The sequence below is a fragment of the Stigmatopora nigra genome, chromosome 14, assembly GCF_051989575.1.
Source record: "Stigmatopora nigra isolate UIUO_SnigA chromosome 14, RoL_Snig_1.1, whole genome shotgun sequence".
Lineage (NCBI taxonomy): Eukaryota > Metazoa > Chordata > Actinopteri > Syngnathiformes > Syngnathidae > Stigmatopora > Stigmatopora nigra.
The window spans coordinates 12,855,162-12,979,720 of NC_135521.1; the positions used below are offsets into that span (position 1 = coordinate 12,855,162).

The 124,559-nt window shown below is 40.5% G+C and overlaps 5 protein-coding genes, 1 long non-coding RNA gene and 1 pseudogene across 12 annotated transcripts; 4 read left to right on the plus strand and 3 right to left on the minus strand.

Moving 5' to 3' along the window:
* Window positions 1-38,937: 38,937 nt before the first annotated feature.
* On the minus strand, window positions 38,938-47,415 carry f9a (coagulation factor IXa). Its single transcript, XM_077733633.1, has 8 exons — window positions 47,250-47,415; window positions 47,016-47,185; window positions 46,914-46,938; window positions 46,697-46,810; window positions 43,642-43,776; window positions 43,482-43,573; window positions 42,588-42,705; window positions 38,938-39,684 (listed from the first exon to the last, which is right to left on the minus strand). Exons 1-8 carry the CDS (start codon window positions 47,305-47,307, stop codon window positions 39,101-39,103), a joined length of 1,296 nt encoding a protein of 431 aa, XP_077589759.1. The 5' UTR covers window positions 47,308-47,415; the 3' UTR covers window positions 38,938-39,100.
* Window positions 44,002-44,130, minus strand: LOC144207975 (5.8S ribosomal RNA; annotated as a pseudogene).
* Window positions 47,416-48,447: 1,032 nt separating the features above from the next.
* Window positions 48,448-50,154, plus strand: igbp1 (immunoglobulin (CD79A) binding protein 1). The gene is made up of 3 exons (XM_077732311.1): window positions 48,448-48,971; window positions 49,271-49,597; window positions 49,692-50,154. Exons 1-3 carry the CDS (start codon window positions 48,492-48,494, stop codon window positions 49,959-49,961), a joined length of 1,077 nt encoding a protein of 358 aa, XP_077588437.1. The 5' UTR covers window positions 48,448-48,491; the 3' UTR covers window positions 49,962-50,154.
* Window positions 50,155-50,236: 82 nt separating this feature from the next.
* ccdc142 (coiled-coil domain containing 142) lies at window positions 50,237-72,877 on the minus strand. 6 transcript variants are annotated; one of them, XM_077732308.1, is made up of 16 exons: window positions 72,580-72,877; window positions 72,051-72,292; window positions 71,573-71,800; window positions 70,537-70,686; window positions 69,548-69,732; window positions 68,543-68,826; window positions 67,785-67,871; window positions 67,204-67,386; window positions 66,107-66,273; window positions 65,701-65,847; window positions 64,654-64,768; window positions 63,639-63,816; window positions 63,456-63,566; window positions 62,006-62,106; window positions 61,330-61,498; window positions 50,237-51,098 (listed from the first exon to the last, which is right to left on the minus strand). In XM_077732308.1, the coding sequence occupies exons 2-16, from the start codon at window positions 72,234-72,236 to the stop codon at window positions 50,990-50,992; spliced, it is 2,400 nt and encodes a 799-aa protein (XP_077588434.1). In that variant the 5' UTR covers window positions 72,237-72,292; window positions 72,580-72,877; the 3' UTR covers window positions 50,237-50,989. The 6 variants fall into 6 exon arrangements, 5 of the variants coding, with proteins under 5 accessions (XP_077588434.1, XP_077588435.1, XP_077588432.1 ...); XM_077732309.1 differs by lacking the exon at window positions 70,537-70,686; XM_077732306.1 differs by having other exon boundaries at window positions 69,548-70,686.
* On the plus strand, window positions 52,047-61,074 carry LOC144207083 (uncharacterized). Its single transcript, XR_013328560.1, has 2 exons — window positions 52,047-52,379; window positions 58,493-61,074. It is a non-coding gene; the product is annotated as an uncharacterized LOC144207083 (long non-coding RNA).
* A 960-nt stretch (window positions 72,878-73,837) lies between the features above and the next one.
* On the plus strand, window positions 73,838-90,316 carry slbp (stem-loop histone mRNA binding protein). 2 transcript variants are annotated; one of them, XM_077733640.1, is made up of 8 exons: window positions 73,838-74,068; window positions 80,542-80,667; window positions 81,822-81,935; window positions 83,327-83,392; window positions 85,149-85,271; window positions 86,818-86,967; window positions 87,046-87,154; window positions 89,965-90,316. In XM_077733640.1, exons 1-8 carry the CDS (start codon window positions 74,007-74,009, stop codon window positions 90,031-90,033), a joined length of 819 nt encoding a protein of 272 aa, XP_077589766.1. In that variant the 5' UTR covers window positions 73,838-74,006; the 3' UTR covers window positions 90,034-90,316. The 2 variants fall into 2 exon arrangements, with proteins under 2 accessions (XP_077589766.1, XP_077589765.1); XM_077733639.1 differs by having other exon boundaries at window positions 73,839-74,068; window positions 83,321-83,392; window positions 89,965-90,313.
* A 1,043-nt stretch (window positions 90,317-91,359) lies between these two features.
* immt (inner membrane protein, mitochondrial (mitofilin)) lies at window positions 91,360-119,543 on the plus strand. The gene is made up of 14 exons (XM_077732648.1): window positions 91,360-91,523; window positions 95,354-95,421; window positions 95,486-95,675; window positions 96,361-96,502; window positions 97,660-97,752; window positions 97,887-98,054; window positions 100,293-100,426; window positions 106,422-106,525; window positions 107,063-107,198; window positions 111,891-112,020; window positions 114,641-114,864; window positions 114,951-115,082; window positions 117,446-117,575; window positions 118,598-119,543. The coding sequence occupies exons 1-14, from the start codon at window positions 91,482-91,484 to the stop codon at window positions 119,200-119,202; spliced, it is 2,298 nt and encodes a 765-aa protein (XP_077588774.1). The 5' UTR covers window positions 91,360-91,481; the 3' UTR covers window positions 119,203-119,543.
* Window positions 119,544-124,559: the final 5,016 nt, after the last annotated feature.

Genomic DNA, 124,559 nt, shown 5'->3' on the forward strand with positions numbered 1-124,559 from the left:
CATGATAGCCAGAAACGGCTGTCGTATCATAATAGACGATTGAATTTCTTCACCTTCTCTAAGTGTGTAAATTCAACTTTTATTTGTTAAACACCTATTTTTCAAAAGTGAATATTTAATAGCTTTGCCGAATAAAAGTGTATGCCAGAAATACATCAGGACAGGTCTGACTTTCAGCATTAGCTTTAATGGCGATAGAAAAGAAGGGAGAAAGAAAGGAGGATGGATATTGTGTACATGTAAAAATGATTTTTGGTGAGTAAAATATGGCTATATTCCTAAATAATATTTCAATTGTATGAGGTCAGTATTGATGATTTTTTTATGTGTCGCAGCTGTCGCTGCAGTAGAGGTTTTATAGCCATAAAATAGTTTTTGAGGGTTGGATTCATTCCGAGAGCTGAAGGCGTCCCTAGAAAATTCACAGACCGCCACTGATATTAACCCTGTGTCTTCATTTGCGTGCAATTATTTTCTGTTGCTATTATGTTTCGTTTCATCAGTGTGCTTCACCCCGTCTGCGTGCTTCCAATCAGTTTGTTTCTTTGTTTTTTTTCCCCCCCAGTTTTTAGTCACAATGTTAATTCTGCAGTTGTTTCACCAATAAACCTTGGCACCAGCACATTCCTTAGTCTGCCTGTTTTCCTCCGCTTGGACGATTGAGGCGATCATAATAAGTTACTATTAAGTTGGTGGGTATTGAAATAAATCTGTGCCATCATAGTTCGAATTTTTTCCAACATTCAAATTCAGTCTCAGTCATTTTGATCTTGAAACATTATTTGCAACACCAATGTAAGGATTTTTTGCGAGTAAATGTTTGCAAATGAATTTCATAAGTGTTATTTGCGACACTATTTTGTGAATTTGTTGTGACTATGATTCTGAGAAGCTCCTTATCCAGATTTTAAAGAGTTTGAGAAGCCTCGGTGTAAACAAAAGTGTGTGAGTGGTAACATCTGCGCCGGTGGGCCACATTGTGCTATCTGTACAATACATTTAAGAAAGGGCGCCATGGCTGTATTCGAGCTTCTCTTCGGAAAACCTCATTAGTGCTGAGGTAGCGAGTGCATGGTTGCTATTGTGGCTAACTATCCAGTCCTCTTCACAAGTCCCTTGATTAAATTCCATTTCGCGGCCCCGTCATTCTATCTGGCCAGACGGGCTTCCTCCCAAACAGCCCGTTTTTGTATTCACCCGTCTCTGAAATGACTCCAGAAATGGAAATTAAGTCACAGATCTTCATTGAATACCACCAGGTGTTCATAGAATCGGATCAAGCAAAAAGGAAGGGAACGTAGTCCTCAAGTAATACTCATATTGTAAATGAATCTCTGTTAAATTTGAGCCAATAATAAATCATGTAATAATAACCAATGGACTTAACTGCAATGAATTTAGACATTTGTTTACAGTGTTCCTACGCTACTTCGCGCTTCAGCTATCGCGGACTCAGAGCTTCGCAGATTTTTTTCAGGGAATTTTTTTTTTTAAATGTAAAGATATTAAGTTAAAATTATAAATTACATCATTTTACAAGAGGTGAAAACAAAATATTCAATATGAATTAGTAATTGCATCAAAAAAAAGACCAAAGAAATGGTCAATAACAGTGAGAGTTCAGGAATCGCATTGATGACGTCATGGCTGTTTACAGGCACATATTCACCGCCCAAAAAAACAATGTTCACAACTCCCAATAACAATGTTTCTTATGTGCAAAAAAACTGCAGAAGATCCTCCATCCGGACTACTATAATGTTTTTGCTTGGTGGTGCTTTTGTGCTCGTGTTATATGTTTCTTTGTGCTCGTGTTATATGTTTCTTTAAGCATTTTTGAAGGGACACGCCTACTTTCAGGAAATGGAGCTATTGCGGAGGGTCCCGGTCCCCATTAACCGCGATAAGCGAGGGAACACTGTATTTGCTTCTCCCGGTCAAAATGGAGTGAACTTCTCGTGCCATCAATGGGATCGAATGATGAGAATTCACAGTCAAGCTTCCCAGTTCAAATCAATAGGACATCTATTATTGCAGTATGTTTAAGTAAATGAATGTCTATTGCTTCAAACAGGAGCCAAAAAGATGAATACAAGGATTTTTTTTTCAAATTTAGAGAGTTTGGGAGGTAATAATTAGTCTTAATGTTTTGTACTTCTTTTATGATTGTGTAATTCTTTTTATTCACTAAAATGTGTCGAGAAAAATCTCGAGATTGGCATAATGGCGGGCTGCACCATATCCCCACTGGCGTTTACCATGGCAATGGAGCTTATTATCCGAGCATCCCGATGGGTGGTTGGAGGGGAACGGTTGAAGAGCGGACTGCGTCTTCCTCCAATCAGAGCGTACATGGATGACATGACGACAATAACAACAACAAGCGCATGCACCAAACGCCTGCTGGATAAACTCCAGGGAAACATCAAATGGGCACGAATGGAGATAAAACCCAGCAAATCCCGCAGTATCTCCATTGTCAAAGGCAAGCTCACCAATGAGAGGTTCCATGTCAACAACGAGCCAATACCAACCATTCTGGAGAAGCCTGTCAAAAGTCTTGGCCGCTGGTACAGCGCAGAGCTCAAAGATTCGAAGCAGTTGGAGCAACTCAAGCAAGATACCATCAATGGCCTCAAGCAGATGAACAGCACAGCTCTGCCTGGAAAGCTGAAACTGTGGTGCTTTCAGTTCGGGCTGCTGCCTCGTCTCATGTGGCCAATTTCCATCTATGAGGTCACTATATCCCACGCCAATCGGCTGGAGAGACTGGTGAATTCGCAGGTGAGGAAGTGGCTTGGACTGCCGAGATGCCTGAGCAGCATTGGCTTGTTTGGCAATGGAGTTCTCTCCCTACCAATCTCAGGCCTGACGGAGGAGTACAAATGTGCCAAGTCAAGATTGGAGATGACTCTCAATGAATCCCGGGATCCATTCGTCAGAGGTGCCGCTCCAACCCTAGCAACGGGGAGGAAATGGAGGCCATCTGCAGCAGTTGCGGGGGCAAAGACCGCCCTCCGACACCGGGATATAGTGGGTCATGTCCAACATGGCAGAGGTGGCCTTGGGTTGGAGACAGCAACACCCACCTGGCAAAGGGCTGCCCCAGCTGAACGGCGGCACATGGTGGTGGAGGAAGTGCGCCACCAGGAGGAAGCAGCCAGATGTGCCACAGCGGTCTCCCAGGCTCAGCAAGGCCGCTGGATGAAGTGGGAAGGTGTGGAGAGGAGGAAAATCACGTGGGGCGATCTGTGGAGCATGGAGGCCAATAGACTAAGCTTCATCATTGGAGCCACATATGATGTCCTGCCCTCTCCAACCAATCTACATGTCTGGTATGGAGAGGACCCAGCCTGCCTCCAGTGTGCAGCCCCGGCAACCCTCAAACACATCTTGGTGGGTTGCAAGACCAGCCTAACGCAGGGAAGATACTCCTGGCGCCACAACCAGGTGTTGAAGTGCCTGGCTGCTGAACTCGAGAGCAGGAGGGTAACCACCAATGCCTTGCCTCTCCAGACTACAGTCCCACAGAAAACAACTTTTGTTCGGGAAGGGGAGAAGAGAGGAACCAAGACATCTCCTCCGGATCCAGGCCCACTGAACGCTGCCCGGGACTGGGAAATGCGGGTGGACCTCACCCAGAGACTCACCTTCCCACCAGAAATTGCAACAACCAACCTGCGCCCCGATCTGGTCCTCTGGTCCAAATCCTGCCGGCGTGTCTTCATTGTTGAGCTCACTGTCCCATGGGAAGAGGCCATCGATGAAGCATTTGAGCGGAAGAGGCTGCGATATACCAACTTAGCAGCTGAAGCAGAGGGGCGGGGCTGGAGCGTAAAGGTGTGGCCGGTGGAGGTGGGCTGTCGAGGCTTTGTTGCCAAGTCCACCACAAGGCTCCTGAAGGAAGTAGGGATTAGGGGGCAGGCCCAACGGAAGGCAATTAAAGAACTTGCCACTGCAGCGGAACGGAGCAGTCACTGGCTGTGGCTGAAACGTAAGGATGCAACATGGGCTGCCAATTGATCGCGTGGTTCCACCTTGCGCCACACACCCGGGGCTGATCATCCTGTGGTGGGCCAACCTCTGCAGAGGGTGTCTTGTTATAAGTGGCCGAAACACCCAATGACGTGTGGGGCAAACAACTGATGATGTGGCGTGCAGGTGGCACCACGTGATCCTAGCCAAATCCCACCCCATGTAAGACGATATCTCCAATCACTGTCAATTGATGTGCTGAATATTAGGGATATTTAACACCTAGTCCTATAAAGAAGTCTGATGTCTGGTGTCAAAACCAGTGACCGCTGCGAAAGGGCAGCTGACAACCTGGGAAAGACCTGGTGACGGCCTGAAGAGACTGCTGGCAGGAGGGAATAGACCCCAACGGGGCTGGCATGGGTTAGCTACCCTTGCTGGCAGGAGCCTTTCACTACACAGTGTCTTGGATCCACCCAATTATCGCTTCGAAAAGTTCTAAAGGAAAAACACCCCTGGAGTCTGCGAGAGCGGGGGCGGAAGATGACTCATCAACGGACCACACGGTAACGAACCTTGCAACGGAAACGACAACGAATCAAATGTTCAGCACAACAGTTGACGGAGTAACAGCACTGGCAGGACACAAGCTACAAAGCTGCATCTGTGGCTGGGAAAAGGTTACATCAGAGAAGGGTCTCAAGATCCACCAGGGCAGGAAAAAGTGCCTGAAAGAGCTTAGCGAGGGGCCTCGCATTGACCACTACTTCCTCAGAGGTAGGACAAATAAGTCGAGTGAAGCCCAGTGGCGGGACACTCACCACAGTTCACAGGGTATCAGAACCCCAGACGAAGCTCAACCAAGCACGGATCCACCAACGGACATGAGCCCAGAGCCCATCCAGCCACAGATGGCAATAGAGAGGAAGATGAACGGACGGAAGCCTCAAATCTTGTGGCCTAAATCCTGCCAGAAAAAGGAGTGGGAAACCACCGACACAGACCTTGTCCATCTTCTTGAAGGCCTGAAAGGGAGCGTGGACAAGAAGCTGGACAAAATTGGAGACTTCATCTACAACTATGGATCGGAGAGATTTGGGGTGAAGAGGAAGAATCCTAGGACACAGAAGGAACCAGCAGCTCATCTCAAGTCCAGGAGACAAAAAGAGATTGAAAGACTTGTGAAAGAAAGAAGGTCCCTGAGAAAACAGTGGAAGAGGGCCACAGAAGTGGAAAGGAAAGGACTTGAGGCACTACAGGGCGACATCAAGCAGCGTCTTGCAACACTGCGAAGAGCAGAATGCTTGAGAAAACAACACAAGAAGAAGGAACGAACGAGGACTGCCTTCTACAGAGATCCCCACAAGTTCGTCAAAGACCTCTTTGTCAAGGAGAAAACTGGGACCCTCAAAGCACCCGTAGGGGAACTAGAGGAGCACCTGAGGAAGACCTACTCCGACAATCAGAGGCATGTGCCAGCCAGCATTCCGGATGACATGCCACCAATCCATCCACCAGAGCACCAGATGGAAACAAGGCCCCCAACATGGAGCGAAGTTGAGAGCACAGTAAAGCGGGCAAGAACTGCCTCAGCCCCTGGACCCAACGGCGTTCCATATCGGTTCTATAAGAACACGCCGGGCGTGCTGAAGTACCTCTGGAGGCTGATGAGAGTGGTATGGGAAAAAGGAATTATACCGAAGGCATGGCGACGAGCGGGAGGGATCCTGATTCCCAAAGAGAAGAATTCCTCAACCATCGATCAGTTCCGACAGATCTGTCTTCTGAATGTGGAAGGAAAGATATTCTTCAGTGTTGTGGCCCAGAGGCTCTCAGCATTCCTGCAGAGGAACAACCTTGTCGACACCTCAGTGCAGAAGGCAGGGATAAGTGGATTCTCAGGATGTCTGGAACACACAAGTGTCATCTGGCACCAGGTGCAGACGGCCAAGAAGGAGAAGAAGGACCTGCATGTGGTATTCTTGGACCTTGCCAATGCATTCGGCTCAGTGCCTCATGAGGTTTTGTGGACAGCGTTCAACTTCTTCCAAGTCCCCGAGTGCATCACAGGTCTGGTCAGAGCCTATTTCCAAGACCTCCAGTTCTGCGTTGCAACACAGACTAGTACAACTGCCTGGCAGCATCTCGAGATTGGCATAATGGCGGGCTGCACCATATCCCCACTGGCGTTTACCATGGCAATGGAGCTTATTATCCGAGCATCCCGATGGGTGGTTGGAGGGGAACGGTTGAAGAGCGGACTGCGTCTTCCTCCAATCAGAGCGTACATGGATGACATGACGACAATAACAACAACAAGCGCATGCACCAAACGCCTGCTGGATAAACTCCAGGGAAACATCAAATGGGCACGAATGGAGATAAAACCCAGCAAATCCCGCAGTATCTCCATTGTCAAAGGCAAGCTCACCAATGAGAGGTTCCATGTCAACAACGAGCCAATACCAACCATTCTGGAGAAGCCTGTCAAAAGTCTTGGCCGCTGGTACAGCGCAGAGCTCAAAGATTCGAAGCAGTTGGAGCAACTCAAGCAAGATACCATCAATGGCCTCAAGCAGATCAACAGCACAGCTCTGCCTGGAAAGCTGAAACTGTGGTGCTTTCAGTTCGGGCTGCTGCCTCGTCTCATGTGGCCAATTTCCATCTATGAGGTCACTATATCCCACGCCAATCGGCTGGAGAGACTGGTGAATTCGCAGGTGAGGAAGTGGCTTGGACTGCCGAGATGCCTGAGCAGCATTGGCTTGTTTGGCAATGGAGTTCTCTCCCTACCAATCTCAGGCCTGACGGAGGAGTACAAATGTGCCAAGTCAAGATTGGAGATGACTCTCAATGAATCCCGGGATCCATTCGTCAGAGGTGCCGCTCCAACCCTAGCAACGGGGAGGAAATGGAGGCCATCTGCAGCAGTTGCGGGGGCAAAGACCGCCCTCCGACACCGGGATATAGTGGGTCATGTCCAACATGGCAGAGGTGGCCTTGGGTTGGAGACAGCAACACCCACCTGGCAAAGGGCTGCCCCAGCTGAACGGCGGCACATGGTGGTGGAGGAAGTGCGCCACCAGGAGGAAGCAGCCAGATGTGCCACAGCGGTCTCCCAGGCTCAGCAAGGCCGCTGGATGAAGTGGGAAGGTGTGGAGAGGAGGAAAATCACGTGGGGCGATCTGTGGAGCATGGAGGCCAATAGACTAAGCTTCATCATTGGAGCCACATATGATGTCCTGCCCTCTCCAACCAATCTACATGTCTGGTATGGAGAGGACCCAGCCTGCCTCCAGTGTGCAGCCCCGGCAACCCTCAAACACATCTTGGTGGGTTGCAAGACCAGCCTAACGCAGGGAAGATACTCCTGGCGCCACAACCAGGTGTTGAAGTGCCTGGCTGCTGAACTCGAGAGCAGGAGGGTAACCACCAATGCCTTGCCTCTCCAGACTACAGTCCCACAGAAAACAACTTTTGTTCGGGAAGGGGAGAAGAGAGGAACCAAGACATCTCCTCCGGATCCAGGCCCACTGAACGCTGCCCGGGACTGGGAAATGCGGGTGGACCTCACCCAGAGACTCACCTTCCCACCAGAAATTGCAACAACCAACCTGCGCCCCGATCTGGTCCTCTGGTCCAAATCCTGCCGGCGTGTCTTCATTGTTGAGCTCACTGTCCCATGGGAAGAGGCCATCGATGAAGCATTTGAGCGGAAGAGGCTGCGATATACCAACTTAGCAGCTGAAGCAGAGGGGCGGGGCTGGAGCGTAAAGGTGTGGCCGGTGGAGGTGGGCTGTCGAGGCTTTGTTGCCAAGTCCACCACAAGGCTCCTGAAGGAAGTAGGGATTAGGGGGCAGGCCCAACGGAAGGCAATTAAAGAACTTGCCACTGCAGCGGAACGGAGCAGTCACTGGCTGTGGCTGAAACGTAAGGATGCAACATGGGCTGCCAATTGATCGCGTGGTTCCACCTTGCGCCACACACCCGGGGCTGATCATCCTGTGGTGGGCCAACCTCTGCAGAGGGTGTCTTGTTATAAGTGGCCGAAACACCCAATGACGTGTGGGGCAAACAACTGATGATGTGGCGTGCAGGTGGCACCACGTGATCCTAGCCAAATCCCACCCCATGTAAGACGATATCTCCAATCACTGTCAATTGATGTGCTGAATATTAGGGATATTTAACACCTAGTCCTATAAAGAAGTCTGTGTTAATTCATCTTCCGTACTGCTTGTCCTCACAATGGTCATGGGGGCACTGGTGCCTATCTAGCCAACAAGGGGCTCGAGGCTGGATTGGTAGCAGGGCACAAAGAGACAGACCATTCACACTCAAACTCAAACCTAAGGGCAATTTAGAGTTGTTTTCTCCAGGTACTCCGATTTCTTCCAACATCCTATAAACATGCACCATAGGATTGTTGAATACTCTAAATTGCCCCAAGGTATGAGTGTGTGCATGAATGGTTGTCTGTGTCCTTGTGCCCTGCAATTGGGTGGCCAATGTTGGGTCTGAAGTTACAGATCCCCATACTTACCAACCGTGCACGAAGGAAAAACGAGGCAAGAGACTGTGTTATATTTTAAAGCAACCGCGCGGCTGGGAGAGGTCGCTCGGCTCCATGGAACTCTCTTATCTTCCCAAGTTGAATGTTGCTTTTATTAAGTTTCAGCATGATGTCATGGAAAAGTACAGTAGTTGAGATTATAGACATCATGGAAAAGTACTACAGTGGAACACTGAGACGTGTTGAGAAGAGATTATAGACATCATGGAAAAGTATAATATTAAGACAGAGATTATAGACAGGATGTTCTTTAGAAATGCACATATTATCGAGACTCCTGTTTTAAGCAACTTCACACCACCAATTCTGGATGTCCCTTGCTTGGTGCCCAAAGTCAGCTGGGATAGACTCCAGCAGAACCCGTGACCTTTGTCATACACTACGCTCTAGTAGTGACTTCTAACACGGACAGCGGTCAAGACGGTGGAAGCCGTAGTGGATGCAATGTGGACGGCAGTGACGAGTGTTCCCTGGACGAGGGTGTCGCTCTTCCACAGACGAGCGCCCGACTAAGGGATTTTTGTTGTTGTTGTTGTTTTTTGGACAGTAGGGATTTGTTTTGTGTTGTAAGTTTTGGTTTTGTTTTCTTTGCCTGGTTGTGTTGTTACTTTTTCCCCACTTTTTGTATGTAAGTTTTAGGTTTTTAAACTGACTTTTGTTATTATACTGTCTCTTTCCCCTCATCTGGCTCGCTGCCTGAACATTGGGGTACCACTGTAGAATGTCAATGTCAAAATGGGCTCCACCGTGCGCTTAAAGGGAAGATACAGAAAGTGAACACACTTCCCCTCTGGAGATGCACCCGTGTTTTGGGGATCTGTATGCTGTAAAAGATAAAAATAAATTCTCGTAAGGTCCACCACCGTGGTGAGGAGGTCTTAGATGTAGCGGCTGGTCTCTGGTTACCATGCGGCAAAGTTGGAGCAACTGTTCCACAAAGCGTTGCCACTTTCACTTGGCCACTGGCGCGTACGCGCTGCTGTTCACCGGCTAAAGCTCGCATCTTTCGAGGCGCGGAACTGCACATTCTCGTGGGGACTAAGACACCCCTCCTACTCTAAGGAGTAAAAAAAAATGAACCAGCATCATGATGGATTTGTATTTTCAGGGTGTCTGCCTGTTATGGCAATAATCATAAGATTGTTTTTACTCACGGGACTCTGGAAACTGGCTGGCTAAGCGAACGTGTTTCTTACGGTCTCTGATGCACTGAAACCTGACTTGACTTACCACTTAAATTTCAATTGAAATTGACATTTTTCATGTACATCAGCAACCTTAAAGAAAGAATATAAACTAACAAATGCATGCATGTACATCTATGTGTATGTATGTAAATATGTGCTTATATATATATATGTATATGTATTGGATTGGATAACTTTATTCATCCCGTATTCGGGAAATCTTATTGTGGCAGTAGCAAGAGGGTGATTAGACCGCAAAACAAAGCAAAAGCACAAAGTAAAAAGCAAATCAAAGTGAATGGGATCATTAAGAATCACAGAATCAACTCATTAAGATAGAAAAGCAGCAAAAACACAAAACGAGCATTTATATATATATATATATATATATATATATATATATATATATATATATATATATATATATATATATATATATATATATATATATATATATATATATATATATATATATATATATATATATATATATATATATATATATATATATATATATATATATATATATATATATATATATATATATATATATATATATATATATATATATATATGCCTGCTGGCAGGAGGGAATAGACCCCAACGGGGCTGGCAAGGGTTAGCTACCCTTGCTGGCAGGAGCCTTTCACTACACAGTGTCTTGGATCCACCCAATTATTGCTTTGAAGATTTCTAAAGGAAAAACACCCCTGGAGTCTGCGAGAGCGGGGGCGGAAGATGACTCATCAGCGGACCACACGGTAACGAACCTTGCAAAGGAAACGACAACGAATCAGATGATCAGCACAACAGTTGACGGAGTAACAGCACTGGCAGGACACAAGATACAAAGCTGCATCTGTGGCCGGGAAAAGGTTACATCAGAGAGGGGTCTCAAGATCCACCAGGGCAGGAAAAAGTGCCTGGAAGAGCTTAGCGAGGGGCCTCGCATTGACCACTACTTCCTCAGAGGTAGGACAAATAAGTCGAGTGAAGCCCAGTGGCGGGACACTCACCACAGTTCACAGGGTATCAGAACCCCAGACGAAGCTCAACCAAGCGCGGATCCACCAACGGACATGAGTCCACCGACACAGACCTTGTCCATCTTCTTGAAGGCCTTAAAGGGAGCTATGGTTCGGAGGGATTTGGGGTGTGACCGCGTGGTTCCACCTTGCGCCACACACCTGGGGCTGATCATCCTGTGGTGGGCCAACCTCTGCAGAGGGTGTCTTGTTATAAGTGGCTGAAACACCCAATGACGTGTGGGGCAAACAACTGATGATGTGGCGTGCAGGTGGCACCGCGTGATCCTAGCCAAATCCCACCCCATGTAAGACGTTATCTCCAATCTCTGTCAATTGATGTGCTGAACATTAGGGATATTTAACACCTAGTCCTATAAAGAAATCATATATATATATATATATATATATATATATATATATATATATATATATATATATATATATATATATATATATATATATATATATATATATATATATATATATATATATATATATATATACACACGTGTGTATATATTTATATATTTTTTTAATGAAATTCTCTTTCCATGCCCATACTTTAGCATATCCTTTTAAAGATCTATCCTCACAAAAATCTGAACAAATATTTTAAAACGACCAAGTATTTATACTCGTCGTTACTTGCCGTCCTGCCCGTACCCCTACTCGCCATCCGTACCCTCCCCCACCACCAAGGCCGGCACTTAATTGGCCATGTAATGAGCTGCAGTGAAAGGGATTACTTGTGGGGAGGTACTTAAGGACCTTGCGCACGGGGTGATGTGAAGGGGCAACTCCTGCGGTCCCTCGTCTCTGGGGAATACACTTTCGACAATGTTTTGTATGACGCGCAGTGGGAGGAGGCGGGCCAAAAACTTCATTGCCTGGCCGCATCTGTTGTGGGCGCGTTAGGCCCTCCACATCCTCTCCTTCATCCTTCACCCCCTGCAAGCCTTTGTTGGCCTAATTATTCATCCAATTGGAGTTGGCCTCCACTTTGAAACCTGTGGAGGTGGATGAGCCCTATTGCTGAAGCACAATGCGCCGGATCATAGGGGGAGGGCTCAGACAGGACACCTGATAGCTCTCAGGCCTTCGTTAATCCTGTTATGAGGCGTTTGTTTGAGCGGATATTGACGGCACCAGACGTCCAACCCCTTTTGACTGGGAGGAGTGAAAGAACGTTCGTTCATTCTTCAGACTCCTAATACTTTGCCAAGTGTAATTTTGTGCTGATTTTTGTTGATACCTGCCAAAGTGTTTAGCACATCTGGAATTGTTTTCCGTTACCTTGTGCCCTGTGAATGGCTGCCCATCAATTCAGGGTGTCCCCTGCCTGTAGTTATCTGGGAAAAGCTCTAGCACCCCCCACAACCCTTGTGAGGATAAGCGTTTCAGAAAAATAATTAATGAACATGCCAAAAGGCTCAGCCAGTGAAACCAAACAGTTTCTCGTTAATTCATTCATTAATTTTTCACACTGCTTATCCTCACAAGGGACGTGTGTTGGCGGCAAGGATGCTGAATCCTTTTCCCAGCCAGCTACAGGCTCTAGGCGTGGGATACCCTAAATTGGTGGCCAGCCAATCATGTGACACAAGGAGACGAACAAACATGCACGCTTACACTCAAACCTATGGGCAATTTAGAGTTTTCAACCAGGTGCTCAATACTAAACAGAATAAGCCCTTTCGGCTCATGTAACATAAGAGCCAGCCTGTGACGGAGAACATGCCAGTCCGACACGATAATGGCATGCCCCCTACGAACACTAGAGATGGCCCAAATTGCGATAACGGCAGAATTTGAGCACGACCATCTGACCAAAAGCCCATTTTCTGGGCACTTTTTAATCTTTTTCTAACAGTGAGTTTCTGATTTGTGTGCCTTGTTCCTTGAGTGTTTCTATGTGTCCGTAACACAATTTCAAGTTGTTTGTCCGCGTCTGTACGTAGGTTTACTCAGCTTCCACTTGCAATTGTACAGCATTGAAAAATGTCTTTGCAATTCTTATTCATTCAAATCGCTTGATAAAGAATTTTCTTGTCTTTTTAGTATGCATATAAACCTATGCATACATACTATATAAAAAGTACATTTATAAATGCCTTACAATTGGCTGGCCACCAATTCAGGGTGTCCCCCGCCTGGTGCCCATACTTTGCTGGTATAGGCTCCAGCGACTGAGGTCACACTTGTGAGGATAAGCGGTTCGACTGAGGTCACACTTGTGAGGATAAGCGGTTCGTATAATGACTGAATAGTTATATATACTTTTTAAAGAGTTTGAGGCAGGTGTCCGGAAGCTTTTGACCGAGAGAGCCATAAAGAATTCATATTTTCAAATGTAATTCCTTGAGAGCCATACCCTTTTTAAATACTTTAAACCCCCTTAAAACAGAAACTCTTGCAAGGCATTGATTTTTATTTTCTCTTTGGTAATATATTAATTGGGACCTGGTGAGTGTAAAAACAAATAATTATCTTATTACATGATGTAGTTTCTGAGAAAAGCGATGTCCATATCATATGTGGACGCTAGGCCCTTGTAGTCCAAAATGTATCATTGTAGCAGAGCTGCCAACCTCTGTCAACCCCATTTCCGGAGTGAATGCGATTCACGCATGAATGTGATTCACCCAAAATCGATATAAAGTGTAAAAATAATTAGAGATTTAAATCAAACTGTTATTATCATGTTTTTACATTAATTGAAATTTAGTCTTTTTGTAAACGGTTAAAAAGGTGCAGCATAGTGAAAATGTGTTTATCTTTGTTTTTAGGTCCTTCTATGTGTCTTTTACAGTCGGTAATTCAACCACGTGCTACGCTGTAGTCACACACGGATTTCTGCAATGCGCAAATTACGGTCCTTTTGGAGACGGCGTCAATATGGGATATTTCGTCAAATAAGAAGCGATAAAGTTCCGCGGGTGTCTGGAATTCTTAAAAGTTTTATCCAAATTGCCATCCTTTTTTTTTACTTTTTCTGAGGATGCATATTGATAAGACTTACCAGTGCTGTTTACGCCTATTTCCTTTAGAACAACCCCGGAAATTATAGGATTTGTTTCAAAACAAAAGACTAGTGGCTCAGTCAGCCCTAATAAAACTTACTTCCCTTATGAAAAAAAACGAAAATGAACATATTAAAGCGTGAGATGCTACCTATGCAATCGATTCTGAATCGATTGCCACGCTGAAGTCGCACAAGACGAATAATTCATCAGAAGTTGTAACTCATATGATTCACAATGCACTCGTGTTTCCGAATTCTTCCGGTTTACAGTGCAGTTTAATCAAGATGGCGGAAGCCTTAGAGATGGTGTGAATTTTGAGGCATTCCAATTGGAAATTTGGTACTTATCCGAAATGCTTGCTTAAGTTTAGGTAGGTTTTCCGGAGTCCCAGAGTTTGCGTTGCATTCCCGGAGAAACTTCTGAAATTCCGGAGTAGTTGGCAGGACTGATTGTAGTCTCTGACAACTAAAAATGTGATGTCCACACATGTGGATGCCAAGTCATAAGAGGTTAAAGTGAGTATCTAAAATCTTTTAATAACATTGCTTCGCAAGAAGTACCACTGAAATACTTAAACCATCAAATATTGCATCTAAAGTAGTTTTTAATACTGACACTACATATCCAAAGTGAAAACAACCTTTTTGTAGTTCATGTAACGTAAAAAGAAGGCATGATCTCGTCATTTTACAGCTTTATTCTCCTCATTGCAGTTCAATCTGGCCATATGCCAAAATGAGTGTGAAACCAGAAAGCGTCTTGTTCATGTAATGTAAAAATAAGTTAAATAATGACTGTAATCTTGTAATATTCCACTGTACCTGACAACTAGTTCAGGTGTTGTTGGACAGGTTCCAGCACTCCTACTGCCCTCATGACGATAACGATTCGGAAGATAATAATTGAATATCACAATGTGTGACTTCATCATCGTTATAGTCTAAATTTAAATTTATAATACAACAACTCTAAACAGTCTAAATATTTGACTTTTCTCTCAAACATACAATGTATCACTTTACTCTTGTGATATTGTCTCTTATTGTTTCTCTCTTTGTTTGGACTTTTGTTGACTGGCTGTTAAGGACATAACGGAACGAAAGTAACGTGAATGAGAAATCATTTAATTCTCCATTTTCTCATCATGGCTTAAAACCTGTTCTGAAAAGATGGACTCTCCCCTGCAGTGCCAAAGTTTAATGAGTAAAATCGCAGTGGGAATGTGGTCTATCTGCTCAAAGTGCCACCTGACGCGTGTTACCTGTCACTTTTCCACGAGCAATCACACTGAATTTTCTTGGTCGTTCATCGGACGACCTGAAAAAAAACATGGCGGCTCCAAATATAGCATAACATAGCAGTTGCATGAATACGAGGTCAGGTGTTGTTTAATTGAGTTAGTAGTGACTGAGGTATCACGCATTCTCGTTCTGAGCTCATGAGAGGGGTTAGAAAATCTGGCACTTACAAATCGCAAGCACAGCTGCGAGGCAATTATCGTCAAGGATGTACCCATTTGTGTACAAACAATTCCACAGCTGCTGCCATTCACTCTCTGTGCATCAATCTGAAAGACACCAGTTCATTTTTCTACTTACGCGTATTTTTATTTTGTCCATTGGCAAAAACAAAGAGTAAGTAACTAAAAGTTGACAAGTAGTCATCTTTATTTTCCCTAAAATCAACAAGAAGTGATCCAAAATGAAAAGCAAGTGACTCTAAGTCAAAACATAGGTACAGAAATAGATAAGAAGCAACCTGCAATTGCCGCGAAATAAAGAGGAAGTAACTTTTTTTAATGAAAGAATATTCTTACATTAGTTACAGGCATGATAGGCTGATTTTTTAAATTCATTGTCTGAACCGCTTTATCCTCACAAGGGTCACATGGATTGCTGGTGTCTATACCAGCGGACTTTGGGTTCAAGGCTGGGGCCACCCTGAATGGGTGGCCAGCCAATCACAGGAGGGCACAGACAACCATTCACATTCTCATACCTAGGGCCAATTTAGAGTGTCCACCCAGCCCACTGTGCATGTTTTTGGACTGTAGGAGGAAACTGGAGTACCCAGAGAAAAAACACACAAGAGAACATGCAAACTCCACATAGGTGGACTGATTGGATTTAAGACCAGGACCCCAAAACTGTGAGGCTGACACGCTAAACACTCATCCGACAGGCCGCTATTATAGGCTGGTTAAATATGTTAGGTATGAGTGTGAACCTGAATGGTTGTCTGTCTTCTTGTGTGCTGGTATTGGCTGGTCCCGAATACAGGGTGTCCAGCTCCCTCAGCCACCCTTGTGAAGATAAACAGTTCAGAAAATGAATGAATGACATCATACCTTTTATTTTTCTCAACACTGTAATATATATATATATATATATATATATATATATATATATATATATATATATATATATATATATATATATATATATATATATATATATATATATATATATATATATATATATATATATATATATATATATATATATATATATATATATATATATATATATATATATATATATATATATATATATATATATATATATATATATATATATATATATATATATATATATATATATATATATATATATATATATATATATATATATATATATATATATATATATATATATAACATGTTTTTTAGCACTATGTGCTATAAAAAAAAGAATGTGTGGCTGTCAGCTCCGAGGAGGCTGGGCTGAGAAGCTGGAGGGTGGGGGTCCCGGTCAGGCCTGGGATGCTCGGTCTCCACGGCGAAGCCTCGGAATGCGGCGCCGCACAATGAACTCCCTGGGTGCCGAGGGCACTCGGATTTGATAACCACATTAAAGTCTCTGCAACATCTGCCAGGAGCGAGGGGGCGATGGGGGTATCATTAACCCCTGGTCTCCCCTGTGAGGAAAGCGGGACAGCAGCCCTCTTATTTGACACAGACTCACAGGGGCTAATATTTAACCAAAAACAGCGTTAGAAGAGAAGCGCCCGGCCCTCTATCTCACTTTCCCTTCAAAGCGCGTGTTAAACGCATATGGAAAATCAACAGGTAAACTCCCCATTCAGTGTTTGAGTGTCTACAGGAGGTTATTTTGATCATATTAGATGCTGTAATTTAAGGCAATACATTTTAGCTTGAAATATAAACCGGAGGATGGGGATATTGTGTGCATTATGATGTGTGGAAATATCAGGTATTTATATTAACTTGAATGACCTGGTTTCATCTAAGACTAACTTTGAGAATATCACGTTCTTTTTTGTGTTCTTTTTTGTTTTTAAATATAAAATCCCATAGTCATTATCTAGGTTTCGTTTATTACTTCAGATTTATGACAACATATACGTTTTTTTTATTTTTGTGTTTTTTTTTTCATTTAAAAAAAATAATTTTAAAAGATTTTCTCATCTTAAGTAAAAAAAAACTCGTAACTCATTCATCAACCAGAAAAAAGTGGCAAACACGCGGCCCTCGAGCCCCATGTGGCCCTCTTTGCTTCTTAATATATTTTGTATATACTGTGGCTCTTCATTACTTGTTTATATCAGTTTTATTCTTTCTTAAAACACACTCAAATTCATCAGGGCTTATTGAAATCAAATTATATATCATGATTAAAAAATAATTTGGCAACGAGGTTTCATCAATGACTACAGAAACCGTAGATATTTACGCTCCCTCCCTTTTTTGTTATAAAATGTAAATCCTTAAAAACTATGTTAAATTCCATAAATACAGTCATACCTCTACTTACAAATACCTCTAAGTACGAAATTTTCAGGTTACAAAAGGTTTTATAAGCAAATGAGTAACTCGAGATACGAAAAAGATCCAAGTTACAAAATCCCCCCAAAAGTAACTGCCTGTAATTTTATTTGTAAAACATTGTCGCAGGGTTGATGGGTTCTGGTACCACTCCTCTCGAGGGGGTTGGACACTATTGCCATTTTTTAGCTAAGGGGGGGCGGAGTCGGGCTTGTTCGCGGGACGCATCAACGTCAACTCGGTTCCATGTGAGCCGGACCATTTTAGATATAATATTTAGATTTTTTTTTTATTTGAATGGATTAAAAGAACTGGATTTAAAGCCCCTGAATATTCAATTTTTTAGATCTAAAATAATGTTTATTTTAGCTTTTTTGTGTATTTTAGATTTTACAAAATGGTTTTCGAACTAGCAACACAGGAAAAATTGATTTAAAAGGCGGGGATTTAAGATACATCTATACTCTTCATTTTAATTTGATCCTAAAACAGAAAGGCGGCACTCATGATTTACTTTCTCGGGCCGCACAAAATGATGCGGCGGGCCAGATTTGCCCGCCAGGCCGCCACTTTGACACACGTGTTTTAGATGGTTAAGATTTGACTGGAGTTTCTAAAGGCTCTGGATGTTGTGGGTCTGTCTTGGTTGACACGACACGCCTCTGCAACATCGGGTGAACATTGGGACAGCCGACTTCGGAGACTATATCTCCCGGCTAGCCCCGGAATGCCTTGGGTTCCTGCCGGAAGAGCCGGATGAAATGGATCTGGGGAGAGGGAAGTCTGGGCTTCCATGCTGAATCTTCTGCTCCCACACTTCTTGAAACTTAGCATGTGAACTCATTGATTCACATCGATGATAATGATCGCTACCACAACTCCGAGTCCGAATGGGTTAGACGTCTCGTGCCGTCAACAAAAGCCCATGTGTTAACAAAGGATTGATTTGAGAATGCCCCAAAATGAATAAGAAGTGACGTATGGAAGAAGAAAGCATCCTTACACATTTTCTCCAGAAATTGCCTTTAGTTCATAAAAAAAAAAAAAAACTTTTACACTTTCTGAACTTGAGCTTTTTGCTTTGCTATAGGATTGATTGCTATAATATAAAGTAATGCATCAGAATATTCCGGGAACGATGACAGGCAGCAATCAAGGTGCTCAATTAGGTGTGTAGCGCTTAACACTTCAATTAGCTAGCTGATTGATGAGGCCAAATGATCCAACTCATTTTCTCAAGGCAGCATGAAAAATGATTGGAAATCTTCCTGATGAATTGCTTGAATGGGCCGACTGCCATTTTTGTGGTTAATTTCTCAATGATATTGCGGAAGAATCAGCTAATGGGGGTTGTTCCACTGTCTCCTCATAGGTGACTTAACTCATTTGGATAGATTGGACATGACTAAGCCACAACCCTTTTCTTTGTAAAATAAACCAATAAAAGTGCAAAAACAGTTTTAATCCCATTTCGCTGTTGGCCAGAAAGGCATTCACATACAGGAAGTGATGTTATCAGAGGCAGGCATTTTTATCCATTTAGTTTCATTTTGTTTTAGTTGTTTTTTTGTTTTTGTTTTGGTTTGATTGTTTGTTTTTGGTTTTTCAAAATATGTAATTGTATTACCGGAAAAAATGTTTAAAACGTGTTGGATAAGAAATGTGTCTAACACCAACTTGGCCATTTTGTGCCTTGACTTTTGTCCATTTGACCCATCAGTGAGCTGGGTGGATTAACCACATAGAAGTTAATTGAGAAGCCTTTAAAATTGTTTTTTATTCAAAACTTGGTACTTTGGTTTGCTAAGACTAAGTGACAAATACCATGTTGCCACTGAAAATTTGTTGACAATGACATGGGAACCGAAACAACAATGCTTTAACTGGAACTTTGTCTATAGTGCACCAGTAAAAAAAATTAAAAAAATCTGATGATAAGTTATTTGGAATTACTATGTTTTCTGTAGTATAGTCAAGAGATGTAAATGTAAGCAAGATATCCAGTATTCAGTTGATTGATTGAGCGATCGGTCGATCGATCGACGGACGGACGGATGGATTGATTTGATGAGGGACAGCCCATATTAATGAACATATTTCTATTCATGTTAATGAACATATATCTAAATATGTAAAATTGTAGCCGCCAGCTAATAGCCATCTTTAGTACCGTGTGTATTATGTACAAGATAAACAACACTTTAAACTCAACACACCTCACCACCCAAACTTTAGACAGTGTCGCCATCGAGTTTTTTTTAGCCTAACAGCCAGGCTTTAAAGATGATTGGCGAAGAGGTTCAGACACGGGAGTTCATGTATGTTAATTGGTATGGAGTCCCAGTGGTATGTGCGGTGTGGATAGAAAAGGGGCTTTGGCCTAAAGCACTCTTTTTGAAGGGAACTACAGTCGTCTCTAGAGCCAGCCCTTGTTGATCCGTTGGAGGGTTTTTTTGTACAAAATATTGCAGAGGAATATGTTGTAGACTAATGTGGGATCTGCATATTTAACTGTTTTGTTCAAGTTCAGGCATTTATGTTTATTTAATATCTGACAGTGGTGGTGTGTTTTTGGCTTTCTGTCCAATACTTTCAAAGCCTGCTTATAAATGGTTTCAATTGGTTTTGGTGTTGTTTTGCAGGCCGATGACCAACTTTTTAGGCAGTAAGTCATGTGTGATATGATCATTATGTCAAAATATAATTTTGCTGACTCAGGTGTTAGATTGTTTCTAATAAACCTGAAATTAGACCAATTTAATTAAATTTTATTAAGCATGTTTTTTTATCTGTCGTTTGAAGGCTAGTTAAGAGTCAAGAATGATTCCTGGGTTATTTAATTATTGGACTACATAAACTGTTTTTCCTTAGACAAAAAGGTTGGAGTCGCTGTTATTTGTTGCTCTTTTTGAGAAGCACATACAATGTCTTAGATGTAATCCTTTTAAATGTAGTTGATATTTTTCAAGGCAATTATTGACGCTTCATTGCATCTGTGAGTTACGGTGCAGCATGTTTTTGTCTTTAGCGTCATCATCACCATATATTTGGCAGGTGACAGTTGAAGGACAGCAGGTTGGCAGATCATTTATATAGAGACTGAAGAGCAGTGGGTGTAGCACTGTTCCCTGCGGTTCCCCAAGATTTATTCCGCAAAGTAGATTTTGTGTTTTGTATCCTGACGTACTGTGATCTTACAAATAAATGTGATTCATTCCAAATTTGCGTGCTTGATAAGAAATTAACATTAGATAATTTAGTCAGCAGTATCTGGCGGTTGATCTTAAATTTGGCCGGAGATGCATTCATTGCTCGTTTTCTTGGACGATGTCATGCCGATTTTGAACTTAATTGGTGGAATCTCATATTCTTTGAGACTTAGTTCATTCGCTGACTAACTTTTAATTTTGTATTCCAACTCTTTGCACAAACACCTCAACTGTCAGGCCCCGGACCAGATTGGTGGCTGTTTGTGCTTCCCACCTAATCACAGGCCCAGCCGCTAATCACTCAAATGCTTCCAGGTGTTATTCATCAGCCAGTGGGGAATATTTAAAGCCAACAAGAAAATGACCACGATGTTGGATCGTCTCATTCAGTTCACTGTTAAGTACCCTCTTGCATTGTCTTCTTGCCTGCCTCTATTAATCTACGACCTCTTGTTTTTGCTCCCAAGATCCCAACCACCCTCAGCCCCATGAACACGGACCACGGACAACGATTTCGCTCTCGACCTACGATCACCTCATGGTACGAAATGTTCGTTGTACAACGAAAATTTCGATCAAATAATTCGCCCGAGATGCGATCAAAATTTCGAAATGCAACAAAGCTTTTTTGCATTTCTTTCGTGCATAAAATATATCTACAAGCACTGGTGCAGACTTTGCATGTCCCCACCCGTTTTTCCCCCACGTTGGTCTACATTTACATACAAAGTAAACAACTACTCTGGATCGGCAGAGTTTTGCAAAGAAAAAACGACCGTTGACAATCGACATGAAACTCGAAATAATTGAAAAATATGAGTGGGGTGCGTGGTACCGAGCTTGCTACGACACGAATCCGTCAACCCTATCCACCATCCTTAAGCAGAAGGACGCAATGAAGGAGAAGAGGACTTCCAAAGGAGTAACAATAATTTCCCACCGGCGCAGTCACATTCACGATGAGATGGAGAGCCTTCCTTTATTGTGGATAAAATAAAAACAGTTAGCAGTAGATAGCGAGACCGAGTCAACCATATGTGAAAAAGCCAGCGGAATTTACATGGATTTGATAACAACGGAAGGAGAGCCTTCAACACCTTCAGAACCTTTTAAAGTGAGTCATGGCTGGTTTGAATTTTTTTTTTAATATCTGGAATATACACTCGGTAATCAGACACGGGGAAGCGGGAAGTTCGAATTTGAAAGCCGCAGTGGAATTTATCAAGACATTTGCCTTGATTATCACTCAGGAAAGTTACAACCCCAGCAAGTGTTAAACTGCGACGAAAGTGGTCTTTTTGTAAAAAAAAATGCCCACGCGGACATTCATCTTGGCAGAAGAAAAGGCAAGGAAGGACGGCTTCATTCTAGGTTTGTGTGGCAGTGCCAGCGGTGACTGTAAAATTAAGCCGCTACTAGTGTGCAATGCGGAGAATCCACATGCTTTCAAGAGACACAACATCAAGAAAAAAAGCCTACAAGTTATGTGGCGCGCTAAATCTAAAGCTTGGATTACGCGTATTGTGCTGACATTTGTGTGCGTCATTATCGAAATATTTTGGAGGCAAATACAAACAACACTTGATGCGTTCATTTAGAAGACTCCAGGTGGAGTCAACCCGTAGAACTAAGATAAAAAAGATTAAAACAAAATTACAATTCAGTTTTGTGAGAAGATACATTAAACGTTGATTGTCTGGATATATTTATCGAAGTAAATTTAAATTTGTTTGTTCGTTTACGAGTGCTGTGGATGAAGTCCCCCGAACACCCGCCCCCTTCGCCTGCGTGTATGTATCTACACTCCGCGAAATGTGTTAAATTTTACTTAGAGTTTCGTGCATGTCAAGTCTAATTTGTGCACATATAAGCCGTACCCTTGATTCAGTAATCATTTTTTTTGTGAGAAATACTGTGAGAAAATCTGTTATTGTGATGAAACAACCATTGTTTTTCAAATGTTCCCAACTTCGCCTATTGAGTTTAGCAATGTACAGTTTTAAAAACTAAATGGATTTGCATTGTTCTTGAATTTTAGTTACAATGTAATTCAAATTCACACAACAGCATCATAGACAAAATTACACTTAACAACGGGAGTGCTCAAACATGATTTCTGAGTTTTGAGTCTTTATTATGCCTTAATTTTATTTTCAAGACAAAATGTTATCAGTTGATCCCTCTATTTTTCCCATTAAGGATTTGACAAACAACCTTTTTCTAAGAACCCGTATCATTCCGCTTGACTTTCCCCCTCGGCGGCTGAATTTGGTTATTGATTGCCTGTACACTTTCACTTGGAAAAGGTTGATAAAAGGGGGTTTTCACTTTCTCAATTGGATGTGACAGCTCCCTAACAAGAATAATGGAGGGAACCCATTCACAGGCAAATCAAGCTAATCCAGCGTGCCCCCGCACTCTCAATGGAGAAGTCACAGTCCTTCCTGGCCCATTACACCCCCGCCACCCAGCCCCCAACCCACCTTGCAAGCCTTCAAAGTTCGCCCGAATCCTCACAGAAACAACATTGCTCTTTGTGTGCGGCTCTTGCTGGCCCACAGACGGATCAATAGCAACGTCGACATGGACTGAGTCATGGCGGAAACAAAAACGCCCACAGCATAATCAGTTCGCTTTCGTAATCGGCAGCACTTCCACGGCTGTTTGTTTTCCACCTGTTGGTTTCACACGTCCGTTGATAAACACGTTTGCCAATGCAAAATGATGGGGAAGGACTGCGGGTAAAATGTAAAAAGTCCCCCGAGCACGATTTTACTAATTCATTCTATAATGGAGTATTGTCAGAGAGTATTAAAAAGTAAAAAGACTTACACAGATCCATAACTATTGACATTGTGATAAAAATAATAATCATCATTGCCGTGCGGTGAGGTTCATGTCTGGTGAGGCACAATCATATGTTCTGGCTTCACTATTGCCCCACTATGATGAGACAGGAGAACTGTGCCTCACTCAGCAGTAGATTAATGATGTTCAGCACAAGTATATGTTGCACTCTAATTGTATTCATTCAGTCATTATGTGAATTGCTTTAGCCTCACAAGGATCGCACGGCGGGATGGATCATGCGCCGCTGGATCGCCTTAGCTCTGCTTTTAGGCCATGTCTATGAAATTAAGACACAATGAAGTAACAGGAAGTTCGTTTGGTGTGGATCTGCCTACCACAGGCTGACTGAGGAAGGGTAAGTATAAAGACTGAGAGAGGTAAGTGATCCATCTTATTCTTGTTGGCATCGGTGAGGCAACTTGTAATCGCCGGATTGATGCCGCGCAAGGCGTAGAGCTAACAAGTATGAATATGCCATAAATAAATGTCATAAATGTGTCTTGCCTGGGAAGACGAACTTGTGGAGAAGCACTATACAATTTACGCTGCTGAGGGTATGATGACTACTAGGCTTTTTTGTCAGTCAATGATGACGACAATGCCTATGTCTGATTTTCATTTTTTTTCATTTTCATGTCGTTGCACTGCAATGAGGTGGCTGTCCTTAGCTTGCTGTGGCTTCACTAAGCAACGGGGAGACGACGACTCAATGCTGTCCTAGGCTTGCTGTGGTTTCGACGCTTAGCAGGTATTTCCAGGGGTGATGTAAAATCCAAACGAAGCTGGAATTGACTCAAAATTATTCTTTCTCAGCAATGTGTAACGTTTGCAATGCAAAACAACTCGCTGGAAAAAAACTACGTCCGTTTTGTTCGGGTTTTTTGTGTGTATGTGCGTTTTATGTTTCCCTGTGTGTGTTGGGTGGGTGATTTTGTATATTTTTCGCCCCTTGTGTCCTTCCTGGATTCCATTTCTTCTCCTGGCCAGCTGTTTGTATTTTGTGATTAGAACCCTTAGAACTGCTTTATGTATTTAAACACAAATGTTTGGTGATGTCTATTGTGGGAGTATTACCTTGCCTACATAGTGTTTCGTTTGGTCTCAGTCCCGTAAGTCATGTTTTTGCCTCTTTGTCAATGTGCGTCTTCCTCACATGACATTAGTCGTCATATTGGTCCCTGTGTTTATTTTTGCATTGAAATCCTAAATTGTGCACCGGCACTTCGCTCAGCTTTCTCTTCTTCTTGCATCCTGGGTTCTCTTTTGCCACGCACCCGAGGCGACATGACGGAATATTCCCACCAAAATATGAACCCAGTGATCCGAGCCCAGAGTTACCTTTTTGATTTTTCACGGGCTGTGCCCTGGTGTGAGCTTTATGTGGAACCCTTCTCCCCAAACGCTTCCTCGGACAGTGAGTCGGCAAACCCCTCCTGCGGTTCATGTTTGGCCAATACAATGGTCCTCCACGTGGTGGTCAGCGGAGAAACTGGGATAGCCGGTGTGCCCAGCGGCTGGACCGCCCCCCCCCCCCCTGCTCAACAGCGGCAGCATGAGGAGAGTTGGCGGCCGCTCACAAGTAGCGAATCCCGGCGTCCGCTCTCAAGCGGCGATTTAAAAAAAATTAAAGAAAAGCGGAAAGGACACCACCATACTACTTTGGCTGTCAAATTGTCTCTGGTACCACATTTCACACACACCAAAATCATTTTACATTTTGTGGGTTTTTTTTCTAATTTATGTCATAATGACAAAGTTACCAAGTATTAATTGGTAGGATCAGTACTGAGTTGAACATCTGTCTCGGGAGCTCTCCGAGGTCTTGTTCACGCGTGACTCTCCACGTCTTTGTGGTGGCCATCTTTTAGGTAAAAGAAAAGCGGAGGAGAGATTAATGTGACTTTTCCTTATCCGCTGCGTCAAGCCCTCAAAGGCATAAAACGGGTCCCAAAGGCGTGAATAAGCACTTGTTCCTGCGTTCAAACGGCCTTTCAGCCCCCTCTAAGAAGACAAGGCCCAATCACAATATTGTCCAGACTCTGTTGGTTTTCTGGTTGAAATCCTTGTTCATGCTGTTTGCTGAGTACTCATCTGCTGTGACAGCCTTCAGACAAACTCAGAGTGGTGAAAGGGGTCTCCCACAAGCAGATCTTTCCTGCTGGGCAGCAGCTAAACCGCTCCTTTCTCTCTCCGTCAAGTGGAACTCGGCCTATTGATACAGGCCACGGGATCCCTCCGACAGGTTTGGCTAGAGACCAGGGCTTGTCCCAGACCACCCTCATTCTGTGGGGACACCTGTAGCCTCGAAAACCCCCCCATGGGAACCTGTGCCCATGGGCATTTTCCACCTGTGTTGCTACTTGGAATTTTTGCAATTTACCAACGAAGCCGAGTATCAGGACAGGACTTGAAGCCGTACCGCAATGCAGTTAAAAAAACAACAACAACAAATCAGCCAAATTGTGGCTGTTCAAAACATCTCTCTCTTTTTCTGAACCGCTTCATTCTCATTAGGGTCAAGGTGGTACTGGCGCCTATCCCAGATGACTCTGGACCAGAGGCAGGGGACACCCTTAATTGGTGGTCAGCCGATCACAGGGCACAAGTTGACAGACAACCATGCAAACTCATATCCATACCTAGGGGCAATTTAGAGTGTCCAATCAGCCTATCATGCATGTTTTTGGAATGTGGGAGGAAACCGCAGTGCCTGGATGAAATCCACGCAGGCCCAGGGAGAACATGCGAACTCCACACATGTGGACAAAGATCGGAATTGCAGAACGACCTTTGGGGTGTTTGGAAATGAAGAGTTTGTCACATTTGGAGGGGGCGGTGCTGAGCTAGTTTTTATTAAAAAAAAATCGTACCATCAAATATTTATTTGATTTAATGGGTGCCAAATTTAATGGCCATACTTATTTCCTAAAAGCCAGACCAGAGTACTTCCTGTTTTTGGAGTATGACGGGTCGCCGTGGCAAGACACCACATACCGTAGACTTGGGCTTCGAAATACAGTAGGACAAATGTATTTTGAACATTATTACTGAAACTGATGTAAAAAAAATCAACCCGAGAGGAACTGAACAGGAAACATTAAAAAGAGTGACTTTTTTTGCCACTAGTTTGCGCTGCAAATGACTCCCATAAGAATCTAAGAAATAATGACCAAGAATATAAAGTTTTGTTGAAATACATTAGTAGGTCATAACATCTATAAATTAGTGCTAAAACTGCCTGTTTAGGCCCCCCATCCCTGTTGATGAAAACAATGTTTTTAAATGGCTCACCTAGACCAATGCCTTAAGGTTCCTCATATAAAAGTATGATGCCTGTAGATCATTTGGCATTAGAAGAGGAGACGTCCAATGAAATGAAATAGTTTCAGCTAGGACAGGTGGCGCTAGGACAAATGGGAAATTTAAATGCATGCGTGTTGGTGACGGGACACCTGTAAAATATCATAAACATTTTAATGAGTTTGGCACTTTCCACAACCCACTTTGAGCTTTTTTTAACCAATGTCTGGAAGTGTAGTTTTTTGGTCACAACTGAGATGAACTTCCGAATACCATGCTGCGCATCCAGTTTTTGCAGTTTTCCTGTTTTTTACAACAAGATGGTATATATATAATCTGTATCCAATTTGGGTTAATTGAGAACTGACTGGCAGGAACCTTCTCATAGGAAGGTGCGGAATATTTCAATGTGGCCAATTACGCAGCATTTAGAGCCAAATATGCCGAATTTGCATGTGCTGAAAAGGCAAGCAAGCTGATGAAAAGTGCGGCAAAAGGGCGAAGCACGCAAACGCATCTCCGCCGTAATTGATTGTGCAATAGTAGCGCTTCAATTAAAGGCTCTTCTTCTGTGCCTCAAGGAATAGGCAGGTTATTGTGCGGGCCAAGTGTCGAGCTGCATGCATGGAGGGCAAAGATCGCAAAAAGGTGGACAGATGTCCTCTTCATACATGGCTGTCAAGTGGGCTGCCAGAGGAAGGATGGATGGATGAGGTTCTTGCTCTGAGTGAACTGAGGCCACGAGAGGAAGAAGCTGAGAGGGAGGTAGTAGCATGGATGGAGCGACAAAAATATTTTCAAGATTGTGGATAACAGTCTGCAATTGAGTTTCATAATAAAACAAGAAGTCGACACACATGATTTACTATATATATATATATATATATATATATATATATATATATATATATATATATATATATATATATATATATATATATATATATATATATATATATATATATATATATATATATATATATATATATATATATATATATATATATATATATATATATATATATATATATATATATATATATATATATATATATATATATATATATATATATATATATATATATATATATATATATATATAACACAGGAAACACACTGAGGCAGATAGAATGAAAGTTTTGGGTTTATTCTGTGTTACGATTAAACATATATGTGTAGTAATTCATTTCTTTGTTAAATCATTAAAAGTCTTTCTATTTTTCGGCTCGAGGTCATAAACTGCCACCTAGTCCACTCGCACATGTTCTTCTCCAAGGATTGTTGACGCTACATCTCACCCAGTATCGGGCTGTGAGGGTGGTTGATCGGGCAAGGACTCGGAATATCTTCCATTTCCATAACAAAGATGTTGTTTCTGCCACGTCCATAACACTCGTGATACACTTCGGGCTTCTTTATGTAATTTTTATATAATTGTTAGGTCAAATGAAGGCGTTGTTGTTTTTGTTTTAATGCCTTAAAGCTGTACGCAAAATACTGTTCGAGAGGATACTTTGGAAGATCTCCTCCCTTAAGGTTACTTATCCGTGATCCAATCTATTTAATTAAATGTCAATAATTGAATAAGATGTCTGCCTGCAGTTATTGATAATTACAAAGGGTAATTATTACTGAACCTAACAAAAGTTAAAGGCCGCGTCTGCAGAGGGTTAGGGTTAGGGTTAGGGCTGTCTCCCGCCGAAAAACTGCTTCAACGGTGCTTTTATTAGAGATAAGACAAGTCATAAAAATGGGAGGCGTTAATACAAATGAAGGAGGTGGAGTGCAAAAGGTGTAGTGCACATTTTAACCAATAGGTGTAAATTAAATTCTATTCTAGTAACTTAATACATCATAGTAAAAAGGGTGCAAGACTAAATATAAGAATACAAATATATTTCACAGCTTTAACCAATCATATTTCGAGTTGGGCACACCACAATGACTTGTCGCAGGCATAGGGATACGTCATTGCCTTCTCGCGTAAGGATAAGTTATCGCATCCACCAACTATGATTGGCTAGTGATAGAGTAGGCTACCAAACTGTATCTGAAGCGAGCTGCACAAGCAAATATATTGTTGTGTTGATTTAAAGCCATTTTCAAGATAGACTATGACAGAAATACAACAGGACAGGTTCACATTCAGCATTAGCTTTGATGGCGATATAAAAGAAGGAAGAAAGAAAGGAGGATGGATATTGTGTAGAGTTAAAAAGTTTTTTTGGTGAGTAAAATATGGCTATATTCCTAAATAATATTTCAATGAGCCCATTCTGATATCAGAAAAGCTCGTGTTTGTATTTAAGCTCCAGTGTTTGTATTTAAGATCCAGTGTTTGTATTTAATCACTTAATGCTGCTAGGAAGTGGATTTCATCCCTGCAACTTTTGACGTTTCGCGTATAGATGTATATGGACGTATCAACGTTCATCGCTGTCTTTTTCCCGGGGAAATAATACTCCGGGCCAGTTCTCATGTCGAAAAAGCTCCAGTATTTGTATTTAATCAATAAATGCTGCTAGGAAGTGGATTTTACCCGTTGGAGGCGCTACGAGAAAATGGACCGCCACTGCAAAAAGGAAACGCTGTGTTGACCTAAACCTTTGTCGGCAAAATGTTTTCTGATTTCTTCCTCGAAGGGAAAATTAAGTCCTCTTGTAGAAGCCTAAAGCAATGGCCTGAGCTCACTCCAGACAGTACCTTACAAGATAGTGTTGAAATGTTTATGCATCTCTCTTTTCTTCACTCGGGACACATTGACTAAGTGCCGATCGACAATTAGAAGTGATGTGGCAGTTAAGGCGACAAGTGACTCTGTTCAACCGACCATCTTTGACCTTTCACCATTGAATAATGACAGTAAGACACTAGGCTAGAATAAAAAGAGAGCCGATTTGAAGCTAAGTAGTTAAAGACCTTTATAGAGTATAACGCCATTCTCCCCGCTGAACAAGATTTAGTGTTTTTTCCACTTAATTTCAATCAAAAGAGTCCCCACCTTACATATTGCGCTGTTAATGTAATGGAGAAAGCGTCACAAAAAAGCTTTGTAGCTCTGACAGCTCCTCGGACAGTGTTGTACCGCCAGCAAAAGGGAAAGAAAGAGATTTTCTTTCCTGCGTTGCTATTGACAAACACATTCTAATTGATTCCTCGCATTCCTTCACTGGATGCATTCGAGTTGAATGCAGTAAAGCCCCCCGTTACCAAGAAAAAGCTTCTCCGCCCATTAAAGCATGACCATTGTGCGTGAGATGCAGCCCACAAAGGCTGTCAATCTCCCTAAAGCTTGGACCCACACGGACCAGAGCAACAGAGCACCCCCCGCCGCCTCCTCCAATCCCCTGAAAAAATCCCCTCCCAGAAAACTTCTCGACTAACTATCCCTCACCCTCCCCAAAGCTCTCTCTCACTCCTTCCCGCACAAAGCATCAATCTGTCTTCGGCCTCGGCACCCTCAGCCCTTTGTCCCTTCTGCAGGTGCCTGTGAAAGCACCCGCAGTCGCTCTGGCCTCTGCGCACGCCTAGACCGTGGACAGGAACTGCTGACAAAGGCTCAGTGTGGGAATGAGGGATGTGAGGGGGAGGGGGTCATCCAAGACACTCCCAACTCTTTCACAGAAGCTGTCAGTTTAAATTCACAAGCACCACAGAGACACACCAGAGGATGCCCAGTCCTTAAAATCGACACTTTGCTCATATTTAACACTATTAGAAAACTTAGGTCAAATTTGCCTTTTTTCAATATCCAAGTCAGTGACGTAATTGATTAAATGAGTTATTCAATTGGAAAACAGCAGCGACGTCGCAATAGTCGCGATTGGATAATGTATACTACCCTAATGCAGTGTTTCCCAACCACTTTGTCGAGGCACACTGGTGTGCCATGAGCAATGGTCAGGTATGCTCTTGAAAATTATAAGAAGTCATATATTGTAATATTTCAAAAGAAAAATCTTAATATTAACTGATTAAAATGGAACTATCACGAGATTAAAACCAAAAGATGAAAAAGATTAAATCAGATATGACACTATTACTGGATTCAAATTGTAAAACTTTTTTTTTTGCTTGCATGGACTTCAACTTTTATCCTGCACAAAACTGCTCTTTGCATAATGTTAGAAGATTGAAGTAATATTGGGTCATAATGTTATGAGAAGACGTCTCGTGGAGTAGAGGTTCACCTGCCTGACTTGGGTGTGGGCAGGCGTGGCCTCAATTCTGGTGGTGGCAGTATGATTGTGAGTGCGTATGGTCGTTTGTCTCTCAGTGTGACTTACAACTGACCGGTGACCAGTCTAGGGTGTAGTCTGCCTTTCGCCCAAAGACAGCTAGGGTGGGCTCCGCCAACCCCCCCAACCCTCTCGAGGATGAGCAGTATGGAAGATGAACGAATGTTAAGAGCTTTAAAACTTTTTCTTGTTTTACGTTACGTGAACAGGAAATTGTTTAGTCTGAAGTGACTTTTGGCGACGTAAAATCTATGTAAGCACAACATTGGTTTTTGTATAATATTAATAGATTTAGGACTACTATTTAGGAATGGTTACCGCACTGCCTTCACAGTGGGAGACCTGTGTTCAAATCCAGGTCGGTCCACCTGTGTGGAGTTTGCATGTTCTCGCCGGGCTGTGTGGGTTTCCTCCGGGTACTCCGGTTTCCTCCCACATTCCAAAGACATGCGTGGTAGGCTGATGGGACAGTCTAAATTGTCCCTAGTTATGGGTGTGAGCCTGCATGGTTGTCCGTCTCCTTGTGCCCTGCGATCGGCTGGGCACCGATTCAGGGTTTCCCCCGTCTCTGGCCCGGAGACAGCTGGGATAGGCTACAGCATCTCCTGCGGCCTTAGTGAGGATAAGGTGATTCAGAAAATGAAATGAGAGATGAGATAAGACAAGAAGATTTAAGTAAAAACCTTACGTTAGTTTGTATTTTTTCATCACTCAAACCGGAAGTTGTTTGGGTCTCGCAGACAGAGAAAAATTTGATCTTGGAAAAATGTTGGGGGTTTATTTGGTTCCTGTTGATAAAACTTTGATGAGAATGACTTTATATTGTTTACATAGGCAGCATAGTTTTAAATTATAAGATTTTTTAGATGGTGGTGTGCCTGTTTTCAATGTGTGCTGCAGCTCAAAAAGGTTGCAAAACACTGCACGAATGAATACTAAATTGCACTCCAATACATAATTTTAATAAAGCTTGTCTCGTTCAGAATTCCCTGATAACCACTTAGAGTTCTAGTGTTGAATATTTTTGAATGAGTTAAACTATTTATTTTGTATAAATATTATAGTAATTATCGATTAGCACAAGGCTAGCGCTAGTCGCAAGTAAGGGTCTAATCATGTCGATAGCAGATACAATTTAGCTCAAGGGTGCTCTTTATGTCACCTGCCAAGGTACTAGTGGCAGACCTGGGACTGATATTTGATCCAGTCTGTTAGTTTCCTTCGAGCCTGAACAATGTCTCATTTGTGCAGCGACATTGCAATGTGCCCCCTGCAATACTCTGTCTGAACATGAATATCAGACTCAATTAACAATCGTTAATGTCTCATCAGGAACTAAATGTGCTCAGATAGACTCGGCTATTATTTACGACCTGTCAGAGCTGCTTGTTAAGGCTTCCCTTTGATGTTGATGATCTTTATTTCGGCCCGCTTTGTTGTTGATCATGCATCTGAGCTGCCCTCCCAGCGACCTCAATCAAAGTACTGTCATCCTTCACAACTTTGCGGCTTCAACATTTGGGCCTTCAGTACATTGCAGTAGCAGTTCTTTTTATATAATTTACAATTTATATATATATATATATATATATATATATATATATATATATATATATATATATATATATATATATATATATATATATATATATATATATATATATATATATATATATATATATATATATATATATATATATATATATATATATATATATATATATATATATATATATATATATATATATATATATATATATATATATATATATATAAACTGCTACTGCAATGTACTGAAGGCCCAAATGTTGAAGCGTGTGTGTGTGTGTTTATATATATATATTACAGCTCCGACACAAGATATAATCAATAAATCAATGCAAAAAAATGAGGTAAAATCCACTTCCTAGTAGCATTTATTGAATAAATACAAATACTGGAGCTTTTCAGACATTACAACCGGGCCAGTGGGGTGATTTCCCCTGGAAAAGCGAGGGACGTAAATGGCAAAACGGCAAAAATTGCAATAAAATGGGGTAATATCATCTTCCTAGCAGCATTTAGTAATTAAGTACAAATACTGGAGCTTAATTACAAATACTGGAGCTAAAATACAAACACTGGAGCTTTTCAGATATCAGAACCGGGCCCGGAGTATCATTTCCCTGGGAAAAAGACAGCAATGAACGTCACTACGTCCAAATAATTCAGGGTGTCCCCCTCCTCTCGCCCGCAGTCCGCTGGGATAGGCTCCAGCACCCCCGTGTACTCCCACATTCCCAAAACATGCATGGTAGGCTGGTTGGGCAATCTAAATTGAGTGTGTATGAGTGTGAGCATAAATGCTTATTTGTCTCCTCATGCCTTGCGGTTGGCTGGCCACCAATTCAGGGTGTCCCGCTCCTTGTGCCAGAAAAACAATAAGAGTTTTAGAAATGTTGAATATTATTGCAGGAGTTAAATTATCGTTCTTACATAAATATCATGCTAGTTAGATACACAACGTCCGCTTCTTTTTTCCTGGAAAGTCTATATTGACTGTTAGCCTCCGAATTACTAATTTTTCTTCATTTCCGGTAGATTTGGGGGTATTTTTTAGGTTACTTTCTGTCTGTACAAATACTACGCATCATATATTTCCTCACATAGGGCACACTTAAAAGTCTAAAATTTTCTCCAAAGCATACGGGGTGCCCAATCAGTATGCACAAAATCAAGATTCTTTAGATGTCGATGTATGACGCTTGACTTTCTGGGTACATAGCGAGCTGTTTGTGAAAAGGGTGAATGCCTAAAGCATTACTATTAGCTGTCTGTGATGACGTTTTTGTCTGCTATCAGTGACTGAGATGATCCGGATTAGAGCCGACAAGGGTAAAAGGAGATCGGTTTTACAAAAATAAAAAATTCCATACAAAGTTTTTATACGGCGTACACAATTTGAAATGAAGGTATGCTTTCACACACAATCACGCCTACAAAATTGTTTTGAATGCCAAACATGGATGTTTTTGTAATGAGAGACAACACTGGAGTAAATCCATATAAGTAAACTGCACACAGGTAGCCTGAGATCCTATTATTTTCACATATATTGCCTCATTCATTCTTTCATTTTATGAACCGCTTTATCCTCAAAATAGTCACAGGGGGTGCTGGAGCCTATCCCAGCTGTCTCCGGGCCAGAGGCGGGACACACCCTGAATCAGTGGCCAGCCAATCGCAGGGCACTAGGAAACAGACAACCATTGACGCTCACATTCACATCTCGGGGCAATTTATAGTGTAAAACCAGGGTTATGCACATTTTTCACAAATATTCAAGTATTTTTCTCCATTGTCATTTTTTACTCATTTATTATTTTTGTATTGTATGGACCATTCTGGCTTCACTAGTTAGCACGTCGGCGTCACAGCTCTGAGGTCCTGGGTTCAAGTCCAGGTTCGGTCTACCTGTGTGGAGTTCTGTGTGGGTACTCCAGTTTCCTCCCACATTCCAAAAACAGGCATGGTAGGCTGATTGGACACTCTAAATTGCCCCTAGGTATGAGTGTGTGTGAATGGTTGTCCATCTCCTTGTGCCCTGCGATCGCTTGGCCACCGATTCATGGTGTTGTCCCCCGCTTCTGGGCCGGAGACAGTTGGGATTGGCTCCAGCACCCACCACGACCCTAATGAGGATAAAGCGGTTCAGATAATGAGACAAGAACCCTGGTTTCCTCCCACATTCCAAAACATTCTTGGCAGCCTGGTTGAACAATTTAAATTGCCCGTAGGCGTGAGTGTGAGCATAAATGCTTGTCCGTCTCATTGTGCCCTGCGATTGGATGGCACCCAATTCAGCCTTTGCCCATAGTTGTCCGGGAGCGCCCCCCCCCCACTCCACCTCCTAAAGATAGCGGGACAGATAATAATTGTGTGATCAAGAACAAGCTTAGCATAACCGTAGTAATTAACATTTTTCGTTTCATGAATGCTATGATCTTTTTCTATCTGATACTTGTGGATTTAACCCCCCCCCCCCCCCCCTCCCAAAAAAACGAAAACTGCTCAGCTGCTTGCGAGTGTAGTACGTCATTTGTGTCTCTGGACTGCCATCTTGCGGAAATAAATTAAATCGCAGCAATCTCTTGCAAATCGGATTTTTAGCAATTTTCAGCATAAGCGCTTCATGCCATTCATTTATTTTCTGATCCGCTGATTCTTCCAAGGGTGGTGGGGGTGCTCGAGACCATCCCAGCCGGTCAGGAAGGAGGGGAGGGTATATGTTTGTGTCTTTATATTTGTGGAATGATTATTAATAATCTTACTTTCAACTGTGTTATGTAGCATGAGTGTGTTTCCTTTTCTGCTTTTAAACAATATATATTTTGATAAAATAATTCCTCAAATCACACAGACTCTATATGTGAGACTTTTAAAAAGAAAAAGCATTTCTCCACTTAAATGATTTTGTCATGTGTTTGGTGATGTGGCACAAATGCAGGAAAAGTCGGCCTGTAAAAGACGTGGAATGCTGAAACAACACTTTAATAACTGAGTCAGGATCTTTAGAAAATAAAGAAGATTTGGAAATAAAATAACAAAATCAAAGCTGGCGTGGTATGAAGCAAACTAAGTAAATAATCCGACCATGAACTGATAAACACAATGGGATAAAATAGACAGACATGGGTTTGACGAGACAATTAGGAACACCTGGGTAACACGAGGGAGCAAACCAGAAAATGAAAAGTGAACAGAATGCATAATCACTAGGAGAGCACACACAGGGGAAAAACGACATAACAAGACCAACCAACCTTAACAGTACCCAACCCCTAAGTGACAAATCCCCACTGCTTGCTCTGGGCATCCCCATCTTACCTTAGTGCTCTGACTGCCCAGACACAAATAGCCTTGATATATGTGTTTATAGTGTTTAACATGTCAGCACATCCCAATAAATGTTGAGGCTGATCGAAGGTCTTCCGCTCGATCGTTAAAATTGAGTCCAGCGTAATGTATAACTCATGCTATTATTGCACCCACAGACTTGGAGAAAAGTAAACCGCTACGGAGGAAGTTCCTGGATATACTGCTCCTCTGAATTCGTTTTTGAATTTGTCTAAGTGCAGGCAACACCCTTTCAGTAACACAGAAAGGAAATGATTGATTATTTGTGATTATGAAATAAATCAAAATTCTATTGTTTTTTTTATTTCTTCTTTAAAAGTGACAACTATTGCAGTAATATGAACCTTTAAGAAACGAGAAGATCGGATCAGAAGGATGTCCTGACGTTGGCTACTCCAGCCTTAAAAGAGGGCGATCTGGCCTGCTAAGGCCCAGGAGCAGATTACGAATGACCCGCCGAGCAGAGCGGGCACCAATACACAGTAAGGGCACATTGCTAAAATTAATTTATCGATTATAAAACAAGGTTGGTGAAAATCCCATTTTTCACTCGAGAAAAAGTCGAAGAAAAACGCTCCATAAATGCGGAGATACTTGCATATCGTTGGGGAGTATACGTAAAAAAAGGGAAAATACACAAGGTATGTGGCGGGCGTACTTTGTCAGTCGAAGGGGCGTTCGTAAAACAAGCTGGTGATGCGGCTTTAACCTAGAGAGTTATATACATATACATATGTATATACATAGGTATATAAATATGTATATACATATGTATATGTAGTATATGCATATGTATATACATATGTATATATATATGTATATAGATATGTATATAGATATGTATATACATATGTATATGTAGTATATGCATATGTATATACATATGTATATACATATGTATATATATATATGTATATAGATATGTATATACATATGTATATGTAGTATATGCATATGTATATACATATGTATATATATATGTATATATATATATATATATATATATATATATATATATATATATATATATATATATATATATATATATATATATATATATATATATATATATATATATATATATATGTATATACATATGTATATAGATATGTATATATATATATATATATATATATATATATATATATATATATATATATATATATATATATATATATGTATATAGATATGTATATACATATGTATATATATATATATATATATATATATATATATATATATATATATATATATATATATATATATATATATATATATATATATATATATATATATATATATATATATATATATATATATATATATATATATATATATATATATATATATATATATATATATATATATATATATATATATATATATATATATATATATATATATATATATATATATATATATATATATATATATATATATATATATATATATATGTATTTATTAAACACGGACATTCATCATTAGGAAGTGAAAGGTTATTTTCCCTCTATTTTAATTGTGGTAAAAAAGCTCCAGAAAATGGTTCTTATTTTAAATAACTAACGCCTCCTTGGAGCGGAATAGGAATTCAACAGGAATTCTGTCAGCAAAATTTAGTTATCCTTATATAGCTAATTTAGCAATATGAGAGTGATTTGAGATTTAGACTTAAGTATTAAAAATCATTTAGAATATTAATGATATCAAACATGAAGACAATGCAGAAACGGCATTCATCCAAATTATTAATGATATCAAACATGAAGACAATGCAGAAACGGCATTCATCCAAATTATTAATGATATCAAACATGAAGACTGCAGAAATTTCATTGATCCAAATTTTTAGGTAACTTGTACCTGGCAAGTTTAGATGGAATAATGAATTTAGGATAGGCATGATTTCCCTAGGATGGAATAAGCATTGTATATATTCAGTGCACGGGAGATCTATTTTGGTTTGCCCTGAACAGGTGAAATATGCTTTGGCGTGGGTCATATTAATGACAATTAGAATATTACGGATTGCATTAGCATCAAACAATTGATGTCAGCCAAACAACGTTAACCTATTTTCTTTGAGAATTATTATTTCTATGAGACAGCGAAGTGATTAACAGCCAGGAAGCCCCTCTAGTGGGATGGCGTTTTCTAGTGGTGATAAAAAATTGCAAACCACTGATGTCTGATTATGAGTGATTGTGAGCGTGAATGGTTGTTTGTCATTTTTTTTTATTGGCTGACCAAGATATAATCAATCAATCAGATATCAAGCTGGAAAATGCTTTAGAAATTTGAAATCAATTTCTTAAATTTTCAATAAGCCCTTTTTCATGGATGGCGATGACAAGTTATGGAAAATTATTTAGTTCAATGAAATTCTTGATGAAAAAGCAGCAGTACTCCAAATGTTAAACTTGAAGTGGAGGAACAAATCTGCTATGCGAAATTTGGGAGCACTGAAATAAAAATAAACTAAGACAGTGCATGATATGAAATCCCAAAGAACCATTAATTTATAGTGATAGTGGCATCCAAATTGTTTGAACAGAATAATTGACGGGATTGACAAAAGGTTCCATATTACATTATGAAATCATTGCGCCTACATAACGAGGTCAACCAGACAAAAAAATATGGAAATCCTATTTAGTACACCATAGCAAACGCCATCATTCACTTTCTATGGGAAACGTTGATTTGAGATGCGAGCTCAGTCCCGGAACGTATTAAACTCATATCTCAAGGTACCACTGTACAATAATCATTGTACGTTGTATATTTTTATGACATTTTCTAGTAAGAAGCTTTGATATATGATTATGTAAAAGTCCTGTTTTGGACTATTTAGGTTGTATTGCACAAATGACAACCTTTTTTGTGCAGTGTGACAAACAATACTGAGGACCTTCTTCATTGGCATTTTAATTTTATTAGGGTTCATTTATAGAAGTTATACTTCTATTAAAATTAATTGTGTTGCACCCACTCAGGCAGTGTATTTTTTTAGCGCGACAATTTGTTTTCTTTCGTTCATTCAATGTTGATTGTTAAGGTTATCATTGTAGGCATCTATCTCGTGGGTGACGTTCCAGATCCAGTCGTAGTATATAGAGAGACGGGTATACACACCGTACTTGCCATCTCCGGCACAATCTTCCCCCCAGCTGACAATGCCCGTCAAGAACCAGGTGTTATGGACACTGTTGGCGTGAGGCCCCCCACTGTCCCCTTTGCATGCGTCTCTGCGTTTGTTGTAGTAGCCGGCGCAGAACATGGAAGACGTGATCCTATCACTGTTGGTGAACTTACACTCACTACGGCTGGTGTAGGGAACCGCCACTTTCATCAGCGTGTCCGCCGAGTGCCCCTTAAAGACGACTTGTCCCCAGCCACTGACCGTGGCTGGTGAGGCGCGCTTCATGAGGGCTTCCGTGAATGCCGTAGGTCCCAAGCAGATGGGCCGCACATAGTCGGAGAAGTTGACAGGTCTTTGGAGGCGAAGGAGGGCAATGTCGTGATCATACGAGTTCACGCGAGAGTCGTACCGTGGGTAGATATGCTGCCGGGATACCAAAATGTTCTGCTCCGTGCCTTCATCTACAGTGACGTTGAGCTCGCCTAGGGGATCAAACAATGGAATTTGATTAGGACCGTTGCTATCAATTATTTAAATCAATGGTTAACCTATTACTAGAATAATCTGATAAAAATTTCATGGGTTGCAAAATCAATTCAGGAGATTAAAAGAGAGAATGATTTTAGTTGCAATAACATTTATTTCGGCGATTGGCACACCGATTGCACTTTGAATGTGTTGAACGTGCCCTCAATATCTTGTACGATGAATATTAATAATTAAGTCTCTCAATTAAACTATTTTATACAAATTTATTTATTTAGTAGGCCAAAAAATACACTAACGTACAATGACCTCAGGGCTTTATAAGAAATGGTATTTTATATAGAAGACACCACTGTTCATGCAGACTTGATCTTTTGACATGAGACAGTTAATACACAAACAAAATATTTCATAGAAAGGTAGTAGAAAGGCAAGTAGCTTTCGGGTAAATTTGGAAACAATATACAACATTCTGTAAAAAGAAAATTCTTAGCTGCATTATTTTTTGATCAGCCATGGTGCCATGTTGTCCTATATCTACATGACCAACAAGATGAGTGGGATTTCGTATTATCATTGTCATACTTGTTGTTCGTTGGCTACAAAGCAGGAGAGGCAGGGTAATATCTTTGTCTGTGTATTCTGACAGGCCTCGAGCTGGGCTTATGTGAGGATTGGTCTGTCTTCCGGTTACAAGCCCAGCACGAACCGCGATGGAGCAATGACAGATGGAGCTAATCAAGATCACCGGCCTACTTAAGCCAGCTGGGTCTCCACCACATTGCCAGATCTTTATCGCTTACCTTTTTTTGCCTTCTCGTAACTGTTGCAAATCATGGACCTCTTGCTACCAGCCTCCCTCTCATGTGAGGCTCATTCTCTCAAAATCTTCGCAATGGCCTAAGGGGTGGACAAGCACTTCATTGACCACTCTAGTGTCTGAGATAGGCATCTCTACATGCTATCTGGAGACCACCTGACATACGCAGAGCTGCCAACCTCCGTCGACCCCATTTCATTTCTTTCATACAAAATTGGGACACTTTGACCAATTTTAAAGGGTTTTGTTGGTATTTGCCTGAGAACCGTGGAACGGATCAGAGAAGCAAGGAAGATGATCTTTAAAACCTTCAGACTACTGAGGGACTGTGTGGTAACCTCAATCTCAGTCTGCCAAAGGTCTCCACCTTGTGTGGCTCCAGTTTCTTACTTAGGTCTACAATGTCTTGTCTTGTGTCTGTCTTGCTCGTGCAACCAAGAAATGTCCCAAATACGGGATGAAATAAAGTTATAATATAATCAAATGTGCATATTAAAGTACACCTATTTACAAAATTTTCAAGTGACGATAAAAGTTCTGGAACCAATTAATTTTGTGAGTAGAGGTATAACTCCTAATTTTCAGAGGCAGAGGCTCATGGAGGATTGCCTCTCTGTCAAAGTGGGAATGTGGAAGTTCTACATGTTGGAGACGACCGTCCTTGGATTCATCGTGGCTGACCGGGCACTATGAATGGATCCCATACAAGTGTCTGCTGCCACTCAGTGGCCCAGGCCAGGCGATCGAAAGCTTCAGCACCTTCCATGTTTTGACGTCCACTAGCTGCCCATTCAGCCCCCGGCCAACAGCCGCTGGACATGGTGGGCCAGAGGGTCTGGTTGCCATGTTGGATCTCTTTTACAGGAATGAATCCAAGAAGCTGTCCCCGTGCTTCATGAGTCCCTACAAGATTTAGCGGATAATTTATCCGAGCACCTCAAACTCCCAGCTGCCCTCTGTATCCACCCAACGCTCCATGTGTACCAGACCAAGCCGGTCGGGATGAGCCCCTATTCCTCCGCTGTCCCTGAAGGACAATTGACCTTCAAGGAGGAGCCGGTCTTCAATGTCCGCCGTTGAGGCCGTGGTTTTTGTTTGACTAGAAGGCAAATGTTCTGGCGGAGCACTTTTGGTTGCCAGTGGGCCATATTCTCTGTTTCCTGCGCCTGGTTGGCACGTATGGTGTCGTGACTATCTTCTATGTGAAGCGAGGGCAGAACCCAGGTTACAAGAGCAGGAAAAGGGCGGCTGTTACAAAACTCAGGATTTTAATTTAAAATAATCAAACAAAACTGAGACAAAAGTTACCAAAGTAACAAACAAACGAAGACTCCGCATCCCAAACAAAGAAGCAGCATAACACGAAACAAAAGACAATTGGCAACACTCCCATACATTGCCACAAAAGACTCACACATTTAAATACACAAACAGGGGCTAATCATGTAGCACGTGCAGCTGGTCACAAGAGGAAAGGGAAGCCCGAGGGACACAAGAGGCAAAAAGTACACACACCTCCACTAAATGTCCTAACAACACGTGACAGTTGAAAGGGAAGGTGGGGACTATTAGGCTCCAAGCGGGATGTGTGGGAAGATTGGTCCATCTTCCAATCACAGGCTCAGCAACAGACAGGTGGAGCAGTGACAGGCGGCACCAATCAAGATCACCAGCCAATTTAAGGCAGTCAGGTTTCCACCATGTCACCGGATTGCCTCTATCAATGACCTGTTAGTGCCTTTTGCACGGTGTTGTTGTTGGAGCAATTTTCTAAACAGAACATGTTTACTATTTTTCCAATGAAACAATTGAATTTCTTGGAGAAAAAAACTGGCTGATACAGCAATTAAACTAAATGGATGAAAAAAAACACAGTTTCGTAATAACTTTTTCTAAGTGACTGGCTTCCTGGCATCAAAAAGGGATTTGTGCTTTTTTTCGTTTTTTATTCCAGAGACTGGTTATGGGCCAGCCACATCCAATTTATCTAATTCAGTAAAGAGGTGATAGTGGGTCTATTGAGGACATTGAACAAATGGTTTCTATAGGGCAATGAAGAAGGGAGTATAAAAGTCTCACCTAATCTCACGTAGAAGGAGTGCACGTTCAGACAGTGGGCCGCAGTGACCACCCACAAATCGTTCAGAATAGAACCCCCGCAGAATACCACACCGTCGTTCATGCGTACCAAAGCCGCCTGAATGACAAATGGTAAACGAAGTGATGGTGGCGGTGGAAGAAAGTGACAGAGTTAATAAATATAGAATTAGTATAATTCAGAAGGTGGAATGTCAGTGAAAAATATTCAACATAAAGATTTATTTTGATTTTCAAAGAATCGCTTTGACATTTTTTTACCTCAATATATATATATATATATATATATATATATATATATATATATATATATATATATATATATATATATATATATATATATATATATATATATATATATATATATATATATATATATATATATATATATATATATATATATATATATATATATATATATATATATATATATATATATATATATATATATATATATATATATATATATATATATATATATACATATACATATACATACATATATATATATATATATATATATATATATATATATATATATATATATATATATATATATATATATATATATATATATATATATATATATATATATATATATATATATATATATATATATATATATATATATATATATATATATATATATATATATATATATATATATATATATATATATATATATATATATATATATATATATATATATATATATATATATATATATATATATATAATAAGAGTTTAATTGTATATTATGGTTTTTTTGTGTTGATAAAAGATAATAGTGGAAGTTGGATTAAAAAAGCAACAACTAATCACTGTTGTGATTATTTCTCCCTGTTTCAAGAGAAAAATGCAAGGTGCAACATGTACCTGCCAGGGGAGTTCTCCTTTTTGAACCTGAACTCCACCAACAATCCGTTGTCGTTTCTCAGGGATGACAACTTTACCGCATGGGAACTCCACTTGTAAGACATAAATCGTGATTATTTAATGCTGCCACATGTCTTATGTCATAGTTTGATGGGTTTACCTTGGGGTTCACAGCTGAAGCCATCTTTCATCAGCTTGTATCCCTCCGCGCAGTAACATTTGCCCCCCATAACGCCCAATGGCTGACAAAAGTGCTTGCAGTCTCCATTGTTGAGGTCACACCTCTTGTATAAATCTGAGGAGAAGATTTTAGAAACATTGTCTGAATGTAGTAATCGAGAAACATGGGGTCAACTCGTAAGAACTAAGGTAAAAAAAGATTAAAACAAAATTAGAATTCAGTTATGTGTGAAGTTACATTAAAAGTTGAGCGTCTGTATATAGTTATCCAAGTTAATTTAAATTTGTTTGTTCGTTTACGAGTACGTAGGGCACACAGGCATCCCGATTGAATTTCAGGCAACGCTCAAACAGGCGTGGCGAGGTGCGTTCAAAGTGCCGATGATCAATATGTCCTGCCATTCACATGACTTCTCACAGCTAGCTGCATTCTTCATTTAAGCACAAGCTGAATGATCTGCAAAGAGTTATAGGCTCTCTGATATTTTTCAAAAGTTTATCATCATCCTGGCCCTCCACCAGACACCGACTGGGCCGATCTGAGGACTTCACTAAACGATCCAATCTGTATTAAACTAACGGCGAGGGGAGAAACAACTACAATGCCTGTTCTGCCATCCAATTGATACAAAAACATGCTGCATGAGAATGACAGATGTTATGACAAGCGTATGAAACAGGTTTAAAAAATCCCAATTGTATTTAAACATACCCAAGACTGTAAGTACTTTTTAAAAAGAGCGACAACTTATAGTGATCCCAACGTTTTTATCCACGGTAAAACTTTTCTTGAGAGCACTGATGAAAAACCTCTTGTGTATTCCCTGCTTGCTCCTTCGGGTGTTCCTGTTGGGTCTGAAGTAACAGATAAACGTAATTACCAACCGTTCACAAAGGAAAAATGAGGCATAGACGGTGTTATATTTTAAAGGACCGGCCGGCAGAAGAGAGGTCGAGGGGCTAGGTGGTAGCTCGCGCTCGGCTCGGTGGATCTCCCTTATCTTTTCAAGGTGAAGGATGCCTTTATAAAATTTCAGCATGATGTCATGGAAAAGTACATAAATTGAGATTATAGGCATCATGGAAAAATACAACAGTTGAACACTGAGGCGAGTTGAGAAGATATTATAGACATGATGGAAGAGGATAAGATTAAGACAGAGATTATAGACAGGATGTACTTTAGAAATGCACATTATATTAAGACTCCTGTTTTAAGCAACTTCACAGTTCCCAGGTGTTAGTAATTGTCTTCTCAACCTAATGTCAGTCTGTTTAAAACCCACTGATCTCGTCAGATCATCTGCTTTTGTTTGTCCACGAAATGTTTCCATGTGCCTCCTTCTGTGACTCCCCCTATCAGATTTCATTATGTGATTTGATTTCTAAGTCCTTGTTATTTTGTAAGATCCTGTCTGTCCGTTATTAAAGTTTTCGTTTCAGCACAACTTCCTTTGTCCTCGCCTGGTTCCCTGTGATTGGGTGCTATTCCCCATTTTCTTGCCTCGATGTCTTGCCATAGACGTAACGGACCGGGCCCCCTGGACGAGGGGGTCAGCGACGGCGACTCTCCGTGCCCCTTGAACGAGGGATTTGGCAGCGGCGACTCTCCGGGCCCCCTGACGAGGGAGTCGGCAGCAGCGACTCTCCGGGTCCCCTGGACGAGGGGGTTGGCGGCCTTCCGAGCATGCAGGGTAAGGTGGCCGACGATCTTTCTGATATTCTGGTGTTTGCTCAGGGAAGAGCTCTCGGCCATCACTGAAAGGGCTGGCGCGGATGCCCATCGGACCGGCCAATTTCACGCCTCTTCACTGGCCGTCCCAGACGCTCGACGGACCGGCCACTCTCACACCTCACCACAAATCGGCGCGTACGCCCGCCAGACCGGCCACTCCCACGTCTCTTCACTGGCCAGTCAGTTTCGAGGTCCCAGTCACCCCCCACCTGTTTTCTTTGTTATAGATATTCATCTTCTGTTAGGAATGCTTGGGTGTACGGTCTGGTTGATTGCCCATTGTGTTCAGCTGTCATTTCTCCGTCCCTGCTTTTTCCCTCGTGTGTTTCACAGGTATTCCTAATCATCTCGTCAACCCATGTCAGTCTATTTAAACCCCACTGATTGTTATGCAGGCGGTCCGGTGGACCGAGTGGGACACAATAGCAGGTTCGATGAGGGACACAAGGGCAGGTTCGATGCCAGGCATGGCATCCTAGCCAACAACGACAGGGTCATGCAAGTCTGCCAAAGCCCGCACTTCCGCCAAAAGTTGCAAGAGAGCCACAGGATCCCCTGAAGCTCCATGGAATCCTCTGATGTAATCTGCCAAAGGGGTCACCGAAAGGGTAGTGACAGACTGCTGGTGCCTAAAAAAAAGCACTCATACCTCCCGCAGCAGGCAGAAGTGGCAAGTCAAAACCCATGGGGAGAACTGGAGAGTCTCTGTCTCACTGTCTCTCTCTCTCTCTAACAGTCCATGAAGGGCACCAAACAGTACTCGGACGTTTGATCGCCGGACGTTTGGTCGCCCGGACGTTTGGTCGCCCGGACTTTTGGTCGCCGGACGTTTGGTCGCCGGACGTTTGGTTGCCTGGACCTCTCTTTGTCATGAATCAACAGTAGATATTTAGATATTAAACTCTTCGAATATAATTTTGAGAGCTGGTTTCAACAGTACTTAGATATTAAATAGTACTTAGATATTAACCTCTCTTTTTCATTAATCAACAGTGGATATTTCGATATTAAACTCTTGTTGAGAGCTGTTTTAAACAGTACTTACTCTCTGTCACCATTTGCCTGGCAACCAACCAACCACACCACACGTCGGGAGTTTTTTTTATACCACGTTAGTTATTGGCTTTCATTGGGGGATTAATTAAAAAAGTGCCTTTGCAAAAAGAAACAGAACTGGAAGCAACACAAATTTGAGAGCGGGAAGCAACATCCATTGGTGGAAAAAGAAATATGAAAACATGTTCGAACCAAATTTCCAATTTTACAGTAAATGTGTCCATCATTCAAATTTGGCCCTCACCAATCTCACAGTTGACACCAGTGAAGTCTTTTGCACAGTGGCACGTGTAGGACTTTTCTCCATCTTGACACCTAGCCTGGTGGAAGCATGGATTTGGTTTACACTGGTCTTCATCTATGAAAGGAATGCGTAAATGTCCACAATTCATTCGCAATGGTCATGACACATTTGATCTAACAACTGAAGATTAGGATCATAAAGATTTTATCAAAATTACCTGTATAGACATTCCAGAACGCCAGCTAAAATGAGAGCAACAGGACTTTTAGTGAGCTCAGATAATGTGTTGTATGCTAATCAATAAGAAGCAGAGACAAACCGTTTGGTCAATATCCTCGAAGATCTCCCTGGCCTCCTCGAAGTCACACGTTTCCTCCAGACATTCTCTTTCGAGGTTGCCAGGCCACACTTCTTCCAAAAATCCCGTGTTGGAACGCTTGTGCCTGCTCAGGACATTATCGGCCTCTTTGCCAGACAGGAACACAGAGCCTGTAGGCAAACAGATAAAGGAACCTCTATCTCATTAAAGTGGATAAAAATGTCACTATTTTACCTTCAAGAAAAGGTTGAAATAAGGACAACAGCAAAAAAGCAAGACAGATGTTTGCCATCACAACCACACGCAAACTCCAAAGTGCACAACGAGTGTGTTTGCACACGGAAAATACACTTGCTGTGGGTCATGTGACTTATTTAAAAAATTTAGGAAAGTCACACTGTCATTCGTTCATACGTTGGTGGGCAAGAAGAAAATGGTCGTAAGTGAGAACACGTAAACTCCACACAGTGACCTGGAATTAAACCCATGACCCTTCAGACCCTTCAACTGTGAGGCTGACTCATTAACCACTCGCTTCCCCGGGCCACCCTGAATTTTGCGGACTTTAAGCAAATTATTTCAAACCACTGCGCTAAATATGAAGGAGAACCAAAGCTGCCAAAATTATGAATTCATAAATACAAAGTCTGCCCTTCGTGGGTTAGAGGTCCGCTCGCCTGACTTTGGTGTGGCCAGTGAACTATTATGAATACAAAAATCTGAAATTACCAATAAAAGATAAGTTCCTTGTGATTGGGTGGCCACCATTTCAGGGGGTCCTCCCATGTGTGCATGGTTAACTGTGATAGGCTCCAGCACTCCCTGCAACCCTTCTGAACTTAAGTTAAATATCAATCAATAAATAAAAATGATTTTCTCCCGTATTTGATTTTTTTTACATTATGCGCTCATGAATTGGAAGGAACTGATTGAAATGAGGGGGCAGTCCTATATGTGTAGAATTATACGCCTATCATTCAATTGGCATGCAAATGTATAGCTGGACTAGTTAATACCTGTCAATACACGACAATAATGGGCTAGTTTTGTCATGTTCAGTAATTCATCTCATCTCATCTTCTAAACCACTTTATCTTTATTAGGCGGAGGGTGCTGGGGCCAAATCCCAGCTGTCTCAGGGCCATATGAATAATAATTTGAAAAACTGAATCTTCACAAAAATAATTAATTTAAAAAACAACCCCAAAAATATATGTATTTGAAAAATGGCCAGGATTGTTCTTTTCATTTTAAGGAGAATGCATTAAGATTCCGAACAAGCAAATGTTTTTTGTTGTTGTATTTTTTTGTTTCGATTTCCAATTCTTGCCCAAGATAGAAAATAAGCAAGCCGCGTGCGTGACGTAAAAAAAACTATCTTTGGTATAAATATTTGAGACCACGCGGTGGCAGTAATGTCAATTGAAGTCCGGTAATTATGAAACCGAAGAAGGCAACTCCCGGAAGTTTACAAACATGGCGGAACGTCAAATAAGCGGCAGCGTCAAACAAGACTCGCTTTCAGATGCCGAAGCTCCCAAATTATCAGATATATTTGACCGTGGCTGGAAGATATTTGATGAGCTTGACAATACAAATGATCCTCTTGCGTCAAATAGTGTTCAGGTTAAGGTGAGACGCGCGATTAGTATGTTAGAAGACACATCTCGAATGGCTGCCCAGTTGAATTTGTTTAGTCGCAATGAAGAATTGGAGGAAATTGCTACAGCCGACCTAAAATATATGTTGAGTCCCGCTCTGTTAGGAGCCCTGACCTTGAAGATCACAGGTCGAGAGAAGCGTTTGGAGAATGTCCAAACTGCACGGGCCTACTTTATGGATTTCCTTAAAAGATGTAAAGACTATAATGTATCACAGTTCACTCTCCCGGAGTCAGTAAATGAAAGCACACTCGCTCGACAATCTCCAGATGATCCATCCCCAACCAGCATGACGGTGAGTGTCTTTGACCATCTAATCTCATTTTCTGAACCGCTTTATCCTCATTAGGGTCGCATAGGGCGCTGGAGCCTATCCCAGCTGTCTCTGGGCCAGAGGTGGGGGACACCCTGAATCGGAGGTCTGCCGATCGCAGGGCATACGGAGACGGACAACCATGTACACTCGCACCCATACCTAGGGGGGATTTAGAGTGTCCAATCAGCCTACGTTGCATGTTTTTGGAATGTGGGAGGACACCGGAGTACCTGGACATGAACTCGATTAATGTGAACTATGAAATGTATTTTCCCCAGCCTATGCCCACCACATCTGACTTGGTTGCCATGGCGGCACAGAGGCAAGCTAAAATTGAGTTATACAATCAGAAGAAGGAGCTGGAGGCCAGGCTGGATGTGCTGAGATCAGTTGAGAGTAGGCGAGCAGACGATGAAACCAGCAGAGATTTCTACTTGCTGAATGTTCGAAAATGGGTGATTCTTTGCCTTGATGAAGTACAAAGCATAGACCAAGAGATGGAAATACTGAAGAATATGGATCAGTTGCAGCTTGGTGCCACACAGGCTGCTAGACCAAGCAGGCCTCCGATCAAACCGTTCATCCTCACCAAAGACGCTTTGCAGGTTAGTTCGGGGGCGGTGTTAACTATTGATTGTTTTGATATAGGTGAAAAACTATCTTATTTCATAATATTCCAAACTCTTTTTGTTTGCACAGGCTCAGGTATTTGGGTCTGGTTATCCTAGCCTTCCTACAATGACTGTAAATGAATGGTACGACGAGCACAAGAAAAATGGAGTCCTGCCTGACCAAGGAGTTCCCCGAAGGGTTGCGGTTGAGGAAGACACTGATGCACAGGAAAGAGAAGAAGAAACAGAAAAGTGGAGTGAACATGATGACGAGGAGGCTTTGATGAAAGCCAGAGAGTGGGATGACTGGAAAGATGATCATCGCAGGGGTTATGGCAATCGCCAAAACATGGGCTAACAGGTCCAAATAACAATTGGCCTAAAATGCCTTGTTCTGTGGATGTCATAAACTCTGAAGGAAAAAAAAGATATGTATAGTTAACAAAAACGTATTGTTTCTTCAACTGATGGATAGATAGGCCACTGATATCTTTCCAAGCCAAAACTTCATTTTTCAGTCCACTTGAAATAAAGTGACGCATGATTATTAATGTAGGGTTTCGTTTCTGTTTTGACTTGCAATAGCCTGCTCAAATGACCAAACCTCTTAGTAAGTCACCCAAAATCTCTGAATATGTGTCCCATTTTATTAAAATATAATTATGTTAACATAATTCAACGATCAAGCTTTGTCACATTATATTCACTGATATTGATTCATCATGGACCAAAATGGCTTCACAGCGGTCTTATGCAACACAGTCACAACCGTGGCCGGTCTACTTGCCAAAAGACATTTAGCCAACTGACGTGTGGCCGACTCGCCGAGGGGGCGTCTGGCCGAACGTAGAATTAGCCTAACGACTAATTGGCCGACCGACTATCCAGCCGAAGGACATTTTGTTGACGCGCTTGCCCCGCCTCCGGTCGTGTGTGTGTACAAGTTTTTTAACATCGGCCCGTTACTGATAACAACATTGATTTACAATAACAAGTTATAGATAACATTCATTTAGAATAACAAGGGCATTTATTCAAGGCCAAACAAAGTAGTCATAACAGTAATTACTATAATGACCGATGAAAAAAGTAGTTATAACAGTAGATACTGTAATTTACACCAGCATAGAAAACATTGAGATTAATCTTTGAGTCTTGCTTTTATTTGTTTAATGAAATAATACATTTAATATTTTTTCACACACGTCTCATTTTAACAGGTGACAAAGTATATGCCCCGGATCAAATCCCAAAAACAAAAGTGTGCTTGTTTTTTCTCATTTACAATTTTTTACAAGGTATTTTTAAAACTTACTTGATAATATTAGTAAAACATACTAACTATCCCATCAAATGATTTGGATAATTTGTAAAAAGCGTCGGTCTTCATTGTTCAGACTTGGAAAGACACTGCAGTAGAGGCAATCTCCATCGACGAGAACTAGTATGGATCCTCAAGTCCAACCAGTCTTGGTGAGAAGCACCCAGAGCTAAACTAGAAATGCAAAGGAGAGAGCAAAAGATTAATATAAGTAGCTCAAACCGCAAGTACCATAAGACATAATGCCCAATATACCATAATTTCGCACCGCCTGAAAGAGTGCCGTCTCAGTTGCGGGAGTATTTTCAGTTTTTTGTCATTACAAATTGGGCGCTTGCATGACGATAAGCTACACGTTGCTATGCTCTATCTCACTGGCAGTTGTTGCCGGGGTATACCGGGAACCTGTAGCCAGCTTTGGCGAAAGCTCAAACAAGTGGTGGCCGACACTTGAGCCCAGTCATCCACAATCCATTGAGATATTGTCTCGTAACTCACCCGATGCTGCCTGTTGGTCACGGTATAACTAGGTATACCAAGATGCGAACGGCTTCCAAGCCGTTCGCATCTTGGTTCTTTATGGCAATGTCCAGCCAGCGATTGTAGTTCCTTTATCAAGCTTATGATGGCATATGCCGAATTTGACCGACATCCACATTTTCACTACCGTGGTACCTCTACATACGAGCTTTTTTCGTTCCGGTACTGAGCTCGTATATCGATCTTCTCGTAAATGTAACGTACGTTTCCCATTGAAATAAACTAAAAACAAATTATTTCGATCCAACCCTCTGAAAAAAACACCAAAAATGGGATATTTGCCTGAAATTTTACTCGTATCTCGAAATGCTCGTATGTCCGGCACTCGTATGTCAAGGCACCACTGAATTTACTTTTCCGGGGAAGTTTGATTTTGTGAAATATATTTGCATGCTTATATATAATCTTGCACCCATTTCACTATGATATATTAAAGGTTACTAGAATAGAATATTAATTTACACCTATTGGTTAAAATGTGCACTACACCTTCTGTACTCCACCTCCTTCATTTGTAGTGACGCCTCCCATTTTTATGACTTGTCTTATCTCTAATAAAACCACAGTTGAAGCAACTTTTCAGCGGGAAACAGCCTTGAGTAGCTTGGAGAGTAGTCACACTCTCGGGCCTCTGATTTGTCCACTCCCCCGCCTCTGCAGACGCGGCCTTTAACTTTCATTCCATCCGCATCAGTGTGTGTTCCTGTGTTCGAGTTTATTTAAGTGTTGGCTGGTAGCCCCAACATTCTGGTCCCCGAAACCCGGAAGGTTTCGCATCCTGATTTTGGATCGCGAAAAATTAATCCAAAAATCTGACGTCAGCTGTCTCCCCATTGAGGAGAAGGGTGATCGATTCTCCGCTGTCAAGAAGAAGGAAGCGAATCCATCCCACCGGACACAGAGCACATCTGAGCGGTAAGGCACTTTTAAAATTAATTTGCAGAATCCAATCCAGTATTGAGACCCCGTCTTTCTAGAGAAGAAAGATGCTCCGTGTGTAGGAGAAAAAATGTTTCGTATGCCGCTCCCCGTAAGTTAGGGGAAGTGTTCTCGGGATTAGAGAAGTTAGGAAACGTATACGGGAGATCAAGTAAGGATCTCGAGATTTCTGGAAGAGTTCTAACTGAGTGAATCACCAGACAAAGAGGAGAAGGTCGCAACTCTCCGCCAGGGACTCCGAGGATTGCGTTAAAGATATAGAAAAAATATTTTTATACTGTGCCAAGAGAATGAAAGCTCAAAATAAAGAAAAAATATATATATAGAATAATAAATATAAAACTTGCAAGTAATCTCCCTAAGGAGAAATTTAAACCAGAGCACTTGTGACACGCTCGTAAATCAGGTCGTTTGCCGCGCAAAATAAGAGTATAAACGACTATCTAGGCGGGAAAATAAGATAGTAAATTCAACGGGACGTCCCTAGAGAAGGCGAGTAAACACTAAATAAAAACTAATAAATACATTATAAGAAAAACGGAATATATAGATATAATTTTTGAATAAGCAAAAATCTTCAAACAAAAGAAAAGTTGCAAAAATGGGTTTAACAAACAGCAAAGAACTCTCAACCGACATGAAGTTTATGCTGAAGCATTTTCCTGATAATTGCACATATATGAAAGAATGGAGGAAGAATAAAGACAAAGAGTGGGATGGGAGACTGTTGGAGGAGCCATTACAGGCCATAAAGCGTAAATTACAAATCGAGAAGGCTATTGAAAGAGGAAAAAAAGAGAAGATATGTAAAGAACTTCAAGATATTCAAGTTTGGATCAGTCAAGCCCAATTAAGACAGAAACAAAAGATTATGAAGAAAATTAAACAAGCTGAACAAAAAACAAGTATGGCAGCTTTGATTAATATCAGGCCCCACGAAGAGACACTGGCCCCCTCCAGTGCACTCACTTCGTACAGGCTGTGCCAGGCACCTTTTACGAGCCAAGGCCACAAAGAGGGAGGGGGACCTGAGATGCGCACACAAGAACAACATCTCAAGTTACAAAAGGCCTCTTACAATCCACACGATGAAGAAAGGAGGGGTGAGCCAGAGCCCACAGGTGCCGCTGCAGAACCAGCAGGAGTAATCAAAATGCAGACAAGAGCACAAAGAGAAAAAGTGGGAGGAGGACAACTCTATCCTCCCTTGATAGCATTTCAAGGACCTTACACTGGCCCACAGCCATGGGCACCACCAAGCCAAATGTATCCCATGGTTGAAGTTGCAAACCCACACTTCCAAGTGAATGGAGATCGTGATCAAACCATTCTCGTCCACCGTCCATGGACCGAGTCTGAATGTACTGAAGCATGCAAGGGACTGGGAGACCCAATAAAAAACCCAACTGAATGGTCCAATAATTTTGAACAGCTAAGGCAAAGTTTTCACCTGAATGGAGCTGAGACAAGAAAAGCGTTCACCATGAGTCTGGGACACAACTGGGCAAGAGTGAGAGGAAACTTCGATGAAAAAAACAACCAAGGAAAAATTCACCCCCATGATTCACCAGACCTAACGATGCTAGTAGAAAGAGTCCTGAACCGAGTTCGAGAGACGTGGCGCCCAACACCATGTTATGACAAAATTAGAGCCACAAGACAGGAACAAGGAGAAGGAATTCATAAATTCAGAGCAAGATTTGAAGAAGTGTTCAAAGCCCACAGTGGGATAACGGAAGACCAAAATGAGCAAGGGGCATACCAAGCCCAACTGAGACAAGGGTTCCTGGAAGGGCTCCAGCCCCAAATCAAAGGGTTCGTGCAAAAGTACTGTGTCACATACCGAACCATGCCAATGAACGAACTCATGGAGTGGGCGATTCAAGCTGAGGAGAGACACCGCCAAAAACAGGTACGTTCAGGGGTTAACGCTCTGACCCAAGCCATGGCCTCATTGGTGGACAAAGAGTCATCAGAAGTATACTACCAACGAGGACGTGGAAGAGTAAGTGGCCGAGGAAGACACGTCCGACTAAGAAGAGTAAACCTAGATGACAAGTGTTTCAAGTGTCAAGAGAGAGGACATTTTGCTCGAGACTGCAAAAATACACACAGGTGGAACCAGAGACCCCCACCGTTCAACCCTGAAAATCAATATCAAGAATGACGCCAGAAGAAATGGAAGTCTAACAAAGAAGAGGGAACTGAAGAAAGCGTTTGGGAGGACGAAGAAACCCTTTGCTCGCCAGTAGAAGTGTTAGACTTAACCGAAATCATGTCCACCCTCTGGGAGAGAGATAGCAAACCATACTACACCTTACTGGTGGGACAAAGTCAAACACCAGTAAGATTCTTATGCGACACTGGAGCAGATAAATCAGTCATCAAAGACAAAGTGCCAGGATTGATACCAGGAAAGGAGTGGATCACTGTGATAGGAGCAGGAGGACACATGGAGCTATTGAAGAAGTCGAGGAAAACAAAAATAACTGATGAAAATGGACAAAACCATGAAGCAAAATTTGTCCTGAGTAAAAACTGTCCTGTGAACCTCATGGGAAGAGATCTACTCCGTAAACTAGGAATCAGCCTTATCCCCACAGACGATGGTATGAAACCAGTACACAGATGGGAGGAAGCGGAAATCCAAATAGTTGAAGATCAAGAGGAACCTCATACGTTCTACTCCCTAGATTTAGCAACACAAGGGCCCTCATCCGTAATCCGACAGTTAAAATCCAAAGTCGAAAATATTAATGGCCAAACACAAACCCACTGGCCACTACACATCACCATGAAATTTGGAAAAGCCAGACCAGAATTTGTTAAACAGTTCGAGCGACTGGGACCCCAACTAGTCCGACTGGAGTACCTGTACTCCACAGCAGAGGGAGATGCAGCCACTTCGGTGGACTTGCCGCCACAAGCGAAAAAACTGCTACAGTTTGAGATAACACCTCATGTGTCCATAAAGAGAAAACACCACAGGTCCTGGAAAGACCTAGGACGCATGGTGCAATTTTTGGAGACCAGAAACGAGGAGTCGTGGTCACATCAGACTCCCACAGTCAGCGTACTAACAAACACCCCATATGGAACAGTGACAAGACAGAAGCTGAAGTGGATGACCCAAGCAAGTCCGAAGACGCATTTAACTGCATGACAAGACTACATACTGCTACAAGCTGAAGATTTCCCTACAGTACCGAGTTCACTGTGGTCCAAATCAAAAGCAGATGTAGGAAAAATGACCACAGCAAGAGAAGTAAGAATTGAGCCCAAGACGTCATTTCGACCACGGGCCAAACAATACCCCCTTAAACCAGATGCTATAAATGGCATCAGACCAGTAATTAAAGAAATGCTCGAAGCAGGCATTCTAATTGAAAGTCCATCAAGCGAATGTAACACACCTATCTTTCCCGTGAAGAAAACGGAGACGGGAACGTGGTGATTGGTCCAGGACCTAAGACGGGTCAATGACGCAGTGAAGTCCAGAGCACCCTGCGTACCCGACCCACACATACAGTTGAACGAGTTAAAGCCAAATCAGAAATTCTTTACAGTAATTGACCTAAGAAATGCATTTTTCTCTATACCATTACACAAAACAGCACAAGACTGGTTTGGTTTCACATTCGAAGTAACCAAATACACATACACAAGGCTGCCACAGGGATTCTGCGACAGCCCCACAATATTCTCACAAGAGATTGCAGCATGTATAAATCAGCATGAACACATAGACACCACACAGATCCTAGTATATGTAGACAATATACTGATAGCCAGCCCCACCGAAGAGGAAAACAAAAAGGAAGCAATCAGATTACTCAAACATCTAGAGCAAACTGGGAACAAGGCGTCGCTGAAGAAACTGCAGTACTGTCAGGAGTCAGTCATCTTCTTGGGACACCGAGTCTCACAGAAAGGAAGGGAACTAACGGATGGAAGACGAGAAGCCATCCAGCAATGTCCGAAACCACAGACGAAAAAACAAATGATGGCCTTCTTAGGCCTAACTAACTACTGCAGGAGTTGGATTCCGAATTATGCAGAACTAACTCAACCACTTCTAGACATAATCTATGCCACTGAGATGACAATGAGAGAGCCAGTGACATGGACTGAAGAAGGAAACCGAACATTCATGGAAGTGAAGCAACAAATCTTGGAATCAGGAGTCCTAGCATTTCCTGACTATGAAAAACCATTCACCCAAACAGCGACTTGCAAAGGAACGTTCATGACATCAGTGTTACTACAACCACATGGAACAAAGATTAAACCAGTAGCGTTCTACTCAAAACGACTGGACCCAGTTGCAGCTGCCCTACCCCCGTGTGTACGAGCAGTGTGTGCAGCAGCATTAGCGGTCCAGATGACAGCTGAACTTGTACTGTTCCATCCACTCACACTCCAAGTCCCCCATGAAGTGGATCTACTGATAACACAAACCAAAATGTCGTTCCTGTCACCAGCAAGACACCTGGCCGTAACAGCCACATTGTTATCGCAACCCCATCTCACGATTAAGCGATGCAATACCTTGAACCCAGCAACGTTAATACCAACTGAAGAAGACGGAGATCCACACCAATGTGATGAAAGAACCAGCGAAAGCTGGAAACCAAGACCAGATCTAAAAGACACTCCTATTCCAGACAGCACTTATGTATATGTAGATGGATCCGCATCCAAATCAGAACAAGGAAAAAATCAAGTAGGATTTGCAGTCGTCACAGACAACAAAGTCTTATGTGCAGAAAAATTGCCATCTAATCTCTCAGCGCAAGCTGCAGAAATTATAGCATTGACAAAGGTATGCACATTGTTTAAAGGTAGGAAGGTCACGATTTATAGACAGCCAATATGCACACTCCACTCTACATGTATTTGCTGCACAATAGAATAGAAGAGGGATGAAAACATCCACAGGCAAATCAGTAGAGCATGCTGAACTGCTGAAACAATTACTTAATGCAGTACTACTTCCCAGCCACATAGCTGTATGCAAATGTAAGGCACATACTAACAGCAGCGACAGAATTAGTAGAGGAAATACTAGAGCAGATACAGCAGCTAAAGGAGCAGCACAATCACCGAGTGCACAGTATATACAACAACAACATGAGTCAATCCCAAAAACAGTATTAATTGATATGCAAAACATTGCACCACAGAATAAAAAAGATGCATGGATACTTAAAGGCGCAGAACAGTCTGCGGACGGTCTATATACAATAAAAGGTCTACCCCGCTTGCCAAAAAATGTATTCCAAATGGTAGCAAAATTGAGCCATGGAAAGTCTCATGTCTCAACAAGGGGGATGATAGACATGGTACAGCGTGTTTTCCATGTGACAACAGGTCTAAATACCTATTTTAAATTTTTTTTGTAGAGACTGTTTAATTTGCTGCAAACATAATGTGCAAGGTAACCTCAGACCCAAACGAGGCCAATGCCCAAAAGGTACCTACCCATTTGAAATTATACACATGGATTTCATTGAATTATCCAGAAGCAACCAGTATAAATACTGTTCAGTCTTGATTGACTCATTCTCGAAATGGACTGAAATAGTCCCCTCAAAAACACCAGACGCATTGACGGTGGCTAAAGCCATCTGTAAACACATAATCCAAGAACATGGGATCCCCAGAATCATCTGGAGTGACAATGGAACTCATTTTGTAAACAGCATAATACAATACATGGCGAACCACCTAGGAATAAGTCTAAAAAATCACTGCTCGTACCATCCGTAAAGCGCGGGACTGGTAGAGAGAACGAATGGTACAATAAAACTAAGGCTTAAAAAAACCATGGAAGAAACAAAAAAAAAACATGGCCAGAATGCTTACCACTAGTCAAAACATATATGAGAATTGTACCAACTAGCTCAGGATTAACACCTTTTGAGATAGTTCATGGAAGACCATTCCAACTTCCCCTATGGGAAGGTGAACCATGGCAAGAGACTAAGGGCGAGGCAGATCCACTCACAGAGTGGATGGTAAAAATGTTTAGAGAAAAATTTGTCCAAAATACATGTAATCTGCCGTTATCCCCTTTGTCTCCCCTACAGGAGGTGGTGAAGCCTGGTGACCAGATCCTGATTCGAGTCATAAAAAGGAAATCCTGGTCCTCGCCACGTTGGGACGGCCCATTCGTGGTTCAACTCACCACCCCCACCGCAGTAAAGATTGCCGAGAGGTCGACGTGGATTCACCAATCCCAAATCAAAATAGTTCGAGACATCGGCAACCCTGAGTAGATTGCAAATCGGACGGTACCAAAACCCTTGTCCGCGAAGGAATCATCTGACGTCTGCTCACCTGCCCCAAACACCCCCCCTAACCTAACCTTGACCTCTCACAGTTTTTACACCCTCACACAGAAGCCAAAATGAAAGCCGCTGCCACCCTCATCACTGTGACTGTACAATCAGTGGCAGCATGGGTGTGGCTCAGTGCCCCGCCCCCAGACATTCGAGTCAAAAAACGAGACGATGCCGTGCTACTGTCGCAGAGGAAAGTGAAGTGGTATGAAAAGAACAATCCAAAGAATCATTTTGAGGAAAATATGTGGTATAATTTCATGGTATTTCAGAAAAAAATAACCAGTGTGAAAGAAAGTTGTTATGTGTGTAGTCGTATGCCTTATTCCACAGGTACCCCACCAGTGTATCCCAAGCCAATCAACCCCTATACCTATAACGCCTACACACCTCTATGGTATCCCGACACACTGAGATCACGGTATCTAGAAGGTGCATTTAGATCTGTAGTTCCCGAGGTTGATGCCAATGTACCACCTTTAACAGGTAGAAAATTCACAAGGCTTTTGAACTATGATTGGACAGATCTAGTTATGTTAAGCAACGTCCCATATGACATTCTGGGGTAAGTCCAGACCAGTAGGAGAAGTCCCCATGAAATTCTGTAGGGCTATACTTACCCCGTGCAAACGAGACACCACTAACAAAGCCAGGTTCAATGCCACAGGAGTACCCATGGGTGCCACCTGCAGGGACTATTACACTCTCCCTGATGTAATGGGCACTGATCCCCAAGATGATGGGTATTGGATGTGTGGGCATACAGTGTATTTGGGTTTGCCCACAGCATGGAATGGTCGCTGTGCAATGGTGCAGATGGTTCAAGATGCGTTCCTTTTAAGGGGAGTGAAAATACCAGGAAGATATAAGAGATTTATACCTGTACAATTTAAACCACATGATTCAATTTGGGGTAATAATGTCCCTGATGATCACAAATTATGTTCCACCTCCGAGAAAGTCATATTGTCACTACTTCCACAGATTGGAGTGGGTAAAGTTATGCTCCGTGTAGAAACATTGAATTATCGGATGGGATTGTTCATTAACCAAACTGTCAAAGCCCTACAAGGTATAGCAGAGGAATTAAAAGCCCTTAGAGAAATGGAGTTGCAAGACCGCATGGTCCTAGATTTGATAATAGCCAAGGATGGAGGTGTGTGTGCCATAGTTGGAGAACACTGTTGCACCTTCATCCCAGATGAAACCGGTGACGAAGGTAACATAACTCGTGCCATAGCTGAAATGAAAGCCTTAGCCAACACCATGGCCCAAGATCACTCAGCCATAGGTGCATCACTGTGGTCGTGGTTGACAACCGGATCATGGTTCTCTATTCTGATTAAATTTGCAACTCCCTTTTTTGCGGTTTTAATTCTATTCTGCATCTTTTCAATGTGTGTAATCCCTTGTATGAAAGTTATGATTCAAAAAAATATCCAGCACACGCTGGTAGCTTACAGTGACATACAGTTTCACAGCATGACAAACCTTGCCGGAGATTTTAGCACTCTTCCAAAGTGTGATGAATCCCCGGATGTCGAGTCGTCTGGGTAAATGTACTTGTCTTGACCTAAAAAATTGTGTTCGCTCATTAAGAGGGACGCAGAGGAATTTTCCTCAAGTACCCCTGAGTAGACTTGAGTTTTTCGCCTCTGCCTTGACAAGTGATTTAGTTATTTTCCATACCCTGTTGAGTGACTATTAATGATATTTGTATTCTAAAACCTGCAAAGGAGGGATATAGATTGATGAAAATGAAAATTCTTTCAAAGTAACTTCAGGGGGAATATGTGAAATATATTTGCATGCTTATATATAATCTTGCACCCATTTCACTATGATATATTAAAGGTTAGTAGAATAGAATATTAATTTACACCTATTGGTTAAAATGTGCACAACACCTTCTGTACTCCACCTCCTTCATTTGTATTGACGCCTCCCATTTTTATGACTTGTCTTATCTCTAATAAAACCACCGTTGAAGCAACTTTTCAGCGGGAAACAGCCTTGAGTAGCTTGGAGAGTAGTCACACTCTTGGGCCTCTGATTTGTCCACTCCCCCGCCTCTGCAGACGCGGCCTTTAACTTTCATTCCATCCGCATCAGTGTGTGTTCCTGTGTTCGAGTTTATTTAAGTGTTGGCTGGTAGCCCCAACAGATTTCATTTGACGTTTTGTGACGAGGATTTGGATATTGTATTTTGGAAGGAAGGCCCTTTCGGAAACTGAGTATTTCGTGCAGAGAAGCATTCATAAGCAGAGGAACCACTGTATTAACCAAGGACTGAAATTGGTATTATCTTGTCAATAAATGATTCTGAGCAATTTGACATGTATTGTTTTGAATGCAAGAACTGAGTAAAAGTCAAAAAGTTAGTGATGCAGAGTCCTGCGAAAACAACAATCACTATAAAATCTGTGGGAGTCAAAAACATTTGACCAACAGGTCATAGGTTAGGTATTAAACCAGAATCCTATACACCAGCATGTGCACTACACATTTTTTTCACATTTAAAATTCAATTAAATTCTTGTGTTATTCAATGAACAGTTAACATGTTAAAATAACTGAAGGGGTACCTTGGTGCAAGGTAGGGCTGCCCTGGGATAAATTGGTCCATTGGAAGGATGACAGTGCTTATAACAGAAGGACTAGATTGAGTCACATAGTCTGCATCCATTCCCCCCAGGTTGGCTATGCTGCTCCCCCCAGCTGCACTTAAACTGTTTCTGCTGCTCTTGGAAGGACCTGAAAATGCATACACACAGGTTAATTCCCCAAGTTTGGGATTTCTAAATTAATCAACTAATTATAAAATATGACTGTTTGAAAAGTGCTACGCTCCGCTCAGTGCTCGTACATATGTTATACGCGAAAGAGATGCGGCAAAAAAGACAGTGCGCTAAAATCATAAACAGCCTGTCTTGGCCACCTGGCTTTCTCGTATCTCGAAATTTGTCTCGTATCAAGAGATAATTATTTGCTCGAAATTTTACCCGTATCTCGAAATCCTCGTATGTCAGGGTGCTCATTTGTCGAGGTACCACTGTAATTTATTATTTGTTTTTAGTCGGTCCTGATTAATTTAAATGTATTTTAAGAGAGAAAAATAATGAGAAACACGCTCGGGGTGTGTTCGCCACCCATACTCAATATGCTTTTTCTCGTGAAACTGATGATTCACTCGAATACTAGCCACCAAGCCCAGTTCACGATTTGAAAACTCATCAATTGACTTAGCAGTATACAACTCACAGCAACGCGTGAAAGACTCCCAGGCTCCGCTTTGCAGGTGTGGGCCAACGTGTGGCTGCTGAAGGAGGCACAATACTGCAGAGTCAACCTGATGAAAAACACTGCAGAAAAAGAGGAAAAGTAATGATGTTTATAAAGACAGTTACAGAATCATCATTAGTAAATATTCATGGTATATCTTGATTCACTGCACGTGTATTTTACAATCACAAAATGTTTCATATAAAGAAATGAATGAAACTAACATGTTTCCATTGCGTGTCAAGTTTAGACGGAAAAAAATAATTATTTTTTGATCTCCTCAAGTTACATTTAAAGAATGACATATCCTGATATGTAGCACAAGTGGCACATAGATTAATTTGATTAAAAACCTCGGTTTGTACATTTAAAGTATGACAGATATCCTGACATGCAGCACGTAGCACAGGAGTGGCACATAGATTCCTTTGATAAAAAAACTCACAGTTGGTAAATCGAGAATCGACAGAAACTGGGCCATGCTACAAAGCTCCCAAATTTGAAGACAGCCTGTTAACTGTCAGGATATTAATCCATATTATACATTTTCTTGCAATGATGAATACACTTTGCTTAACTATTAAACTTGCTTTGCTCATCATTATAAGTATCATACTAGCTTGCAACAAAGTAAAAGCTTTGCTCCTGAAAACCTTAGTTAAAAAAAACAAAGAGAAGCCAAAACGCCTTGGCCTGCCTGGAGTGGACAAAACAGGATCCAGAATGCCTTGCAGTGCAGGGAATCTTATCTGGGAATTGCAACTGCATCCACCACAGACACTCCACAATGCTTCCTGACTTTCATCTGTTTTGACTACCCACTTGTGTTGCATAATCAGGGCCCGAGTATGTAATAAAAAATACTGAAAATATGTGTAAGGTCAGAAAGAAGTTGGGAAGATTTCAGTGGTCGTTTTCCTGGAAAGTGCAAATTCCAGAAGACTATCTTATCTTTATTTGGGCATGCATTTGGGAATGTCTCATGGCAAACCTGACATTAACACATAAAATAGAAGTACGACTACAATGTTAGTGTAATCAAAAAGAACAACTACTTGATTGGCAAAATTATACTGTTTTCTTGGGATCTGAATATGTACATTCAACATTTAAGCAAACAAATGACAATTAATCAAAGGAAGGAGATGGGGCCGATACCACATGCAAAGATGGCAAAGGACAAATAACAGACTCAAGATGATGACGAGACCAAATAAATTTGATTTTAAAGACAAACTTGACACCCACAGTCAGCAGGAATTTAAATACTTATGGAAAACTAATTGTTTAAAAGCTAATATACACCAAGGCCTGATGATACCTGTAGTATATTGATACTATAACGGTAAATTAAATCTGGTTATACAAGTGGGCTTAACCACCGCCACTTGATGGCTCCGTCGTCTATACTGCAAAGTTATCACAATACCTAAGGCTGAGTAGTGGCTGAAGAAGTTCCTCTGGTAGTCCATATCTGTCAGAGCAGATAAACTCTCGAATAGAATCAAAGTCCTGCTTTAATTGAAGCGCTCCCTGCACACTGAGGATGAGGCAGAAATAATGACAAATCATACATCATTCATATTTACATTTGTGACTCAGACAACCATACCTAAATTTAATTTGTTGTTTCAGTATGTGTTCCATCCATGCCTCCATAAAAGCTGTCATGGTTAAGCTAAGAGCCTGGATGCAGACATCATTAGACAGTAACATCACACAATCCAGAACCTGACCAATCACATTCTGTGCAGCCAATTCTGGATACTCATTGGGACTCATTGGATTGCCTGTAAACCAAAGAAAATAAATAAATTCATATGGCACATTGTTAGGAAACATGACCCAAAATACAATTGCTAATGCAGTCATTTCAATTGTTATTCATTCATCTTTTGGAGTAAGAAAAGACAAACAAATCCACAAAGGGCCACAATGGCTGAAGGTTTTCGTTCCAACCAGTGGCGGGCCGTGCATTTCACACCTAGGCCTTCGGTAGTGCTGTGTGTGAATCAATCCAACCAATATGTATTTTGGGTATAAAACCTATAATGCAGCTACGGCACATATAAAAAAGAATCAATAATAATAACCTAAAAATAATGTATTATTTAAGAAAATAGATATATTTTACTCACCAAAAAATATTTTTATTTATACACCTAATCCATCCTCCTTTCTTTCCTCAAGAAGATTTCAATTACTCTGTCGTACAGATTACATGTGCGTTTCAGGTCCATCAAGACGTTCTTTTCTTTCGCCATCAAAGCTAATTCAGTCGAGTCTGTCCTATTGTATTTCTGACAAATATAGTGCCTAAATGCAAGACGTAATACATTTAGGGACTATATATGTTTGTCACGCCCATTCTCCCTCTATTCTTTGGCGCTGAGAAGAAGCGGTGCCCTGACTTCTGCCATTTTTCATGTCTTCCGGTTGCACGTTTCAGCGTGGATTTAAAAAAAAATATGAACATTTTGAAATATGCATCAGAAAAAAATCTGCAATGTAGTAAAGCTGCAAAAGTTCAGGACGCAAAGTGAAGGTATAATAAAATTTAAATCATGTATATGAATAACAGGAGACAAACAATTGTTTTATGGATGTGCAGTCATTCAAAAGACTACCTGGCCTGGGATTGAGTCTCCAGTGTCCAACAGAAGGCATCATCTGCTCAAAAAGATGGGCAGACATTCTTTTGCAGTCATCCGACAAGGCTCTTAGGACCAAAGAGGAAAAATTCTGATTTGACAAAAAATAAACAAAAACAAAACAGACATATCTACTATTACGAGAAGTCAAACATTTTGCAAACGTTCTACAGTGCACTCACACTTTTATTTTAGTGCATTAAGTTGCCCGCATGTACAGTGGTACCTTTCAGGTATGAGCTTAATGCGTTCTGGTACTGAGCTTGAATGTCGACTTACTCATTTCTCAAATCAACGTTTCCTTTAGAAATGAACTAAAAACAAATTAATTTGTTCCAATCCTCTGAAAAAAAACACGATATTGGAATAGAAAAACATGTATTTGTTCTACTTCACCATTTAATAACAGTGTAACAAATAACACAGCTGCCAACCTCTGTTGACCCCATTTCAGGAGTACCGTTGTCCCATTACTGGAGTTTATCTGGAGTGAATGCGATTCAGGCAAAAATCAATATACTCTAAATCATTCATCAGAACTTGTAACTCGGAGGATTCACAATGCACTCGTGTTACCGAATTCTTCCAGTTTACAGTGCAGTTGAATCAAGATGTAGCGATGGTGTGAATATCAAGGCATTTGAAATGGAAATTTGGTACTTTAGTTATTTCAATTTTTTACCGTATTTACTCGCATATAAGCCGCTTTTTGGGTATTTCCAGAGTTTAAAGAGGTTGTCTGGAGTCCCGGAGTTTGCCTTGCTTTTCTGGGTAAACTCCTGAAATTCAGGAGTAGTTGGCAGCTTTGTATATATGACGTTGCTTTCCAATGACACATTGTGCGAGTGAACAGCCATTTTCATCAAATTAATGGAGATTGGTATCACTTGACACCTAAAAAAGTGCAAGAAAAATTTGCGCTTATGAACAAAAGCGTCAGTGCACTATAGATCACTGTCAGGATTATTTTGGACGCGCACTGATTGAAATTTTGTGAGAACCTAATAGGATCAAGCACAACACCTGCAATTCAGCATATGCAGAATCAACATTTTGAAGCTGCTCCATCAGTATGAACTCATTATGGCTATGAAGAGTAGAAAGAAAACAGTCCGAGTTCATCAAAGATTTTGTCTGCTGCACCATTTTGTCCAAAGACTTTCTCAGCACCTGTAGAGGATAAAAAAGTGCCTTCTCATTTTAAGTAATTATTGACATTTTATTGACATAGAAGTGTGTATATGCTTATTGATGAACACAGCGATTCAGACTCTTTTGGCATGATATAGCATTTCAATGATTGTCAATTATTGTGTTTATTTAAATTCCTGTTCACATTCTACGCTGTTTCACGAGCATACCAAATTCTTGAATCTAAATTAAAAGACTATTTCCACTTCCATGTATAGATTTGCATCGGACAACTTACTTCGAGATCACCTTGGGTAATGAGGAAGAATTTGTTGAGGCTCCATGAAGAGAGGAACTGGTAGGCCTTTGACATAACCCAAACTGTGAAAAGTTGTATTGTAGTTAACGTCAAGCTAACAGTCAATCTGTGGAAAGTTTGGCCTATTTTCCAGAGGTTTGAAGATCCTGAAACGGAACAAAAAAAAAAGTGCATATAGACACTTGAATAAGTTGATAGCTAACTTTTCAAAGTTATTGGCTGTGTTGTCTTTTGTCAGGTCAAGTCAAAAGACATTTTTGTCATTATACAACAGCTGCATATAATGAAATTAGTGGTGCTACTCCACAAAGTGCGTGTTTCCCAATAAAAACATAAATAACTAAATTAAAAAGTCACGTCCAGGGAAAGTAATTCTAAAATATTGCACAATCTAAGATATTGCACACTTTTATTGCACACCCCAAATGTATTGCACAGAAGGGATTGTGTGTCATGCTAATGCAAGTTCATAGCCGTGAAGGCTCTGGGGGAAAAAACTGTCCCTAAGTCTATTTGTCCGTGTTTTGTGAGACCTGTAGCGTCTGCCAGTGGGCAGCAGCTGGAACAGGTTGTGACCAGCGTGGTAAGGGTCCCTAACAATGTTCTGCTGAGGTGGCAAGGGCTGGGAATGTCATCCAGTGAGGGCAGAGAGCAGCCGATGATCTTCTGAGCAGTGTTGATCACTCTCTGCATGGCTTTTCTATCTGCTGCCGTTCTTCCAGCGTACCACACTGTAATGCAGTATGCCAGGATGCTCTCCACAGTGGCTCTATAGAAGGCTACCAGAAAGTTAGTGTCCAAGTTGTTCCTACTGAGTCTGAGTACCGTCAGCGTGTCCGTGATGTGGACCCCCAGGAATTTGAAGGACTGGACCTTGTCTACACATACTCCATTTATGAGGAGTGGGGACAGATCTGTGCTGCATTTGCGAAAGTCCAGGATTATTTCTTTAGTTTTCGAGGTGTTTAGTAAAGTACTAGTAAAGGTCTAATATATAATGTCAACTCGTTTAAAAAATATATATGTTTTAGCATTAGTGACAGGCTGAGACTCTGGCATGACAGTATTATATTCACCTGATGCATGGCAGTAAGACAGAGCGGACAGTAGAGGTGGGGTAAGCTGTAGCAAGTAACCTACAGTCATGGACATCCTCACACTGTCAACTGGATTTGATGATGGCTCTAAAAATCTGGTATATTGGTCTCCAGCCGTCAGACATTTGTCGTTCAAACTTGCACCTAAACCTCTACATACCACTGAGAGAAAAAAAACAAAGAGGACAGTTTGAAGAGTTAATACAAGAGATTCATAGCTAATTAAAATATATTCTTGAGGCATTTAACTTATTGGTACATTTTGACATGAATACTCATCAAATTACTGTATTTTTTATATTAACAGCTGTCTAATATTTTTAAAAGTATTAGAACTAAGAATATGTTCAGTTATTTTGGAGGGAAAAAAAAGTTCTCAATTATAAAGACCAATACTCAAGGACACGTGAGGATCTTGAACCGGTTCCTAGCCATTGAAATATAAAAAGCGACAGTAAAACATTCATTCTCGAGATAGATTGTCTGGTTGACATCTGTGCAATAACACTGGTCTAAAATGGTTCATTCCCTAAATGTGTCTATTTTAATTACGTACTAACCATAATCCCAATGAGCATGCGCTGCACTGATCAACACATTTAGACTGAACTCCTCCAGCATGGCTTTACACAGACTTGGAAGGATATCTGCATTAAACACAAAGTCAGATACAAAACAAAAAAATATTCAATATAAACAAACAATTTCATTCGTAGTAGTGGTCGGCTGAAATAAAAAAAGATTTATGATTATAGAATGGTATATGGTTCCTGGAGTAATATTGTACAGTTTAGTAAGTATGGAGTGTTAAATTATCCCCCTGGTTGGTATTCTTGCGCACCACCATACTAGTAAGCAATCTGGACCAAACTCTGACCAGCGAATCAATTTCTGACCAGCGGCTCGGTGGAGCGAGTGGTTAGCGCGTCGGCCTCACAGCTCTGGGGTCCTGGGTTCAAATTCACATCCACCAGTGTGGAGTTGCATGTTCTCTTCCGGTTACTCCGCTTTCCTCCCACATTCCAAAGACATACAGGGTAGGCTGATTGGACACTAAGTTGCCCCTAGGTATGGGAGTGAGTGTGCATGGTTGTCCGTCTCCTTGTGCCCTGCAATCGGCTGGCCTGATTCAGGGTGTCCCCCGCCTCTGGCCCAGTGTCAGCTGGGATAGGCACCAGCACCCACCGCGACCCAAATGAGGATAAAGCGGTTCAGAAAATGAGATGAGATTAGATCCCCCGACCAGTTAAAGAATATGACAATTTTTAGCATGTGTTGGTGCTACTGTTAATATTGGTTTCTTTTCGGTGTTTCATACCTGCCATCAAAACCTGGGTCATTATTTCAAAAATATGGAGACTCCTGCAGTTGCCACTGAGATTGACACTCCCTAGACTTCTTGCACAATGTGGATGTTGCATCTCCAGGGCCAGCGCTTTGCTACAGCAAGCCCACAGCAGTGTACTGTACTGCCTAGACAGCTTATCAAAGAGCATTGGCTGACCAAGGTCTGACCATTGAACGGAGCAAGACCGCTGGGCACAGCCATCAACTTTTGGAACATCTTCAAGGACATCATTGAGACCTCGCTGTACATGTGAGCTAAGAAAAGAGAGGGAAAAAAGGTGTTCAGATGAGCATTTGCATGAGTTCCATTTTATGCTACTGATCATTTATTCAAGTTGATGAATGAAAAAAGACAGAAAGAAAACATTTCCATATATTACGTATAATATACTTAAACAATACTGGATTGATGTGTTAAGGTTTGAACTTTGTGTGTTTGAGGCGGAATTTTAAGGTCTTTCTGCATATAGCGTATTTACTCGCATATAAGACACATTTGTCAGACAAAGAAATGATGACTAAATCGAGGGTATGGCTTATATGCACATAAAAAGACGCCATGCACGAAACTGTAAGTTGACAACGTCATGAAATCCAAGATGGCGCCGTCACACGTAAGCCAGTGGCAGCTCCGTCCACTCTTATTTATTTTTCGTGTTTTACAGCCCTTCTATCTTTTTTTTAATTACATTTTTACATCCCAAGCGGGAAGTCAAGGGAGCCATTTTTCCTCAACTGTGTGAACAATTTCGTTCCAAAGTAGTGTCGCTAAAAAACACAATTCCGATGTTTTCAAACTCAACAGGAGTTAATCGTAAGATAATATTGTAAGATAAGATGACAAAGACTATCTCTAAACCCATGAGATCAGTTGAACAGTTTAACTTTTGCTAGTGAATGAAACCCCCAAATACTCATTCTGATTCTCGAAGAGCAATGATATGTTAAACAATTATGATGGCTGATGAACATTTACCTGAGATATACTGCGAACTCGGTGGCTGTGCCTTTTTCAACAATTTTATTCTGAGTTATGTCCATACTGGGATCTCTGATAATTTTGTTTGGATATGTCTTCCCACTGGTTTGTAGCATATCTATTGTTTCACTTAAAGGAAACTGTTGTATAGTAGGTGTCACCGGATGTGATATCAATGGGCCCTGCAAGTCATTGGAGGAAACAAGCAGATGAATTAGAACCTCAACTTTGGACTGGTACTGTTGACAAAAGTCTGACAGTGTGGTGGTTGGAAAATGATTAAAGGTCCTGGGTGACCTTTCCAAGTGCTGAAAGTCTCTTGAAGGTTTGTTATCTTTTGGATCTGTTTGCACTTTACTAAAATTGCAGATACATTTTTGACACAGATAGGATAAGTTACAGCTGTTGGTATCTGTGATAAGGAAAATGTTGGGCTGTTTGAAATCAGGACAATGATGATTCTCCTCGGCATGGTTTTCCAGCTTATGTTTAGAAGTGTAAAGATGGCCGGTATGAAAACAGGAGCAAGACATCAACACTTTATCCTGTATCTGCTCCCAAGTCAGAGTTGCCATTAATGGCAAACTAGAAGAAATTCCATGCTTCATATGGCATTTGTACATGCATTGCTGTGCAGTCCACAAATGCAGCTGACTTGCTGCAATGTATGCATGATGCACTGCCAAACTTTTCAGCAAGTCTTTAGCTGAGACAGGAGCAGGACATCTCATTATGTTTGAAAATGTGATAGAACAATTTTGTTGTAATATTTTTGTTTTCTGATGGGTGGTGTATAAGTGTTGTACACTTGGTTCCTTCATTGCCGTGTTATACAGTTCTAAACAAGTCAAAATATCTTCCATAATTTCCCTTGGTATTTGGTCCAAATCAGACTGACCCATGGTAAAGAGAACAGCATGCAAATAACGGTCCATCAAAATTACAGCCTCCAGGCTAAGCAAGTGAAGAGTCTGTTTGATTTCTACCAGCATCTTGTTTTGGTGGGCGAGAGCCCTCCTGAGGTAGTGATCAGACTGGACTTTTCCAAGCAAACAAGACCAGTGGTTGAGATGAATGTGGAACTCCTGGCACAAGGAGACAAAATGGACTTTGGCTGATGAGCAGAAGTGTTGTGTCTGCAGATGGAAATATTGTCAAAATTAATATTTTTATAACACTACCTATGTAAAACCAAAACCTTTCTACTTTTTCAGTATTACTCAAGCATCAGTATTGCAGCCATTATAGTCCAAATAAAACGTAGAGCTGTTATAATCAATCAGGAATATTCAATGAATATAACCCAAGAAAACTATCTTAACTAATCAATCAGAATACTAACTGAAAACTATATTTTGCCACCCAATAGCAAACTTGTGAGAACAATTTGATTGTACTTCAAAGGCTATCTAAAGAGCAAAATAGAAGTTAAAAAAAGAGACAAACATCACTGAAACAAATGCGATGGATTTAACAAAACCAGATTTGAACAACAGGAGACATGTTTACACGCCAACGCTGTTCTGGGCCCTTAGTAGAAGACGATCAATTTGAAAACTCAAATTAGTCTTACACTTTTTCTAAGGGGATTGTCTTACGTAGAATTATGTAAATACACTTCCTCTCGAAGGTAAATCTCTTATAATTGAATTTATCAGCAATTGTATAAATCACCAGTCTCTAATGTACTGTAGTTGATACTTAAGCCTCTTTAGAAGGCATTATTGATTATTTTAAAAAAGTAGTGATCAGTCTCAAACAGTTGAGTGGGAACTTTGTTCCTACTCTTACTCATGTAATTAATATTGCTTTGATTTTCTGGTTGCAATGATTAAATTATACACAATAAACAACAATATTTGCAATTGTTAAAATAATATTTCTGCAATAAGTTTTAAAGGAAACCACATCTATCTATCTGATTAATTAATGGAAGGATTAATGTAATACGTTTTTCCAATTAGGGACTGCCCTAAAAAATTAAATAATTTTAACATTGCTCAGTGCACATTTTGGACATACCAGGTTAGATGAGAGGCGTGAATGCTTCAAGTGATCATCAAGCAGATGGTCAACTTGAGAGACGTAGGCAGCAGCTAAATGAGCCCTCCTGGTGTACTCGTGGATAAAAAGCAGCAGTGATCTCTGCTCCAGGAGCTTCCATATAGCATGGTAGTGCATATTCAAAAATCGAGACGAAGGGACAACCAGAAGACCACCACTTGGCAATATTCTGCTCTTGACACACACCTTGATCATAATTTAAAACGAGAGAAAAATGTTTAGGAAAAGGCAAAAATTTGACCTTGAAGGAATACTTCTATTAGATTTTAATTTGTAGTCTGAGATCAGGACTGCTTAAGGTAGCAAACAATTCAGGGAAAAGTAAATCATTACTGAGAATGTTTGGACACATTTAAAGAAAATAACCCAAATTGTATCCCAACATTTGTACAAACTAAATTATCATGACGCATGAAGTATGACTTAAAAAGGTCACCTTAGGAGAACCAATGTGTGCCCCACCGACATGTTGCCTTTGGTTGGACACACTCAGGAGAGCCTGTTCCAAATGTAATATATGTGCAGATGATCGGGATACCAGGTTACAGGTCATGACAAAGTTTCCTTCTTCTCTTTCTTCCTCATTACCATCTTGGCTGTGAGTTTGTGACAGCCAATTCATACGGGAATTTAATGTGCTTCTAAGTAAATGAGTGATGTTCCTCTGTGACCACGACCCTGAAAGTCAGAGAATTAGCAGGGAATGACTGGAGACCCGTTGCCGTAATAATTGCATTACACGGGAGGACTATTTTGAGCATCTGCTCATTTGACCACGATAACACGAACGTCCGCTGGCTTGTCCCCAGTCTTAAAACTAAATTAGAACAGCAAGAAAAATGCCGATTATATTTGTGTAGATTGGAAAGAAAAAAAAGCTTCTCCAGATAGTAAATCGATTAACATGCATAGTAAGATCTGACATCAACAATGTGTATTTTACTAGGTAGAATGTTGAAACTTACATTTAGGAAAATTGACACAAGGAAATGCTCCTTGAGGGTCAAGCCTGGTACATCGTTGTGAGTTACATTAGAGTTTGGTCCGCTAATGCGTCTTCATCTAGAAGTAAGATAACGCCACAACCAGATGACGCTAGTCTGACATCGGGAAGACTCTAAATCGGTTCAGACAAAGCAGAAAACTTCATCTTTTTACCCGTGCTCTTGAAAAATCATTTTAAACCCTTTATACGAGTATTTGATCATAATTAACTGAAAACTGTCCATGCAAGCGCTGGTGTTATTATTAGCGTTCGATCGCGAGACTACCAAAGATGCCAATAGCCAATCAAATTCACGTTTGCTTCTTTGCTGTCATGGAAATAAACATCGTTTTCCCTAGTTTCAATTGTTAATCGCGGTAAAAAAAAATCTATATATATATTTTTAAATGTATATCAATGTTCACAATGCCATGCCGATAATCGGAGGTAATCAAACAAAAAGTCATTGCATTTTTCGTGTTTATTAAAAAATGGTTGATAATGCGGTTAGACATAGGTTTTGATAAAGGTTCCATCTTAGGTTTTGATAAAAGTTAATTCTTAGCTGTTTAGACACTATACTAACGTAAACCTAATATACAAATAAACATTACGAAGGCAAAAGATGTCTTAAGGGGGAGTCCTCGGCGTATGGAATGGGTGGCCATCTTGCAACACAATTCTTATATTAAGTCATGTTCTTCACAAAACTTATTGTTTATTTTCTGAATCTTTGACAGACTTACAAACAACTATCCAAGAAGTCAACATAAACTTGATGGATATTTTGTTTTCATTTGATTTTAGGATGGTGTGAGTTAATGACTTTGGTAAAGCTATGAATCTCTGCCATGGAGTTTGTCCGAATCCCGAAAATGTCATCCAGGTATCAATCGTGTGTAGGTGAATGGTTTTATTTTACTTTAAAAAAAAAAAAGACTCCCCTCCAAGTCGGCTAAATATATATTGATGTTGTTGTCCAACAACGGATCTGGTGGTGGATACCCATTCAGGTTCAGCCCATGTGTCTAATTTCTAATCAAGTTCAAAAACCTTTATTGTCATCATACACAGCTGCGTATAACGAAATTGGTGAAATTGGTTTGAATTTACTTTCTTCCCTTGGTATTTTATTATTAAGAATTGTTTTTATCTGTGTGAATTTCATGGTTTAAAAAATAAACAATATTAAAAGAATGATACAACACTGGCATTGAACACTCGGAGAAGAAGGAAAAGACCAGCCCTTTCCGGTCATGTGACATTCTGTTGTATAGCTTTTGGCCGCGAACAATTTACTTTTCGCGCGTGTTTGTTAACTGCTATTCACGAGCACTTTCTTCCCGTTGCTTCTTAGCGTTCGTTATATTTGACCGTTGGCAACGGTATTTGCTTATAAGTAACAATATGTCTCACGCAGCCATAGATAGAAGACGTGACGGAAACAACACTGAGCTGGACCAAGATAGGTAATTCAACATTTAGCTTGTATGGACCTTGAAAGATTATGTTTTTCTTGACAAGAAAAGATCCATTTACATCTTGTATATGAATCACTTCACACAACTGTGTTAACTGTGTTATTATGTAGAGTTATCATTGCAATGTAATGCTGGTCAAACGTTGTTTTACTTGTTCTACTTTGTTTATCGAAAGCTTTAAGCCAAGGGTTGACTTAAACGGCCATGAGAGCTAGTCGATTAAATGGTCCTTAAATTTTCTCTGTTGTGTTCGTAGTTTCTGCTCATCGAGCATCGACCGTTCACCTGTTTGCAGAACGGACAGGGAATGCTGTGATTACCCCCACTAATCCGTGGCACTGAAAGAAACTTTGGCACAGTGGTACCTTGATATAACGATCTTAGTGCGTTGCGGGACTGAGCTCGAATGTCGATTTACTTGTATCAATCCAATATCCTGTTTTGGGTGTTTTTTCAGATGGTTGGGACATTAATTTATTTTTAATTCGCTATGTTGGGAAACATTCATTTGAGTTACGAGTAATTCGACATACAAGCTTAGTCCTAAAACAAATTAAGCTCATATCTCGAGGTACCACTGTGTATTACCTCTGCATTGTACAAAGAAGTATATTCCGAATATGGTCGCAACTTTGTGTACTTCACTGCCACCCAAAATGCACTCATGGGTCTCCCCTTCAAACTAAAATTGCACTGTCTGTAGGATTTACCGTCAGAAACCGCTTATCCGGCCGGCTAGGTATGACAACAACGTTGAGTATTGTAAACGTCGATCTTGAGTATTCACAAATCGACTTTGATTGGTCAATTCTAAAATTTAATAATGTGATAGATCCAGCGGCGGTCCGTGAATTTCCTAACGACGCCTTCAGCTATCTGAATCAATCCAACCATCAAAAACTATTTTATGGTTATAAAATCTAAACCGCAGCTACAGCTGTGACACATAAAAAGTGTCAGATGATTCTGAAGACTCAATGTCTCTTTTGCAATTATAGTCATAAGATTTAACAACATGCATCACAGAAGTCTAAACGTTATTTAGTCTCATAAAAATTTGTCTCAGTTCTCCAAACTATTGGTCTGTCGAATCTTCCCAAGAGAGTTTCGATGTGAAACATCCCGAGAAGCTGCGCTTCCCAAAACAATCCACAGTACCCAAGAGCGCTTGTTGTGATCCATCTTCAGAAACTGATGCTTCCCAAAACATTTTACCATTCTCTTGATGTGAACCACTGTCTCGAGAAGTCCAGGTGTGAAAGAGGAGTGACCTCCAAAGTTGTTTTGGTTAACTTTGGAGTGAGCATTTCTCTTGCAAGAGATCTATTAAAATGCCTTGTATTAATGTTAATAAATTTTATTGCAAGCACATATATATATTAATTATATTTCAAGCAAATTTATAATAATGATGAACCTAACAAAAAGCATCAATAATAACCTCACACAATTGGCACACAATTATTTAAGAATATAGCAACATTTAATTTGCCAAAATCCATCCTCCTTTCTTTCCTCTTCTATGGCCATCGAAGCTAATGCTGAAAGTCGAGCCTTTCCTGTCTTATTTCTGGGATACATTTATATTCAATTTAGTGCTGGAAATGTTTGTTCCTGTTTGTGACAGGCTTGCTTGCTTCGGATTTGTCCCACCTTTCTCAATGATAGATCACTACGGGATACCCATTGTAATTTTGATGCCTCGTACATATAATGAACAGCTGCTAAGCCTTGATAATATGGAGGCCAGCCCTGAAGCATATCGTCTAGCTTCGTGTTATAGTAAGTTACAGGTTGTTTTCGCCGACCACTGCATGTTTCTTGCATTAGCACTGCAGAGGCATACAGATTGTCAGTTTGACATGCACAAGAAGAACAATTTGCTGAATCTCCTGCAGCCAATGTCGGAGCTGTTTGCATTTCCTGTTTGATTGTTTCGAACCCAATTCTGGACTCATTAGTCCAGTTCAATGCCTCAGTGTTTGGTTATTGCCCTCCATTACTTCTCTCAAAGGTGCTGTTTTTAGAGCACATTCCATTAGCCCCCTTGACCTAAAGCCATCTAACACTTTTTCCCATGCATTATTACAAACCATGATATCTTAGTGCATTACCAACATTCACCTTGGAAACAGTGGTTCCAACTCTTTTCTGGTCATTGACTAAGTCTTCTTGTGTAGTTCTGGGCTGACACCTCACCTTTCAGCCACCACTCCGATTGCGATTGACTACAGTTTAGTTTCTCCCATTTTATGATTGCTCTAATAGTAAATCTTTTTTTTCACCAAGCTGCTTCGTAATTTCTCTATAGCCATTTTCCGCTTCCGGAATGTTGTGTCTGGTGCTCATGGACACCTCATTAATCTTGGCCATGTTACTAGTTTGTGTTCTTACTGATAAAATGGGGTGGACGGGTGTCCCTATGCAGCTAACGACTCAAAACGGGCATTTTATTATGGAGATGTACAGTTAAAGGAGGAGTTAAAGTTCTTTGAGGGTCAGAATTGCGGCTGATAGACAGGTCTTCAAATAATTATTTGCAGCTGAATCACAAAAATATATCGTTAAAAAATTTAAAAACATTTTCAATTCTCTCTCACAGTGGACATGCACTTATAAAAATATAAGAGCTTTCCGTGATTTCTAAGTGGGAGAACTTGCAATATAACAGTGTTCAAATACTGAAACTGACCATATACAGGGAGTGTATAATTATTAGGCACATGGGTATTTTGACCACATTCTCTTCATCCACGTTGTCTTATTCCAAGGTTCAAAATAGCTGCCCATGTGCTGAGAAAATTCTAGCGTGCAGTGCTCAAAATGCCACTTGGCACCAGTTTTGCCAACATTACTGGAGTGCCCAAAAGCCCAAGGTTTGCAATTCTCAGAGACATGGCCATGGTAAGAAATGCTGATAAACAACCACCACTGAACAAGACACACAAGCATAAATATCAAGACCTGGCCGAAACATTTTTCAAAACTGATTCTTCTAATATTTTTTGGACTGGGAGTGAGTCTTAATGCGGCCGTGGCTGGATCGGATGGCCAGAGACCTCCAGTCCAACTCGGACGCCAGCAAGGTGGAGGGTGGGGTACAGGTAAGGGCTGGTATAATCAAACTCAACTCCCAGTCCAATTGCCTGTTTTTGAAAGACACCTTTAAGCAGTGTTACAGGAAGTCTGCGACCTTCAAGCAAAACCTGATTTTTTTTATGCAGGACAATGCTCCATCACACACGTCCAAGTACTCCACAGTTTGACTAGTAAGAAAGGGCCCAAAAGAAGAAAAAAATACTAATGACATGGCCTTTTTGTCTCCCTGATTTCAATCACATTGAGTACATGTGGTCCCTGCATGCAATGTTTGTCTTGAACAGATTAAAACACTGACAGAATCCATGGATGTGAGGCTTTTGAGTGCCGTTGTATAGAAAGGAAGCTATATTGATCCCTGATTTGCTTGTAAATGTCAGAACTGTATATTTGTGAATGTGGAGCTGAGAACTGGGCGATAAAACGATCACAATAATTACGGTCACATTTTTGCCAATAATAGTAAATATTTCAATCAAATTAATTGATTTCGACTGTAATTTCTCCACAACGAATGGGGTCGCTGATGTGACATGTACACTAGTTCAAGATCTATGTTCCCTAGACCAGTGATTTTCAACCACTGTGCCGCGGCACACTAGTGTGCTGTGAGAGATCGTCAGGTGTGCCGTGAGAAATTATCCAATATCCTTTTTTTTAAATTAACATTTATTAATAGTTTTCTGCAAATATGATGTCATTGTCCAGTGTCCGTGCTGTAAAGGCTGGCAGCGTAATGTAATATTTGTCCGTGTGGCAACACGTAGTTGATTGCCTCGTTCCGCCAAGAAAATTAGTGATGCACCTAAGAGGCCGTGGTGACAGTCATGGAGAAGTTTTTAAAAAGGACAACTGCAAACTCCGAACTGGGCCCTGGACAAGATTCTGACCCGGATAAAGGCCCTAGTATGAGTGGTGGAGAAAAGAAAGCAAAGACGGTGAGCTCAAGGCAATATAGTGAAAGCTATCTTTCGTTTGGATTTACTTTCACCGGGGATGAGACGACACCTATTCCGTTATGCCTGGTGTGTGGCGAGAAGCTATCCAACAGCGCCATGGTGCCAAGCAAGCTTAAACGCCATCTCCAAACGAAACACCCGTCGCTTCAAAACAAGCCGATAGACTATTTTGTTCGCCTGCATGTAAACACAGAGAAACAGGCAACGTTTATGAGAAAAACCACAAAGGTAAATGAGAAAGCGCTCAAAGCTATTTACCTAGTCGCCGAACTTGTTGCTAAATCAAAAAAGCCGCACACTGTGGCAGATACATTAATACTACCTGCCTGTAAAGCCATTGTCAACGAGTAGCTCGGCCCTGATGCGGCTAAAGACATAGATAAAGTCCCGCTTTCTGATAACACAATTGCCAGGCGTATTGATGACATGTCTACAGACATCGAAAGCCATGTTTTGGAAAAGATACGCATCAGTAGGAAATTTGCGTTGCAAGTTGACGAGTCTACGGATATTAGTGGACATTCTCAGCTCTTGGCCAATGTGCCTTTTGTGGATGGTGATGCCATTAGAGAAAACTTCCTATTTTGCAAGACACTGCCAGTGTGTATGAGCTGCGAGAGGAACTTAAAATGTTTCTGACAAATGAGAGGTCTGATTACTCAAATCTGTTTGCAAGTGATGAGTGGTGCGCAAAGTTGGCATACCTGGCTGATATATTTCATCATCTTAATGAACTGAACACAAGGATGCAGGGCCGAAATGAAAACCTGCTTACAAGCACAGATAAAATAAATGGATTCCGTTTAAAGGTGCACCTCTGGCAACAACATGTGCAACGTGCCAACCTGGAGATGTTCCCACTCACAGACAAACAGCAAAGCAACACTGCTGCACTGTCTGAGGTAATAGGTAAACATTTGAAAAGTCTTGAGGAGAAGTTGTCATTTTATTTCTCTTCAGCCTCCACTGAATGCTTTGACTGGGTTAGGGACCCATACAGCTCGGCATCAGTTGTTGGAAAGGACATGACTTTACAAGAGCAGGAGGAACTAACTGAACTGAAACAGGATCGTGGTTTAAAACTAAGATTTGCTGATCTTCCTTTGGACAGTTTTTGGTTGACTGCTGCCAAGGAGTTCCCCATTCTGGCCAACAAAGCTGTTCTGACATTGCTCCCATTTTCCACAACATATCTGTGTGAGCTGAGCTTTTCAAGCCTAACTGCTATAAAAACTAAAAACAGAGAGAGACTGAGAGCTGTTGAAGAAGAGCTTGGTGTGTGTCTTTCTTCTATTCCTGCCAGGATATCGGCTTTGTGTTCATCTAAACAGGCCCAGGTTTCACACTGACTGAGTATAAATAAATTGAAAAATTATATTGTAATTAAATATACTATACAGAGTGTCATTTTGTAAAATTTTTGGTTAGTGGTGTGCCACTAATTTTTCCAATGTAAAAAAACGTGCCGTGGCTCAAAAAAGGTTGAAAAACACTGCCCTAGACGAGGATGGTGAACAAACAGCTATTTTTAGCATGGTTAACAATTCAATGGCTAAAACAGAGCATAAAAGCAAAAGGACTATAACAGGACAACACCCAGCCGACCCACTAAAAGATCCAAATGAAGTCTCCATCTTTTTCTTTTTTTTAAATGCTTTTTCACAAACAGTATTTGTTTTTTAAAAAAAAAAAATCATAACCTAGTGTCCTGATTTCAGGACAGACTGCAATTCTTTTCTTACTTTATTTGAAGGAGTTTCCCTATTTCATGCAAATGTTATGGAAACATTGCAAAATTCTAAATCTTTTTAACTAGTGTTAAAATGAATTTTCATTTATTTAAAAAATGAATGGCCATGTGAAATACTTTTACATTATTTCTTTTTATGAGGCTGAATGCAATGGTGGTGTCCTGATTGTTTTATTTCATATTGCACAGCAACTTTTGGTTTGAAGACAAATTCATTAAAAAAAATTAATTTAGGTATTATTCATTAGGGTTAGGGTTTTTACGGTGTAATGATAAAATATTTTTTTAACAAAACAACTAAAATACTTAAAATCATTTATGTTCTCTTAAAGTATGGTAACAGTTACTTTCATAATTCAGTAATGAAGTAATTTATATCCTTATTCACCGAAATTTGACTTTTCACACTTTAAAGAAACAAGATGCCATAAATATCTATCAATTGATAAGAAAATGTGTATTGTTATGACAAGCACTTGTGGATACAATTAATTTTCTATGTTGAGATACCACCATAGTTGTTTTTTGTACCTGGAATCAATTTCATTGATGTGAAACCATGAGTAATGAGATTCAATTGCTATTCTAGTCTACATTTAAGCACACATGATGCTTCTTTTTCTACCCCCTAAGATTTTTTTTTTGCACTCTAGGTCTCATTGGCCATCACGTTCGTCGCTATGCAGGAAACGTGGGATTGACGGAAGTTTGCGGTCTAGGAGAGATGATGTTGATTGTGATAATGAAGATGACTCTTACACAAACAACAGAAGTGCCAGGTAAGACAGTGTTTGTTACCAGAGGTGTATGCCATTAACTGTGAGAAGATTAATAAAAGTTAAAACAGTTGTACCTTAAATTACGATGCCATTATATTCCGAACGGCCGAATGTAATGTGAAAAGGAATGCGAGTTCTTACTATACAGTAATCCCTCGATTATTGTGACTTCACTCATTGAGAATTCACCACATTGCGATTTTTTTCTTCTCTGCTATAAATTATTTTTTTAAAAGTTCTCAATCGGCAGACGTGAATATTGCGCCCAAAATGGCGGAGGTCAGGAAGGAGGGTTTTTTTTTTTCGTAACTCGAGCGAACCCTTCCCATTGAAATGAACTATGAAAACAAATTAATTCGTTCCAACCCTCTGAAAAAGCACCAAAAACAGGATATTGGATTGGAAAAAAATGTTTTATTTCTTTTAAGTCGCCATATAGTGACAACGTAATAAATAACGAGTGGTTTAATTGTACTAAAATGTGTTTAATAAAAGTAAAATTAGATGCATTTCGTAGAGGGTAGAGACATAGACGGGGGCGGAAGGGGTCGCAGGGATATTCGGGGGCACTTTATCCACGGCACTCGTAAACGAACAAACACATTTAAATTCACTTGGATAAACATATACAGACACTCAACGTTTAATGTAACTTCACACCAAACTGAATTCTAATTTTGTTTTATTGCTTTTTACCTTAGTTCTAAGGGGTGACCCCACCCAGAAAAGAAAAAAAGTTAAGTTTGACATGCTGAGTTAATATGCGCTTTTTGTGTTTAAGTAAACATGATCCAGATTTTCGTCCTCATGTTGGACATTTCATGTGCTGGTAAAATTTGATCGTATCTCGGGCAAATCTAAATTATGCGCGTATAAGACATACCCTGGATTCAGTCATCAATTTATTTAGCGACAAATACGGCTTATGCGAGAAAATACGGCAACTGCTGACAAAAATTGATAATTAAATATGTTGGCAACAAATTTACTTATGAGTTTATCGATTAGTTGTTGTAGCCATCCTGCAGACAAACTTCAAATTGTGTGACAAATAAGAGGCTGGTGTTCGGGTTAAAAAAATTTGGCACGGGCCCCCCGTGCTGTATAACGTTATATAAAGTGGATTTGCTTTGTCCATTTTCTTCCCTCTCTAGTTTTACCACTCCAGAAAGCAGATGCCAAGTGTCCCGCTGTGCTCAACGGGCTGACTGGGGCAGCCAGGTGGAGGAAGATGAGATGAGGAGGCATGTGCAGAAAGATTTGCAGCGGTAACATTCTGCTTCTCCTGATTATTAACCTTAGTTTCACTCATGTTTTTCATGCCTGTTTGGTATATATTTAGTTTAGGACTAGAGGGATTGGATAACTTTATTCATCCCGTATTTGGGAAATTACATTGTGGCAGTAGCAAGAGGGTGATTAGACAAAACAGCAAAGCAAAAGAACAAAGTACAAAGCAAATCAAAGTAAACGGAATCATCAAATCATTAAGACATAAAAGCAGCAAAAACACAAAACGAGCAAGAGTGGACGGAGCTACCACGGCCGCCGGCTGCCGCTTAAACAGCGCCATTTTTGTTGCGGTAGCTAAAACAGACTTAAAAAGACGTTGTAAAGTTGGACAAAAACTGGAACCACTCACAGGAAGTCTTCCACGAGATGGGGAACATCTACAGACTGTGACCGATGTAGAGAAGATGCTGAGTCACTCTTCCAAGCTTATCCACACAGTTCCTCAGTAGTCTGACGGCTGACCTATCTTAGGACTTAGATGGTTGCGCCCTGACCTCGCTAAGATGTTTGCGCCCTGAACTCGCTAAGATGGTTTCGCCCTGAACTCGCTAAGATGGCCGTGCCCCGACCTCGCTAAAATGGCCGTGCCCCGACCTCGCTAAAATGGCCGTGCCCCGACCTAGCATAAATGGTTGCGCCCCGACCTCGCTATAATGTCCGTGCCCCGCGCAAGAAGTAAGGGGAACGTTTTGCGCTTTATGCCAGAATGAATTTAATCCAGACGTCAAAATCCATTTTGTTTAGCGTTTTATCTGTTTATTGTTTCTCGATTTTGAAATAAATTTCAATATTGGCATTTGCCTGCGTCATGACCCCGCGGCGCACGCAACAACGCCATTTTGTCGTATGGTCATCGTGTCGCGGCGCCGTCAACTTGCAGTTTTATGCAAGTGGTGATTTTATGGGCATTATAAGCCCTACTCTCGATTCAGTCAGTTTTTTCCTGGACAAAAGCGGCTTACATGCGAGTAAATGCGGTAGGTGTTCTGGTGATTGTTTGTCCAAGAGTAGGGAGAAGGCGTTCCCTACCTTATTATGTAAACAGCAGCAGCTGATCATTCACGACTATCACCCTGGTCAGAAAGAAGGGCTGCATCTCACTGATGTGAATTCTATGTTTGGGGAATGGTTTCCATCCATAACAGTGCTTGTGATATACCATCTTTCATTCACAAACCCTATTTTCACACCTATAGGGTGCACTTGAAAATCTAATTCTTTCTCTAAAATGGTTGATGCGCCCAATTGGTCGCTGTGCCTTTGTGACGATACAAGACTTTTGCCACGCTTTTATGCTAATTTCTGGGTGAAGTATTCACTCATTTCCCATGTTCAATCATTTCTAAATCACTTTTTTCAGTTACAGGAGGAGGATACTTGCAGAAGATTTCACTCAAAGAGAAAGGAAGGTGTCTTCGGGCTCTTCTGAAAGGTATAACACGTGTCAAGGCTAACAATACATGAGGAACTGCCAACAATTTCAGGAGTATTCTTGTCCCATTTTCGGAGTGAATGTGTTTCACGCAATATAAAAAAATAAGCGCAGGACACGTTTTTCATTAATTAAAACATTGTTTTTGCAAACTATTGAAAAAGTATAGCATAGTGAAAATAAGTGGTACTCGGACGATTCGCCGACGGACGTTTATTGATATAAAGACTTGCCAGTGCTGTGTACGCCTACTTCCTTTAGAACAAACCCCGGAAATTATAGGATTTTTTTCAAAACAAAAGACTGGTCATTAAGTTAGCCTTAACAATCTTACTTCCCTTAACGAAAACAAAAATGTTAAAGGGATAGAGGCTACCAATGCAATTAATTCTGAATCGATTGCAAAGCTGAAGTTGCCCAAGACAAATCAATTGTCAAAACTTGTAAATTTATATTTGTTTTATTGTTCCTACGTTATGGAGTTTTTATATTGATTTGGCTGATCCCAGCCGCAACGTAGTGAATCCGCAAAAGTGGATCTGTGACGTGGATAATATTACGGTACCTACCCAAATTTAATTCTGATCCACCCATGAATAATGGAGAATATCCAGTTTAATTTATATCCTCGCCAAAAACAAAGCAAGCTCTTTTTTTTAAATACTAGTGTGGTATAAAAACATTTTATTTATTGAATCGTGGCTCAAAATGTGTTTGTGAATCATTACAACAGTACTTTTGAATATAAATATGTTCATTAATATGTACTGTCCCTTATCAAATAAATCATCAGTCCTGAGAGCACACTATTTGTCCAGTTCAGTTACCGTATTTTCACACCCATTAAACACTGTGATAGTACGCATTCTCATTTGCAGGTATATTTTCAGTTTTTTGTTACTACGTTGGGCGCTTATTCAGAAAAGGCGCTAACATGACACTAGGCTAGCGTATGTTATGATAGCCGCTGCCTACCTATGTTAGGCTAGCCGCTAGCGTGTTTTTTAAAGACAACAGGGGCAAAACTAAGTTTGATAATGCTTTATTGAGGTAAAAGTTGCACTGAGAGTTGGCCGTTTAACATGCTAGGCTCTACTCTCGGTCAGAGCTGTGTACAATTTATTCCATATCGTTGCGTGACTCGTGCAACGCTGCCTATCCGAACTACTATGTTGGCCATCCGTTAGCAAAGCTGTTAAATTTTGTTCGATCCATGGCTTCAGTCCATTTTCCAAGTGTTCACACCCGCGTTCTGTTGTCACACACCCGTGTTCTGTTGTCATTCACGTCAGGCACTTCCTTCCTCTGTATAGCTCTAATGTGCTGTTTCTTTGAGTATTGAGGGTGTTTTTGTGGGTTAAAAGCGAGCACACGGAAATAAAATGCCGTTTACCGTAATGCTTGGGATGCGCGGGGAGGCTATTTTTAGGGTGAACTTCCACTGGGTTGATCGCAATAAGTTGTGTGCCGGCAAGAAATAAAACCAATCACTCAAGCGGTCAGGGCCATTTAAAAAATGTAATTTAGTGCCCAGACAAGGCGCACCGACCGATTGGGCGCATTGTCCATGTTAGAATTTTTTTATAGACTTATAAGTGCGCCCTATAGGTGTGAAAATACGGTACTTGTTCCCTTAATAATGTTTTGTGATACATTTTTAGCTGATTTGTGATTTTTGTTAATTGTTCAAACTTTTTTGGCATTATAGCAGTCCTTGTCTATCATTGTTAAATAATTTATTTTAATGTTTCTGTAGCTGTGATTCCAAAGAGGGCGACAACGTAGAGATGGATGAAGCGGTGTTGCTACGACGACAGAAACAGATCAACTATGGCAAGAATACACTGGCATATGATCGGTATATAAAGGAAGTTCCGAAGTAAGATGACACAACCATATCATAGCTTTAATTTGCAATACAAACAGTGAATGTTTCCTCATGGGTCCTTAAAAACCCTCAACACCAAGTTGTGAGTTCGGTAGCTGAGCCATTTCACATCAAATTTACACCAAAGAGTACATAGTTGAAGCATATCAATACGGTTGTCCTGAGAAAACCAATGTTAATATTTGGTAGGGTCACCTTTCAAAATTCAACTCCCACCTCTGACAGCGGTCCTTTTGTGTCCCTGAAGACGGGCCAGACATTGAATCTAAGTGGCAGATGTTCCCCGCCTCTGTTGCCGAGCTCATAAACCAGCGGTGCAGCCGCAAGGTCGTCGATGCCCTTTCGTGTCGGCAACACCAGAACCTGCTGGTGGACTCAGTCAGGCTGAAGGAGTCCTTTATACATTTATTACCACACTGCAGGATGGGGAGTGCTCTAACAGCTGTCCTTTCACTGTCTGTTCCTTGCAACAACTCCCAGTACGAACCGTTGTCAGAGAGGCTTGTTGACTGACACGTCTAGACATCTTTAGGGCAAAGTCTCTATGACGGTGGTCTCAAACCGGTTCCACATAGGGCCGCAGTGGGTCCTGGTTTTTGTTCCAACCGATCCAGTGCCGACATTTTAACCAATCAGGTGTCTTTAAAATAAGTAGCACCTGACTCTAATTAACTGATTGCACTTGCAAAAGGTATCCTTGTTGAGTTGGAATGCAAACCTGCACCCACTGCGGCCCTTTGAGGACCGGTTTGAGACCACTGCTCTATGACAAGGATGAAGGCTATGTATTTTTAAGTATTGAAACATTCTTTTTGGTTACTCAAGAAGCATGGCAGTAAACATGAACATTTTAGATTAAGATACTGAATATTGAATACTGCCATAGACTGAATCTGCAAAGTGGTGATCGATGACCGTTTGTATGCAGGAAATAATAAAAATATAAGAAAACTTTATTTCACCACAACACCGAACCAAATAAAAACAGATAAAAAAAGCACCACAGTTAAAAAATCTCTGAAGGTGTTCCTCTCGTCCAAATCGCCCGCTCCCTTTTTTTTTTTTATCCACTTTCGGTGCAATGTGGCCTTGTGGTGCATTTAAGGGTGCCAATGGGTGATGGGTCTGAACTGCACCGCACCAGGGTTGCAAAGTCGGGCGTCTGGCCTTTTTGAAAGATGGGTTCCTACTGAGCATGGCTCGCGTGATGACTACAGAAAGTTACAGAGTTTATGGCAAGCGTTGCAGCATTTTCTTGTGATAAATGTATATTCTATGCCTCTTTTAATGTTCCAGATTTGTACAGATTTTTCGTGAGGTTAGATGTGAAATTTCCATATATCTGGCATTAATTTTAGTTTTAAGTGCTCTTGAAAGGGTATTCAAAAATCTTAAATTTCCCTCATTGTAACTTGCAAAAACCCTGTTACTCGCTCGGGTTACTAATGTTGCATTCTCTGTGTTGTACCTGCTTACATTTCAGATGGCATTTAAATTACAGTTGGGTAACTTTAGCTGATTTTGCTACCTTTTCCAGGCACATGAGACAACCAGGTGTTCATCCAAAGACTCCCAATAAATTCAGGAAATACAGTCGGCGTTCCTGGGACCAGCAAATCAAACTATGGAAGGTCAAACTTCATGCCTGGGACCCCCCAGCTAAAGAGGGAGAAGTCAGTGCTAATGTGTAGGTTCATTTCTAACTTAAAATTAATAAGACAAAATGATTTTCATTCTTAATACATGTAGTGACATTATCTTGCAGTGAGGAGCTCTGTCTTGAGGATATTATGGACATAGAGCTTGATGTTCCTCTTTTATCAGCTTCTGGTAATGGTACATGCTTGTTCAGCACACACAGCCTGTCACTTAAGGTGAGATGCGTTTTTGTTTTTTTTTTACTAGTGAATTTCGTTAAATGTTTGTCAAATTCATTCTTTTATGTCCAAGCATCAAAATAACTGAATTCATAAAACTTGACAATTTGAACCAATATTAATATATATCCATATATTCAAATACAGTGGTGGGCCGTGCATTTCACACTTAGGCCTTCAGTAGCGCTCTCTCTCTCTCTTTCTGTCGCTGTCGCTTGCTCTCTCTCTCACTCTCTCTGTCGCGCTCTCGCACTACGTCTCTCGCTTCCTCCTCCCCCTCCTATCTCTTCCTTCGTTAAAGACGCTCTGCTGCGTATTTAGTGATGTCACTGATTTTGTTGGAAGAACAGGAGGCGGAGGAAAAGGGGTCAAGGTGAAAGAAAAAATAATTTCATAGTCCCCATTTAGAGGGACTTTTAGGAGGAGCAAAAACTCATCACTGCCACGATTAAGAAGGGAAGTTATTGACCTCGGCCAGGTCTTGCCCCCCCCTCCTCTCTCTCACTTCCCCCTCCTCTCTTTATCCCCTCCCCCTCTCTTACCCTTCCTCTCTCCCCCTATTCTCTCTCTCCCCCTTCTATCTCTTTCCCCTCGTCCTTCAATCCCCCCTCTCTCTTCCCCTCCCCCTCCTCTCTCTCTTCCCCCTCTCCCTCTATCTCTATCTCCATTTCTCGCTCTCCATCTCTCCTTTGCTATCTCCATCTCTCTCTCGCTATCTCCATCCCTCTCTCTTTGCTATCTCCATCCCTCTCTCTCGCTATCTCCATCCCTCTCTCTCGCTATCTCCATCCCTCTCTCTCGCTATCTCCATCCCTCTCTCTCTCTCGCTATCTCCATCCCTCTCTCTCTCTCGCTATCTCCATCCCTCTCTCTCTCTCTCGCTATCTCCATCCCTCTCTCTCTCTCTCGCTATCTCCATCCCTCTCTCTCTCTCTCTCACTATCTCCATCCCTCTCTCTCGCTATCTCCATCCCTCTCTCTCGCTATCTCCATCCCTCTCTCTCTCGCTATCTCCATCCCTCTCTCTCTCGCTATCTCCATCCCTCTCTCTCTCGCTATCTCCATCCCTCTCTCTCTCTCTCGCTATCTCCATCCCTCTCTCTCTCTCTCGCTATCTCCATCCCTCTCTCTCTCTCTCGCTATCTCCATCCCTCTCTCTCTCTCTCTCTCGCTATCTCCATCCCTCTCTCTCTCTCTCGCTATCTCCATCCCTCTCTCTCGCTATCTCCATCCCTCTCTCTCTCTCTCGCTATCTCCATCTCTCTCTCTCTCTCTCTCGCTATCTCCATCCCTCTCTCTCTCTCGCTATCTCCATCCCTCTCTCTCTCTCTCTCTCTCCATCCCTCTCGCTATCTCCATCCCTCTCTCTCTCTCTCTCTCTCTCGCTATCTCCATCCCTCTCTCTCTCTCTCTCTCGCTATCTCCATCCCTCTCTCTCTCTCTCTCGCTATCTCCATCCCTCTCTCTCTCTCTCTCGCTATCTCCATCCCTCTCTCTCTCTCGCTATCTCCATCTCTCTCTCTCTCTCTCTCCATCCTTCTCTTTCTCTCTCGCTATCTCTCTCTCTCGCTATCTCCATCCCTCGCTCTCTCTCTCTCGCTATCTCCATCCCTCGCTCTCTCTCTCGCTATCTCCATCCCTCGCTCTCTCTCTCTCTCGCTATCTCCATCCCTCGCTCTCTCTCTCTCGCTATCTCCATCCCTCGCTCTCTCTCTCTCTCGCTATCTCCATCCCTCGCTCTCTCTCTCTCTCTCTCGCTATCTCCATCCCTCGCTCTCTCTCTCTCTCGCTATCTCCATCCCTCGCTCTCTCTCTCTCTCGCTATCTCCATCCCTCGCTCTCTCTCTCTCTCGCTATCTCTATCCCTCGCTCTCTCTCTCACTATCTCTATCCCTCGCTCTCTCTCTCGCTATCTCCATCCCTCGCTCTCTCTCTCTCTCTCGCTATCTCCATCCCTCGCTATCTCTCTCTCGCTATCTCGCTATCTCTCTCTCGCTATCTCTCTCTCGCTCTCTCTCGCTATCTCTCTCTCGCCATCTCCGTCTCTCTCTCTCTCTCTCGCCATCTCCGTCTCTCTCTCTCTCTCGCCGTCTCTCTCTCTCTCTCGCCATCTCTCTCTCTCTCTCACCATCTCCATCTGTCTCTCTCTCTCTCTCTCTCTCTCTCTCTCTCTCTCTCTCTCTCTCTCTCTCACCATCTCCATCTGTCTCTCTCTCTGTCTCTCGCCATCTCCACCTCGAACTTGATGACCACGTTGTCGGCGGCTGAGTGGTAATAAATAAACAGCATATTGTCACTACTCCCGAAACTGCTGTCGTTCATGACCAGTTTGTCACTAATTCTAACACAACCCTTCAAATCGGTTTTTTTATTAGAAATTCTTACTAAGTTTCTCTGACCTCTGGGGTCATAAAACATTTTGGAAAACGTATTCACTTGCGTAATTATTGAAAAAGTATTAGTTATGTTTATTAGCTACTGGAAAAACTGCAAAATAGGTCTTGAAAGATCTTTAAATGTGCTTGTATTTCATCATTTAAAAGGTGTAAACCCCATTCCAATTACACTCCAATAACCAAAAAATGTCACTTCTGATACGACCTCATGTTTGCCTGATTGGACTTGTACTGTTTTTTTATTTATTAATTGTTTTTCCTTGCCCTTTGCAATCGAGAACCGGCTAACGTTTACAACAGGTCCTCACAAAGCGATGAACCCATTTTATTCATCGAAACTAGTGTGTTCTTGCATAAGCAAGCCTTTATAACAAAGCCTTCTCTTTTTCAACATAACTCCTTTTTTTTCAGGATGACTGTGCAGGAACGCCAAGCAAAATGCAGAAGACTGAAAGTACAGTTGAGCTTGACATGGCGTAGGTCATTGCTCCCCCATACATATATACACATACACACACACACACACACACACACACATACACATACATACACACACATACATACACACATACATACACACACACATACACACACAGTTCAATTGGCTCATTTCGGTGTGTATAGAAGCACTTCAAATGCATGCAATAAATAAAAATGTTTACCTTTTTAATCTAGTAAAATGTGATTTCATTGAACAAAAAGTGGGAGGATGCTGGGTTATTTTTCAAACTTTTTTAAAAAAAAATAGAAATGTAATTGTTTAAATGAGAATATGAAAAAATAAAAAAATGTTACACAACTCTTGTTTCAATTTATCTTGAATAGGTTTGTGGAAAACCCTTCAGTGAAAAGCAGTTTATATGCGCAAAATCAATAGTCTTCACAATTTTCTTTCATTTCTTGCTTGTTTATGAACCATATTGACTATGTATTGGCATTACTTTGACAGTTGTTTAAATTTAGATGTACAGTGTTCCCTCGCTTAGCGCGGTTATTGGGCACCGGGACCCCCCGCAATAAGTGCATTTCCGCGAAGTAGGGGTACCCCTTCAAAAATGCTTAAAGAAACGTCTAACACGTGCACAAAAGCACCACCAAGCAAAAACATCATAGTAGTCCATATGGGGGATCTTCAGTTTTTTTTGCACGTAAGAAACATCGTTATTGGGATTTGTGAACATTGTTTTTTTTGGGCGGTGAAGATGTGCCTGTAAACAGCCATGACGTCATCAATGCGATTCCTGAACTCTCACCATGTTATTGACCATTTATTTGATGCAATTACTAATTCTTATTTAATATTTTGTTTCCACCTCTTGTAAAATGATGTAATTTATAATTTTAATTAATATCTTTACTTTTTATTTTTATTTTCCTGTACTCCCTGTGCGCCTGTACATCTATATCAGGGGGCAGTTTTATTATTTTTTTGCTGTTCTATCGAATAGTAGCGCTCACCTATACGCTAGCCAGATGCCACCCCCAAGAATTGGTTCGAGCTATTGATATCACATATAGAATGCGAGATGGTAAACGGCATAAAAGATTTTACGCCATTAAATTACTCGGGACACACTGAATTATGGGTGAATTAAAAATAGTTCACTTTATAACATCTGTGTAAACGTTATTATATTTTAAGATAAATATTGAATACATTTTATAAATTATTCTTAAGAATTTAGTCAAATGCTCGAACGTCTAGCGCTCTCTGAACTTAGGACAATCAATACGCATTGATTATATGGCTCTGACATAAAATGGCCGACAACGGACGACGCTCACTTCTTTATGCTATGAAAGTGAATAAAATATCTATCGGTTTGCATGAAAACCCTGGTTAGAGCAGGAGCAACCAAGGGAAAGGTCACGATTTCCGTGCAGATTAATTAATTTAGTCTTTTAAGGACAAAGGGACTTTCAAGATCATGCTGAGGGCCTGTGTCAGAAATGTAAACTCTACACTCAGGGTAAGGCCTTTGCTGTTAAATGCCTGCTATTTTCATCCACCACGACTTTGTAAAAAATGCGTTTGTTAGCTTGCTAGCAAGGGACTTCTCATTCAGACACCCGCAACCCTGTGGTAGCTACCGACGCTTTTGCTGACGGCTGACGGGGCGTTTTAATGACTTTTTATTTTTCCAAATTTGGTGCGTGCCAGTGTATCTTAAAACTGTCCCTTATAGTTGTGACAATCGAATCGCATTAACATTGCCACGCAACATTGCTTCTTGCTTCTTTTATGAGGAAACATTTGTTGGTCCCATCCGAACCTATCAAAACATAAACAAACAGCAATACCAATAGACAGATGTTAGTAGAGGTCGACAAATACGGTATTTTTAAAGGCCGATTACCAATACGATAGCCCATTTTTTCTTTAGAAAACATTCGTTTATGAAAAACAATTTGAAAAATATTTTGGTGCCTAAAAGGTCTTCCCGATACTGACTGGAGTGCCACCAATTGTAGTGGATGTGGTTACAAAATCTAGTATCTACATACGGTCAAAATTAAAAACACAAAGCATGTTTCCAAGGGGTCGTGACTCTCTTTTTAAAAACCGCTCATTTTGCAATTTCAAGTTCATTAAATTCTCCCTCAATTCAAACATCTTGACATCAACTATCAATGACAACCATAGCTCTGATCATAATAGTGAAATTAAATAATTCAAACTAAACTGTAAAGGGGTTTTAGTTAAGTGCTGGTTCAAATTTCTGAGGAAAATCAATTTCCACAGAAAACAAATAACACTGACAAATTTTGAAAGTCTAGTTGTAGATACAGGGAGTGCAGAATTACTTGGCAATCGAGTATTCATCCTCTTTTTGCATGTTGTCTTACTCCAAGTGTGTATAGCATGGGTGGGCCAACCGGTCCTCGAGGGGTGTTGTAGGCACAGGCTTTTGTTGCAACCAATCCAGCAAAGAGACTAACGAATGAGATTTGCGCAGAAATCAAACACCTGAATGTAATACACTAATTGGACTTGTAGGACACCAGATTGGTGAAAAGGTGTACTCTTTTTGGGTTGGAATGAAAGCCTGCACCGACTGCTGCCCTTTGTGGAACAGTTTGCCCACCCCTGCTGTATAGGCTTCTCAAACATACAAATGCACTTAAATAAATATATTGCCCCCCCCCCCCCCCGCTTCAAAATTTTTCGTTAATGACGCACATAAATATCATCACAATATGCGTAATCCAAGCTTTAGAATTAGCGCGCCACATTACTTGTAGGTTTTACTTCTTGACGTTGTGTCTCTTGAAGGCACACTCCGCATTGTACACTAGTAGCGGCTTAATTTTACAGTCACCGCTCGCATTAGCGCACACAGCTAGCGTTAAGCGGTCCTTCATGGGTTTTTGTTATCGGTAATGCATTCTCCTCTCCCACGATGAATGTCAGCCTGGGCATCTTTTTCCATTAAAGACCTGTTTCATTGCAGTTGAAACTTGCTGGGGGATGTAACTTTCCTTGGCTTTAATCAACGCAAATATCTTGATGCGTCCCTCTGCTTAAGGATGGTGGAAATGGTTGACGTATTCCTCGTATTGCCTAGCAAGCTCAGTAACACAATTACATTTTAATATTACTTAATACATTCCTTTTTACTCTACTTTGTACTTTAGATTTTTTGCTAGAATGATGAGTATGTTAATACTTTAGTGTACTGTGAACAATGCAGTTTTTTTATATGTATCTTATCTTGTACTGACCAGGCCCATCTGTCAAATTTTAAAAGTCAATGTGGCGCCCGGGCCGAAAAGTTTGCCCACCCCTGCCTTAACCCATGTTAACCAAGAGAAGTTTTAGATTTTTGCAACATTTTCAGAACATTTACTGTGTTTTCACGACTATTCGGCGCATCATATTTTTAGCCGCAGTGTCAATAACGAACGCTATTTCTGTATTTTACACACACACACACACACACAAAGGACGCTGCAAAGCATGGCATATATATATATTATTTATGGATATCAAACTATTAGCGCTGTCTACGGAAGCAGCCAGACGCTATTTCCGGTGTGCAATGACTGCTGGGATATATAGTCCTTTTGTCAATACACCCAGGTTGACGGCTGTGATAACTTTGCACTAATAGTATCAATATACTACAATGGCGAACACACTAATTTGGTGCTACATGCACCAAATGCAAACTACACCCGCACGCTAAAAACACGTTTTGAAAAGGCAACGGAAGCAAAACTGAGTTCAGTTGTACTTTATTTAGCCATTTTACAATGTACTCACAACATCATCACCCACAAAACCATCAGTCCTCATTTTCTGTGTCCGAATTGAACAATTGTCCATCGAAAACGCTGAGTTTAATACATTCGTCCAGGCGGCCCCAATCCACTCGCAAATAGTAGCTAGGTGGTAGCTAGCATAACTAGCCTGGTGCTGCCTGCAACCATTCCTCATGCTGTGTTGATGTCGATGTATACAATCTATAATCCCTTCGCAAATAGTAGCTAGCTGCTATCTAGCGTAAGTAGCCCGGCGCTGCCTGCCACCATCCGTAATGCTATGTTGATGTCGATGTATACAGGCCACAACCCATTCGCAAATAGTCGCTAGCTGGTAGCTAGCGTAACTTTTCCAATGGCGCTTTCCATGCTTCGTCAAGCTGTATTGATGTCGATGTATACAGGCCACAATCCATTGGGTGCATTGACAAAAGAACTACTACATATCCTGGCATTAACTGTGCAGTACTTTGTCTACGGGAAAATAGTAGTCGGTGTACCCTATCGACTGATTTATTTTAATTTATCGTGATAAGAATTTTAGTATTGTTCCATATATAAAGCGCACTGGATTATAAAGTGGCCTGTCTATTTTGGAGAAAATTTAAGACTTTTATGTGCGCCTTATAGTCGTGAAAATACTCTACATTGGAAAATGGATCAATGAATTACAACCAAGCCCCGTTTTGCTTCCATTGCCTTTTTACAAACGTGTTTTTAGCGTGTGTCCGTATGTTTAAGCTTTTAGATGTTTTGCCATGCCTGGCTGCGTGTTTTGGAGCGGTGCGTCTTGTGTGTGTATCAAATACAGAAATAGCACCCGTTACTGACACTGCGCCTTGAAATGCACGAGGATATCGGCACGCTCACACTCACATTTAGGGGCAATTTAGAGTGTTACATCAGCCTACTTTGCATGTTGGTGGAATGTGAGAGGAAACCGGATTACTTGGAGAAAACCGACGCGGGCCCGAGAAGAACATGCAAACTCCACACAGGTGGACCAGACTGGATTTTAACCCGCAGTTGATTATTTTATTTATTTCATATTTTACAGCAACTTTTGGTTTGAAGGCAAATTTATGAAAATTAAGAAGCGTGTCAAAATATCAGCAGTAACATAAGTGGCTAGCAATAAGTCTTGATTAGGTCACAGGTGCAGAACTCAAGTTGAATATGGTGTCAGCTCTTGGGAAGAAATTGTTCCTGAGTTTTTCTTGGCTGTCATGGCCATGTAGCGCCTGCCAGAGGGCAGCAGGTCTAAGTGGTGGAAGCCAAGATATGTATTGTATTAACCCAAAGCACCCTACCAGGTGAAAATCATAAAATTTTGAATGGTATTCTTTTAGACCTGTTTTATCAAAAATAATAGAATACATTTCCAAAACTCTTTAGATTTCTAATCCTTCACACCAACTTTACATGTGCAGGCGTTCTTCATGGTTCAAAGCTCTGTGCTTTGACAATGGTGACCGATCCGTCTTCACGCACTCCTTTAAAATTAGCTTTTCATTGTTTGTTCCCTTTTGTTTTATAGAAGCAGTATGGGCGACCCAATCTTAACAGTCTGCAACCCTGCCGTCACTACACAGCAGGAGAAAGCAGGTATTTTTCACACGCTGTTGCATTTGTTTGCAAAAAAGCCATTGTCATTATTTTCATCCCTCAGTGGTGCTGCCAAAGTGGTTACTGCTGGTTTGATGGCAGTTGGAGGTGGCGTTGGAGGAATGATAATCTATGCCAAATGGGACCACAAGTTCAGAGTAATGGTGGAGAAAAATGTTCCTTATTCGGATTGGCTCTTGGAGTTTGCATTAGGACCTGCTCTTGAAAAAGCTGGTCTTCCTGTCAAAATAAAGGTCAGCACATATTTACTTTGAAGATGTTTTGAAATACTAAGATGCGAGAAATACTAATAAGAGAGATTTGTAGACGTTTGAATAATAACATGTGCATATGTGTGTATGCATGCATGCATATAATTTAAGATGTATATAGTGTTTACCAAGTCTCTGGGTGCAATATTAGCATGAGATAGACGACATTACGCAGATATTGAGACTGATGTTTTAACATTGGACTGCAAGAACTTCAATCAGCCTTAACAACTATTGGGATGTGCTGACATGGTAAACGCTACGAATCTATCAAGGCTACTCGCGTCTGGCCAGTCCGAGCACATTTACCACAAATCTATCATGGCGACGCCCCGTGCCAGCAGTGACGGGCACAAGTGAGTTTTTTTTTCAGGTTTTTTTTCCCTTGATTTTCATTCAAAGACGTCAAAATAAATGTAGTTTAGCGTTTTGTCTGTTTATCTTTTCTTTATTTTGAAATAAATGACTATCAGGTGCATTGTCTTCCATTATGGTGTGATGGCCTTATGTTGTTTAGTATTTGTCACCTTGCAGTTTCGTGCATGTCGTCTTTTTATGCACATGTAAGCTGTACCCTCGATTCAGTTAACTTTTTGTCCAAAAAATGTGCCTTATATATGGGGTGTAAATCTGGCATATTAAATGGTAACTCTTTTTTGCTTTCTAGCCTGATTTGACCCAACCGCCCTCAATGATTGAAAAAGTAATAAAAAGTACTAAAGCCAAGCAAGAAAAAGTGAAGGCGTCTGCAGAAAGTCCCATTGTAGTGACTATTCCACTCCCTCTAGAACCAACGCAGACCCTTGAAGGTGAGAAGTGTCACACTAACCCAATTCAGATTCTGCACGTGATTGGTAGTCGTCATTTTCTTCACAGGTATTAATGATTGTTCCGTAAATTTCTGCACGATCAAAACAATATCCTTCAGTTTAGCTTTTTTGAACTACTATTGTCGTGCAGGTGTGCGAGCGGGCAAACAAAGTGGTCAGTCCAAGAGTGTTGAAACGTAATCTGAAAAACAATATTAGTTCGTCTGCTTGTAGTTATCAAATGTAGTTTGAACACATTGAGGCCTGTAAAATCTTTTACCCTGAGTCTTCTTTTTATATTAAGTTTTAAATTAGAGAAACAGACATGAGGTGGCCTTGACAGACATCTCTAAGGGTAAACCATCATTTGATGCTTTAACGGAAAGTCAATTTTAAAGAAAATGTCTGAACCTGTTTTTGTATTTTTTTTACGAAAAACATTTCCTTAATATATTCATTTAGCATGACAGATGTCTGGATTTCAATTCCATTTCTTCATTCTTTTGAATTATGCTGTAATCTTGGTTTCTAAATTAGGTGTAGCTGCTTGTGTTTACATTGTTGTTGGCGTCAAATAGTAGTGGTTATAGCATACCGTCTTGTTTCCACACCTTCATACGAAGGGCTGGTGAGTGAGGTTTTAAATGAGAAATGTTATAATTAAAATAAAGTTATTATTTAGATATTTACATATCATTTTTAACGTATTCATTTTTAAATTTTATTGTGTATTCATATTTATTTCATGTAAGAATATTCACTAATATGATAGTATCCAATATTTAAATATCAATTGTGTACTCCCAAATTCTTATTTTTTTAAATGATTCACAACTGTCTAAATCATATATATTTATGATTTTACATGTTTTGTTTTGTGTTGATACACTCCTTACATTAGTATATGTTGGAAGTAGAACCTCAGTGAGTTGGAGTTGAAACACAAGTAGTTAAGGGCAGGGAGATATTGAAGATGACAATTTCTTGTGGCGACCCATGAATAATTTTAAGTAGGAATGTGTTAAATTTGGTTTCATGTTTGGCTTACATTACTGCTGTAGGAATATAACTAAAAAATTGGGAACAACCCTTGTACTCAGAAATACATTTAATGCATACAAGCATCAATATTTTTAATGATATCGTGTGCCATGCAGAAGCTTCAGCTGAGGCCACTCATATAATATCAGCTATCAGTGAAGTACCTTCAGTCCCTGCTCCATGCGACACTGAGGTGACACCTGTAAAAGGTATGGCTACAATGGTGTACTTTTCCCTATTGTCCTACATCATTTATCGTTGAGAAATCAAGCAAGCCATCTAATTAACTCTATACAACATTTACGTTCTGTATTTATTATTTTGTGTTCATGTGTCTGTCTAGAGGACTGCAAGGAATGTCATAACCATATTACTGAAGACACAACTGCCATTTCTACTGAAGGAGAGTCTGTTGTCGCATCCCCAGCAGAACCACTCACAGAACGTTCTGTAGAAGAAGTGACAGCAAGACTTGCTCAACAAGACATAGACGAACAGGAAATCCTTGCATGTAAGATAACAGAATGGTACAAAACAAATTATTATATAATTATATAATTATTATTATAAAATATTTTACATATACATTTCTATGCAATACAAAGTGCAGTATTCTGACCAGTGTAAAAAATTGAACATTACAAAAAGTCGTGAGGAAAAATATTCTGATTAAAACCTCAGAATACACTATCAGTTGCTGCACTTATTTGTATGTGTCTAATTAAGGTCATCCCCTGTTCGGATGGAAAAAACTACAGGATTATATTGTCAGTGTTTGTCTTGTTCGAATATCCTACACATGTAGGGGGTAACTAAAACACTAGTCGCCACTGTAATGAAACTTTTTGTCACTCGGAAGTCAAACTATAATATTCTCTCCACCAGTGAAATACAATTAAAATGTTTTTTGCGCTTTTTGGTATTTTTGACAAAAAAGGCCAATGGGTTGTGGTTCAGCAAAATCCAAAGGTCTCTAAGGAAAGTGTGCAAAATTCTTTAAACGGGCAAAAAAACAACATAAAATTGGTTGATTTATTTTGAAATTTGGCACTAATTATTGATACACAAATTTTGTTTGGTACGATCACTTACCCTTGACCTACATATACAAGTAAAGCCAATCATGAGATACGGCATTTAACGTGGCCATTTGCAAGTGTTTGCTTTCTGCATCATTTCTAAAGAGTGACATAATCTGAGAAAAATAACTCGGCTGTCAGTTTCCACTGTCAAGAGCAAAGAAAGGAAATGAATGACCACAGGCCACCAATAAATCTAAGTCGATGCCTCAGATAAGCAGAGGTCAAGATTGGTGAGAACAGTCAAACTGAACCTACAGACCAGCTCCAAAGAACTCAAATAAGATGTGGCTGCAGAAGTTGTCATTGTCATTAAACTCTTAGAACCAGGAGATGCTATAAGGGAGAGAGTAATGAGAAATAAGCTTTTTCTATTTGCATCCAAAAAGTAGTCAGTTGCTTGCTTACTTCCGGTTGAACCTCAGGACATCAAATCTCTCTCTTTTGACTACCGTTTGTCATCACAGAGTTCTTTATTTAAAATTATTGGTAAACTAAGCAGGCGCTGTTATTCATACAAAAATAGAAGAGAAGAAGTTGGCGTGCAGTTGATGGATAATGCAAGGCAAAACGACTGGCCACACCCCAACTATGAGCATCGCTACGCCATTGTAGCAAGGAAGCATTAAAAGTGATGACTTACTGGCATTGTCTTTCTGTACTGAATGGAGATGGAGAAACCTTTACTCCTTTGGTGTTGTATTTAATACTAAGTTGTTTTGAATTCATAATTTGAATTTGTTTAGATGAGTGTGTGCATGTGTGTGCTTACGTGAGCTTCTTCCTTACTGTACGAGTAGAACACAATTTTGCATGCTTGGTAATGACATTATTTAATCATTTTCTCATTTTATTTCATTTATTTGCCTGTTTATGGGAACTTTCACACTAAAGTGCAACACTGATCATTTTTAAAGAAATCAGTTGGTAGGTTTTTGAGTAGGTTTTGACGACTGTACAGTGGTACCTCGAGATACGAGCTCAATGCTGTCAGGGACTGAGCTCGAATGTTGATTAACTCGTAACTCAAATTAACGTTTTCCATAGAAATGAACTAAAAACAAACATTTGTTCCAACCCTCTGAAAAACACCAAAGACAGGATTTTGGATTGGAAAGTAACAAATAACTAGTGGTTTAATAGTACTAAAATGTGTTTATTAGTACTAATATTAGACAGATTACGCGGAGGTGAGTTTAATCTAATCTTACACTAAACTTATTTCTAATTTTGTTTTAAATTTTGATACCTTTCTTCTCCCGCCCCGCTCTATTTGCCCCGCCTTCACCCTGACTTTCAGATCCAACCTATCGAGGGTTATTTGCTTTTGTCTTTCCTTCAAAATATTTCAAAAATGATGCACACAAATGTCCTCACAATTAGATAACGCATGACCATTTGCCGACTTGCCCAGGAAGTAGTACTCGTCGTATTAGCGAACAAGCTCTGTCACTCGCACTGACTAACGGGAATAAACACTGAAAAAATGCAACGCTCCACCCAGTGCTCATAGAGACATTACACGAGAGAGTTGTGACGAAAGAGTGTTCATGATGTTCTTATGAGCAGCCTCTCGTGTCCACTGTATGCTCGTATATCACAATTCGTCTCGTATCTCAAATTGCTCGTATGTCGAGGAATTACCACTGTGTTTGTTTCGTGTGTTTCAGCTGTTTCAGTACATCTTGACGACTCATTAGCTAGCTCGGCAAAAGCCACATTGCAGGCCATCGGCGCTGAGGAGGCGGCCTTTCGGGCCATCTCACAACATACACAAAAACTCAAGGAAGCTATGGAAGCCGAGGTACACCATTTAAGCACCTGGTGCGAATTATTATTCCTTTTAAAGAAGTTGTTGCTTCATGCTTTTGATGTATAAGATGTGATTTGTTGGCATCACTGAGGAAAGAGCAAGCTCGATTTGAAAGTTTTCAGAACACAGTGGCAGGCTGTGCGTTTCACAACTGGGCCTTCAGTAGTGCTACGTCTGAATTAATCCAACCTTCAAATAACTATTTTATGGCTATAAAACATTTACCGTATTTTCATGACTATAAGGCGCACTAAAAAGTCTTAAATTTTCTCCAAAATAGACGGGGCACCTTATAATGCGGAGCGCTGTGTAAGCTCCAAAACCTGACTGAGATCACTTCTTGCCGACACGCTTCTTATACAGAGATAAGGTGGATGTAGGTGTGGTCAGACGCTAAAGGCCCTTTACCTGGTACCCGTATATAGTGGGCAAAACAATTTCAGTGTGGTTTTTAAGGCCCCGCAAAAATGAATAATACAAATAGACACGCTTACGAAGCTCAGTTCGAACTTCAAGCCATCAACTATGCAGGGGAACATAGGAATAGCAGCCGCGAAGGAATTTTAGATCAACAAATCCATGGTTAGCAATTAGAGGAAGCAGGAGAACGAGCTTCGCCAAGTCAAGTAGAAGAAGTTGAGTTGGTTTGCGCGTGTCCATCTCGCAGAAGCGGTGAGAAACCAAGTCATGAAAATAAACTGAGCGGCATCATTTCTGTCGAACCACATGGCAATGTTAGTGACTCTGACAACGAAGAGAGGGAACCCGGCGTTTTTGATGAATTATTTGTACAATTGTTCAATTCGGACACAAAAAAATGAGGACTTTGTTGGACTTGTGAGTCATGATTAATCAAAAAACGTCAGTACCGTATTTTCACGACTACTTGGTGCATTGTATTTTTAGCCGCAGTGTCAATAACGTGTGCTATTTCTGTATTTTACACACACAAAGGACGCAACCAGGAATTCCACTTTAAATACACTCACGTTTTATGGAGGTCTATTCTAATACACTTTGACGTTTTCTGGAGGTCTATTTTAATACGCTGACGTTTTCTGTAGGTCTGTTTTAATACAGTTTCAGGTTTTATGGAGGTCTATTTTAATACAGTAAATTGTTCGGTAGAACAGTGTTCTAGACCTTCAATTGTTATTGTAAACAGACAACATATTTTACAGTTTTTTTTTTGTTATAACGATAATTTCACTCTCTCTACCCGTATTCTATATGGTGTACTGTATACAGGGGGGTAAAAAAAATAATTAAAATAAGCATTTTTGAAGGGGCGCCCCTACTTTGCGGAAATTCACTTATCGCGGGTAGTCCCGGTCCCCATTAACCGCGATAACCGAGGTCCCACTGTACTACAACGGTGAACACACTAATTTGGTCCTACATGCACCAAATGCACGCTACACCCGCACGCTAAAAAAATCACGTTTTTAAAAAGGCAACGGAAGCAAGACTGAGTTCGATTGTACTTTATTTACCCATTTTACATTGTACTCACGTCATCATCACCCACAAAACCATCAAAGTCCTCATTCGCTGTGTCCGATTTGAACAATTGAATAATCCATTCACATATAGTAGCTAGCTATTGTTGATGCCCATTGCCAGGCCACAATCCATTGGGTGTATTGACAAAGAAAACGATATATCCCAGCAGTCACTGCGCAGTACTTTATCTATGGGAAAATAGTAGAGTCGGGGGCTGCTTGCCGTAGTTGTCCCATCAACTGATTTATTTTATTTTATCTTGATAACTATTTTAGTATTGGTGCATATATAAAGCGCACTAGATTATAAGGTGGCCTGTCTATTTTGGAGAAAATGTAAGACTTTTATGTGCGCCTTATAGTAGTGAAAATACTCTATTGTAAAATGGCTCAATAAATTACAACCAAGCACCGTTTTGCTTCCATTGCCTTTTTAAAAACGTGTTTTTAGCGTGTGTCCGTATGTTTAAGCTGTTGTATGTTTTGCCATGTCTGGCTGCGTGTTTTGGAGCAGTGCGTCTTGTGTATGTGTCAAATACAAAAATAGCACTTTTTACTGACATTGCACCTTTAAATGCAGTGTGCCATATAGTTGTGAAAATACGGTACTGAAGCTACAGCTGACATTAAAAACGCATCAATAATAACATCATAAAATGGAAATATTATTTAGAAAAATAACCCCATTTTTCTTACCAAAAATCATTTTTATTTGTACAAAAAATCCATCCTCTCTTTCCTCCAGAAGATTTCAATTACTCTGTCGTAGATTTTCCGTGTGTTTCAGTTCCATCAGAAGTTCTTTTTTATCACCATCAAAGCTAATGCTGAAAGTCGAGCCAGTCCTGTCGTATTTCTGGCACAAGTTTTTATTCGATTTAGGGATTAATACGTCCATTCGACAGAAGCAGTGGACATGGGCATGGTCACCCCCAAACATAAATATGTAGAGCTGCCCCATGATCTCACTGAGATTTTTCTGAAGGAAATCTAGATTACTGGGAGATTTTCCTGAAAAATCATCCATGGCATACGTTCCAGTCAATTCTTACCGAAGGCAGATCGGAACATGTTCCGTGGCTCTGCGTTAAGCCGGAGAAGGCTAGTAAGTGTCCGGCAGTGCTTTGGTGTGTCGTTGCTGCCTTGGTTAGGGAAGTCAAATTTACCAATCCAGTGTTGCTCCGAACACCATGTCGATCTCTGGCAACTAAAAAGCACTCCAAGCAATACAATTTGCAGTGTTCCTCGGAGCTTATGAGCCAGGGGTACCGCTCGTAGTTAGTGGACTGGAAGTGGCGGAAAAACCCTTCTCTTGTGACAGGGTATCTAGCTTCGGAGTTGTCCGACCTTTCTTAAGGATGTTCAGCTTTTCTTGAAAATGGCTTTGACAGTAAATTTGCAATCAAATCCATTTGTTCTCCTCCTTCGGCCATTGTAGGTTGACAAAACCCCTATTAAATCCACACAAAAATATATTTGCTTGTGCAGCTTGCTACAGATACAGTTTGCTATTTCCTGCTAATACACTATCACTAGCCAATCATAGTTTGTGAAAGTGCTGCCGTTTCCCTCCTTGTACCGGTCGGTGAGAAAGCCTTGGTGTCCCCAAAAATCTCATTGAGATTTATCGACACTTATTTTATGCTGACGGCCCGCAGAACTTATTGTGAAGGCCTCTAGTTGGATTTCTGGATTTCCCACTCTGGCAACAAATACAGTGGGACCTCGCTACTTCCCGGTTCCACCATCGCGGCTTAAGAGCTTCGCGTTTTTTTTTTTTTTAATGAAAAAATAAAATAATGAAAAATAAATAAAAATTAGAAATTACAAAGCATCACGGGCATAAACGCAAACTGATTGGCCAGCTGAATGCTCACTGAATACCCGACTCCCATTGGCCCATTCACTACAGTAGCCCAAGCTTCTCCCGATGCCCATTCTCAGTCCACACTTATCTCGTGCTATACAGTACGCTTCTCGCCAAGTTAAGTGTAAAAGTTTTGTGACGCCTGTCGTGGTGCCTCCCAAACGCTCTATCCCTTGGTGCATCTAGTAAACCGAAGAAAAAGCAAAATATGTTAACAATTAACGAAAAAGTGAGTTTATCGGACAGGTTGAGAGCAGGAAATAGCTATGCGGGCATAGTCCGACAATCTGGCCTTAATGGATCCACGGTACGGTACATAAAGAAGGAAGAGAAGAACATCCGCAAAACGGCTGCAATATCTTTCACGAAAGATGCCAAAAGGGTTGTGGACACCCATAATAAGGCCATGGTGTGAATGGAAAATGCACTGGTTATTTGGATCCGTGATTGTAGGGTCGAAGAAAATCAGCCTGGATGGAAACATAATCAGAAGTAAGGCTAAATATTTCTTTGATGCTATTGTACCTGGGGGTGGTGACAACGACGACAACGTTCAAGATGAGGAAGTAGACGACGGCGACGAAGATGATCCTCTGCCTGGTACCTCAAACCAGACTAACCCACGACCACGTACGACTTTCGCTGCCAGGGAGGGCTGGCTTGAGAAGTTTAAGCGGCGAGTCGGACTAAAGAATGTGTTGTTGCATGGAAAGGTAGCCTCTGCAGACGAAGCAGCAGTGAGGCATTATGTTGAGGATGTGTTTCATATCATTCATGTGTCGCATATCATTCTTCAATGGGGATACATTTTGAATATTTTTTATTAATTTTAAGACATTAATAAATCATTTTCTTATCATTCTCTCAAATTTTTGTTTTTCACATCTTTCATACTAATTCGGAACACTTTGACCCATTTTAAAGTGTTTGTTGGTACAGTGTTACCTTGAGATATGACCTTAATTCATTCCGGGACAGAGCTCGTATCTCGATATTCTCGTAACTCGAAAAAAAACATTCCTATTGAAATGAACTAAAAACAAATTCATTTGTTCCAACCATTTGACAAAACACCAAAAACAGGATATTGGATTGGAAATAAATGTTTTATTTCTTCTAATTCGCCATCTATAAACAAAGTAACACATAACTAATGGTTTAATATTACTAAAACGTGTTTAATAGTCCTAAAAGTATCCAGATTTTGAAAGCGGAGAGAGACAGGGTAGGCGCATTTCATAACATAAACACATTTAAATGAACTTGGATTACGATGCAGACACTCAAAAATAAGTTTAATCTAACTTTACACTAAACTTAATTCTAATTTTGTGTTAAAGTTTGATACCTTTCTGCTCCCGGCTGGTTGGCTGTTTGCCCCCGCCTCCACCCTGACTTTCACTATCTATCGATGGTCTGTTTGCTTTTATGTTCCCTTCAAAACATTCTGAAAATGATGCACACAAATGTCCTTACAACCACAACGCACGGCCACTTGCCAACAAGAAGTAGTCTTGTATTAGCGATCGCTCCGCCAACGGGAGCTAACAGGCTAAAGGGGGAAAAAACACTGAAAAAATGCAATGCTCCGCCCAGTGCTCGCAGAGACATTACGAAGAGGGAGTTGCGACCAGAAACATTACACGAGGGATTTGCGGGGAGAGAGCCAGTGCCCCTGATGTTCTTATTAGCAGCCAACGAGAAGTAATATATACTCCTCGTATTAGCTATCGCGCCACCATTTACGCTGAGTGACAGAAAAAACACTGAAAAAAATGCATCGCTCCGCCCAGTGCTCGTAGTTATCTGTTATACATGAAAGATGCGGCAAAAAAAGAGTGAGCTAAAATCATTAACAGCCTCTCATGTCTCGGCCACCTGTCTTTCTCGTATCTCGAAATTTGTCTCGTATTTAGAGATAATTATTTGCACAAAATTTTACTCGTATCTCGAAATGCTCGTATGTCAAGGTACCACTGTAGTTGTGTGAGGATCGTGGCACAAATTAGAGAATTTACATATAAAGTACTGCTCCCCTTAATACATTTTCAAATGATGAAAAAAGTTGTGGAACCAATGAATTTTATAAGTAGAAGTACAACTGTATACTGTCAATGCCGGGATTGCCTAATTGCATGGTGTCCTAGGATTGTCTGGACACCTGTCACTCACTGAATTACACAGCAATATGATACAGAAAAGGTGTGGACGTGCGTTTAAATGTACAATTCATTTGTTATGCGTTCAATGTGCCGGATAGGTTTTCTTGTGTGTTGAGTGTGCGAACAGTGCACAATTGCGCAGCTTAGAGGGAACATTGCATCAAAGGCATGCAAAATCAGACAATATACCCCAGCCCTAAAAGGTTCAAACTAAAACAAGACATGCATACATTTCGTCACGCTTATTTCTTGATTTGAATTCAGCCCTAGTTATTGGAACACAAATCTTGTTTTGGAAGATCACAAGCATTCTCCATCACCTTCACACCCACTAATAATGGGAAGTCTTCAATTAATCATCACATTTGCAGTTCCCTTCAGGATAGGAAAGAATTGAATGCACCTTCATTAATTCCACACATAGAAATGACAATAACAGCTGTTCTCTAATTCAGGTTTCACCTCAGCTGAAGTCAGCCCAGTGGGAGGATCTCGAAGCCCGTCTTGCAAGTAGAGCAGCTGCTGCAGATGAAGCAGAAATTGCTTTACTGAAGGCCAAGTAAGAAATACTTGTTGAAAAACTGCGACTGTCTTTCCTTTAAAAACATTTCTTGTGTGTGTGTGTGTGGTGTGTTACTTGGAAGGGAAAATCATTAGAAAAATCATCACACATGGTATTTCTGAGATACTGTATGAATCAAAGGCACATTAATAGGGGCAATACCATCAGAAAGTCAATATGCCTTTGTAAATGCAAATTTTTCAAATTGAAAAAAAATGTCTATCTTGATGAAAACTTTACACTTTTTAATGACGGAAATTACAATTTTCTTACTGGAAGTTTTACCGGAGGTTTTTCGTATCAAATTGTGTCTTTTATTTTGGAGACTCGACTAGATTAAACATTGAAATATGAATTCCTCCATTGCTTAGAATGATTGGTACATTCTCTTCTGAAGTATCTTTAAATTTAATAGATGAAATGCTGTCACATTATATGCCACAACGCACTTACGGGAAATGTATTCATTTCTATGAATGACTAAATGTTAAATTTCAATATATGGTATCGGCCATATTTTCCCCTCAATCATAGTGATGCCCTTGACAGTCTCAAATCTGTCATTGAAAAATCCAAGGGATTGAATGTCCCTGCTGTTCGCCCTCTGGTGTTAGCAGCAGAGGAGAATCTTCATAAAATGGTGGTGGACTTGGATGAAGTCATCAACAAGGTAAGAATGTTTTTTCTGACCCTAGTCGGGGAAAAAAAGCCAGAATGGTGTATAATAATGGTGGACAATATATGCTTCAGTCATTTTGGTGCAGTGCCAATTTGGGCATTTGTTGGAAATAGAAATAAATTAGTGTAAGTTAGCTCCCTTCTTCATGAGTCGAATTTGTGCACAGTTCACTTACTTACATTTGGAAGAGCCTATCATACCTAACTACAGTAGTACCTCGACATACGAGTGCCCCGACATACGAACAATTTGAGGGACGGGGAGAGGTTTGGGGAGAGAGGGGGGGGGGGGGGGGGCAGAGCAAGCGAGTGAGAGCGTATCACAGAGAGTGAGAGAAAGAGTGAGATTATATCAGAGAGAGTATCTCCAGGCAAACGTTTGCTTGTAATTTTACTCGTATCTCAAATTGTTCGTAGGCTGGGGCACTCGTATGTCAAGGTATTACTTACTGTATGTATATATATATATATATATATATATATATATATATATATATATATATATATATATATATATATATATATATATATATATATATATATATATATATATATATATATATATATATATATATATATATATATATATATATATATATATATATATATATATATATATATATATATATATATATATATATATATATATATATATATATATATATATATATATATATATATATATATATATATATATATATATATATATATATATATATATATATATATATATATATATATATATATATATATATATATATATATATATATATATATATATATATATATATATATATATATATATATATATATATATATATATATATATATATATATATATATATATATATATATATATATATATATATATATATATATATATATATATATATATATATATATATATATATATATATATATATATATATATATATATATATATATATATATATATATATATATATATATATATATATATTTATATATATATATTTATATATATATATTTATATATATATATTTATATATATATATTTATATATATATATATATATATATTTATATATATATATTTATATATATATATTTATATATATATATTTATATATATATTTATATATATATATTTATATATATATTTATATATATATATTTATATATATATTTATATATATATTTATATGTCTCTCTGTCTCTCTGTCTCTCTGTCTCTCTGTCTCTCTGTCTCTCTGTCTCTCTGTCTCTCTGTCTCTCTGTCTCTCTGTCTCTCTGTCTCTCTGTCTCTCTGTCTCTCTGTCTCTCTGTCTCTCTGTCTCTCTGTCTCTCTGTCTCTCTGTCTCTCTGTCTCTCTGTCTCTCTGTCTCTCTGTCTCTCTGTCTCTCTGTCTCTCTGTCTCTCTGTCTCTATCTGATTTGGTTGATGCATTTCACAACCACAGACATCACATTGTCAAACTTCAGGCATCTGCTGCAAAGGGCCTGCTGATGGATAATAAAGTGCAGAGCTATGGCCGGCTCCACACCCTCCTCTTCCAGTTTTTTTTGAACAAGTGCTACCAGTCCATTCTTCCTCCCAATCATTGATGGGGCTCCATCAGTTGTTATTCCAACAAAGCTCTTCCATGGCAAACCGGCATTCTGAATGGCATCACACAGCTTGTGAAATAATTCCTTAGTGGTGGTCTGGCCATGCATTGGAATTATTGTGAGCAACTCCTCCAACACTTCAAAATTGTCATCAACACCACGGACATATATTGCGAGCTGGGCAGTGTCTGTGATGTCTGTGGTCTCATCAAGAGCCACTGAATATACACTGAAGTTTTGCGCTTTCTCACAAAGTTGACCATAAATGTCACTTGACAGTTCAGAAATGCGCTCTACCACGGTGTTGGCAGAAAGCCTGATGTTGTTGAACTGACTTTTTTTTTCTGGACAGACAATATGTGCAGCCTGTAATATGCACTTTTTGATAAATTCACCTTCTGTGAATGGCTTGCCTGCCTTGGCAATCAGCTCACAAATGGCGTAGCTAGCTTCGACTGCTGCATCACTTTCTTTTGTAGCCTTCTTGAAAAAACCCTGTTGCCTCAGAAGACTTGTTTAAAGACTGTCAACCTGGTTGGCTCTCTCATCTCCCTGGCATTTGTCGTTCTCCTCAGCATGTCTCGTAGCATAATGACGTTTCAAATTGTATTCCTTGTGGACCGCAACTTTTTCAGTGCAAATGAGACGTCGGGGTGCCCCTGTGCTCAACAAAGAAATATTGCACTCCCCACTTTTTTTGAAACTGTCTGTGCTTATCACTGACCTTTCTCTTCACGGCAGGCTTTGAAACAGACATCTCCGGGGCTGTAATATGTGTTTACACTTGGATTGAGTCTCAGATGGAACTTTTAACTTTCAGTCGCGCGGTTCTGTGGCGCATGCGCACTTTCGATTTGACGTTTGACTTTCAGTCGCGCGGGTCTGTGGCGCATGCGCACTTTCGCTCTCCGATCGTATTGGATTATGGCCGAGCGGCGTGATCGGCTTCACGGCTTCTCCTCTGCCCAGCTGATTGGAGGAATGAATGAGTGAGTGAGCGAGGCACTGGACAGCCCGGCCAATGTTCCGCCCTCCAGAGCCGTATACTTCACCGTGATTGGTTCATCCAGTTCCGAAAACCGTGTCATTCATATCAATCTTCCGGGCCGCACGGACATTAATCTTGCATATTAAGACGCGGGCCGCAAATTAGCATCCCACGGGCCGCATTTGGCCCGCGTGGCGCGGGTCTGCTTTAGATGGTCAAACTCCAATTAGAACAAAGTGACTGGAAAATGACAATACAACAGGCTGCATGCGGTATTATGCCCGACAAACCAAAAAGCAATACTCTGCAGTCAATGAGCTTTTGAAAAAGCTCACCGTGGACTATGCAAACCCGGATAAATTCCCGGACAAATTACATTACCTGCAAGCCATTGCATACCATTTGTACGTCTTATTGTTTTCAGTACCAGCAAAGCCATTGCTTACCATTTGTAAGATTTATTGTTTTTAATAAAAACTTCCATCTCTGAAGTCCCTTTGTACATAATTTGTAAGTTTGTATTTGTATTTTTTGTACAAAATGTGAAAATTTTACGGCTTCAATAAAAACACCATCTGTAAATTTGCTTTGTCTTCTTTTTAATAAGTACATTTTACTTATTGCCTTTTGTTTTAATGTCAAAGTTCCGGGCCAAAAGTATGCTAAGACTTATTTGTTTGATTAAAAATGACCATCTAAAGTATTTCAACATTGCAACAGTAGATATTTAGATCTTAAACTCTTGTGAATATAATTTTGAGAGCTGGTTTCAACAGTATTTAAATATTAAATAATACTTGGATATTAACCTCTCTCTGTCATGAATCAACAGTAGATATTTAGATATTAAACTCCTGTGAATATGATTTTGAGAGCTGATTTCAACAGTACTTAGATATTAAATAGTACTTCGATATTATGCTCTCACTCATGAATCAACAGTAGATATTTAGATATTAAACTCTTGTTGAGAGTTGTTTTCAACAGTACTTACTCTCTGTCACAATTTGACTGGCGACCAAAAGACCGGGGACCAACGAGGACCAAACGTCCGGCGACCAAACGTCTGGGCGACAAAAGGTCCAGCGACCAAAAGTCCGGGCGACCAAAAGTCCGGGTGACCAAAAGTCCGGGCGACCAAAAGTCCGGGCGACCAAACGTCCGGGGACCAACCGTCCGGCGACCATATGTCCGAGTACCCCATTCATTATTTATGTACACGCAAAGTCCCCCTCCTTTGCTTTTCCCTGATTCTTTCGAATGATCATTTCGGAATAGCGTCTGGCTAGCTAGCAATACCGCGGCTCCGGGGAATTGCAGGTGTTGCCCCGTTTCCGAGATGAAAATAATGTTGCAGTTCTTGACAGAGCTGTTGGTAGCAAGCTGAAGTTCCAAATTGTCCATTTTGTGGGTCATGGATCTGGCGTTGGTCAAGAAAATGCTCTGAGGCGGTGGTCGGTGTGGTTGCTGCCTTAGCTTAGCAGCTAGGCCCGCCCGGCATCCGCGCTTTTGCTTTCTTTCCCTTCGCCGCCTACGTCGTACTCTGAGTGGGCTGACTATCCTAGAGATCCTAGTGGTCTCGAGATGTCCTCTGGGATATTGTAGGTCCGTTGGTAATCTGTTGTGATGGATATATCGCATCTCCTTCCGAGAGAAATTAAATCCTTGCGACTGCTGCGCCCGTGTGCGCCGCCATCTTGGATTCAATGTGTATATGGCAAATTTAACAAAAAGTTGAGGGACTGTAAGTAAAATAAAATTTAAATCAGCCTACATTTGCAATGTTAGATGCAACAGGGTTAGAAAACAAGGCTACATTTTTTTACACCCCAGAGGCTAGAGGTTAGCCTTTGGTTGACAATGTTGTGATAAGAATGGTTACCTTGGGATTGACTTGGGTAGTCTGCCTGGTGTCAGCTGGGATAGGCCTTAGCACCCTGTAATTCTGAATTGGGTAAGCAGTGTATAAAATGAATGCTTTTTTTTTCGATCCCCCACCATTCTCTGTAAAGAAAAATCATATTGTTGCCCTGAAGACTCCTGTAACCTCTTTAACTCATTGTCACTGTATGCCAAAAAAATTACATGTTTTTTTTTGTGTATTGTGCAGGTAAAGTCTGCAGAGTCAGAAGCTAAAATTGTCTCTCAGTACAGTGAACTGGTTAATGAAGCAAAATTACAGTTCCAAAGGGAAGTTAGCAGCCTTTCTCCAGAGATCCAGGCCAACTGGAAAGGACTGAGTAAGAACACAATAAAATTAATAAACAGTTATGATGTGTAAAATTAGGATGTAACCATCTATTGTTGAAAATTACACTAGTGCATCTGCTTCCAAATATCTCATAAACAGGCTGTACATATGAAATGTTCCAAGTTATGAAAATCTTCAGGGCAAAATTTTGTCTCCAGATATGAAATAAATTCCAAGTTATGAAACAAGAAATCTAAAAAATTCACAAAACTCTGCTATAGCAGCCTGCATTTTATTTTGAAATTGAATAGAATTACTCTCTCATTGGCTACTTGCGGGATAGAAGCCACCAGCGAATTATACGTTCAACCTTCCGAACAAAAGCCCCCTCTCCGGGCACTCATCTTTTTCCACGATCATGGCAGAACCACACTTGCAGTGAGTTCCTCATCAAGGAGTTCTTACGTTTTTTTGTTTTTTTTATTTTAATTTTTTAATTGTAATATTTTTTTATTTCTAAGTGTCTTTAATTTACCTATATTCCTTGCTTTTCATCATGGTCCCAAGAAAGTTATGGTGCGAGTAACGGAAGAGGCCTGCTGTAATCAAAATGTCTTGCCCCTCACAAAGGCAATTGGCATTGAATCAATATTTCACCAAACGTACACAGACGCGCCCGTACTCACAAACTAGTTAGGTTCTGAGCGCTTGTTCATAAGTTGAAAGTGTTCATAGGTTGAAATTGTTCAAATTGAAGTTGATTCAGTGCTATATTTTGTATTATAATTTATGTTTAAGGCCTATATAAGTATATTGAAGGTTTATATAAGTGTATTTGTATGTTTAGGGCTTGTATAAGTAACCAGCATCGGTTTGTACTAAAAAAAAAACATTTAATAAAATGGAGAGAATACATACAGTACTGTAAACATACATTAGAGATGGAGAGAAATTTATGAGAAACTGCCCGAAAGAAGTAATCTAATGACGATTGCAGTTTTCTTCTTTTTTTCATCATAAGTGATGCGGTAGCACTGTAATGGCATCATTCAATTGATTTGCAACCTTTGTGCAACATTCAATATTTGGGTCCTTCTGCTCGATCTATCTATTTATAAATGGTACTTACTGACGGTAGAACGATTCAAGTTGTATTCCCGTGCAACGCTAACCACTTTCTTACGCGCATCAAGCTTCTTTATTATGGCTTGCCTCTTCCTTGCACCTCCCTCACTGGAAGCTTTTTGCTTTTCACCAAGCGTATTGAATGATGTGTGCACGAGATATTTAATGATAGAAATGAAAAAGGTTCTTTGCACACTGGAGATACGTCACGCACTTCCGCATTGCAACAAACCTTAGCGGCGGAAAGAAGCACTACTCGGAAAAAGGCGAGCAATACAAAATTGAACTTACGAACATTTTTTGACAAACGCAATTTGCAGAAACGTTCGTATGTACCATTTGTTCGTAAGTAGGGGAGCGTCTGTAATAATTTTAAGTTCTTAAGTTGTTTACATGCGTGTGTAAACGCATGTTTGCTCGGCTGCCAAACCTTTGCCTCCTTATCCATCCTAAACTGCGGACATGCCTATCCACCCCAGATGAAAATGTCTTTGCTTTTCTTATTACTTATCTGGGATATTTTAGAATTTTCTTAACTTTTACAGTGGTACCTTTACATTCGAGCTTAATTCGTTCCGGGACTGAGCTCGTATGTCGATCTACTCGTAACTCAAATGAACATTTTCCATTGAAATGAACTAAAAACAAAAAAATGTTCCAACCCTCTGAAAAAACACCAAAAACAGGATATTGGATTTCCTCCACCCTCACGTTCGCTGTCGATGGGCTGTTTGCTGTTGTATTCCCTTCAAAATATTCCGAAAATGATGCACACAAATGTCCTCACAATAGGGTAATGCACGACCACTTGCCAACGAGAAGTAGTCTTTAATGAGCGATCGCGGGAGTTAACAGGCTAAGGAAGGGAAAAACAACAGCTCAGCCTACCCATGTATTGATTGTGGGTAATGAAGTATTCTGAGAAAGGGCCATCAGTGTTGTGTGCACGAGTATACTGTGTAGAAGAAAACCTGTGTGAAGAAACCGTTCAGTGCTCGTAGATATCTGTTACACACGAAAGAGATGCGGCAAAAAAGACAGTGCGCTACAATTATAAACAGCCTTTCATGTCATGGCCACCTAGCTTTCTTGCATCTCGAAATTGTTCTCGTATTTAGAGCTAATTGTTTGCTCGAAATTTTCCTCGTGACTCGAGCATCTCGTAGGTAGAGCTGCTCATATGTAGAGGTACCACTGTATTCTCAATTTTGTGTTTTGCACCTGTTTTATACAAAATTCTTATACTTTTCTCATTTTTAAAGGCTTTTGGGTTGTATTGATCTTAGAACGGGCTGGAATTAAGTAAGCATGTAAAATGTATCTTGCAAAAAAAGTTACAAACCACTTCTGGAGTGAATTTCTTAGAGGTGCCATTGTCTATAGCTTTTATCATAAATACCCAAAGTTTTCCTCTGTAAAAAAGGATCTAGGTGGTTGCATTGCATGATAGCGAAACGTCAAAAGATTGCAGTTTCATATATCTGCCTTTGGTTATTCATAGCTGTTTGTGTATGTATGTGTGTGTGTGTGTGTGTGTGTGTTAGCTGGTAAATTGTCAACAGATGACCTGAATGCCCTGATTGCTCATGCACACCGTCGCATTAGCCAACTGAACCAAGAAATAGCTGAGCAGAGAATAAGGGAGCAGATTCATATTGATGCCGCTCTAGAGCAGCAGAAGTTGGAACACCTGAAAACCCAGGAAGCAGCTGTTAACACATCCCTACAGCACATCAAGGAGGAGGCACGTCTGCAGCAGGAAAGGAAGGTACAAAAGACTTTTTCTGCATTTTTTGACCGTCAATAAAAATTGAAATTCCATGAATTGTGATACTGAAGTGTATCTTTCTTTAGTTGACTGAATTGAGGGAAGTGATGGAGGCAGAGATGAGAATTCAACTCCGGCGTCAAGCAGCCGCTCACACAGACCATGTCCAAGATGTACTCAAAGTGCAGGAGCAGGAACTAAAAGCCGAAGCTGAGCAGGTCATTTTTTGATCATCACACTCCCTAGAACTTAACTTAACATATTTTCACGACTATATGGCGCACCGTATTTACAGGCGCAGTCTCAGTGACGAGTGCTATTTCTATATTTGACACAGGGCGCACCACACTAACGCAGCCAGGCATGCCAAATTTTATACCAGTTTAAACATACATCATCTTAAACATACACCAGCATAAACATATGGACACATGCTAAAAACACGTTTTTAAAAAAGGCAACGGAAGCAAAACTGAGTTTGGTTGTACTTTATTTACCATTTTACAATATACTCATGTTTTATGACCAATCATCCCCTACAAATCCATCGAAGTCGTCATTTTCTTTGTCCGAATTGAACAATTGTCCCAATGATTCATAAAAAAACGCCGGGTTCCCTTTCTTCGTTGTCAGAGTCACTCACATTGCCATGTGGCTCGACAGAAATGATACCGGTTTTGGCAAAAGCTCAAACAACATTGCAAGCAGACACGTTAGTCCAAGCAGCCACAATCCATTCGCAAATATTGGCGTAACTCTTTGTAAAACTGTGTTCGCCACCTATCATCCACTGTTCCCATGGCGCTCGCAACTTTGCTTTGAACGCCTGGTTCATGCTGATGTCCAGCGGTTGGAGTTCTTTAGTTAAGCCTCTGGGAATGACGGCAAGCTGCTGTGAGATGGACACGCATGGAGTCGCAAATCAACTCAGCTCATTTGATTCAACTGTACTGTAAAGTTCTGACAAATGATTTGTCTTGTCCAACTTCAGTGTGGAAATCAATTCGGAATCGATTGCAGAGATAACCTACATCGCTTTAACACTTTCCTTTTTTTTTAATAAGGGAAGTCCCGTATTTATTCGCATAGAAAAAACATGTGCGTATAAGCCGCATACTGAAAGCTGTCTTGAAAATATTTAACTTTACAATTTGTCTCGTATAAACCGCCCCCCTAATTCCCAATTTTCATCTCAATATTCATGGTTTTAATAGGGAGTACAAATGTGTTACTTTGAAGGGAAATCTTAAGACAATCATCACAAGTGGTATTTCTGAGATACTGTATGAATCAAAAGCACATTATTAGGGTCAATATCATATCATATCATAAGGAAGTTAATATGCCTGTCTTTGTAAATGCAATAAAATATCAAATTATTCAATTTAAAAAAAGAAATAAGTATCTTGATGAGAACAGAAATTAATAAAACGTTCAAGGAAAGTCGATAAATTTAATCTTAATTACACCACCTGACCACTACAAAGAACGGGGGCGCTGATGCGATGAAAACGGTAGTTCTCGACCAAGGTGAAGAACACCAATCATTTCACAGAGATAGCGTTAGAGCAGCGAAGGTACTATAACAGCCCAAATAAGCGATGATTAAATGCAGGGCAACCCCAAACCTACCTTTCTAAAAGATCCAAGTGAAGTCTCCCTGTCGTGTCCTTAATATTTATGTATGAATGCACTTAAGGTATACTGAGAGTAAACATGCTTGACTACCTTGTCAGCACTCCCACATCACATCTTTCAAAACCCTGAAGCCTGCAGGAAATATATATATATATAATATAGATAAGGATATTCACAAATGTTTGATGTTTAAAATTTAAAACACAAAAGATATGATTGTTATCATAATTATCGATACAGTCCGCTGACATTTTACATCGTCAAACATTTTTTAAGAAAACTGATAGGTTGACCAATAGGCATTCCCAAATGCATGCACAAATAAAACAGACATCTGACTCATAACCGGTGTCTTGCAAGAGAGAATTCATCCTGATGGGCCTTCGTCCTAGAATCATTCTGGCGTACGAGGCATCTCTCTTGCTGTTTATTACATCAGATTTACAACATGGATTTTAGCTCTCAAAACAATTGAAGGTCTGCTGGATCTTCCCAAGGGAGCGGTGTGAACAACAGTGTGATGAGTCGACATTCTCCATATTCCAGCTGAACAAGAGGAGTGACCTTCATGTTGTCTAGGCTAACTCAGAAGCGGTTGCAAGCGGATGTGCCAAAATGACTTTTATAATGTTAATAAGCTAATTAAAGCAAAGCGTTCTTCATTGTGAGCAAATATATAATAATGTGAGACTAATAACCCTAACAAAAACATTTGAAGTATTATGCAAGTATCTCCATACACTTAGTCGTGTCTACAATATCTCAATTTTTCCCTATTTTTTTATCTCTTTGTTTTGTATTTTGTTCAACATAAAAATAACTACCATAGAAAATAGCTTTGTAAGCAACGTGCTTAAAAGAACAACTAAGGTTAAAAGAGCTTGGGTTTGTGTGTGTTGTATCAGGTAATTTATTTTTTATTTTTTTTGTATTGTCGGTTTAGGTTCTCAGCAGTAAGTTGTTGGAACAGGAGAACCAGTACCGTACATTGAGCCAGGAGCAACTGAATAACTGCACTCTGGATATGAACACTGCCTATGCCAGACTAAAAGGAGTGGAGGAGGCCATAGATAGTAAGATCCTCACAATTGTTTGCTTACTCCATGCCAATTGGAAACCAATGTTGCTACAAAGGATCAGAGCTTTAAAGAAACGGTTTTCTACTATTTTACATCAGGGATTACTGAAGCATAAGAAACTGACAGTCATGTCTATGATCGCAATAAATGAAATAGATCTGTATAGCTTGCCATGAGTGTACTATACTGCAAGAAACATCAGTGTTCCCAAACCTTTAACCTTGCTTGTCCCCTCGCAAAAGCACTTTTTTTTAATCCTAATTGATCACTCCAAAAGAAATCCTAAATACCTTTATTTTCATCAAGGCCATTGGTTTTTCTTTTTACTATACTTTACCTTTATTTTTTAATGTTTTCTCAATATACCCATATTTTCATATAACTAAATGAGCATTTAGTTGCATCCATTATTTGCTTTCATCGTTACTATTAGGATTTCAATCAATTATTTTCAATCTGAATAGAATCTTGTAGGTGATGAAATGCTAACGATAATTATCTTCAAATAATTTTGTCAACAATATTAATAAACTTTCGATGATATTCACTAAGTTTAAACTGCAATTACCTCACCCGAAAACCACAAAGAACAGGGGTGCTGGTGCAACGTGAATGCTAGTTCCAGCCCAACGTTCGGTAGAAGAGGATTGCTGGTTTTACAACCATATCTTCCGCTTGCTACTAGGACTCAAGGGAACTGTACTTACTTTCATCATTGATTAACGAGGAAGTTAATTTATTTACTTATTCATAGAAGTTGGAAGTTTCAAATTTGAAATAAAAATAATGTGGTAGTTAGCGTGATAATTATCGATATCAACTGATTTTTTTTAATCAACTTTTTGGCATCTCGCCTAGGTTTTACTTGCACGTGTGTGTAAATGGCCTATCAAAAGATTGTTAAACAATTTATTTTCCTGCAGTGTGTCATGCTTTCAGATTTCACTCTGAATTATCTTGTAGTATAGGGTTAACCATAATCAGGATATCTGTGTTAACATCACTCATCCTCACAGGCCATGTGGTAGCGGAGGAGGAGGCTCGAAAAGCACACCAGCTGTGGCTTTCTGTTGAGGCTCTCAACTACACTTTAAGGAGCACAGATACCAGTTCACCTACCAAGCCACTGGCAGGTGCTGCTCAAGCCGTGCGAGACAACTGCCATGATGACTTTGCTTTGGCTCTGGCTTCAGCTCTTCCAGAAGAATCGCTGCAGCGCGGCGTATATGGCGAGGCTTCAATCCGAGCTCACTTCTCCGAGTTGCGCGCCCTCATTCGCAGGGTTGCCCTAATTGATGAGTCTCATAACTCATTATACCAGTATTTCCTATCCTACTTGCAAGCAGCACTGTTGTTTGAGGCCAAACAGGAAGCTCCACCAGCCCAGCTAAATAGTGAGGATTTAGACCCTTTCAAGCTCGTTTCATATGCTACCTACTGTTTAGAGCACGGTGATCTGGAGTTAGCGGCGAAACTAGTGAACCAATTAACGGGCGAGGCCAGAAGAGTGGCTGAGGATTGGCTCAAAGAAGCCAGGCTCTCGCTGGAAACCAAGCAGATTGTCACTTTGTTGTCTGCTTATGCAAATGCCGTAGGGCGAGGAACCACCCAAGCACCTTAGGGCAACCTTCTGATAAAAGGGATACTTCATTAAAAATGTTTGAGTTCAAATAGACCACGTGTTTTGCTGAGGTGAGAATTGTTCAGTGATGTAAGCAGATATACCCTTGTCAGTTGTCGCCAAGCATAATGATACAATGGCTGACCATTTAAGCCTAGTACTGGTATTCTCACTGAGTATGACGTCTGTTTTCGCACACTTGAGTCTGGAATTTATTTTTGCCTGGCTTAATTCATTTTTTGCCCACAAAATTGTAATTAATAAGAATATTGTAGGAAATATTTCTGGATGCATTTTATTTTTGTCAATAAGGCAAATAAAAATTAATCATGAGTAAGAAAGGCAGAACTTGTTTCTTTTATTTCCTCCTTTTACAACAGGTGCTAACTTGGTGTGCCAGATGAATTCTTTCATGTCATCACAAATATTTCACATCTGTATGGGAAAGATCCAAGAAACGTTTTAATTGGTGAAATATTAAGGAAAGTTTGTGCCTTCTTATTTTGAATATTTCAGATTTAACAGTTTGTGTGGCATCGTATTTTGCATTTGAATTTCGGATTCTACAGAAAAAAATGAGTTATACCGGATTTTCATTCATTTTCTGTAACGCCTATCCTCGGAAGGGCCGTGGGGGTGCTGGAGCCTTTTCCATTTGACTCCGGGCACCAGGCGGGGGACACCTTAAATTTATGGCAAAGCAATTGCATGAATCTGATGTTGAATTTGAATTTCGGACTATAGAAAAACATTTAGATTAGGCGCCCAAAAATTCAAATGCGAGGGGGGACAAATGTATTCTGCACAAAAAAAAATCAGGAAAACGTAATCTGACTGTGCAAAATATTAATAATCTAAAATGGCGTGCCTAAGCATGCAGCCTCTAACTCCCTACTTTTGTAAACCTTTTTTTGTGTCTTGCAAGTCGTTCTAACGACTTTCATTGATGAAACAATATACCGAAAGAAATAGCGAGATCGGCAGCACCACCGTGGATTATTATCAGATCCGAACGGCATCAGAATAGGAAGCGAAGGCGAGGCTGTAGAGCGGGGCGATTCACTAAAGTTGGGATGTTAACTGAGCCTTCGCCGTTAGCTAGACTGTTATCTGGATTAGCCAAATTCCCAACGTTAGCTAGGTTAACTTTCCTACCCGTCAGTTAGCTGAACCTACTCACCCCTTTACCGGATTTACAACTCTGCAAGATGACCAGCGAGAATGTGGACCTACATGTCCATTCGCCAGACTTTCAACACCTGAAGCTGAGCCAGCAGTATGTAAACCCTAGAGTGAATTATATGGACCTAGATGTCTGTTAGCCAAGCTTTCAACTCCTCCAGCTTAACCAACAGTAAGTCCCAGAGTGATTTATGTCTAAGAACGACTTTCTCTAATTGATGAAAAAAGTGAATTCTGCTGTCTCATCTCATTTTTTGAAACTGCTTTATCCTCATTAGGTTCATGGGGGTGCTGGAGCCAATCCCAGCTGTCTCCAGGCCAGATGGGGGAGCACAAGGAGACAGACAGCCATGCACACTCACCCATCCCCGAAAGGGTTGCGGGGGTTGCTGGAGCCTAACCTAGCTGTCTTCAGACGAAAGGCAGACTACACCCTACACAAATCGCCAGTCAGTCGCAGAGCACAGAGAGACCAACGACCAACCATATTCCCAATCATACCGTCACTAGTAGACTCGAGGGTTTTAGTCAAAGTCTCCTGGTTTCATATAATCCTATAGCATAATTTTTTTGAGTTACCAAATTAGTTGAATATATTTTTACACGCAGCCCGGTGACTCAGTGGTTAATTTCGGCTTCTGGCCCGAAGTCAGCTGTGATAGGCCTCAGGACCCCCACGAGACTAGTGAGGAAGAAGGGTTCAGAAAACGTACTAACTTTACTATGACGCCCAGACCAGAATGGTGGCTGGTTGTGCCTGCCACCCAATCACAGGACAAGCCCCTAATCACTCAAATGCTTCCTGGTGTGATTATTCAGCCAGTGGGGAATATTTAAAGCCAACAAGATGGCCACACTGCTGGATCTTCTTAATCAGTTCACTGATCCCGACCACGCTCAGCACCACGACCACAGACAATGATTTTGCTCTCACATATTGTTTCCTACTACTTTAACATTGTGGGAGTGTTGTCTTATCCCCTGTTTACACTCTTTGCTAAACCGACTTAGTTACTGCAATTGCCCTAACAAATTCCAAATTGCAAGAATTGTATCCACTTATTAGACAGCCTAGTGGAGAGAGCTTTGGTGTCCATAATTATGCTATTTATAAAAGTAAATTGGATGAGAATGATTTTGTTCTTCCTTTTTCAGACCAGACATGCAAGTAAGGTGAATTCGGGTAAACATCGTGCCAACGGACTTCCCCCATGTGTATTTCTATTTGTCATAAAATATGAATTAATGAAATAGTTTAATTATGGGATTATGTACAAATATATAATAACAGGGAAATGATAGGATTATTAGTTTTAAATTCTTGTATATTTGCTTGCAATGAACAATGCTTTGCTTAACTATTAAACTTAGTTTCATATTATTATATGTTTGCTTGAGATGAACAATACTTAGCTTAACTATTAAACTTAGTTTCATATTATTATATGGTTGCTTGCAACAAAGTAAATGCTTTGCTCCTGATAACGTTAGGTAGACTAAACACCAAAACGCCTTGGACTGCTTGGGGTGGACTAAAAACAAAGATTCAAACCACCTTGAGCTACACACTTTCAGACCTTCGTTTGTTTTTATTATATTGCAGTGATGTCCCGTCAGGGCCATCTCTGCTCGCTTAAGGAATATCTGAATCACAGACTGATGTTGATTATATTTTTCCATTAAATAATTCCAAATTGTTTGTCAGCTTACTTTCATTGCTTTCCCCCTGGTTGCACTGGTTTCCATATTGAAGCATTTAACCAATCACATTTCAGCCATTATTTGTTGCCAGGGCCAGAAATCTGCCTTAAGGCCTTCACAATCAGTTCTGCAGACTCTGCTACATAAAGCAAGCATTGATAAAACTTGCTTGAATTAATCAGATTTCGATTTGGTGACACCTAGGCCTTCCCGCAGGTTTAGAGATACGCAATCGCTTACACAAACTCGGATTGGCAAGTGATAGAGTAGGTTGGCTAAAGCCAGAGTGAGCGAGCCATAGCTCACAAACTCTACAACCTACAATGGCCAACGGATGAAAACAAATGCATTTGGTTCCAGATTTGCCGACAAAACCATTTTCCAGAATTACTTTTCCTAAAAAAAATGGACATAATTAAGAAAGAGCGGTCAACTCTGAAGCTAGCAAGCGTGTTACAACCGGGAAAAAGGTTTGTCCGCCACTTTCAGTTCGCTAATTACGAGCGCTACAAGTGTCTCACGGGCTCCGAGGAACACTGCAAATTGTATTGCTAGGAGTTGCGTTATTGGAATATCAATATATACTAATGATAAATAAACAATCAATAAATAGTAATAAATAAATAACTGGTAAACATTAAAAAAATAGTATAAGTAAGTAGTATTAAGTCTTGATTAGGTCCTAGGTACCTGTTGGGTTTGTTCTGTATTACTATTATACATATATTTGTAGTAATTCATTTCTTTGTTAAATCATTCTTTCTATTGTTCGGCTTGAGGTCATAGACAGCCGCCTGGTCCACTCTCACGTGGACTTCTTATCCAAGGATTGTTTATGCTACATCTCACCCAGTAACGGGCTCTGAGGGTTGTTGATCGGGAGGCAGCAAGGACTCGGGATATCTGCCATTTCCAGCAACTCACCCAATCTGGGGCTTCAAGATCGGTTGTTATCTTTTGCAACGAAGCCAGGGTCACTGGCCAATAACAAAGATGTTGTTTCTGCCACTTCAATAGCACTCATGACGCACTTCGGGCTTCTTTATGTAATTGTTATATGATTGTTAGGTCAAATGAAGGCGTGATTGTTTTTATCCAAATGCTTTAAAGCCGTACACGAAATACTGGTCGAGAGGATACTTTTGAAGACATCCTCCCTTAAGGTTCTTATCTGTGATCCAATCTATTTATATAAATGTCAATAATTGAGAAAGATGTCTGCCTGCAGTTAATGATAATTACAAAGAAGGGTAATTATTAATGAACGTATCAGTACCGAAATCGAGTTGGGTATAGTTACAGATCTTGGGGGGAAAAAACTGTCCTTGAACTTTCCTTTAAATAAAACAATGAAATGTAAGTAGGTTAGCTGGTGTATCTATCTAAGAATTTTTTGTTAAAAATATTATTTTATTATTAAACTGCTGTCCATGGCTGCAGTTAGGCACGCAGTTCTCCTTTCTCATGCCAGGGAGCGATAGTGTGGCCAGTGTTTCTGGCCTTGCTGAAATAAATCCATGTGAGGCTCAGCGAGCCTTCACCTCTTCTTAGTAAACGGTATTGTATTTTCTCACATATTAGGTGCCACCACGTATAACTCATACCCATAAAATAATTGAAGTTTACAATTTCCCTCATATAAGATGCCCCCTGATTCCATATTTTAACCTATTCCTGGTTTTAATATGGAGTAAAAATGTGTTACTTTGAAGGGAAAATCTGAAAGAAAAACATCACACATGCTATTTCTGAGATTCTGTATGAATCGAAAGGTTCCTCTGCACATCCCGAAAGGGTTGCCTGCATGTAAAAAATTCAAAAAGAAAGTCATGTGAGCAGTACAACCAGGAAGTGTGTCTGTAGCGTTCTAGTTTCTCAGGTTTTGCCTAGGTAAGAATGCAGTGCCTTGAGCGAGCAATACCAGGCACAAGTGAGTTTTATCACGTTTTTCTTGAATTTCATTCACAAAAAAAAGTAAATTATGTTTAGCATTTTATCTGTTTATTCTTTCTCTATTTTGAAATAAAAGACCATATCGGCCGCTTTGTCTTGCATTAGGAAGTTTTGTCTGTCACCTTGCAGTTTCGTGTATGTCAAGTCTAAATTGTGAGTCAGTCCTTATTTTTTTGAGCGAAAAATATACGAGACAATACGGTATATAAAAATTAAAAGATTTTGAAAAAAATATCAAAAAAGTTTAAGAAAAAGAACTGAGTAAATACAACCATTTAATTTTTTTTATTTTTATATTTTCATTGTACCTTACCTGTCCCCGCTGACTGCACATCACTTAATATTTGGCATATTTGCAAATTTAATTTTCTTGCATTTATTTTAACATTGTTAGCTGTTGTCAGGCCCAAGGCGAGACAGGTGGGTGATTGCACCTGCATCCAATTACACTTCCAGGACCTGATGGGCCAAGCAGTCGCAAGTGCGGCTCATCACAGCCAGAGCTATTTAAACCACCCAGC

Bases quoted from the DNA above. Each gene is read 5' to 3' on its own strand.
- slbp (XM_077733639.1), top strand. From the start codon at position 74,007: ATGTCTCACGCAGCCATAGATAGAAGACGTGACGGAAACAACACTGAG. The intron at 74,069-80,541 runs GTAATTCAACAT...TTTGCACTCTAG, and splicing joins ACTGAGCTGGACCAAGATAG to GTCTCATTGGCCATCACGTT. The intron at 86,968-87,045 runs GTAGGTTCATTT...ATTATCTTGCAG, and splicing joins GGAGAAGTCAGTGCTAATGT to TGAGGAGCTCTGTCTTGAGG.
- ccdc142 (XM_077732306.1), bottom strand. From the start codon at position 72,236: ATGAATTGGCTGTCACAAACTCACAGCCAAGATGGTAATGAGGAAGAA. The intron at 66,274-67,203 runs GTGAATATAATA...GTTCCGTTTCAG, and splicing joins GTCTTACTGCCATGCATCAG to GATCTTCAAACCTCTGGAAA. The intron at 63,817-64,653 runs GTAGTCTTTTGA...TTTGGTTTACAG, and splicing joins GAGACTCAATCCCAGGCCAG to GCAATCCAATGAGTCCCAAT.
- igbp1 (XM_077732311.1), top strand. From the start codon at position 48,492: ATGGCGGAACGTCAAATAAGCGGCAGCGTCAAACAAGACTCGCTTTCA. The intron at 48,972-49,270 runs GTGAGTGTCTTT...TATTTTCCCCAG, and splicing joins CATCCCCAACCAGCATGACG to CCTATGCCCACCACATCTGA. The intron at 49,598-49,691 runs GTTAGTTCGGGG...TTGTTTGCACAG, and splicing joins TCACCAAAGACGCTTTGCAG to GCTCAGGTATTTGGGTCTGG.
- f9a (XM_077733633.1), bottom strand. From the start codon at position 47,307: ATGGCAAACATCTGTCTTGCTTTTTTGCTGTTGTCCTTATTTCAACCT. The intron at 43,777-46,696 runs GTGAGGGCCAAA...TCTTCTCCTCAG, and splicing joins TGGTGTCAACTGTGAGATTG to ATTTATACAAGAGGTGTGAC. The intron at 42,706-43,481 runs GTACATGTTGCA...TTTGTCATTCAG, and splicing joins AAGGAGAACTCCCCTGGCAG to GCGGCTTTGGTACGCATGAA.
- immt (XM_077732648.1), top strand. From the start codon at position 91,482: ATGCTGAGGGCCTGTGTCAGAAATGTAAACTCTACACTCAGG. The intron at 100,427-106,421 runs GTACACCATTTA...TCTCTAATTCAG, and splicing joins AGGAAGCTATGGAAGCCGAG to GTTTCACCTCAGCTGAAGTC. The intron at 117,576-118,597 runs GTAAGATCCTCA...TCATCCTCACAG, and splicing joins AGTGGAGGAGGCCATAGATA to GCCATGTGGTAGCGGAGGAG.